Source organism: Cygnus atratus, chromosome 3, assembly GCF_013377495.2.
Source record: "Cygnus atratus isolate AKBS03 ecotype Queensland, Australia chromosome 3, CAtr_DNAZoo_HiC_assembly, whole genome shotgun sequence".
In the NCBI taxonomy this organism is placed as follows: Eukaryota; Metazoa; Chordata; class Aves; order Anseriformes; family Anatidae; genus Cygnus; species Cygnus atratus.
In genome coordinates this window covers 98,070,035-98,175,182 of record NC_066364.1, presented here as the reverse complement: position 1 = coordinate 98,175,182, position 105,148 = coordinate 98,070,035, and the positions used below count along the sequence as shown (strand labels likewise).

The 105,148-nt window shown below is 39.0% G+C and overlaps 1 protein-coding gene and 1 long non-coding RNA gene across 3 annotated transcripts; both read left to right on the top strand.

The window, feature by feature from the left end:
* The first annotated feature begins 8,617 nt into the window (after window positions 1-8,617).
* On the top strand, window positions 8,618-43,995 carry LOC118255229 (uncharacterized). 2 transcript variants are annotated; one of them, XR_004780911.2, is made up of 4 exons: window positions 8,618-8,733; window positions 22,153-22,289; window positions 41,866-41,894; window positions 42,690-43,995. It is a non-coding gene; the product is annotated as an uncharacterized LOC118255229 (long non-coding RNA). The 2 variants fall into 2 exon arrangements; XR_004780915.2 differs by having other exon boundaries at window positions 22,153-22,297.
* Window positions 43,996-54,848: 10,853 nt separating this feature from the next.
* On the top strand, window positions 54,849-97,345 carry DISP1 (dispatched RND transporter family member 1). Its single transcript, XM_035561272.2, is given in 9 exon segments — window positions 54,849-54,947; window positions 62,789-63,325; window positions 82,086-82,115; window positions 85,868-85,991; window positions 87,306-87,433; window positions 87,784-87,881; window positions 89,886-89,983; window positions 93,700-95,016; window positions 95,018-97,345. Coding segments are annotated over 8 exon segments (4,629 nt in total). The 5' UTR covers window positions 54,849-54,947; window positions 62,789-62,819.
* Window positions 97,346-105,148: the final 7,803 nt, after the last annotated feature.

The following is a 105,148-nucleotide window of genomic DNA, read 5'->3' as shown; positions in this document are numbered from 1 at the left end:
TAGTATCTCATGAGGAAAAATCTCAAGAAATAGAGAAGCACCTTAGAAAACTTTGTCTAAGCAGAAAGGTCTCTTGGGAACGTGGGTGATACAAAAACTTTCCCCTAAAAAGTAAATTATAAAATGTTTTTCTTTTGCTGTCACCAACTCACTGAAAGCCTCTGTGAGTGTGATAGCTCTGTTGTAACACTCCAACACTCCTGGTTATGTTAGTGCTGTTGGCTCTTGGGTAATCCGGCTGAATAAAAGTACCACAACTCTAATTATCCCTTCACTAATTCTTGCCAGGAACAAAATAACCTGCCCTGCTTCCTTATGCTGAGAGACTGGTTATTGACTGCTGTGATAATGGTTATATTACTGCACATTTAGTTCATCAAAGGCCTGTCCCGGTGTTTCTTAAGGAAGCACTGTACAGTTAATCATCCAGGTGAAAATTTGTCACTAAGGATGGATGAAAATCGTGTTGGAGCTGAGTTTTTCCAACAGTAACATTCTATACAAGAGACAGGTTTGTTTTAACATGGGGGAACAGAAGCTTATGGCTTTGTCATTTTAAGTTTGTTTTGCATTGTTGAGGCCTGGATTTTAATTTTGGAAATGAATTAGGCATGAGCTCTTGCACTTTAGGTGCAACACAGCTTCCCCTGAGGCCTGAAATGCCAGCTTGTGCCAGTTTGTTCTTTTAAAATGAATGTCTGCTTTGAAAAAGGGAATCTATAAAATAAAAAGGCTATGTGTTTTTCCAGATTTTGGGTGTGATATAACAGAATTTTAAAAGGAGATCTTCAGCTCCACTGATGTTTCCTGTGATCTTCTGCTTGAGTTGGTTCTCATTAATCACTAAGTTCTCTGTGACTGTCCTAAATTTGAATATTTGATACACAAACCTATAAAATTACCTTTTATCAGGCTTGGATAGGGAAGGAAGTAACCTGACAGCAGCAAGGTAACAGAGAAGGCTTTGCAGAAACCTCCAGCCTGAGAGAAACCTGAGCCAGAGGAAAATCCAGGTCTCCATAGGAGACTCCACCCTCCACCTCTGCCACTGATTTCTTGCAATTTTTTGCTGCCAAAGAGAAAAAAAAAAAAAAAGGTCCATTTCTAAAACATAATAGCAGATTAGCAGTTGGTGTTTGCATATTGTTGCTTTTCAAGATTTGTTTTAAATATGTTTTGCAGCTTCTGGCATTGCAAATGTCTCGGTGTTACTTCACCATGTGAGCTACAGGCTTAAATCAGCTGTAGTATGTATGTATGTAGTGGCGCCTCTGTTCTCAAAGTAACTGGAAGCACTGCGACAGCTAGCATCAGTCAGTGGTCCAAATATGAGATACCAAAGCTAGTTACCTTTTATCTAATGAATGCTTTATAATTTTATCTTCAGGAACACAGATATGGTGGAGGGACTTGTGAGAGAAACGACACGGACTCCTTGGGTGAAAAAAGCCACCTTGGGGTGCAGGGTGTTGAATGTGGGTCAGTTAAGGATACAGTGGATTTTGCTCAAAGTGCTTTTGCAAATGTTGATGAGGTTTCAGAACATGACCTGTGAAGTTTCTTGACTAGGAAGCACTGAATGTTGCCATTCCAACATGTCTCTGATTAAAAAAATTTACAGGCTATTAATGACTCGTTAGCAGGCCATGGCAAAACACATCTCCTCCCTTGACCATTTGCTTCCTATTTAACTGATCTTGGACCTGTCATTAGTTGATACTTGTGAATATGGAAAACTTACTGCGTGGGACAGCACAGTGCATTTCAATACTGTGGTACACCTAAATCAGCCTGCAAAGTCCATCCTGCTTGGTTCTGGACCGCTGAAGATTTTTCTCATTCATCAGAGTAACAGAATGCAAAACAAAACAAAACAACAAAGCCTTTAGCTGACTGAAAACATGTAAAATTTACCTTTTAAAATATTCAGTAAAGGAAGTGGTTAAACAGTGACGATCATGATTTCATGAATTCTTGCTTCTGTATTTTCTCTAGAAACTGAAACCTCAGTCAGTATTCATAAGGAATTGGCTTTATAGATCAACCAACCTAATAAAAGAATATACTTATTCTAGTTGATGTGCTGCTTCACTCAGCTCCTTATGAGATACGGAGTATTGTCCTGAGCTACTTTTTGGTTACTCGCATGTGTTAAGAAAGTGAGAAGCACATCTGGAAGAGTGAATTATGTAAAGCGCTATGCAGGATGAGTTTTCTGGACAATACTTGGAGTAGATTTCTAAATTATGTTTTTCCCTAACATATTCATGGCATTTGAGACAAAGCATGTACAAAGTTTGGTTCTGCATGGGCCTGTGTGGTTTCTGGCTGGCCGCACAATAAAAAATTCACTAGTTGCTGCGTTGTCAGTTGAAAATGAAAATCAGTGCTGCTCTGTTGTACCTGCCAACCTTTTAATTATAATTTTTTTGAAAGGGTTAGACTGAGTGCAATGGTTTACAGCATGAAGGTTTTTACAAGTATAACATTCCCCCCCACGGAAGCTGTTTTCTTTCTGAGCTAGTCAAAACTAAGTTTCGGAAACACAATCACTGAAAGCAGAGGTTTAATTCATCTGCATGCAAATTGCCATGATAAACCATGCTTGAGTCGCACAGGGAAGACTGGAAGTGACACAGCCTCCGAGCAAAACTGAAGAGTTCAGCTTATTTCTGCATAACAAGTGCCACAAGTGACTGAAAGCGATGAATTTTCCATTACTTTCTCACAGGCTGATGAGTATCTCGTTTCCTTGGCATTTCTGTTTCTTTCCAGTCTCAGAATTGGAGAGCTGAATTCTTCACCTTTCAATTCCTGCCATATAAACCAGTGGCCAGCCTCAATAAACATCTCGGGTAAAATGGCACACTCCACAGGCTTGTCTGTGCAACTGGAGGAAATATTGAAATTTAAACGATTTCCATTACACATCTCTGTTGTTTTGTGATAACTTTACTGCATATCAGATCCCAGGATTTTATATTGTAATATAAAGGTCAAATCAGTAGAATTTATTCCCACGAGTCGTTCTCTCATCCATTGTTTTGTTTCTTTGTTTTGTTTTGTTTTTGAGGGGTGGAGGTTTTTGCTTCTAATACAGCAAGCCTTGAAAGTGACGGAGGAACCTGTTCATGAAGGATTTTTTTTCCTTTTTACAAAACTTCAGATATAGCCAATTCTGCTAATGAAGTTAATCTGTTCCCATGGCTTTGCTGAGCCCGATGCAAGAGCAAGGGATATCCCTTCAGTCCTATATCCTGTGCCTTAGCCTTGGACTTGTGGGAATGCCTGACCACAGACCAGGATGGCTGGGAGGGTTCCTGCCCCCAGCTGCAAGTCCACCCTCCTCCGGGTGATCTTGTCCTTGCTGCACAGCGGTTCAGCAACTGAGCTGCAAAAGCTACCCATAAAAGACAGCCAGCCTTATTAAAATATACCAGCATACATCACACCATGAGCTCCAGCAGTCACAAAGCAGCTGAAAAAAACTCTGGTATCAAATGTAGAACTTTTAGAGGGAAGAGTGGGATAAAACACTGCCAGACAAAATCCAGGCAGGCATCTGTAAGTGACTTGTCCCCAGTACTCGTCAGAGCATCTCTGGAAAACAGGTGAAACAAATATGGGAATAACTGAACGCAGAAAGAGCTAAAAGGTACCCTCTCTATTTCTGGGGAGAACTGAGGAAGGATTAGGTGGGTTATGAATTTACATTTCCCATTCAGCATCTGCAAAGAGCTTTCTGCCTTAAGTAACTCCTCTATACACCATTTATTTATTTTAATACAAACCATAGAATATCGCTCTGGACCGCAGGCAGGCATTGACAAACTGGTACAGGAGATTCCTCTTAGGTGAATGTCTGCTTCCCTGCACAGCTCTGGGAAGTGTAGTAATGGTCTGGCAACGATTAGAGGCTCTCTCTATAGGATTTTTGCTTTGTTTTCAGTGCAGATATAGCAAAGCATGACTCCCATATAGAAGATAAAAGGGATAATCTTCAAGGATTTGAGTCAATACTCAGTAAATTGAATTTATACTTGTGTCTCAGTTTAAACTGAACGTATTTAACTTCTTTTCAGAATCATATGCTCACTGGAAAGAAAATATATAGCTCTGCTGTTCCTCGTTCAAATTCTGAGTTACCTTTTTAAATTAGGCATTCTGATTTCTTTTTTTCTTTTTTTTTTTTTTTTTCTTTCAGCTGGTGCCAATGCCTATAACACTGTCTAGGGGAGACTAGTCCTCTGCCTGTAGCACAATAACCCTTTGGGAAGGAACAGCCATTTCCACCATCAGTTCTGATGTTTCACTGTAAGGCAGAAGATGCCCACACCATACCTTTGCTTGGAGAGCAAAGGCTTTCTCGTGATTTCATGAGTAAGGGAAGCATAACAAAGGAAGCTGTTGCAGTCAGCCATTTCTGCCTGGATAATACACACAGGAGGCTCCATTTCCACCCTCTCTGGCTTTTGGCAGGTTAACTCTTTTTGCTTCTTCTAGTTTGTACCTGATGGTATTTATGTCGGCAACGTGGGCGTAAGGGTGAGAAAGAGGTAACTGGTGGCTGAGATCTGGAGGGAATCTTTAGGAGAGGGGAACACCAGTGAAGTTGGGACATCAACTAAATTGGTTTCCACTTGTTGAAAAATAGAGTTGTTTGCTTTACTACTTTTATGAAAGCAATTGAAAGGTGCTTCTTCTTTTGTGGCATCATTTTCTTGTATTTTCTTGGCAATCCGGGAGCAATTATGACTATGGGCAAGTCATACTGCTGATAATCGTAGAATAAAATCACGGGCCCCCAACATTACTTGTCTTTGTTGCTCAGGGGTTGAGGTTGAAGTGTAGGCAGCAGATCAATGTTGTTGATGTGTCTGGCGTCTTGTCTGATGTGGTGACAATTCTGTACATGCCTCCAGAAAAGGCAGCAGAGCTATGATGCATCCACCTTGTTCCTGTGTTCTGGAAGCTCTAATTAGGGATCAAGTCTTGTTTTGTGAGGTGCTTCACAAATATCAAATGAAAGATAGTTTGCCAGTAGGAACCTACCTGTAGCTCACAGGAGATAATAAAAGGTCAGGCCCTGTAAGTGGTGTGGCAGCATTCACGCCTCCAGATGAGCTGGTAAGGACACAGCAGCCATGAAACAGAGAGCTGAGTCTTGTGTACCACACAATTTCCAATGATACCCCATGTTCAAAACCCTAGTGACCTAGCTAGCTTTACATTTAAGCAGTGAGAGATCATTTCTGGCATTCCCCCCCCAACATTGCTAAAAGAGTGAGATTTTCTAGTTGCTGACAAAAAATAAAGAAACTCTGGATCCCAGTCTACATCCTTGCTCTTTTGCTAGCCTTTTAAAATACCTGTTCATGAAAACAGCTTGCTGCTCTTTCATCTTTCTACAAAGGTGGGTTCTAATGCGATGTTATAAGGAGCCTATGCTAAGTGCTTTGACAAAAAAAAACATGCAGAGTATGAAATGAAATCTTATTTACTGTGGTGTTATTAAAGTGCTAAATAAACAGACAAGCTCAGAAGGGCTGGTAGGATGTAGGCGGGTGAATAAATGAGCTTTGATGCTGATGTCAGTCAATGCTAATTCCTATCCTTTGAAGAAAATGTGATAAACACAGCTGCCAGGAATGTGATCTGAAATTGCCCTAATTAAATTACATTTTCACTGGAATGAAAGTAGCTAAGCACCTTGCTTTGTTTCCTTTCTAACTAGACTAATTCAGATAATAATTCTAATTCAGATAATAATTAGTTTTGGATTCTTTGATGAGTAGGTAGGAGAGTAGGGTTTTCTCAAACTCTGCAAGAAACTATTGTATGCAATTCTGTATTCATATTCCTTTTATTGTATTTTCCACCTAGAATTTGTATCTTAATTTAGAATCTTTGATTTTCAAGGGGGAATTATCTGTACTGCCTGATAAACACTTACTTCATTGAAACATGGTCAGACTTTTTAATATCCTCACGTTCTTCTCCTAAGTTTATGCATTTAATAGTAAAGAGGGATCAAGGGTGCTTTCAATGGTTATGAACTATTTAACTACTGATCGTGGATGGAGGTTGAAGATAAGAACCAAATGTCAGTATTGAGAAAAATATCAAGGGAGGAATGATAAGAAAATAAAGACAGACGATCTCTGGATAATCCCTCATTTTCTGTCTCCTTGTTTCAAAAAAGCACCTCACTCCCTTTTGCAGATGCATTAAATGATCAGTCAGTCCAAGCTTTGCAATTTTACTTTGTAAGTAAATTTTTTACTGGATTTTGATGGATGGCTACTCCTTTTTGGGTGGGATCTGAAAATGAAGTAGGGTTATCTCAGTTCTCCTTTCTTTTCCTTTCTTCTCTTTTGCAACCGTTGTTTGATGAAGTGATTTAATTAGTTACCAAGAACAGAATAACCAGAAGTAAATAACTGCTATATATATACATATACACATAGGTATGATTCGTGAGTGTTATTGATTTTAAATTATATAAAAGTTGTGTTCGAATGTAATGCTATAAAATAAATATATGAACAGATACATTTATAAAATTGATATATATGTATATGTTATTAATTTATAATGATACTTTCTATCAGAGCCATCTTTCAATTTCCAAAATATGTTAGTTACGGCAAATTGATCTGACGAGGAGGAATCCCATTAGTCACTTCTTTTCCAAAGTTGAACACTAGATGGCACTGGAAGACAGGAGCTGAGAACTGTAAATTTTATTTTATTTTTTTAATTTCTCGAGGTTCCTGTACTTCAATGGAGGATCACTGAGGCATAAATAATATTCTGTAGATATATTTTGTGAGTAAAAAAAAAAAAGGAAGGTGTCACATGAATTACAGAATTATACCAGATGACTGAGTAGTCACTTGAGCCTAGAGAAGAAATCAGCACAATTAGAGATTAAGTACCAGAATGTGGTATTAAGTGACAAGACCTGGCAGCAGGGTCCCTCTGGAGCAGGAGGGGCTGAGCTCTACTCTTCCACTTGTTCTTGCTGCTTCACAGGAAGATCTCTTCTTAAATTCACTTGCTCTTTCCCATTTACTGTTGCATTCCTGGCATGCTGCTTCAAGCCCGAGTCTTGACAGAGTTAAATATGTCAACTTTCACAGCATTTTTTGTCTGATCAAGCAAAAGTTATTGGGCTGATACAGCAGATGTTGCTGGCATTTAGGATGAAATCTGAGCCAGAATGCAGAATTATAATGAGCCGTTAATAAAAACCATGTTGAGTGAAGAGGGAGAGGGAGGGAATCAGTGTCTCTGACTCAGGCTGCCAACCCTGACTCCCAAACCCTGGGTGTTTCACATGCTTCAGAGTGACCTTTAAAGAACCAATTATTCTCACAAAGGGATTAAAACCTAGCAGCCTGTCGTGTGCGAGGGATCACTGCAGGTTTTCTAGTATTTTGTTCTGGTCTTAAAAATCATGAATATGTAGTTTTACATAAACTGCAATAGTAAGCCCTCAAAGGTTAGGCAATACCATGTCTGTGAGTAACAATGGAACTGTATTTTGGCCCATTCTGTGTGCTAAATGAGGCAAAGATGCTTTTGGACAAAACGGGGCATGATCATGCAATTGAAAACTAACACACGTGCAAGGCAGCGCAATTATGACTGTGGCAAGCTTTTCCTGGGATTTCAGCACTTGATTTGTTTATCCAGATGCTCCTTGCTATGTGTAATTTCATACTAGGTGGTGTTTGTGTGTGTTTTTGTTGTTTGTTGGTTTGTTTGTTTGGTTTTTGTTGTTGTTGTTGCTTTTGAAAGAGTACGTACAGTGTGACACTTCAGGCCCCGTTGTGGTGGGCAGAAAAGGGATTTGTGAAGATGAGTTATATCTGGAAGGAAACAGCCCTGGGATTGATGGGGATTTGGCTGCTGGATCCGTGACCAAGGGTTGCCCAAGCTAACCAAGGGGCCTCATCACAGCTTTTTTATTCCTGCTCTTCCCAACATCTCTGACATGTTCCCTGTCTCACCATGGTGTGAAGGTCCCTCTGAGACCAACCCCACTCTGAGAGACTTGGTCTCATTTCTTCACTTGAAATTCCTCAGGAAAATCCCATGTCTTCAGATGGTAAAATTACATTCTTTTCCTCGCGGTAATTTTCTTACTGAAAAAGCATTCTTTTAACCCCTGGTATGACTTTCCATCTGTTTAGATCTCTGCTTAAAACTGTGACTGTTACAGCACACTGAAATACCCTTTCTTGGGAGAACATTAGAAAACAACCATTTACGCGCACCTTGTGGCACACTGTTCCTATTTGGGGCTTTACGCTTGCCGCTCTGACAGAAAAACTCGTGTCAGGCTTTTGCTTCAGAACCATGTTCCTTCATTTTCATAGGTATTGGGTAAGTACTTGAGGGCAGCCCATGAACTGATCGACTCGCGGCCTATTTTTTTTTAATTATTTTTTATTTTTCCTTGCGTCGCCGCGAACCCCAAAGTGTCGAGGGCGGCAGCTCCGTGCCCTCAGCGCGCCCCGCGCCGCACTCAAGATGGCGACCGGCAACCGCCGCGCTCAACATGGCTCCCCGCCCCCTGCCCGCCCCGCTGGCGGTGACTTCCGTCCGTCCCATGGTAACTGCGCCACGGCGGAGACGCCGCGGATCCCCCTCGCTTCCTGCCGCGACACCGGGTTCAGGCGGGGCGGCCGCGGCCGCCTCGGGGACCCCGCCGCGGGTAGCCCACAGGTAGGCGCCGCCGCCCTCTCCCCTCAGCGCAGAGGGAGGGGAGCCCGCCGGGGCGGTGCCGGTAACGGCCGTGTCAGCTCAGCCGGCTCCGGGGGCACCGGCGGCTCCTCCCGCCCTCGGTCTGTCCTCGGGCAGCCGGTAAAGCCGATTCTCTTCAGGAGCGGGAGGAAGAGTTAGCTGTAGTTACTTGAGGCGTGTGTCTGTGGGGCGTGCGTGTTTTAAGTGAACAAAGGCTATCTGATCAGAATTTCCAGTAGCCTGTTGAACAGCTGTAGAACTGCCGGCTTTGACAAATGAACAAAAGAGCTCCTGTTACAAACCTGTAAAACAGTAACGAGGCATTTAGGATCCTAATGCATCCAAATTATCAATGGGCGTGTTATTAAACGTGCTCGGATTTAAATGTGTCGACTGGTAGAACTGCAGGAGAAGAAGGGGGCAAGCAAAAAGTTGGGACAGGTGAGGACATGGGATCTTTTTGAGAGAGAATTCCTAACTGGCCAAAGGGACAAGAGCCAGAAGCAGCCAGCCTGCAGTTGTGGAAGAGATCAAGTGTGAAACAGCCAAGGGGGATAACTTGTCTTTGCAGTGGGGAAACGTTTATTAGAAAAATATAGATACTTTAAATATTAGCATTTATAGGCTTTTGCTGCGACCACTTAAGTTTGTGGTAACTAAATTGTTGTCTGTAACAAATAATGTTTATAAACGTTTACTCAAAGGAAAATATATAATAAATATAACTTGTGTTACTTTAGTTTTCCAGCAGCTCCTAGCAGCTGCAGCTAGTATTTAGAAGCTGCTGTGCTGATTGCTGAAGGTACATATGAACTGAGATACAAATTAATAAGTTTAACCACCACCACCAAAAAAAAAACCAGCTTGATGCTTTAGTTATTAACATTAAACTGGAAGCTTACCCAACACAGCAGCCTTTGCCCCAAGCATTCTATTTAGGGACAAAAATGTATGCCATGGCAGTTGTATTTAATATTTTAGAAATTATTAAATAAAAGACAAACCTGAATTGTACAGGAAGATATCCTGCTTTACAGTGAAGTGAGCAATATCCTGTAGTAATATAATAGCCTAATTTGAGAATACTGTTATTTTGAGGCTAAAAGCTTAAACATGTTGCATCAGTTAAAAGCAGGTGGACGTTGAAATTAGGGCCTGATACTGTAGTGGTGCAAAATATGGAAGACCACATTAGGGTCTGAGACTCTATAGCATGAACCAGGAAGCTTTTTTCCCTTTTGGGGCCATTGTCTGTACGTAGGAAATAAAATGCGGCCGTTGGGTTTTTCTTTTTTTTTAATCTGCTTTTGAAAATCACTAGAGCAGATTTAAGGCTGTTTCTGCATTATAATTTGATAAACCACCAGTGGTTGTTCACCTGCTCTGAGCCTGGAGGAGAGTCGTGCTGGTTTGGGCTTTCCTGCATGTACACCAGTGACTTTGCCTTTTCTGACTAATTAGTTGATGAGACGTGACTTCAGGAGGAAGCTTGCTTGTTCTTAATTTTAAAACATTGCTGAGAAAGTAGTTTTTTTTTTTCCCTTTAACTGACTTTTCTTTTTCTCTTACCTCTTCTTTCTGAATCTGCTACTGTTACCAATTCCTCATTCTGTTGGAGGAAGCCACTTGAAGCTGTTTTTGACTGATCAGAGCATTACTGTAGCAGGAACAAAAGATGTTGATAGGGGGAGAGCAGTCCCAAAGGGCCCTGAGAAGAAAGAGATGGAATTCAGCTTAGTAGCCTCCAAAAAAATCTTCTCATAGAAGAGGTGAAAAATAAGACTATAAAAGAACAAAGGTAAAAAGAACATGTGAAAACACTTAGTTCTCATAATGTTACCCTTTCCCATGAGGAGACTTTTTGAATGGCTTTCATAGTAATGTTTGTCATATGTTAACCATAGATTTGAGCAGTAAGCTTTACTTTTCCTCTAAGCCTTTAACAGAGATGACTGATTTATTAGCTTTGGTAGAAGTATAGAATTACTTTCAAACTTTGAAATACATAATAAGCACCTCAGATAATTAGCAAGCATGCTGGTATCTCTCTTCAAAGTGGTCAATGGAATTAATTTGGTTTTGTAACCATGGCTATTTTCTTGTTCAGTGACCATAAGGTATTTCTGAGTTTAGTGTGGCTTCCTGTGAGCAGCTTTTACAGAGTCAGCTGTGCCTTGGTGTGAAGTGCAACAAAAATTAAACACTCTTGGAAGGTGTGAAAATGCTCTTTCTGATTTAAGGAGGGGAAAAAAGGGATTTTTCTTCTGTCCTAAAAAAGCAGGTTGCTTTTACTGCTTGGTGTGAGAGAGTGGACTGTAGCCTCTAAATCATATGCTTGGTGAGACCATAATGCTAAAATAGCCAAAACTTTCAACTCCTGCTTGCTTGACACAGAGGTTTTTAATAAAAATAGCTATTGACGGATTGATGTCTTGTTATAAACAAAGTATTTTTTAGCTTTACTGTAAAAATGAAAGCTCTGTTACAGTAACTTACCTTTCTACGGGGATCTCTTTTTAATAAGGTTTAATACACTGATGCTGCTGTTGCATGTCTTGATGCTGGTAGAACAGCAAATGAAATTTCCATCCGAATTTTGAGTATTGCAGTAGTCAAAGGTGTGCATTTATCTATCAAGTAACTTTTGAAACACCAAATTTGACAAATCAGGAGTTTTTGAGAAATGTTCTAGGCATCAAAGAATGTGATCCATCTGACTTGGTGAAAACTGGAATGACAGGGAAGATGCCCTGGTTAGGAAAACACGAGCTATGTGTGAAGAAACTTTATAACAGTAAAAGGTGTGTTTGGTTTTTTTAGGGTATCCTCTGCTATCTGTGTGGCTTCTCTTTCTCTGTGAGAGCTTCTCTAGTGTGCAATATTAACACAAATCACAGAATCATTAGGGTTGGAAAAGACCTCCAAGATCATCTGGTCCAATCTGGCTGAGAGATTGTGGGAAGGAGAGCCTGTGTCAGGTGGTGGACTGGGAGGGATAAGATGTAAAAGCAGAAGCAATCAGACTGGATGAGTTGGGCAGAGGAAAGCAAGGAAAGGTGCTGGGAATGGAGGGGGTGGAATCAAAAGAGATTAAAAGCTGCTGCTGGTGATATGGGATAGCATAGACCTCACAGGAATAAAGGTCTGTGGGGAGGGAAGGTGGTGTTGAGGAGAGACACAAGGAGTAACCAATTGGCAGCAAAGTTGAAATTAGGTAGAAATAGATCTGAAAGGATCTATGGGGAAGGTGGTGGAGGTGTGAACAGGGTCATGCAGAGTCTGGTGCTGTGAGGAGAAACTGGACTGCTGAGGTGCGGACCTGGGGGCCTTGTGGCATAGAGACAGCACACAACGTGTGGCCCAGGGTGAGAGGAACTGTGTGGGTACCCTTGGAGCGGGGTGTCCTTGGTGGTGTGGAGCCTGAAGTGGTAGCTGCAGTGTGCTCAGCTTCCAAAAGTTGAGAATTAAATGCTTTCTGGCCCCCTTTTCTTATTCCTCCCTCCACATCTTTCTTTGGTAAAGGTGGAAAAACTTGGGATCTGGTAGACTGGTGGACTCAGCCTACATCTGGAAATTATGTTAGCCTTCTGTTTTCGAGTCTCTGAAGAAAGGTCTTGCTGTGTATCTTAATCTATAGCACCAACTTGTTTTTGTAGAAACAGGCAAACGCAGCATGATAAAACCATTCTTGTGCTGTCTCTAGTACAGCATAATTCTCGTGCTTTGTAGCACAAATTAATAAAAATGACTGAATTAAGCCATAACTATTAGCAGATGGATACTGTGTTTTATTCTTCTGTAGTCTCTCCTTGTTAATGATCTTGACATGCAGATAAATGGTAATGAGCTGGTCCTAGCTTTAATAGGAGGAAATGTATTCCTTGTCATCTGAAAACATTTACGTTCCAAGATCAAGCGTGCATTCTAAGCAATAGTGCCTTCTTGTGCAGAGCCACCGCGTTCAGGAATTGAACTACTGTTATTTCTGCGTTGTTACAGAATTAAAGCTTTAGAGGGCCAGAGATTCTTATCTGTTACCTTTATGTGACTAAGGTTGGTCAAGGGCTGTAAACAGTCGTCTGTTTTAGACTTCCTGATATTTCTCTATGCCGCTGCCATCCTTATGAAAGCATAAAGCGTGCCTGTTGGAGCTGTAGCAAGGAGTAAATCTCAAAGGCAGTAAGTCGTATTGCTACAACTAATACTGTGCTTGTTGCTTGCTTTTCAAAATTGTTGTTTGCTATTTTCCTGAGCATTTGAAGAGAATTGATGAGCATGACTTCAAGTTTGAACGTTCAAGTGCAATATAATCATCTTCTGACTTGTACTTGTTTAATCAATTAGTGTTCTTTAAAAATATTTTGGAAATAATGACTAATGTAAGAAATTGATTCTTTCCATGCATATCTCTTTAAGGCTTCTGAACCAGCGTCGTGTTTAACTGTATGTGTAACATACACATTTTTCTACATTTTTAACTTAGGGAAGATGCGTTTTCCACTGTTATGTGTTCAAGCTGCCTTTCGTGAAGTGCCTGTCTGTGATTAAATATTTATATACAGGATGGAGCATCAGTAGTGAGATTAGAGAAGATGTATTTTGTAAACATAAAATCTATTCTACCTGGAATGTGAGTGGAATGATGCAGCTCAGATTTCAGTTGTGCTGCAGGGAGTGCTGGAACTGAAGCATTTTTTTGTGGGGCCTCATCTGTGCTCTTCTGAGTTACACACATTGCTGTTAACTGTAAGATATTGTGGGTGCTTGTGGCCTACAGATGGGAATGAAGATAATTTCTCTCTGAAGATAGTGAAGACTTAAAGTGAGCCCAAAAGTCTGAAGATTCTTCTCACATTTCTGTTGTCTGAAAGTAGTTACTTTGCTCAGCGATGTGGCTGATGGGAGCCATTTCTGAAGGTAGAAATAGTTAATATTGAAACACCCACATTGGGCAACAGTTCTTAGACTTGAACAAGAACTTGATGAAGTGCAGTTACCTTTGGGTGGAAGGAAGGAGGGGGATTTTGAGAACTAAGGGTAATTAAAGATTCTAGTGGTTATGATGTTTTGAGCTTAGAAAATTTCATAGTGCTGTGTCACATAGTTCAAATACATAAGTTAAAATATTTTAATATGTATGCTGTTTTAAATAATTATATAAAGCTGAAGGGAGTTTTTACCTCTTGGAATAAACTTTACCCTAGTCTGAAACATGTGTTCTCACTTATTGTCGATAGTTTCTTTAATACCATAAAAAAAACCTCCAGCAGGTATTGCAAGAATTCAGTAACTTAATCTTAACTCTTTGAAGTTAAATCATGTGAAATGTATGTCATGCTGATACCCTTATAAAAACATAATAGAATTAAGAGTAATTAAAACTAGAATTATTAACGTAGGTTTGAAATCACTTTGTAAAAGTAAAGTCTGAGGCCCTAAAAATGCAAGTTTTGTAGGCCTGAATTAGTCGTCATGTAAGTTTTTGATAGTGAAAGTTTACAGTGGGGGGGGAGAAAAAAGGAGAACTTGCATTAAGAACAATATAGTATTAGCAAATATATCATTGGGTGATGTTTATACATAAGGGCTGGTGAAGAAGGCAGCGTAGTGGCTGGCCAGGCCCTGTAACTCTCTTTCCAGGACATCTGCTGACCGGCTGCATCAGTGAGCTGTCTTTCTATGCTTAATCTTCTGTGAGGCCAAGCCAGTTTAAGATCCCTGTGAACGCAGGACTTTGGCAACTTGTTCTCTGTCTGAAAGTGGTAGAGATGGCATCAGTGGGAAAACAATTACTCGCTTTGTAAGTAGTGCTGTTGAGTTATGACTAAGTATATTGATTTGCCTAGCCAACACAAACTCCAGGCAGATTTTTTTTTTTCCGTGGCCTTTCCACAAGAGGGTCACGTGGCTGTTTGTTATTGCCTTGAATGCTAAGCTATACAAACCCAAGTGCTTTATGGTGAAACAGAGGGGTTTTAAAACAGTTTTTTGGAAACAGATTTTCATTACCGAAGTGTAAAGAAGGTGGATGGTTGTGGGGACTTGGTCCTCCTTAGCTTTGCAGAAGCTCTACCTTCTGTCTCAGCTTTACTGATAATATATGCATACAGAGATTATTGACTTTCAGAAATAAATTAACTTTTTTCTTTATCTGCGCGGGAGAGGCTAGCTTCTGTTTGCTTGCGCCAAACATGTTTTTGTTTTTTTATTAAATTGGCATCTTTTCCTCTAACACCCAAAGGCTATTTGAATATACTGTTCCAAGTTCCTTGCTGCATTTATAACTTAGGCTGCTAAATCTGTGAAGAACATAACTTGAAGCTGTAATAATGGGCTTATGAGATACTGAGGCTTCTTCCTATTTTTGAGGCCCGCCAAAAATTGAGCTTCAGCTTGTCTACCCTACCTTTCAGTATTGCCCTCTCCCTTTGAGAGAAGCGGTAGGCAGGCAGTCGCTACCTTAGTGTCAGAGGTTCTGAGTTGAAATGTAGCAAACTGGTAACAGTGGGTCTGAATGATAGCCCAAAACGAATATGCTGCTTTGCGCTTCAAGGCTTAATGCAAGCTGTTTCTATGAATGCTGTTAAGAGAATGTTCTGTGGTATCTCCTTTGCCTTCACTGGGAATATGTATTCATATTTTTGTTACAAACTTTCTGCGTTGTATTACAGCTCTAACTAATTAGAATGACCAGGGCAGAGTAGAAAACAATTAATAGTAAGCAAAAAGACTGAACAAAGTAAATATTTATGTTGGTAGTTCTTAATAACTATTCATTTATGTATGAGCTGCTACTGGATAGTCTCTGGCAATTGCCTGTTTAGTGTGATAAAACATGGGCAAAAGGCAGCACCTGTGTCTATTAGAGGGGGCAGGACAGGTTGGGTGGTGGGAACTGATTCAGCCACTTTGTTCCATTGTGTAAGTTCTTCTTTCTCCTTGCTATCTTGTATTTCAGTGAATTTAAGACTTGTATAGACTAGCTTGCTGTGACTCTTATCTATAATTTGAAAGTCAGGTAGTTGTAGATATGGCTGCCATGTGCAACAGCTGTGCTCTTACTGTGGGTGATGCTCTAGGTTGTGATGACAGCGCTTGTTGGCAAGTACAAATCAGAAATTTCTGCCATAGCATGCATCCCAGAAATGTGGTTTTGCTTCCTTCTTTGCAGATTCTTGATGCTGATAGGCTCATGGCCGAAGACCACACAATTTGCTAAGATGGCAAAAAATTACTTGCTTTGGTTATCTTTACGGTTCGCAAGTTGAATGAGCTCTACACGTGGTCCGATGTACACAAGAGCAATCAGTGCAGCTTAACCAGAACAGGAGGCAAAAATATGTCATTTAGTGTTTGCGAACTACTTAGTGACCAGTTAGATCACTTCCATCTAACATACGGCTTTGTTTTCCCAGTTTACCTGACTGGACTATTGATAACTTGAATATAAGATGGTGCTGCATGTTTACTAAATTAGGGTGCAGACAACTAATAGCAGAGCTGAGTGGTGAAAGTATTTGAAGAAATCATTTGTTTGCAACCTTTTTGGAAAAGGTTAGCTTGGGTGAACTTCTTTTCCTGCAGAAAAATATATTTGTGTTCTCATGCTGTAATGGAAGTACAGGTTTTTCAATATAAACTTGGTTAAGAGCACATGTTGGCTGAGGTCATAGCTCTGACACAGAGGTAAAGGCATGTTAATTTTAAAATAAAGATTAAAAGGTCAATGTGGTTAAATTATAGAGAAGCATGATACAAAGGCGTTATTCTGTACAACCTAAAACTAAGCTGTTTACACTAGGGTGTTCCTGTCTTCAGAAAGTGTTCTTCTATGGGCTGTCTGTCTGTTTGCCATATTTGATACTCAGGACATCATCAGTTTACTGCAGTTCAAGGGCACGGGGTAGTGTACTTCTAGAACGGTTTATTTGATGACAAGAGTAATAAGGAAGTGGCCTGCTACAAGCTTACCACGGATAAACTGCAATTATACCTTTCTCCAGAAACAGAAGTATGAACTTTCCTCAGATAAGCAGTTTTGTGTTTTCCATTATTTTTCTTATCTGAACAAGGGGAGAAATTCAGCCAAGGTTATTTTGCTTCATCTGGTTTCTGGCTGCAGAGGCGTATTAGTTTCCATATAAACAGGTGGAATTCCTTCAAGAGGGGTGGGTTAAAAAAAAAAAAGCAAAGAAAAGGAAGTACCTGCATCTAAGGAGATGGCCCAGAACTACCAGGGAACTGCAGGCTATTTGTGAAAACACAGGAATAAATATGAACTATTTTATAAGTTGTTTTTTTTTTTTGGGGGGGGGAGGGAGTACAAAGGTGGTAAATGAACATAAATGTGGATTTCCTCAAAACCAAATTGTCAAGCAGTCAAATCTCCTTCCCTAATATGCTGTCAGTTCTTGTGGCTTTGGGAGACATTAATGTGTTTTTAGTTTGATGAGGCTATTCTAATGATATTACCTATATGAAAAAGCGGGGAGGTGCTTCTCTAAGTACCATAAAGTTGGTGAAAAACTTTAAATAGTTCCATGGATAAATGTCAGACCAGAAGGTTGTCTAGACTGAATGGTCTCTGCAGGATTCTCTCACTAATTTTGACTTAAGTGAAAAGTTAAGGCTGTATAGATTTAGCAGCAGATGATACCAAGTTGGGGGTCACTGCCTGTGTATTGGAAAACATTTAGGATTCAGAACAATTTGAAGAAGCTTGAAAAGTAGTCTGGGGAAGAATATGCCTTTCAGATTAAACAGAGAACCTTGGATCTTGTCCTTATTGATGATCTCTGTACAACTAGACAGTGGAAGAATGAGTTCTATGCAAAGGGTATGGGGAATGTTGCAGTTAAACTGGATGTGCTTCTGTTAACATAAATGTTTCAAGTAAAGCCAGATATACTGAAAAACACAAACAGGATAACTCTATAAATGATGCGACAGTCCTTTACTTAAGGTTTAGGCATTTTACCTCAGGAAAAGCTAGATTACTTCTAGCTTCTAGTATAGAAGCAAGTAAAGAGAAGAGTCTTGAAAAATATTTTTTATTAAAAAAAAATTAGAACACTTTTTCTATAATAGAACGGTATAGGGATAAGGAAGAGTTGTGTTCAACTGAGATATCAAAAAAAAGAAAAGGGAAGTACTCACTGTAGTCATTCTAAAGATTGAACCATCAGTAATGGGTTTAAGCTGCAACAAAGATGTATAAATGGATACTAGGAAAAAAAGTGAATCATTGGAACAGATTGGTACAGGAGGCTATGGTATTTCCATTTGTAGAGTGCCTTTTGAGGCATGGATTAACTATGTCTAGACCATGCTTTTCTAATCCAGTTTTGAGAGCATGGATTAGCTGATTTATTGAACTTTTTTCCAACCTTTATTTTATAGCACTAGAAAATCCTGGCTAGCTTCTAGGAAGCTAGGCCATACAAATTAAAAAGGTATCCAAGCAGTTAATAGCATTGGGTCCATATTAATCACTTTCTTATTTTGTGCTAATGCGTCTTGCTATCAAAATAGCACATCTGTACTCCCTCATTTCTACTCCCTACCCTTCAAGGAAAAGTAATATTGCATAATGGGGAAAATACTTTTATGTATCTTCTGGCTCAGTTCCACTTCATGACTGTAAATATTGAATTGATATGCTAAGTGCATATACCAGTGGCTAAAAACTTCCAGAAAAATGTTTTCAACTTCACACAGAATTTTGGGGATAAGGCAGAAATTACACTCATCAAACCCCATGGTAAGTTTGATCCCAAACTCAGGTTTCAGACTGCATTACTCAGTTAAAATTGAGCTATAAAACAAAACATTCCTTCATTAGCAGATGCCAGCCTCTATCTTGCATGCACTTCTTCTTGGAACTAGCAATTATGATGCACAAATAAGGGGCAGTGCAGCCTGGCACCAGGAATTGGGGCATAGGAGACAGAACTGTCAGCATCAGCATCTTCATCTTAGATATGGCATTGAATTATGATTTGCTGAAGGGCATGTTTAATTCTTGGCCTTGCTTTCCACGCAAAGAATGTAATGCTCTAAGGATTAATTTTTCTCTGTAACTACAGGTATGAAAATTCTTCAGATACGTATCTCTTTGCATTAAAAGCTTGTATGTAAGCTCAAGGTTTTTTTTCATTCTTGGATTCTGAAGTTGTTTGAATTCATCTGTTATGGTGTCTTTGGGTTAAAGAAGAACTGGTTAAAATTCCAGTAGCTTAAAAATATCTATCACAGTAGAGTTACTGTTCGTATTTCCCGTAATCTTTGTATATGGAAAATGCTGCCTGTTTTCTTCTTTTGCTCTGTTCTTCCCCACTACTGCTAAAGATGAGTCCTTCGTCAAAGAGTTCAACTGTATGGCACAGTTGCTTGATTTCATTCAAGATTGATAAGGGTACAGAAAGCTTACAGAATTTAAGTCTTATTGGAATCCCAGTTCTATTATATTGCCTAGCCTTCTTTGGTGAGGAGGTTGTATCTGTATAAACTGATGCAACTTGTAGCAATAAAAACCTTCCTATGGATTTTTTTAAAATTTGAACTGTCTTAAGAGACTTGGGGGCATGCTGGTATGACTTAATGCTACTTAGACAAATCAGTAGTGTTGAAGAATGAGAGGGTGGGTGGGGTCTTTAGGGCAATGAAATAGCTTTTTTAAACTGGTAGCATCAGACTGAAATCCCTGTGGGCTTCTTTCTGCAGGTGTGGATTTTAAGTTAGGTCTCCGCTGACATTTACATTCAAATTTATTATTACAGTGTCACCCTACGGGGTTTATAATTCCTTCAGTGTATTGTGTGTGAAAGAACTGGCATCATTTTTTAAAAGGTTATGTTGAAGTCTGGTTTCCACAGCAGAAGTTGCCATGGATATGTCAGGATCTTAATGTTTGTTTACAGAGGAATGAAGGAGAGAAGGTTCATGCTAGCTGTTCTCAAATTAGTGTTCTGTGTCCAAATGATGCTGTTCTTATTGGGAGTTAACTGGATGGTGAACGTAAGTTCTGTCTACTGGAAAAATGGATTAAGTTCACTCTGGAATGAGTTAATGCAGAGATGTCCACGTGTGTATCTTCATTTTGTACTAGCTTTTTAGTTGTCCAGGTGTGTGTCTAGGTTGCTGCTTTGCTCTGCAGTAAAATAAGTGTAGTTGTGTGCCCTGTGGTACTTTGGAGGCATGTCAATTAGTATTTAAATATATAGACGGTATACGTGCAGAGCCCAGGAACCAAGGAATGCAGCATTGCCACTGTAAAACCTGCTGGGTTTTATGCATCTTCATGAAGCAAGGGAAGGTCTAAGTTTTCCTGTGATCTGGGAAAAGGGGGTGGTGACTTCTGCCTGGGTAACAGCTGGCATAACAAGAAAATTAAACCATAAATCTGCTGCATGCGTAGATTAAATGCCTGGGAGAGCCTTCTTGCATAACACAACACTCAAAGTATGTTTCGGGTCTATTCTTTGCTTTTTAAACCATCTGCTTAGCTTCTTCCTAACTCCCACTTTACTTTTCTCCTCTTCCAAAATAAGTTTGAGAAAGATGAATGTGTTCATGCAAGCACTCAAATCTTGATTCAGAGAATGGTGTGCTGACTTTCAAGCCCATGCAAACTACCTGCACAGCCTGCCAGACCCTGCTATTACGTACCCACTAAGAAAAGTGCATGTTTAACAAAGGAGTCAAATGGTAACTTGCTCATCTCCCAGGTCACGCTGGATGAGACATGAGGAGATATGTTTGAAAGCTGAAGGAATTAAACCTCATCTTTGTTATAGTGAAGATACAAGTAGACTAAATACTGCTGTCTTACTCTAAGCTGTACAGTCCTTAAGGACAAGGCTAACAACTCCTACAGGACACATGGTTAGTTTCCTTGTCAGAAGAAGCTGAAAGAGAAGCCAAAAGTCAAGAGGTAACATAGTGGAAAAGGTGAATGTCCTTATGTGAAAAGTGAAAGAAGAATAAGGAAGAAAAACACATTAAAGAAGCAGCCCCATAAAAGATTGACTATGTTAATGAGGCAAATAATTAACTGCGGTTTTCTTGGTAAAATTGAGCCCTGTGTGCATGTCAAGATAAACATATCGTTCTGCAACTCCACTGTTGTGATGGCTTTGTCCCATCCCTCTTCATAGGCAAAGGGAAGTTTCTTTACAGGGAGAAGCTTGGGCGTGATCTCTCGTCACGAGTGTAGCACAGTGCTGGGTACCAATTGCTTCCCATGACTAGTACAGTTCCTCTCTTAGCCAAACATCCAGTCACTAGTGCATGGGGAAAACTTTATTTCACAGAGCAGTGAGGCAAAATGTAGTCCAGTTTGCTTGGACAAAGTTCTACTTCTTTGGGAAGAAAGTGAATATGAATTGGAAGAGCCATTATTACATGTATAGGATTAAATGAAGGTACTAGAGTAATAATTGGAATTACTGAGAAATGCGGCTTCCCAGTTTTGCATTTTCATTCAAATTCATTCAATTCAGCAAGATGTTTTAAAATAGGAGATTTTTCCTTTGTGCAGTCCATGCTTATTTCATGATGCTAAGTTGTAGCTCAGCAATACCAACTATCTGCTGCTAATCATCAGTGACCAAATGCTCTTGGGTTAGCCTGCTTCTTTGGCAGTTCAATTTCGAGCCTCTTTTCCAAGTAGATTTCTAGATAAGTGTCTTTTTATATTTTTCTTGGATCATCCCATATGTCTGTCTGCGATACTTGGAAATAGTGCTATAGTGAGAAAAGCCACTTGGGCTAGCGACAGGGGAAGAAAACCCAAAGAGCTACATACGTCTGTTGGATTACCTCATTTTGCATCAGTCCTCTTGGCCAGACCCAACAGCTGGCTAGCTTCCAGAGCTAATGCTACCAGCCATCAAGATCTTTTTCAGCCTTGAGAAGAGAAGACTGAGAGGGGATCTTATTAATGTTTACAAATACCTGAAGTGTGGGAGGCAGAGGGATTTGGCCAACCTCTTTTCAGTGGTTTGTGGGGACAGGACAAGGGGCAATGGCCATAAGATGGAGCACAGGAAGTTCCGCACCAACATGTGAAAGAACCTCTTCACGGTGAGGGTGACGGAGCACTGGCACAGGCTTCCCAGGGAGGTTGTGGAGTCTCCTTCTCTGGAGATATTCAAGGCCCCTCTGGACGCCTACCTGGGCAGCCTGCTCTAGGGAACCTGCTTTGGTGGGGGGTTGGACCCGATGATCTCTGGAGGTCCCTTCCAACCCCTATGATTCTGTCATTCTGTGATCCTGAATATTCATGGAGCAATGTCTATTAAATGTTTTCAGATTTCCTTTAATGTGTGGTGAGAAGCCTCAGATGCACAGTCAGGGAAAAAATATGAAATACTAACTCAATGTTCCTTTCTTATTGCAAAGGGATGCCAGCTCCTGTGACGGTGTCGATATGAAGGAAGTTGAGCAGCCACCTTGTTCCTAAGCTGGACTTCTCTCCATATTACCGTTGTGGAGCAGCTCAAGTGGTACGACATACTTTGAACCAACTACTGAAGGAGGTAAAGAGGTAAAATGAGAATGCCAAATCTGTGGAAAGTATTGAGTTCTGCTTCACTGGGGAAGGCTTAATTGTTACCCTTTTTTCCCTTCTCACATAGTGTTTACAAATGATTTTTCATGTGAAAAATAGGCTTTTTCTGTGAGGCATAAAATTCAGTGTTACTATTCTGAATTTGAGACTCAATTCTTCAGTATTGCTGGTGCTCTATAATCTGCCTTCGATGTGATTATTTTACTACAGAAGGGGATGAACGTGGATTGATGTTTAGTAGATTGGTTTTTGAGAAGTTGGTCCCAAAGAATAGGCTAGGATTAAAACTTTAGTTCAAAGTTCCCTGTCTGTGGAGACAGGATGTGGCAGCATTCTGGAAGCTTGGGTAGGGCACCGGGAGGCAGGTATTCTTTCTAGGGATGTATTGTAATGCCTCATATTTAGCAAGAGACTCTGTCTTACCTCAATTCAGCCTTGCTGTTAAACTTTCATTTCTTTTCCCTGATGTTTTGGGCTTTTTAGCAGCTGTCGCTAATTGTGTGGTTGAATGGTTTGAATGCTAGTTGCAAACCAGTGGCACATCTAAATATCTTGAGATGCTGATGATGGATGATAGTGTTGTCATTGAAAACTTTTTTCTGTGTTTTCAGACCTTTTGAAAAATACTTGTGAGCGTATGTTGGTTTTGTTTTAACGGAACTCTGATATTGTTTGCTTTGGAGAGAATTATGTACCAAGTATTCTAAAGTTAATTTGCGGTGAAAACGTTGCCGAAGCATCAGTTTGTTATTGGTTGTGAAGCCTGTATTAAAACAACATAACTTGTTGGCCTGACTATAGAAGGTAGAGATTAAACCAGCAGCAGAATGTCGTGACTCATAAGTGAAAGGCTTGTACAAAGCATTTCGTTTTGTATTCTCCATTTCCCACCCAGAATATTCCTGCTTGTTCAATGTGTCATGTATATCAATATAAAGATACACTTAGCAAAAGACTTCACTGCATTGAGTTTTACAGGCAAAGACTTTGGGAAAGCTTAAATTTCAGGCAGAATCTGTTATCGTGTACCCAATTTGGACAGATAAATCCATGCAGTTTGCAAGAGCTTATGCTGTAGAGTAACATTAACGTTGGGTCTTGAATCTGTTTGCAAATGGAACCTTGTAAACCTACAGCTAAAATGCACAGTTTGAGATGCACTGTAATTGAAGACTTTAGAGAAGAATCAAATTGAGACAATTAATTGGGTCTTCTTAATTAAATCTGTGGCTGAAACACTTATAATTAAATCTTTTAAAAGTATTATCCATATCGCAGTACGATGTTGTGACTAATCTATTCAGTTGGGTAAATGAGGGTTGATTCTCTTGAGCCAAGTCCCTAGACCGTTAAGCTAGCTAAAATAAACTTAGACATTTGGTTTTCATTAGCATTGTAACTGAAACAAAAACATTTTAATGACTGATCCCAGAGTATTTTGAAGTTTATGCAACTTTGCTGGGAAGGTATTTAAACTGTAGTATCAGTTGCAAGTTGGCCATGTGCCAGTTTGTCAAAGCCCTTTCACAGCAAGAGGTTGAATTTCCATAGCGTTATGGAACGGGAAAACTTGGAGAGGGGAGAAAGAGTTACAGTAAAACTTGCCCTGGTGAAATGAAACTATTTACTAAAAGGGGACAGTGACACTATTCATACTGTAATACAGGTTGCTGCTTTGTTAAAAGGGTGTCTCAGTTCTTTGGAATAGATGTATAAATCTAAGCTTTGATACTTTTAATTAATAAAAAACAAAGAGTTTGTGTGCTTTTTGGATGGGTTTTTAGTATCTTAAATGTACAAAATGGGATTCCCTGGTTTTTAAGGGAAATAAGATCTTGTAAGCAGCTTAAGTTCTGTCAAAAATTTTTTTTGGGAAGAATATTTGAGTAGGTCTTGGGACAGGATGGCAATAGTCTGATTTAAAAATTAGCATACAGACTTAGTCTTTGACAAGTGAAATATTAATCTGTGGTTTCCCATTCATGGGAGAAGCTGGAGGTGATTGAAAGCATTGTAAGACTGATTATTCTGTGTTGTGCTGTCGATACAATATCCTGTGAAAATCTGTTGGAGTTGTCGATCACCCCCGGTGTTTCAGGAGTCAGTCACGGGCGTCCAGGGACTGCTTCATCAGTTCAGAATGAGATCCCCGTGGTTGGCACAGGGTGCCAGTCGTGGTGTTTGCTGGAGTAATCTCAGGTTTTGTTGCTTGTGTGTTTTTTCCTTCTGTGTTACTTGGGGTTAAGTGGCAATTAAAATAAGACCAGCTGACTTCATGTAGGCCATGAGACAGTGATAGCTAGGGTAAACTAGTGCTTCTGGTGGCAACAACAAAAATTAATTGGGTGGAATTACTGAGCTGTCTGAACAGATGCACATTCTGATGGGTTCATCTACACAATGTAACCTTAGTGAAATGATTTAGCTGTAACTAAGTTTTTCTGACAAAAATCCACCTATCATAAGCAGTGATTTGAGAGTGGCTGAAACTTGGGATTTTCTTCCTGATTTTGCAAATGATGTGTTACTACTTGATTTTTATACATTCACCTCTTAGTTTTAATGTTTCTACGTAGAATGGGTATAGCCAAGCTGAACTTAAATCAGCTTATTGTAGGGTCTCTTGCAACTATTATTGGGTTTCATGTTCTATTTCAACTCAGAGTATTAGAAATACAATACATATATTCAGTACATTGTGTACATGCAGTATACAGAATCCTTAGAAAGCCAGTGTAACTTCTAGTAAGTTTTGAACAGAAGTATAGCATTTTACAACAAACTTCACACAGTAGTAAAGTGGCCCTCTGTTTTAGAGCAGACTGTTGGAAACGTGTCATGGAAGTCGTGAATGCCTGAAGTAAAGATTTTCACAAATGTGAAATAATGCAGAGTTTCTGCTCTTCTGGCAAGAGTCAGATAGTCAGTATGCTCTTTCTTTTCTCCCATATTCTGTCTCTGGGATGCATGTTTGTCTTGTGGCTTTACTATTGGGATGCTCTAGCTGAATTATCCGCTCTGTTAAAGCTTATAAGGAATAGCCGCAATTCTGAAATTAAATTAAATGAATGGCCTGTTTCTTGTATGTGCAGTACTAAAAATATTGTGTACTTCCACCTTCACATTCTGTGCATGGAAACAATGGAACAGATGCAAACGCACGTATATTTAGTACCGTTAGCTACAGGTTAGAAAACCAATAGCATATGCATATTTATTTCAGTTATTTTAGCTAGGCCACGTAGTAATAAAAATCTTGACCTATGTTATGATCTTGTGCTCAGGTTACCTACTGAGGCTAAATTGCTTTGCCTGGGCAAAAGTAGTAGATATAGTAGTACTGCTACTACCTTTTTGGTAGTACTAGTTGTTCAGCACATGAGGAATTTCAATACTGAAGGATTAGATAGGTTTTCATAATTCAGGGTGAGGAAAAACTTTACCTTGTGATTATGAAATGCAAGAAGGTTGTATGTGATAGGGTACTTTGAAACTGCTTCAGCCAGATTTCATTTTTCATAGCTTCTCCCACTCTAATAGTCATTAGAAGATTTTGAAGAATTATTATTTTTAAGAGATGAAGTTTAGAAGTTAATTTCTTGAGAAGAGTTAGTTGATATTTATCACTGTTTTGGCAGCACCATAATTTTGCTAGTAAAAAATATGGACTAGGTGTTGGTACTAGCATGAAAAGAGACATGAAATCTACTCTAGGATATGAAGAGGTTTATTAATAAAGGGGAGAGGTGTCTCCCTTCGCTATACCACTTTATTCACTTCTTTGTTCTAATGCTGTGGTAGTTTGAGTAAAGTTAGCAGAGGAGTGAGCATTAATAGCAGTAGGTAGGCAGAAAGGAAGTTCTGATTTTAGAAAGGCCTGTTGAAATATCAAGTATGTTTAGGAGGAACAATGCTCTTGAAAGCACAGAGGAGCAGAATGAATTGGAAGAGTGCAAAGTTGAAAAGCTGAAGAGCAAGCAAGTTTAGGAAGAACAAAGGAAGTATATGGATGTCTGAGGAGAAGCAGAGAGAAAATAAGATATATCCTCAATAGAGAGGCACTTAACAGATACAGAAATGGCTGTGTTGAGTTCAACTTGTCCTGTCTAGCTGTTGCCAGAAGCTTCAGCTGCTGCAGGAGGTTCTGTGCTGGGTGCCTGGGGGAATCTGTTTGCTGGGGCAGTTTCCTCCTAATGGCTTGGGAGGACGTTCATCCTGGATAAATCTAGCTGTTTGAAAGGTTAAGTACGTAGTCAGTGCTAGTCATCCAGGCACCCTTTATAATAAATGGAGGACTTAGACCTTTAAAATGTCCTGTTCAAAGGCTGTGTTAAGACAAATGTTTCAGCAGGCAGTTAAACTCTTACTGTTCTGGGGGCGAAGCAGTACATTGCAGCAAAGTCAATGTATGACAGCCTCGTCTCTGCACCAACTCTGGGATGCGTCATATCCACCTTTGATTCAGTTCAATCTTGCCAACCAGGAAGAAATATAACCTAGGACTTACATGTGAAGGGCAAAATCTTTTGTGATCTTTGCCAATAGAAACAGCTCAATTTGGGGGCAGAAGCCGCTAGGGCTGGTGGAGCAGGAATGAGGTTGGAATCTTATCACTAGGAATCTGATCCCTTTAGAGGGGGTGAAGTTATTTGTTATGAGTTGAGCCAGAGACATAAAAAGCTTAACATCTTAAACATCAGATTGCCTCTCCTCCGGTAGTCTCTCTGGCATTAACAGTATGAGCAGCTAAATGTTCTTGTGAACCATAAAAATTTGCAGCGCACTAAATCTTGCTGTAGTCCATGTTTATTATTGTGTAGCAGTGAATTCTAAAAGTTGATTGATTTCAAAGGTATCAAGGTGCCAAATATAGATTTTTGAATGTTCTCTTGTTTTTAGCAGACAACTTGCTTTACTTCTGTTATATTTCTCTCCACTGTTAGGCTGCAACTGGGAGCAATATTTTCTATTGACACTTTAGCATGGAGTTCCACTAAGAGCAATGACGTCTGGCTGTAATAAGGTGTTGAACTCTTTCTCCTGCTTTGTGACTTCCACATGCTGAGTGTAGCTTGGTGGCTTCATCTAACTGCCCATAGGATCGTGAGGTATGGGGAAGAAAACAAAGGCCATGTATGCAAACACAGGAGATGCAGGCAACCGAGGGGGAAGTGATATAAGGTGGGAATATAACATGTGATCTCATGAATGTGTGAGCTTTAATTCTTTGAGACAATGAGTACTGAAATTCCCCACTTTGAGTAGTTTCTTTTTGCACTTGTTCTCATCTAGTTTTTATCGTGGCAAGTTCCATTTCTTTTCACAGTAAATTTTCTGTAGCTTCAGTGTCTTATAATATAGATTTGTTTTTTTCCTCTTATCTTCTGGGGAAGTATCTTAATCAGAAGGCAAAAGTGTGGTTTTACTAGGGAGGGTTGGGATGGAGGTGAGATGGAAATTCTGTGATTTGAAAGAAGCTTGTTGATTGTCAGAGAATAGTAGAAGCAGAGATTTGGAAAGTGAAGCTGCAACACTGATGAGAACTTTGCTTTGAGATGAAGGAGCTGAGAAATCAGTTAAGAAAGATGAAGAGGTCTCAGGTAGTGGTTACTTTTTTACCAGCACAATTATCGCATCTCTAAGAGCTGTTCAAATGAGACATTTGTGTATCTGAAGAACTGAGTGTGGAGAAGTTGGTTGAAGCAGATTTAAAAGGCAATTATGTAAATAGTGTTACTTTTTAGGGCTACTGCTTCTTTTATTTCCATTGCTTTTAATTATTGCCATATCTGGTCAGGTAATGACTTAGTTACAAAACAGAACAAATAAAATTTTTGATTATAGTGCATCCTCCTGCAGAGGTGAAAACTCAGTGAATATCATTTTCCCTTGGTGGATGGGATGGAAGTTTAGTGGGAGCTGTGGCCCATGAGGTTCTATAACAGGGCAGGGTGTGCCTTTAAGGTTGCACCAGTGCTTAACTTAAACATTGATCTTGCCCTTGAAAGCAAATTAATATACATGACTTATGGATTTGTTTTCTTTTTTCCCTGTTTGCTTCATTGCCTGTATGTGTAGCAGTTTCCATTTGTGGCTCTCCTGCTACTTTCATCCCAGCCCAGTGAAAGGACAAGAGGCAACAAGCACAAATTGAAATACAGGAAATTCCATTTAAATGAAAGAGAAAGAATGTTATTACTGTGCATGTGATTGAACACTGGAACAGGTTGCTCAGAGAGGTCATATAGTCTTCACCCTAGGAGATGTCACTGCCCTGTCATGTGTTGGCTCTGAGCAGCATGCTCGAGTTGACCCTGCTGGGGTGATTCTGATAGATACTCAGCCAGGGGTCCCTCAACAACTTCATAATTCTGCAGTTCTGTGAAGTGAGTTCTTCCCCTACAGACAGCGGACGTGCACAGCAATGTGGAGCTTCAAAATGGCATGTTTTGCTTGGAAATGTAGGAGGGAAGTATTTCAGGACTGTTATTGAAGTGTTATCCCCTTAATGATGTCTTCTCTTCACTTACACCAACTATTTCTACAAATGTACTTGCTTTATAATGCAGAAATTACAGTTTTTGGAAGTATGGGGTTATAAGCAGTACGATTTATTTGGACATCAGAAAACTTGGCTGTATGGCTGCAAAGTTGATGCTGCAGAAGTAGGGCCTCTGCTATATTGGAGACTTAAATACAAATCAGTCATGGACTCCAAATGTGAAACTTTTCTCAAACAGTCAAAAAAATAAACCTTGCATCATAGTTAGGTGCTGATGGCTCAAATAACTTAAAAAGGATGGAGAAACAATTTCCCATAGGGAAACTGTCCATCCTGTGGCAGTTGTATGCTTTTCTCTGAAGAACAATCTATTTTGTCATCGCTGAGGATTGCGAGGAAATCCATTATCTTGTGGGCTGATTCAGCACAATCATTCCTGTATTTCAGTCACAAAAAAAGGAAATGCCTATGGCTGTACATACAACTGTATATAATATTGTAGTTTCATTGCTTCATGAGCTGCAATAATTTTTATAATCCATGCGAGCAAGCTATACTTTTTATAATTCATAAATAAGTACGCTTTAGTACAATTGCTGATGGTTTCTCATTATTGATAGATGTTGGAGAGAAGTATGTAATCTGTGTACTGATTTGTAATTTCTCTGAATATACATGCGCATGTATAAAACATGCAAAGCTAATCTGTCTCAAATCCTCAAAAAAAAGACTTCTGGCTCATCTTCTGAAGCAAGGAGATTTTTAGTTTTCCGTTTCTTATTGAACGTTCACTTTAAGAGGTCCACTACTGCCATTGATGACATTGGATTCCAGAAACAATTCCTTAACATGATTAACCTGAGACATTAAACAGAGATTAAGCTTAAAACTTCTTAAGCATTCTTGGTTCATGGAAAGTAGAGCAAATCATCAGACTGTGAAATAGCAATTGGTCTGCCTCCTAGTTTTAAACTGGGAGTGGGAGTGTTGGAATGCCAGACTTCATCCCACCCACCCCCCAACTTTTCTGTTGCTTCTTGACGCTTTGTACTGCACTTTTTTCAAAGAAAGGTCATGAGTAGGAACATAGTCTTCTACTGTTCCTGTGTGCTCAGATTAAAGTCCCTCTACAAGGGAAGGGGGGAGAGAGAGGAGTGATAAACTGCTTTCCCTATTTCCATTACCTCATCCTTCCACCTCCTTGTTCTTTCAATATTAGCCAGTGCTGCAGACGGGACTCTTTTCAACTACTCTTTTAGTGACCTGGTTGGCAAATTGCATTGTTCATTGGTTCCTTGCATGGAACACTTTTTTGTGTGCTGTAAAGCAAAACATGCACTTATAATGTTGCATTATTTCCCAATTATGGGACAAAGTGGTATTTGCATAAATCTTAATTTCTTAAAGTTGGGGGGCGACAAAACATCTCACTACTTGCATTGACTTTCTACCTTGCCTGAGTTTGCTGAAGTCTGTAAGAGAATATCCAGCCTAGAGAACAGAGCAGAGTTTCTCAAATATTTCAGCTCTGTGATATTAGTGGCAGCAGCTGCTTTGCTTCCATCTGTACTTAAGTGCAGGAAGATACTCGATTGAACAGGCAGCATTCTTTTTTTTCTGTGGTGTGCATAACGCTAGCATGCGTTCTAAGTTTGGAAGTCTGCAGAGTATGGCATACTTTGTCTGAAGCTCATTGAACAAAATACAGCTGAAATGTATTAAGAATAAGCAAAAAAGCCAAATAAACACCTCCCTGAATCTTGTTGATGTGTATTGGAGACATGACCTATTTGATCATCCATCAAAGACTTTGTTGTAGAAGATGGGTATATTTTCCTGTGTATTTGATCCTACAAATGAAATATTGCCTTATGTCTAGATCTCTCGAGATGGAGCCAGACCTTTTGGCTTGTACTTCCAGTTCTGACGTTGCACCTAGAATTGTTTTGCAACTGGCTGACATCATCTTAGGCAAAGGCTCAATTCACTGAGCCTTCACACCTCAGTCCCCAAAATATATTTTCATGCGAGTCTATAAGAGTGGATGTTGGGATGTAGTTGCTATAAATTCAGAGCTGCACATTAGTTTAAACAAGCAAAAAAAATTCCTTTTTGGGATTAAGATAAGTGAACTTCTGTTTTTCCTTCTAAAATTCCAGACCCTATGTAAACAACTGGAACCCCTGTTTGCCAAAATAGTGGTCAGTTGCCCTATTTCTTAGGTTAGTTAATAGTTCGCAGCATCAGCTAACTTCAGCTTCTCTAATATTGTCATTTCTCTGATACTGCCATTTAAACACTTCTCATTTGTGCTTGCAGATTGAGGACAAACAATGGTGCAAGCCTACCTTCTGCACCAGACAAGCTGGGTAAAATTATCTTGATGGCTTAGCTTTTGTGGAGAGAAGTTGACTTGCAAATCTTTAGTGGGGAGGCAGTGAGCATGAAGGAGGACTTTGTTAGGAATAATCAATGTTCAGGGTAGTATATGTACTGCACAGAAAAGTGTTTTCTCTTGGTTGTCTGCAGAAGCTTGGGGTTTTAGAGTAGAAAATTAGCAAACAAAGAAAGAAGCCAGGATGTTAGCATGCGTGATACATCAACAAAAGTAGTTTGTATGATGTGAGCTAGAGACACTAGACAAATGCTTGTGAATTTGCATGGGACTAGTTCAGGTGTGGTACTACCTAAGGTAACCTAGAGAGAAGACAATCTGAATTTGCTGTGCCCTGCAGTCTGCACAGAAAAAGATTATGAACCATGGCATAACTAATTTTTAAAACCATTCTAATTATGCTTAGGTATTTGGAGCTAACAGCTAAGTTCTGCTGTCTGTATAAAAATATTTCTACATAGTCATAAATAATGTTAACTGAAAAATGAAAAGCAGGCCTGCTAGAATATTCTGTCAGTGCCTTTTCATGTAGAGTACAGTTTTTTAAAATCATATTTTACTCAAATGCTGTTTGAAGTACTGACTTCCCCTTCTGCAGTACTGCATGTTACAGTGATCGGTGTAGACACATCCCCCTTTGAAGTGGTCTATACTTAATTACCTTGATGAAATTCCAAGCAGAGTTCCACTGAGAAACTCCCTTGGGATTCCTCCCTGCCATTGCGAGGCTAATAAAACGGGCTCTGTTTATTGTCAAGCCAGGTAAAAACTACTGCTCTTCCAAAGTTTTAAGAAAAATTGGATTTTATAAGAAAAAAGTTACAATGTGTTAGGAGGCATGATACTCTGATACTGCTGATGAGAAGCTTTGTTCCGGATGTCTCTTGTTGCCCTAAGTATCCATTACAGAGACGTGGTCTTGACAAATGCTCACAAACAGTTCATACTAGATTTTCCATCTCAAGAACATATAAACAAGAGACATATCCCTGACATAAATTAGTCTTAACCCTATTAGAAATTTGTCATCGGCTTACACACAAATATTTACCTTTTGATTATTTAAATTATAGTTTGGATTACATTTTGGGTGCTGAGTAGGGAACTTTATATTCATGTGATAGGTGAGATGAGTGTGACAGTTGCAGGTTCCTCATACTGCCAATTCGTGTGGCTTTCTATACCCAGTGCAAAATGCATCAAGTGGCTTTGACTGGAGTATGCTTGGGAGCCTTCTAACCTAGGGTTTATCTTCAGAGTATGCTGAAGTAACTTCAGGCTGTCTTGAGAGCAAGTCTACTCCCTTCCCATCACTTCTGAGGTTTTTACGGAGTAAAAGCTTTTTACTGCGCAAAAGCGAGGTTACTAATCTATAGATAGGTTTCTAACCATATATACAAACACACACACACACACACACACGTGTATATATATATATATATATATATATATATGGTTAACTGCAGTAGAAATGGCCTCCTGGGTGCCTAGAAATTCTTGACACTTTAAGGTTTGGTATTTAGTGGTTTGGTATCTTGTATATTCTCAATACTTGTTTTCAGGTTAAAAACACATTTAAAATTCTTGTTATCCACAATACTCAGTATTTAAATAACTGCTTGTTGATAATTGCTCTGTTTTGTCAGTATTGTCAAAACTATATAGAGAGTAGATGTCCTCTTTATGTTTTTTTGAGAGATTTGGTGAAATTTTTTTGCTTGAAGATATTGTAGGTGAAATAAAAAAAATCTGCTAGTTCCCTATTAGAAGGGAGCTGTAATATTATGCCTACTAATCCTGCTATGTAAAAAATTCATCTTAGCCTTAGAGTCTTAACTAAAACATAGTTCTGACAAGAAGCCATCAACCAAGGGAAGTAGAAGTGAGATTTAAAATGTTTTAGGCAAACTGAAAGAAGAGGTTACTGGTAAATCAGCACAAAAGGAACAGGTCAGTGTTACCTGTTTGGTAGAGGTGTTCGCAGGAAGATTTCAAGGACTTCAAGTTCTTGAGCTTGTAGTAGTTGGACTCTGTGCATAACAGCAGGGTGAAATTACTTGTAGCTATATGGTTTGCTAAAAAATAGCACAAAAAATGCGACTTTGCTGTTGAAATGCTATGGATATAACTGGTTCACTGAAAGTATGAGAAGAGAATGACTACAAGCCAAAACTCTCCTCCTTTCAGAGAGAGACTGCTGTTTCTTGGGGCCAAGGTAGTCACCACTCCTAAACAACTGAAGTCTACAAAAACTATGTAGAAATCTAAAAGATTCCTCCAGATGCTACCAGCCATAAGGCTTCCAGGCAGTAAAAACGTCCCTTCTTGCTGTATGTTTCTGTGATGTCAGTCCCAGTAGCTCCAGGACAGATGCCTGATTTTCATAGTCTAAGAACTTCTTACCTGTTTGTCAGGATTGGCAGATGAGAAAAGTGATGTGTCATTGCCAGGTGATGGAAATTATCCTCGCATCTTACCACTTGAGGCAACTCTTCTCCGAGCTGGTGGGCTTTGTTTGTAATCTACGTGATGTATAACCAACTACTTGTCTGTTTCATCCCTATAGTCACAGGTAGCTCTATCCAGTGTATGTTATGTCCCATTACTTAGGGGGTTTGGCCAATACTTTGCTGCTCTAAATCATAAAGCAATACCCGAATACTCTATGTACTGAACAGTTGTTTAAAAAAAAAAAAAGTATCTATATATAGGGCCAGCTGAAGGTAGTGATGTCTGGCAGCCAAATTGTGCTGCTGCCCTCCTGTTTAGATGGCAAGTCAAGTTCACAGTAGGAGGGAGCCAAAAGTTGCTGTTTGGGGTGGACTCAAATAGATGAGCTGATTTCAAGCCAGAAGGAGCAGTTCTACCAGCTGGGTGATGTCAAAGCACGGGAAATAACAGACACCCTTTGTTCTTCCAGTCCTGGGGATGAAACGTGTAGATAACTGGGAGTTATCAAAACTCCATGCAGCCGTGTTTATCTGTTGTCCTGAGAATCAGTTGAATGCTTTGTTCTTCTCGTCCCCCACCCCCCAAGTACAATGGATTGTGTGCATATGTACACATGAGGGGAAGGGGAGGGAGAATCTGCCGACAAAGGAATTTCTAAAACCCATCTTAAGCTTTTCCTGTGCAAAAAGCACGATCAGTCAGGACTGGGTGAAAGTTCACGCTAATACAAACAAGATGCTGAGTTTGGATGCAGAATGTTGCACATGACAACGGTCTTCTCAACACATGCAAGCGAACAGTGAATCAGCAGTGCCTAGATAACAAATGGCAGCAGTATCTTGGAAATTCTTAAATCTGCATGTCGTGCAGTATGATTTATGACTTAAGATGTCTCTGTGCTTTAAGGCTAGTTCCAGTGTGCACACCCCCCACCACAGTCCATGTTCAGGCTAAACTTTTCATTTCAGACACTAAATGTACGTGGGTTTGCATCTCTGTGTTTCCTCTCTTGATGTGCTGGCTTTGTTCTGTTCAACTTTTTTCAAGTAAAACAGGCATAGCTGACTGAAAAGTATTCGTTTTTCTGCTTGCTTGGAATCCATTTTGGATTGTCTGATATGTAGGAAGGAAGAGAAGTCAAATCAAATGTTCCAAAATGTTTTCTCAAGCTGTGACTGTGAATGCCTTATCTTAATGCTCTGCAATGATTATTGCACTGATTGAACAAACAGAAGCCTTCCACAAATACTGTAACTTCTCTTGAGTTAATAACAGCCAACTTCTTACCTGTGATTGACTGCCTTGGTTATGTTTTCTTCTTTTAAGGAGGGAAGAAGGCTTTTTATCACTGTTATTCCCTGGCCCATACCATATCTTGGCCGGATCCTTGCGTTCCAACCTGATGATGATGTTGAGTCTCTCCGCTGTTCTGTAACCTTACTCTGCTTCCTAAGTCAGTTAAGTCTCTTCAAGTCCTTTTGTTCTCTTCTGGGAAGTTCTTGTCCAAATGCATAACACTTTCAAATGTGCAACACCTCTGGTAGTGCTGGGTATTTGAGCCCTTCACATTAAGGGCATGGTGAGGTCCTGCTTTGTCATGGGTTTATTACTCTCTGCTCTGTTCTGGCTCATTCCTCTCACCTTATTGAGAAGCTATCCTGTAGTTGGTGACTTTTGGCATACAGATTCTGGTTGTGAGCCCTGCTGACCTCCCATCATGAATTCGCAGTGGACGTCTGAGCTTCTGGCTGGCAAATCATGTTTTGATACCGAAAGGTGATTCTCAAATCGGTGTCTGTCTTGTTTTAAGTAGGAATGTGGGGAACCAAGAGCTCATATATGAGGTAGGATACTTGTGCTTGAATCATGGTGGTGGTTGGGGTAAAACCCTGTAAGTAACTAAACTCAGTGTAGTGAAGACATACCTGTAGTAAACTCTATGGTTCCTTCTTGAGAAGAACGTTTGAACCTTCATCCAGTTCTCATGCTATTTAGGTTTTCTCAGCCTATGTCAAAACAATGATGCTCAATTAAACTATGTAGTTCTTGTTTGCATTGTTTCTATCTGCCTGAGACTTAATTCTTTTTAAAATATTTTTTAGAAAGAAAACTTTCCATGGCACTCTAAAATGGAGCATTGTCTTATATCATGAACAATTATGACAATTTGCTTGTATTATCAATCATATCAATATGCAAGTTTTTATATTTGTAGGGAATATATTTTTATAAAGATACTTCAGAACTATATACTAAAAGACCAATCTGCTTCATTTTTCTTGCAGACTTTGCTACTGGAAATACAAAATATGTAGATATCCAAGTTGCATTCCAGCACTGTCTACCAGCAGGCAAGAGGATTTCTGCTTCAGTGCTGCAGTTCGTTAAGGAGTTATAAACAGAAATACTGCAAAAGTATACTGTGGGTATATGAAGAGATTTCTGATAACCTCAAGGCTGGCTCACAAATGATCTTATTAATTCTGTGAGAAATCCAGGGAAAATCAGTAGGGTTTCTTTGACTTTTGCCCTCCATGGTTGCAGTTTTTACAGCTTGGGGCAGCTATTAGTAACAATAGCTCTTGAAGTATAATTTAAAAAACCCCAGGAAACGCGTTCCTGTTTTTCTTTCTGATGCAGTTACAACTGACAACTCCTCTTCTTTTAGCCCCTAATTCAGTGTGCCCCTGTTTCTGGAGACCTATTTGAAATGCTATAATGAAGTTTTTCACTTGCCCGAAGTACATCAAATGTAACACGCGAATGTGGTTTCCAGTGGAGACCTCATTATGTGCCCAGCCAGCTGTTTCTCATGAGTCACACTCTTAGCTGGGCAAGGAAGAAGAGGACTGCCTTGTGCAGCCTTTGGGAAGTTCCTGATTCAATTCTTCTGTGTTGGGAAGGCTTCTGTTACAGTTGTCAGCTCACTTGTGCTTAAGGTAACTAATCCAGGACCAGAGTGTCATCTTTTTTAGACATTAGGGACAATTATAATATCCATAGAAGTTAGACTACAGGAAAGCTGAGCATGGTGTTGTGTTGTAGTAATGTGTGGAATAGCAGTGCAGTAAGTATTTGCACCTTTTCTTGTGAACACTTCTTTTATATGTATCTTGAAGCTTGCTTTTTCTACATACCAAATACTGAGAATTTTCAGTATCACCGAAATCTAAACTTAAAGTGTAACACAGCTATTTTAAATAGCTTTTCTGCTGATGCAGCCCCTTTCAGAAGGGCATCAGCCTGCCTAGGACTAGGATACCTCTTTCGAAATGGGACAGGAGAAAAAGCATCTGGAGTCCGTTCTCCGGAGCTGACATCCTTCAGTCCACTTAAGGGAGGGCAGGGTTCCAGAGAATATCAGACATACAAGCCTTTCAAAGCAAATAATGTGGCCTGGTTTTGGGATGTTACTACTTAGAATATATACAGAATTGTTAACTGTATCTAAACATCTACCATTTTAAGGCTGATCGTTACTATGCAAATTAACCTTGGCTCTTCTGTGCTGCTCTTGAAAACTGCTTTTCAGTTTAGACAAGGCATATTTGTTTAGCTTGCCGTTCAGTATTAGAAGCATATTTCTTTGTCACATATCCACATAACTGATGCTATTACAGTTTTCCAGTATTGCTAGCTGCCTTAATCTCTGTCTGCATTTAAGTCAGACATGGTTGAAGTATACCCCTTTGCACCAAGTAAATGGGAAAGCACATCATTTATTACAACAAATGTTTTAAAAATTTGTTCTGTATAACCTTTGGTAACTACTGTTTCCATCTTAGTGATTGCTTAGAAAAATCACAATCATTAATGCTATTAAGAAGCGTGATTTTTTTTCCTCTAGATAGTTGAGATAAGAAAGCCTGCCTTCTTTAGCTTGTGCATGAATTGAGATAAATGGAGAGGGGATATTTGATTTTTCTAATAGCTTCCCTTCGTTTGTCCCTCATGGTCTTTCAGAGACTGAAAGACAAGTGATTTCTTTATTTCTGGTTTCAAACAAAGGCAAATAGGAGTTGACCAGTGTTTTATGTTTACATCCTAGGACCAAGCTATAGTAAACAAAACTTTTTGTTGTTGCTTAGAGGATGGCTGTTGACAACGTTTAAGCTTGTTCTCCTTTCTGCTTCTGACCTCTTCAAGTTAAAAAGAATACAAGGTCAGCCTCGTTTAAAAAAGATTTCTTAAATACTATTGTGAAACATGTTAATGCACGTGAGAGTTATTTCCAAATTGTACAGTTAACGGCATTGCCTAAGCTGAGTAGGAGACCAGGGCATCTGTCATACCAGGAGAGGCTGAGAGGGCCTGTTTAGCTTGGAGAGAAGACTGAGAGGGGATCTTATACATTTGTCTGAATATCTATGGGGAGTGTGTCAAGAGGATGGGGCCAGGCTCTTTTCAGTGGTGCCCAGCAATAGGGCAAGAGGCACCGGGCACAAACTGAAGCCAAGGAGGTTCTGGCTGAATATGAGAGGGCACTTCTTGCTGTGAGGGTGACAGAGCACCGGCACAAGTTGGCCAGAGAGGTTGTGGAGTCTCCTTCTCTCGAGATATTCAAAACCCGCCTGGATGCCATCCTGAGCAGTGTGCTCTAGGTGACCCTGCTTGGCAGGGGGGTGTTGGACCAGATGATCTTCTAAGGTCTCTCAACCTTAGCCATTCTGCGACTCTGTGAACCACGGTGTGTTGTGAACCAGATTTGTGATGGCTGCAGGGTTGAGATAATTCAAAGAAATGCAAAATATGAAATCTTTCATGATTATCAGACAGTTTGAATTCCGGTACTCACAGTTGGCCATAAATCCTATCACAGATGGGTTGGGTAATTAGGCCTTTACCCCCTCATTAAGCTTAAAGTACAGGACTCTAAACTGTCAAGCTCTGTTTTAAACAGCAGAGAGAATTGTTCCTCTCTTTTTTTTATTCACCTTCCAACACAGATTTAAGTATATAAAAAAGATTTGAGAAAGAATTCTACCTACAATTTCACAGTATTCACTGCTATTTTTAAGTTCTTTTTTCACGGGCTTAAAGCTCTAGCACTGGTTTTCCCTGTTTTCTTTCAAAAAGATAGGGGCTTCAGTGATGAATCGCAGTGGTCTTTTGATAGTTTAAAGTAGTTGACTGTTCTGATCTGAAGTTGGTGAAGTGTAATTGTATTGTAACCGATTGAATAAGAATAATTTGGAAACAGTTTTCTGGAATATTTTTATGGTGAAGTCAGTTGGGGGGAAGGATGGGAGATTTAATGACTGCTTAGAATGTTAGTTTCTCCCTAATCTCACTAACAAAATTTGATTTCATCTCCGAGTTGTTTCACTTAGGAGGATATATAGTTTGGAAATAGCTTTAACCTAAATTGGCAAACTCAAGACATGCCTCATAAGTGAGCTTTATGGTGCCTGACGTTTCGTTGTTGTGGAAGGTGCAAATGCAGTGCAGTTCACTGCGATGATTAGAGGGTGAGACTGGTCACTGGAATCCATAGGACCTGGGTGCACGCAGGATGTTCTTGGTTACAGGTTTAAACTGTCCTGCACATCTAAACTTCTTGCAATGACAGGCGGCGTTTGTGCAGAGTAAGACTGCCTCCAGGACAGATGCAGAGACTTCTCCTTCCTTATCTAAAGTCTGCTGCTTAGAAGTTAATCTGAGTTTCTGGTACTGCCAAGTTGAAGACTTTGTTCCTTATTTTTCCTAATTACAAAAGGCTTAAACACAAAAATGGCATGTGGAGTTCAGAAAAAACAAAGGAATGTATAAATGAAAGAAATGGTGCCCTACCTGGAGAGTAAGGAGAGAGACTTGCAGGCTGGCAGAGCTGTGTGAAATAGGCTTGGTGGCGGCAACCATCTTTCTGAATTTTGTCGCTGTTTTTACAGAAACTAACTTTTTCCATAGTTATTTGGCTCCATTAAACTGAAAAGCAGGTTTTGACAGTCTCTGCTTTCTTTTCTCTTTTCTCTTTTCTGAATTGGCCATGCAGACTCCTTCCAGTGCAGAGCACTCAGACACCAGTAATGCTTAGAGTTGGGTAGTAAGGAATGGTACGTCCCCACTCTGCAGAAAACTTCTGTCCATTTTATTATATCCCCCTGTCAATTACTGCTTCCATTTGTACAGGTCCTTAAGGAATTCTGGGATCTATGGTCATGACCTCATTGATTTTCTTATCCCCCTAGTTTTCTGCAACCTTAAAGGAGGGAAGAAAAATCCAACTTTATTCTGTGGAATAGAGATGCAAAGAAATGTTTCATTGGATAATGAAGAGGCTCAGCGATCAAAGACTTTTCTGGAAGAATTTCTTTTCAGTTAAAGCACAATTTGACAATTACCAATATTTTACAGCATTCTTTATTTTAAAATTGTAGTCAATTTCAGTTAAGATGTCATGAGCAATGGCTTTAGCAGGCTTTAATTAGTCTTCTGTATGTTCTGTTACATTGCAGCAGGGGGAATAAATGCCTTAGCAACAGACTTCTGTGAAGTAGAAGGTAATTCAGTGCTTACAAAAGAAGAAAAGGAAGACTGACTTTGTTTTTGTCTTGTACTGCTCCACAGCATCCTTTGTTTGTTTACATCTCCTTTAGATTTTACTGTAGCTTTACTGTTGTTAGGTGCTAGATTTGATTTAATAAATTGGATATGGAGCATTTCTTCTGTAGATAGCTTTGAATGCTTGCGGTGTCAGCAGAGACCTAGCCGTTTTTCCACCTTGGTAGCAGTAGCTAAGCTGCCTCTGCAGATTCCAAAACATTCATTAGCCATGAAACGGGAACTTTTTTCCTCTTTCTTGTTGTTTAATGCTTGCATTTTGTTTCTTATTTTTGTACAGCTTTTACTTCTACTGAATCCTTATTTATAGTAAGTTTAAAGTTTTTGAAGATAAACTGAAATGGCATATATGGTGAAATAACTTTTCACCAGCTTCATGCTAAGTGTTTCCACATACGAATGCAATTGACTCGCATCTACACTTTATGAAAAATGTGACTCTTCAGTTCTCTAAGGAATGTTTATTAATACCTTCAATGTTTGTCATTGTATGTGAGGAAGGAAGGTATACATAATCCCTCTGTGTTAGAAAGAGCCTTCAATTGAAATTTATTAAAGATTAGTTTACCCTGTCATGAACAAAGTGTCCTCTAAATCCAGTTCCCTCCCACAAAAGCGTGAGAATTTCTCCACTACTTGTGGTCTGTGCAAATCATCTGCACTACAAAAGGGCCATGTCTCCTTCCATTTTAGGAATCTGGGAAGGGTAAATATTTAAAGTGCTGGCATAACAATAGCAGAAGTAGAAGGAAATTAAAGTTTGGGATCCAGTGCTGAGACGCATTTGGCTTAAATTGTGGGTGGGGAAAAAAAAGCTTTTCGGTAAATTGGTTAAAGGTTATGATTTTCATTTTTGGATTAAGGAATAAGCAGAACTGTTCTGTGTAGAATAAAGTGCAGTTTCCCAGGCAAGAAGTATGTTTTGAAAGGGAAGCATTTTTAGTTCATCTTTTTTTTTTTTCCTTTTGATTCTGTCAGTGTGGAGCATGTTGTTGTTCAGTTACTCTATGACAAGCCACAGGAGCTGATATTTCATGGAGTTAAGGCCAGTACTGTGAAGTGAACAAGTGTTATGGACAGCTATTGTTGGTATGAGAACTTCTTGGGCATCAGGCTTAGAGGCTGTAGTATGAATGAATAAATGAAGCAGAGTGAAATCAAAACTATGGCATAGAAATTGTAAGAGTTTGTTACAGAAACTTTTTTTTTAAGGTTGCGAAGTCTTTTATACTCTAAAAGATTTCCGAGTCCTAGAGAACTTCCAGCATCTGTTGTTTGCAGCAGCTGTTAGATATTGAGCAGAAAGATTCATCTGTCCTCAGAATATAGAGAAAAATGTTTTCTTTATCTTGATGCATTCAGTTCAGGTTGAGTAACTCTTCAGATATTAAAAACATTTTTCCTGGTATATTTAACTTATCTTTGGGAAACTTCTGGCACTGTGTTCAAATAACTGAACATGCATGTTGTAAAGTCTGAACTCTGTTTCTGCCAAAATTTGCTGTGTGACTTATGAGCCTGTATAAAGACCATTATAGTAACTTAAGTTGATATTTGGCTTGTGTTTATGCAAGACAACTCCAAATAATCCTTTAACTTCATTTTGAACTACGCTCCTTTTTTTTTTCTTTTCAGAAAAAGACCATAGAGTTGGCTGAAGAAAGGTAACTGCTTTTGCAAAGAATTTAAATGTTTTGAAACTTCATTTTTTAAGGTGTTCTGATTTAGAAGTTAAAATGAAAAAAATGCTGGGTTTCTTTATAGAAAAGAATAGTTCATCTTCAAGGTTCTTGATTGACAACTGTCTGCATGTAGGAGACCCTACTCAGTTAGCCTTCTGATGCCTCAGGGCTCATAGCTCTCTCTCTCATATCACTGTGAGCAGTGTGGGGCATCAGAAGAGGTAGGTAGGTTTCTAGTTAATTCTGTTGGAAGGCTGTCAAACTTTACCATTGTGCTCTAATATTTTTTCATTACCCTTAATATAATTTTGATTTTTACAGTTTCCAGATGGTAGGTAATTCAATGCAGCCCCTGACAGAGTTTGTTGAATTTCAGATCACCTAATGTCTTGAAGGCTAGCAGAGATTTAAGTGACAGTTGCTGCAAGGGAAGCTAGACCCACAGAATGCAACTATAGTGAAATGTTTGTAACAGAGTAATTTAGACCACCTCAAGGACTTAAATGCCTGAGCTTTCTTATGAGTTTCTCAGTATTTCAGGTACCCACTTACATGATTATTTTTTATCTGTAAGTTTGTTTTTTTTTGTGGGAGTAACACACTTTGGTATTTAAGTGCCTGTCCCATTTTGTCCGAATATTACTGAATTTACTCTAAATTCTTCATAGTGGAACAACTCATTCTTATTTCAGTAAGGTCGTTTGCTCAACCTAGAGATCTGAAGAGTTAAACGTGGTGCTAGGAGGTAAACTAACAATGTGGTTTTCTTTGCTACAGCAATATGGAAACTGGCACAGCAGAGAAGAGGTTGTTTGCCTGCTTTGTTCAGAAACAAATGTGCCATGCACAAAAGGTGATGGGAGTCTCGCAGTTCATTAATAAAGCACTTTTCCAGTCGTCGTCTCTTACTGGGTATCTTTAGTTATTGCATGAGATGTATTAATTGTTTAAACAATACTCCTTAAAATATTAAGCAGAAGAAGGGAAATTACAAAAGGGACTGTAAACTGAATTTAGACTTCGAGTTCTGCACCCTGTGCTAGTTCAGTCTTGATTGCAGTTTACTTCACAGACAGGATCTATGTGACAACAGTTGAATTTTGGTCGTACTTCCAGAGATCTTGTGACCAAGGTCAGTGGGATTTGCATGTCTTTGCACATTACCTTTTTACTGATAAATAAGAGCACACTAGATTTACATAAGGCATGTGGAACTATCAGAACGTCAGTAGGTTCCTGTTCAATAGTAATGAACATGGCACAGTCAAGACAGCAAAGGGGACATTCATTATAAGGTGGGATTTACCATGACCATTTTGGGAGTATTGCATTTCTTCCCCAGTAATTCAGCTACAACACCATTTTACCAGCCAGTCTTATGAACCAGTGGAATTAAGTGGTTATTTTAAAAAATGGGGACTCCAAAATGCGTTTGTCTAGGATAAAACGTCGTCATCTCTAAAGATTCTTGGTTGCATCCAACAAGGTACATCACAATTTAGGAGGGCTAACGGGCAAAGGTGCTCATCACGTGGGGGATTTGGGGAGGAGTGGAGAGCTTGTGGTAAGCAAATATAAGACTCAATACCCTTGAAGCATCATCAGCCAGGTATCCTGATGTGTTGTAGAGCAGAGGCTGTGCTTGGTGGTTTTCCTACCACTGCTCCAGTGTCCAAGTCCTGTTGCAACAGAACTGTCTCTGAATGCTTTTTAACACTTTGATATGACCTTATAAACAACTGTAGACACCTCCAAAACAAGGAAGATGTGGATTTTATGCCTAATTCAATCTGAAGGACTTCTAGCTCAGGTTTCTCATGAAGTAGCAGAGACTTGACTATTCAGCTGTTCACTGGATTGGGATCAGGGGTGTCCTTTGTACAATTAGGAGTGCAAAATTTATAGGATCAGGGTGAGGGAGAGCACAAGCAAGAGAAACAGGACTTTGTAATCCAATTATGAGGTCACTTACCTGTGAGGGAGGAAAGACAGGCTGTACTTTGAGGACTGTGTATGTATTTTACATGAAACAGTACAGAGTTTATTAGCAGTCTGTTTATGCTTCCAAGAACTAAGTAAAGCCTGTAAAATGATGGACTGAACAATTTGTCCAAGGTGCTTTGTAAATAATTGTGCAAAGATTTAGAAAGGCACTAATAAATGCAGAATGGAAGTAAGATGTTGTAGATGTTTCTGTTTTTTCCCCTCCAAGTTCTTGATATATTTGATTTCGTCATGCAAAATTCTTAGTTATGAAAAAGTAACTTCTGTTTAATCTTACTCTCAATGTACTGATCAAGCTACAGCTGTTCTTGTCAGAAATTATTCTTGATCTGTTTTATGGTTTTGAGAGAAATGAGCATATTGAAAATGAATATGCATTCTATGTCCACATCTGTAGATGTAAAATGTCAAGTTACTAGTGATGTATGCCAACACTCATGTATTTTTCAGTTTGTAACTTTGAAGTGAAGAGAAATGACAAGTATTTTACTTCAGTGCATGACTAAATTTAGGTGTTAAAACAGGGTCTTTATGTTTACTTCTAATTTTGATAGTTTAAAAAACTTATTTGTTATTGGCTAAATTTACAATGGCAGTTTTAGGTTTCTAGGAAGCTCTAGTGACCTCTGTAAAGAGGTAATTCAGTGAACCTGTCACTAATAATTTTGTCCTGCAGCTAATAGCAATGGCTTTAATCCAGAAATTATGAGCTGGGCCCCTTTCCCTGAGGGGAGTATTTCTTTCCATCTTTAAATATAAGGGGGTTGAACATAGTAACTTTAACAGGATGTAGCTTTTCTTTTATTTTTGAAGTGTGGGGGGCTTTTTAGGTACTGTACAGAATTCAGTAATACACAGCACACTTCTCTTGTATGACTTCAGATGGAGGTCCTTGTAGTGCTGTGATTTTTACCCATACCATTTGTTTTCATGTTTGCCTTGCAAACTGGCTCATCATGGCTGGTATCTTTTAGATGTGTTCTGTGAACAAGAATCCTGACCATGTTAATCACGCTCTGACTGGTGATCTGAAGCGTACTGATGCTTCTGGTTGGTGTTTGTGGTAGCTGTGCCAGGGGATGGTAATGCCACACTTGTGAAGAAAGGCATGTAAGAGAATTGTTATTGAGCTGTTGCAATGTTGAGCTTTGAAAGGGAAAGTGCAATCACTCAACAAGGAAGCAATAAAGTGGGAAATCCTTTCAGTGGCCTTACAAATTGTACCCAACTATTTTTAGTATTGACTTCGACTGTGAACAATTTAGTTCTCCATCTTGTCCTAATGAAAGAAATCCCTGCACGTAGGGGACTGGAACTTCAGTTTGTTAGCATTTGAAACACAGCCCTTTGGGTTTGGTTTGTTACTCTGTGAGAATTCAAAGCTAATTCAGCAGTAACTTTATAGAAAATTTTGTGATTCCTGCTTATGTTTATCCTTATCCTTTCTATTTGCAGTCACACTATAGTTGCGTTGTTTACTTAAAAACTTGCTCAAAAATGCATGTAAAGTTTAAGTGAAAAATATCAACCCTAAAGCTATTGCTCTTACTGTATGCATAATGTACGCGTCGTGTGCACATATACTTCTAAGTGGACCTCAGTCATCAAAGCCACTGAGAGAAGCAGGTGCCACTGAAAAAATAACCCCTCTTGCTGCTCATTCTTGCCTGTTATGGTCACTGTCCTTACACCAGTGAACATCTTACACCAGCAAACCTGCTTGTGCAGGTGTGTGGCGAGTTGAATTCGGGAAACTTACTGGGATTAAAACTAATCTGTGAGGAGGGAAGGGTGGGTGAGTGTCTTAGCATGTTAGCATGATATGCAGGCTCTTGCCTTTCAAATTATCTCCTAGCTTTAAAATTTCTCTAACTTAGCACGAGCATTCTGGTTCCTTTCTCTCCCTCCTTCCCTGTTCCCTACCCCCATGAAAAGCGTGGTTTGCTCGCGCTCCTTGCTTATATGCTAGTAACTGAGGAGTTTCCACTTCCCATACGTATTACTGCTGGTCCTGCCCTATGTATCACAGCTGTATCGGAAAACTAGGAAGAACACAGGTGGGTATTGCAGTCTCTTCTATTACCAGGATCCAAATGATGCCTTTTATTCATGGTGTGAAAAAGTGTAGTGGATACGCCATACAAGTATGAAGAAACTGTAAGTATGTATGAAACAAGTATGAAGACCAAATCATCCAAAAGTGATTGAGATGCTTTCCTCGAGGTTGTTTTCTATCTTAGTCTCTAAAGCAGACTCCTTGGGACAGATATTTTCTTGCTTTTTGAATAAGAATTTACTCTGCACTTGGATCAACTAGTCCAAACTTTGGTTCGCTTTTCTCAGTTTATAGAAATCCCTGGTAGATTTATACAGAAGTTGTTTTGGAAAGGGCATAGTATGCAATGGTATCTTCTGACAAAGGGGCTGATCTTCCTCTTGCTGCTCGTCAGCTTTCAGTACCTGATTGGGCCCTGAATTCTTGCAGGGAAGGTGAGTACCTGATGTGTACGTTGCTCAGATTAAAATAGGATCTGACTGGTGACTGTTAAATACTGTAGACTAAACAAGACTATTCTGTTAAATAAGATTTAAAATTGTAAAAAAAAAAATAAAATAAAATAAAATTATTCAGGTTTTAATACTTAAACACTGCTATGTAGGTTCAATGGCTGAGTAATAAACAGATTTGTTAGCTTTATTAAAATGAGCAGTGCCCATGCCCTGGAACTGGTACGCAGTCCAATTAAGCGAGCTGAAAGGGAGAGAGTTGCAGAGGGACCAAACCTCTCCTAGCTGCTGAACTGCTTTGCAGCTGTTGCTGTACCACAAGGCTGCCAGCAGTCCTCAGCAGCTGCTGTATGCCTGTCTGTCTGGATTTGGAGGTGGGTTATTGGTGGTGACTTTGTACAGCTGTGGCGTATACCCAGCTGGCATATACCCAGCCATTCTGGCTTGCCAGAGTATAAAAAGCTGTCCACAGTTTTACTCTGTAATGACCAAAAGTTATTAGTCGTCTCTTAGTTCCCATACCCCCCGTTTCCTGTGCAGAAGACCAGGCTCAGCCCTATTGCTTCAGAGTCCTGGAGTATTTCATGTTCCTCAAACCCTAGCTATGGAAAGAAACAATATTCGTAAATACATTTCAGCAACTAATCCTCTTCTGATTCCTTAATTTTTATGTGAAGAGAGTTAATCTGATACGACAACTTTGTCTAAGCAGTAGAGCCAAATACTGTTTTGACAGATCTCCTAGAAACAGAGCATGTATAATGCATTTTAAATTGGTAGTCTGTAGTAACAGGAAAAAGCAATATATTGTAACTGAATTGGTGACATACATCATAGATGCTGTAGTAGAAGCAATCAAATTGAAGCCTGATCTTGAATTCAATCTCTAAATAGCTATCTAACCATACTCACTTGAATGTAAATCTCAAGAGGTATCATTGGGTTTGAAAAGTCTACAAGCACATCATCGTAGATACCTGGTCAAAACCGGACATCTTCAATATAAAAATGGAGTTTGTCAAATGGCATCATATGGAGAAATAAGATTTCTTGGTTTGTAATACAATTGGAATGCAATTTTTGTACACCTTGTGCTTTTCCAAAGTGTGTTTTTTGAGTAGAGAGTTGATCTGGAGGGTGTACAATTGCAGTTCTGTACTGACAAGAATGTAGCTCAGGACTGTGTCGCTCCAGGGAATCTGTGTATGCTACAGAAAACACCAAATCAGGTTTTTAAGACACATTCCAACATTCTTCGTTGTAATATTAAGAGGAATAGATAGCATTAGAAAAAGCACGTAGAAAAAAGTTACATGGATGTTTCATAGTTTAGACTTGTCTCAAGGTTTCCAACTTAGAAAAGCAGATTAGAAATGTCTCAAACTTTAGTGAGCAGCTTTGGAACTGATGTGACTTGTGTACGATAGGCAGTAATTGGAGTTTAGTCTAAACAGTGTGAAATTAGAGAGTCCCAGAGAAATCTGACATCTTCTAAAGTTATGAAGGCTGATGCTGTGAAAGTTCTGGTTCTCGATTTATCTGAATGTATGAGAAATTCCCAGGCTCACATCTGTTTGCCAAAAGACAGCAAGAAAAGATTGACTTCACATTGCATGAGCTGTGTTTGGGTAACCTTCTGAAAGGCAAGCGGTCTAGTGAGCAAACATTGAGTTTGTGCTCAAATAACATTTTCTCTTGCCTTGTCTGTCAGGCCTTCATTAGTGTGTCAGAAAAGCTCACATCAAATAAAAATTTCTCTATGGGCTCCAGCAATATTCATTTACTCAAAACACTTGGATCTTTTTTTGTGAAGGAAAAAAATTTCAGTGCTTATTTCACTTTCCTAATGAGGAAAGGTGAAGGTGTGATAGAGGTTGTGTACAAAAGGAGAGGGAGCTTTTTTATGTTGTTTGAAGGTTTAGGCAATTTCTTTTGAAAATCCTTTGGAAAAAATACGTTTGTAGATGTTTCCCTCCTCTTACTAAGCAAAGGAATAGCATACTAGGTTGAAATTTCAATAGGTAGGAGAAATATTTCAGAATTGCAATAACCGAATTTGCTCTTAAATTAATAAGTACCTTTCTGTTTTCATTGGCTGAGTAACTTTCTGATATCTTGGTGTTTATGAATTAGCAATACTTTTGCAGTTGCAATAAATACTAATGTTACACTTTCAGTTTCCGTGAGACAAGTGCAAAACTATGGTCCCTATGTTAAAAGCAATTGATACCTTTCTTAAAAAAAAAATCCTTTTATTTTCAATACCTTGCTGTTCCCTGAACTAAGAACATAAATCTGAAAAAAATCTGAAAAAGCAACCTTTCTGTTGTAACTACTGCTGTTTCTATTTTAACTGGAGAAACATTTTATGGCCTACAGCTGTATGGATTCTTTCAAATGACAGGAAAAATGCAGTGCTTCGTTATTTGTTTGATTATAGACAAGTTAATGTAGTAATTACTGTAACAACATTGCCAAAGTGCATTTCTCCTGTCACTTGGGAAAATTTATATTGCAATAGTGACTTTCACTGTAATGCCAGGATGGTGCTTGTAATTTAAATACTGGTGTTGTAAGAGTGATAGAATTAGTACTACTTTTTATGTCGTGTGTATATTTTATGTTCAGATAAAGTATTCTGTTAGTTTTTCCCTCCATGGTCAGTCTGGCCTATTTTACAAGTGACATTCTGCATGTGTGTGCTTACGTAAGGTACACTTCAGTGCAGTTCGTAGTGGAAAAGGTACACCTGTGAGAAAGGAATGTGAATGAGAAAATGTAACTGTAAACATGTTTATGCAGCTGCATTTTAGTGTAACTTATTAGAGCTCTCTTTATGGGATAAAACTGTACAACTGAAGACAACCTATTAAAAATTTCTCGGAAACAGTGTAAGTTTTAGATAAATCTGAAAATATGCCTCTTCAATTCTGCTTCCAGATGTGGTTGTACTTCTTGAACAAGATATCTTCATATTAGTATCTGGAAACTTTCAGATGCTAGTACAATTATCTTATGAACTTTCCACATTAAAGCATTTTGCAGAGTATTAAATCTGTTTTTCATAATTAATACACAACTCTTATTTTAGTGGTGTAAATAAATTGCTTAACGTTCAATGTAGGGACTTACAAACTTACTGGCTTTTCAAGATTTTGTGTGATATGGGACTTCAGTTATTTTGGAGACTCAGATATATATTTCAATTCAGAGCAAGTGTTGTGATTTGGAAACATGCAAAGTAAAACTTACCTCTACTAGATCTTCACTGAAAAATCATTTAATTCATGTTAGTATTTCTAGTATGTAAGTAGATGGAACTAGACAGTTTTACATCTCAAAATTCAACTGTAACATGACATGAATAACTTTTTTTTATTGAAATACTGCTAGTGAGTCATTTTTTAGTGGGGGGGAAGCCTGGAAAATGTCACCGTTCTACTTTAAGAGCATTTTAAAAAATCAATAAAAATAGTTTAGAATCCCACTTTGTTTACAATATCATATTGGACCGACTTTTTAATTACACAAGGGACTGAGATGATATTGTCCTAGGCACTTTATGGACAACGGAAGTCACTCTTTGTCCCCAGAAATTTACTTCTGTCCTTTGACTTTGTGTTATTTGAGATGATGTGACCTGAAGCATCCAGTTTCCAGAATATTGAAAGAATGTGTTGGTATCTCTCATAGATGTAGTCTGTAGAGTTTAAATCTCCCAATTACAAGTCAGAAGTTTTGTTTATCTTGAAAGCTTAAAAACACTCAAGAACCACTCCCCCCACCCCAGCAATAGCGTCTGACATCTCCCCTTGTCCCCTTTGGCTTTAAAGCTTTTCACTGTCTACACTTGCTTCCTCCTCAGCCTTTCTTAAGCATATCAATTATGAAAGAGTGTGATAAACTCAGGATGAGTGGAAACTGGAGAAGGACAGACAATTTACTTCATGTCATCCATTGATCAGACAGTATTTCATCTTTGTGGAATTACCAGTCAGAAAGGAAGGCTCAGTACTTAAAGCTTCAGCTATAGGGATATGATGATACTGAATCCACTTTGCTTATATTGCAACCTATATTTATATCAAAGCTTATCTCCTCTACCCCCTGAGGAAAAATAAAATGTATAGAACGATGCCAGTGTAAGAGGAAGTGAGCTCCTATATTTAGTACTTTGAATTGCATCCCCTTCTATTCTTCATCCTGTATCTCAAAGAAAAACTCACAGATTTAAGTACTTTTTTTTCACTTGTCTGCTTTTTCTATTTAAAATATTGGATGGGTAGCACAGATTGTGAGTTAGCTGCACTGTCTGTTCACAATGCCGGTTTTGAGTTTCCATCACAGGGATACTGTCTGAACACAGCTATTTCGTTTTTAGGCTCAGTTTAGGTCTAGAAGCAATCACACTTGTCTGAGACTGCAAGCCTACATGTCAGTTTCTTTGCCACATTGCTTGACTTAAGAGCATTTGGGAGCACTGTGTAGGCACTCGGATCTCTCTGCAAAATTGTATGGTATGACAGGGCCAGAGCTGATCTATTAATTTCTGACGGGTCAAGCTGGCTCAGTCTGATTAACTTTCTCAGTACTGTGCTCCTTGGCATGTCCTCCATGTAGTCCTGTAATCTGGAAGTCCCAGTATGTGCCTCCGAATAATTAAAGTAGCTGCTGCCATTTCAGTATTAACTCAAATGTTGTACAAAAATAGACCTTCCTATGAAAAGAATAGGGTTTTGCTATGAAAAGTATAGGGTTGGTTCCATAATGTATTTCCCGATGGTGTTGATTATTTTAAATGCTGTTTGGTAAACTGCTGACTGCAGTGTCAGACTGTAGCAGCTGAGGTGCAATAGCGAATACTTTGCCCAAGAAAAATCACTAGTCAGGAAATTCTGTAAATGGATAAGAATTGTAATAAAAAATCATTGTAGCTGTAATAAAATGCTTGTGGAGTACATGTGCCACATACAGAACTAGTGCTGTCATTTTAACCTCTAATTAGCTCTTCTATTCCATTATTCTCTCCAATTTATTAGCAATTCAGCAGAATTTCTGCAGCACCTGTGGTGCCCCGTCTGGCCTTCAAGGATTTCAAAAGCCTCTGAGATTTTTCCCTGAGCACTTGTATAATCCAGCATCAATTTGTCCCCAGAGCACCCAGAAAAAGCCACCGGCTCTCCTGTTAAAGTTTAATATTGTCAAAGTCCTTCAGCCTTTTCTGAATCTCTCTCCAAAAGAGAGTGCTGTGACAATACGCATCTGTGATTAATGTCACGTTAAGCTCAGAGGCATGTGAAGGTATCCTGCCAAGAGAAGGTGCAGAGAGTAGCTGAGGCTTCAGTGTTGGAAAAGTGGTAGCTCAGTAGCAGCTCTTGCTTGTGGGCAGCCCAAGCCAGCAGAAGGGGATGGTGGCTGTTGGCCTTGCCTGATGTCTTCAGGAAAGAATTGTGATCAAGACTGCCAGCTCTTTGTAGCTTGTTTGAATAGAAGAGTGATCAGACTTCATACCCTGCAACACAGTCTCAGCCGTGCTTTGTAAATACAAATCTAAGGTAGAATTCACTTTAGGCTTATCTTTTCATATATTATGCAAACTATAATTCAGTTGAAACTAATATGGTTATCCTCATAACAGTATTTTAATTTTTGAAGGATGTACATAGAATTCTGGGATCTATATTACTATTTTCACTAGTATTTGATTTTATACTGAAGTTAAGCATACAATGAAAAATGTTACTTTAAAATCATATTTTTTTTAAACTGATCCTTATGGCAAATTATAAGAGATGATTATCATTCCAATCTCTTATCAATCTAAGGTTATAAGATTATATAATTATAAGACATACCATCTTGAAGATTAATTCAGTCAAACTTTATTTTGTTCATTTCCTTACTTGTGCGTGATAAGGAATTGAGAATTCATTGTATTTGATAGTTGTTGCTTGTAAAATGTCTTGACAGATACCTAGATAGGTAAGAACTTCCTGGTGGGTTGAGGAGCATTATGTTGACTTAAAGCAAGACCGAATTAGTATTGCAGACATTCTGTAGATTCTATGCATCTATGCATTTCCAGATGGTGAATGGCATAGTGTTACTCATTTATCTTCTCTAGGCCTCCGCAGATCAAATCTGACATCCCTGATCTGTCTTTAATCATTCTAAGTTCTTCCATCCTTTCCACCTCCCCTGTTTTTTTCCTCTGCCTGTGTTCCACATGGTGCAGAGCTTGGTTTTATTTCCTGATCATTCATTGGCAAATGGTGAAGTAAGCACTTGATGCTTCTGGAGATGCAGAGGGATATGCAGTAATATTAAAGCTGGATGTAGCACAGAAGTGGATGATGAAGGGTGTATGATGATGCCAAAAATTGGGAGTGTGCCAGTGGGCGTTAAACAAGGTTCTGGGGGCACAGTGTAGTATATGGGGAAAAGATTTCTTCTTGTAACCACTCACAGTGTTGAGTTTGCCTTTCAGATGCTGTAAAGCCAATAATTGACTAGGTCTGTAACTCAAATATATATGATAAAGTATTAAAATCCAATTTGTACAGGAAACATTTTATTAAGCGTAACCTATGAACATACATTATATTTTCACTTTACTGTCATCCCGGGGAACAAAGTGCTTGCAGTAAGCTGATGAGCCAAGATATACTAATGCTATTTTGTGTAGTACATAAAATATTTAGAACTTTAATAGATCGTGATCCTTTGGATTTTTGTAGTACTCTTCCTCCCAGATATTGAAGCAGTGAGAAAATGTTAATGAGCCTTTTGTAACTTCTTAAAGGTAGTTAGCAATTATGCATGATACAATATCAGCAGTGAACTGATACAGCAATATTTGCATAATTAAGGACTTAATATAGATTTGAAAAAACTGTAGAAGTTTATGACTTTGGATGAGTAGCTTTGTCCAGTAGATTATTCGTGTGATACTTCTAAGCATTTATTATGTATTTCAGATATTCAGAAAGTAAATACCGTACTGCAGTCCTACTTCCAGTTTGTTCTCTGATTTAAAGCTATGTGTCTTTCAGTATTGGTATTTTGTTCAATAAATATGAATTCCTTGTACAAACAGTCCTGGATCGTTAGCATTGAGTGGCTCTACATTGGTGGAAAGTAAGTTTTCTATTGGAGAATCCGTTAATGTCAGAAAAAATGTTCTGTATACAATCCCGATGGGGTGTGGGGGGGTGGAGAAAGGTCAGCTGATGCCAGTAAAATTATTTTTGAAGGTGAGAAAGGCAAGCAACACTGAAGGCAAATTTTTTAAGGGGAAAAAAAAAACAGTGGGGAAGCAGAGCAGTCTTTCACCACCTGTTTAAGACTGGATCCAATGAGTAGGAGGGACCCGTCTTGTGTCAGAATTGGACCGGAGCTCCGAGGTCACTGTGAGGGAAACTGAGCCCCAGTGTTTCTTCCAGTAAGATTTTTTTTTTTGCTTTAGAGTTTGCATGCTTTACAAAGGTTAAAGATGCTTGTGAATGTGAAATTGCTTTTACTACAACTGTATTCTTTGCTCTACCAGCTCAACCTGACCCTGAAATCAGGGCTTCTATGTTTAAGTGGAGGGAAAAGAGGGCGCTTCAACAAAGCCAGCCTTGAGTGGATTGGGACCTGCTTTAGAGGGGTGGGGGACTGGATTATAAGATTTGTATCAGGAGGATGCCAGTTTTAAGGTTTGCTTCAGAGATACTCAGAGCTGAGGAAAAAATGGGAGTTGCCTGGCAAAATCTGAGGCTTGTGAGGTTTTGTAGCTAATAGGAACATACCCTGGTAGAGCAGGTTCAAACCTGCCCCTGGCATTTCCCGTAGTACTGTTTTTAAAAGCTCTTGGTAATACAGCTCTGTGCATTCAATGAGCACTGTATTCCCCGCCGTAACACCCACTGAGCTCTTTCCAAATGCCCCATGCTGCTTTGTACTTGTGGGCCTGGAACTGGGGGGTTGGAGCTCCCCAGGCTTGGTGACCTCTGGTTAGTTGTGGTGGTGTTTACATTGTGATCTGCAAGCCAACAGGCTGCATCCTCTGCTCGTGAACACTTCGCCCTTTCGCATCTGTAATAATTCTGCAGTTTTTATTTATGAAGTCATCAAAAACCGTATCTGAGGAGGAGGTGAAGGGCCGAGGTAAGCTCAGAAAGCGCTTTAATTAAGTTACAGCGGGCGCAACTCGGCGTCCCGCTTCCCTCGGCTCCCTCCTGCCTGCTCGGGGCGCGGCTCCGGACACGGCCGGGAAGGGCGGACGCGCGGAGGCCGCGGCTCTCGGCAGGGCCGGCCGGGCCCAACGCCGCCTCACGGGGCGGGCAGGGGGGCGCCGGCGGCTCCCGCCTCGGCCTGGCGGAGAAGGGGAGGCCTTGCCCCGCGGGGGGCCCGGCCCGGCCCCGGCTTCGGCTCCGCCCCGGCCCCGGCCCGGCCCCCCAGCGCCGCGGCGGCCGCCGGCAGCTCGCTGCCCGCCCCGGGCCGCGCTCCGCTCGCCGCTCGGCCGCCTCAGCCTCCCCTGCGGTAAGCGTGGGCGTGGGGGGGGGGGCGGGCGGGCTCGGCCGCGCCGCGTCTCGGGCTGCGGGCGGAGGAGCTCGCTCTGGGGGAAAGCGTGAGGGCGCGGGTCGAGCTAACCATTGTGCGCGCCCAGGCGCCGCTTTCTCGTGCGAGTAGCCCCCTTTGCTCGTGGAAGGCTGCAGCCGAGCAGGAGCGCCTTGGGATGGAAACAGCCCTCCCGTGCCAGGCGCTGTCGGAGCACACGCTGTTGGCCCCGCGGTGCCCTCAGTGCAGCTCGGCGAACGGGCGCTGAAGTAAAACGAAGGCACGCGTGGAAAGGGAGCGGCGAAGAACCGTGCTAGCACGCGTAGCTTTCGAAGAAAACCGCTGCTGGGCTGGGTGTGTAAGGCTGCCTAGCTGTGTTTTCTGTGGCCCTGCGTTTATCAGCCAGGTGTGCCGCCGGCCCGCGTACCTACTTGGTGGGCCTCGGCTCTCTTTGGCTCTCTCAAAACCTCGGCTGGTTTAATACGCGGCGGTTGTGAGCTCCTTGGTGCTTCCGTCAGAAGGTGAGGGGAAGTACTGTTATTAGCAACAGAGTCCTAACAGATTTTCCAGCATAGCTTTCAAATAGGAGAACAAAAGACCTGTTTCTAAATAGATAGTCAGGAGTTTTCTTAACCTATTACGTAACGTCATAGTGCGGTCAGGATGATGACAGAATACAGCTCCAGCTATGCCTGAAGAGCATTTCTTTCTGTCTCCGCTTACAGCTATAGTATTCTAAGTGGTAATCCCATAGCAAGATGAACTAAAAATAAAGGTTTTCAATACAACTAATACCTTTTACATACAGAAAGACACGCATTTCTCCCCTCTCTGTGTAAACTGGATTAGAGCTGTTTTGGTTCAGAATATTTGCAGCTACAAAAACTTAAGTATCTTTCACATGGTAACGGCAAGTCAGTAAATTGAGTAAATAAGATTTAGTGTGATGAGAGCCTACCAGTTGTAACCAATGTTTGGGTTTTTTAACACGTTTCCATGCTCTTAAACTGTGCTGAGGTATACCTGCTTTCCAGAGCTGTGCGCTCTTTTCTTAAGTAATGCGTTTTGTTCCAAGCATTTCTGTCTGTAGCTGTATCTCTTTCCCTTTCCAAAACTCTGATTATGTATGTGGAGCTTTCTCTTTTTCATTTTCTTAATACATTTTTTTCATTTTCCCTATGCATATATGTTTAAGAATTTTTAAATGAAACTTAGAGGTTGTACAAAACTTGTGGAGGAGAATTTTCAGGGCTTCTTGTTGTTACTTCTACTGACGGCTGAATTATCTTCATGATGAACTCTGACTTTAGAACGACTTTGTAGTTAAAGCACTGCAATTGATTTTTATTTTTTTTACACAAAGGTTGGCAAATGATTTCTGTAAATATTGTTTTACTGTTTGTGCCGGGAAAAGTAACTTCAGCTTATAAGCAAAGTGTATTTCTGAAGTTCTTGCAAAATCTTTCCCACCCTTGGCAGTCTTTTCCAGCTCCCTCCCCCACAGCTGGTGTGGGGGGGTCATTCTGTGTGCCAGCGCGGCAACACTGATTCACCAGTGCCCATCTGTAGCATGAGCTGTGGTGCTGGCATGGGGACATCTGGAAACTCCCTGTCACGGGAATTGCAATTCCTGAACCAGCCTGCGATGCAGGAAATGAAATCTTGGTGTCTCAGGTTCGAGACAGGACGGCTTCTTAGCAGGTCAAGCTGTTGGGAGGAATGGAAGAATTAACTTTTTTTTGAATCAGTGGGTTTCAAAACCTAGTCAAAATGAAAATGGAGGAGAAATTTCCATTCTGCAAATCTCTTCTGCTTCATAACTGTATTCTAACTACTACTGCATGGCAAAAATGCCTAGGTGGCCGAAAATCTGCTTAACAGGGAGACATTGAGAAAATCTATATTTATAGACTGCTCAGCAAATAAACTGACCGTAGTTGCATTTCTCAAAAATAGGAAGTGCATTGTATCGATCCTCAGAGTGAAGTAGTTTTGTTAGTAAGTATATCGCGTAAACCTGCGTGATGAGGTTTAGAGATTGTTCCAGAAGATAAAAATACTTACATATGTGTGTATATATAAAATATACTTTAAATTCCTGAGAACGAAGTGGAAAGGACAGAGTGCATATGTTCTAGTAAGCGTCTGTGTTTTGTGTAGCGACAGCTTTTCAGGAAGACACAGTGGTTAACAGCTGAAATAGAAAAGCAAGAGGCAGGGTATTGAGAGAAACCAAGCACCACATATGAATGCATAGGAGTAAGAGCTAGAGAATTTGAAAAATGTCTAGCTGAGAGCCAAACTGGAGATCAACAACCATAAAACATTAAAAAGCTGTTTGTCTTGCTAAAGAACACTGCAGTGATAGATAACTAGACGTCTCCCATAAAAACCAATATCAAACACCAGGCACCACCTGTTACTTCTGGGAACGTTGAGAAAAAGCAAAGCTGCAAGGAATTCTGGTGATGTGAAGGAGGAGAAAACCCTCCTTAGAGGGGCTGTGCACTGACTGGCACAGCAACCGAGTCTGGAGAGAGTTTACACTGAGACTGCACAACCCATTTGCCACATGAAAAAACATGTAGCCGCTTAAGAGACTGTAAGCCCGTTATAATATTTCATCTGGAAGGAGACTTAATAGGTAGCAATGGGATTGTTAAACGTTGCTTATTTTGAGAACGCACTACTTTTGGAGTTAAATTGCTTCAGATGAACTTTTGGCATGAGAAGACTCCTGCCCCCCAGGCTTCCCTTCAGACATAAGCTCACATCAGAACTGTTGTGCTTTGTAGCTGACGGGTCTGGAAGGGCCGGAAAACCTGGACCAGTTCAGTGGGCTGGGTGGCATGCTGCTGGTTAGAGCTGCAAGGCTTTTGATAAGTTTAAAAAGAGATTTCTGTTGTGTCTTACCTTAAATGAAAAGAAAATAGTCTTATAAAGCACTTTGGTTTTATTTTGGTGCAAGATGCGGAGTTTTAGGGTATGTATCTTAAGTGGTTAAAAATACCAAGAATACAACAGTGAACTTTTTTCATCTTCTTCTAACAATCTATAAATTATCTATACTAATATGCTAGGCTATACTAAATTTCCACTACATCATTCCCTCTTGAACTTGCACTTCTGTCATTCTCAATTGCAGGCGTTATGAGTCCAGATGGGATTTGTTGAACCAATGTTTTTTTTTAAGTGTTTAAAAAAAAAAAAAAGCTTTAAAGTGAAGAAAAATCTTTCAGTTGAAGCCAAAGGAACAGGTGAACTTAATCCAAGTCTCAAATGAACACGCTAGTTAGGGAACACCAAATCCTACATAGTTTCAGTGTGGTACAGCATTACTTTATTTCCTGAAGGGCTTGCAATGCAGATGGCAGATGTCTGCTGGGTAAGCTGTGTTTGTTGTTAGCTCTACAAATAATAGAGGGATTACTCCATAAAACTGTCACTGCGTAACATTGCCTCTGCAGACTGTGGTACTTTCCAGATATGACACTCTTCCAAACTTATGGCTGAAGTGCTTTCTTAGCAGTTACTGTTATCAAGCATCCAGTAATAGTGGGTAATTCTGCTTTTCTTTCCCTAGCAGTCCAGCTGGTATAATTTCTAAATACACGTTTGTGTTTAAAATAACATGTGTCCAGCTGGAGAGGTGAAGAGAAGGGTGGATAACCAAGTATAGTACATTAAACAGCACGGTTAACATTTTTTTCTAATTGAATGTATTCTTCTGATAAGTAGGGCTGTGTATATTAAAACCGGTGTTATATCCACAATATATCCACAACCCTCATTCTCAGAGACTGTTTTAAAATACTCTTACTCTGTTTTTTTTCCTTCCTTGAGGCAGAGGTTATTTGTTTTCCCAAGTCTACATGTTAATAAAATCTTATTATGCTTTTACTTGGTGCATTTAACTTCCCTGTTTGTGCATCCTCTGAAGGAGACATTCTGAGTTAACCTTGGGCCATTACGTTTCACAGCAAGTTCCCAGTCATTGCAGTTGTGGTAGCTGAGACAAAACACAGCAGAGAGATGACAACCGCTGGTGGAATTTTGGTGCCAGTGGAGCTGCAGACTTGTATAAAGCATGACACAGGGAATATCACAGGACATAATTTATAGTACCTTCAAATCACAGAATCATCTAGGTTGGAAGAGACCTCCAAGATCATCTAGTCCAACCTCTGTCCTAACACTAACAAGACCTCCACTAAACCATATCACTAAGGACTACATCTAAACATCTTTTAAAGACCTCCAGGGATGGCGACTCAACCACTTCCCTGGGCAGCCCATTCCAATGCCTAACAACCCTTTCGGTAAAGAAGTTCTTCCTAATATCCAACCTAAACCTCCCCTGGCGCAACTTTAGCCCATTCCCCCTCGTCCTGTCACCAGGCACGTGGGAGAATAGACCAACCCCCACCTCGCTACAGCCTCCTTTAAGGTACCTGTAGACAGTGATGAGGTCTCCCCTGAGCCTCCTCTCTTCCAGGCTAAACAACCCCAGCTCCCTCAGCCGCTCCTCGTAAGACTTGTTCTCCAGACCCCTCACCAGCCTCATCGCCCTTCTCTGGACTCTCTCGAGCACCTCCATGTCCTTCCTGTAGCGAGGGGCCCAAAACTGAACACAGTACTCGAGGTGCGGCCTCACCAGAGCCGAGTACAGGGGGACAATCACCTCCCTAGACCTGCTGGCCACGCTGCTTCTTATACAGGCCAGGATGCTGTTGGCCTTCTTGGCCACCTGAGCACACTGCTGGCTCATATTCAGCCGACTATCAACCAGTACTCCCAGGTCCTTCTCGGCCAGGCAGCTTTCCAACCACTCATCTCCCAGCCTGTAGCACTGCTTGGGGTTGTTGTGCCCCAGGTGCAGGACCCGGCACTTGGCCTTGTTGAACTTCATACAGTTAAATGGGCAAGATGAATTGAGATAACACTGGGCTTGTCAAGTGACATCAACCATCTTACATTTCGTTAAAAAACACAAAGCACACAAAGTTACCAAAGAAAATGAAAACAAGCAGTTCAACCAATTTTTGAGAATTAGTTTGAGCAACAATTCTTCTAAGCTCTGTTGGAATAAAACACCTAATCACGTGGCTGCCTTAAGCGTGCAAAGTAGTTTTGGTGGCTTTAATAGAGCATGGAAAGAGATTCAGGGTGAGCAGATAACTTCCACGTCTTGATCAGACTCGATGAAAATGGGTAGAGCTCAAGTGTTTCTCAATGCTTATGAAGGAAGAATCAGCTTAACCTGTTAATTTTGTTTTTCATAGCTTGAAATAGTTCACGGATGATCTGTTCACCAGGGGAACAAAGGCAGAATTACGTTGCTCGTGTTGTTGTACTGCTGATGGTGATCTCTGGTGTTTCTTGGAATTTACTAGTTTCTGTAGTTCTATTTTCTGAAAATTGAGTTTAAACTGAAAAGCATGCAGGTAGATATTACATCCACTGAAAATACGGCATTTTATCTTTCATCATGTTAAATCCAGGCTGTGGTGCTGTCTGAAACAAAAGTCATAATCCCTGTGTTGGTGTTCAGCACAGACACTGCGAATGTCTCTGCACTGAGAGCACCAGCTCCCAAGGGTGTGAGTTGTAACGCTTGCATTTCTGTGCTGCAGGCACGCCTCGTGCATAAATGCCTGTTTTTCTTCATAAAGCAATTCGAAACAGCCACTAAAAATTATGCAGTGTTATCTCAATTGCTGCGTGCACAGATGTCCTGGGTTTAAAGCAAAAAGGATGCGGTCTTTCATCTCGAAGGACTCGGTATCTGCAGGATCTCCATACCTGATTTTCAATTACAATAATAGTCTGCAGAGCTGTAACTTTCATCAGATTACAGCAGTCTCAAGCAATGATATTTAGTCCAACTAACGTAGAAAAAGAAATGCGACAACACCGCCATGCATTGAATCTGTTACATGAGCGAATGAAAACAATCAGGCAGAAATTCCTAAAATGCTGCCAGCTGACTCAATGGGAGCTTTCTCTGCCTCGCTGTCCCTCTGTCTTGCTCTCGTCCACTCCAGCAGCCTTTGAAGCTGCCTACAGTTTGCGACAAAACTTGACTATTCAAACACAGCAACATTTCACATGACTAATGCATCTCTTCAGGCTGAACCAAACTTTAGCCAACCCCTTGAATTTACTCTCTGTGCTCTGTGAAAAGTCTTCAATGGGCTTGACTTGCGTGGCCCCGGGAGGGGGTATTGGGCAGGAATGTGTGGAATTGGACTCTGGAAAAATCACCTTGTTTAGCAGCATATTCTCCTGCTCTGACTGCTTATCTAAATGAAAGTGGCTTCCCAGGGAATCTGACTCCGCACATGATCTAGAACAAATAGCGCAGGATTATTTTTTGTTTCAGAAGTGAAGGATTTAGTTATGTCTCGGGGAGATCCTGCGCAGGGGGGCTGCTGGGGGCAGCATTCCTCTGTGCAAAGCGCTTTCTGCTCAGAATTAGCATTCAGGCAATTAAATAGCTCAGCTGGCTGGGAAGGCTTAGCTCTGAGCACTCGGCAAAGGTAACAGAGAAGAAAATGAGTTAGAAACTTTCTCGCTTATCTGTCTTAACCTTTGTGTCGTGTCTTTCCGCAAAGTTCAGTGGCCGTAATGCAAGCGTTGCAATTTCAACTTGGAATGTTGTTGTTGTTTGAATTCAGTGCTAGAAAGTTAATGTGACTAGCCAAAGCAGTTATAATGGACTGATTCTAATTTTTAAGCAAATGTTGGGTTGTTAGTGTAAATAGCGTATAATTAGTTTGTCCTTCATTCTTCTTTCTCCTTACTCCTCCTTCCTCCCCCTCCAAAAAAGCCATGTAACTTGGGAAACAAATTCTTACCCTAGATAAGTGTGATGTTTGACCTTTCATGTTATTTATCAAAATCATCTCTAGCTTATTTCCAAATCTTATTAAAATACAACTAGAGTTGGCATGGGGAAATTATCTGTTGTAAGTTTTGAGTTTGAGACAAGCTCCTCGCCTACATCTCCAAAATTAATAGTTTTCACTTACTTATGTTTTCCTCAAAAACAAACAAAAAAACTTTAGAACAAAATTTTTAATATCCTTTATTTTCAGCACAGTGCATTTCTTAATTGCTTATAGAATATGTCACTTGTAAGGATCAGCTTCTCAATCTGCCATAACTAAATGCTAGGATTTTTATTTTTTAAGCTTAGGAAAAACATGTTGTCGTATTATATATTTTTTATTATTCATAACAGTTCATTTTGAACTTTTGCTAAAGACCTAGTCTACCACCCAGCAATTTTGACAGACGTTTGATTTATTTAAATAAGGATTTTTCAAAGAACATCTTCAAAGACATGAATGCGCCCAGTTTTCAGTAGAAAAGGGAGGATAAGAAGGAAAGCTACCAAAGCCACACATTAGTGGTGATTAAACAGTTTATACTGTGTGGTCCTCTCTCCTGCTGGCTTTCAAAGCACACAGGCAAAACTGCCGTGCAAAGTTGTGGATCGTTAGGCAGTTCATACGGAAGTCTGCTTTCATAAATAGTGGCCATTACTTAGTCTTACACAAAATGATCTTGTTCCCCTGCTTCTCAGCCATTACTTGTTGGCTATGACCCAGAGACTGTCATTTGACTTGCGTTTTGCTTTAATTACTTAATGTAACTTTTTGTTGAACAAGAATGTCCTTCAAAACCTTCCTGGCAATATGTGACCATTGCCCTGTGTTATGAGAGATGAGAAGAGCGTTACTGATTTAAATCTAAAGTTATTTCTGAGTGACTGAAAACACTGCAGCTCTGTAAACTTTTCTTTATTTTTGTTTCTTCAGGAACATCTCCTGTCCATCAGGAACTTGGAGCATGGCAATGAGTGATGTCAGTGAGTCTGTGATTCTGAGCAATGGCAGCATCTTGTCAAACGCTTCTGGCCCAGGCATCATTGCAGCTAATGATGGAGACGTTGCTGTCCAACAGCTCTCTTCCAAGGAAACACCAAGAACAAAAGCAAGTCCAAACGGCTGCCTGCAACTCAACGGTACAATCAAACCATCCTTTCTGCCTTTAGACAACCAAAGAACTCAGCAGATGTTGTCGCAATGCTGCCACCCCTGCCCATACCATCACTCTTTAAGTAGCCATAATAACAAGCAAGAATGTCATTCGGTGGTTGGCAGCTCAGCATCATCTCCTATGACTTCGTGCTGCATGCAGCCACATACTGAGTACTCAGCATCTATTTGCCAAAAACACCCACCCATATATCAACCTGCCTGCTGTCTTCAGCCCTCCCCATCCTTCTGCCTTCACCATCAGTGGCCTGACCATTTTCAGCATCAGCCTGTGCAACAACACATAGCCAGGATAAGGTAAGCAGATTGCAGTTTTGTTGTTGTTTTTAGTAGCTCTTTGGGTGGGTAGCTGTTTCCATAAATACTTCATTCTCTTAAAAACAAACAAAACAGAAGATCAGAAAAGGAAGATGAACAAAACTTTTTCTCTAGTGTTTTTACAAGCTAATCTTTAATTTGTTAACAGCATGATTTTTTTCGGAAGTATCCAAGTCAGGAAACTAGTTTTGTTTTGCTACATGAATATTGTTGAAATGAATTAGTTCTTTCTGGAAAAAAAAAAGTCTATTTTTAATTCTTGGGGATTGTTTAGAAGCCCCTTAACTCTTTTCCAAGACACAATAAACACCTACATTATGTGAAATAAACTAATGCAGAGATAGCTAAGACAGCACTGAAAGAACTGGCATATCTACATTGTCTAAACAAAACCCATATTTCGTTCAAAAGGTGCTTTGGAAACTATTTTCAACATTGCCATTCATAAATGTATTGGCCTTTTTTTTTTCTTTGTCAGATTGGCTTTCTCAGTGAGTTGCCTCCATGTGTTTTCAGCTTATCTGCTAAACTTCAAAGTTGCACTAGGACTGAGAAACTTTGGATTGTTCCACGTTTTGAATCATTTCTGTCCTACACTTCAGAGAAACTTGCCCCTTTATCTGTTAGTTTTGGAGATCCAGTGACAGTAATCCTAGCTACGAGGAGCAACAGTCACAAGGAAAATCTGCAACAGCCTGCTGGTTCTGGGGGCGATCACTGTCAGTCCAAGAGGCAGTTTGTAAAAATTAAATTCCCCATTGCAGTAAGACACCTCTAAGTTTTTTATGCAAGGTTATTTTTTTCTGAGTTGCACTTAAGCCAGATTGGATGGTTTTTCACTGGAGCAATAAAAGCTACCCTTCTCCCTGTTGTCCGACATCTGCATCCTTGCTCTAAAACTTGGAGCTACAAGTTATTCTCAGACAGTTAAATGCATTTTGTCTCAACGAAATGTATGAACTAATTTTAAACTTCTGAGAATAGTGGGACAGACTGGGACAGATATCCAATGTGGAAAATGTCAAAGTGAATAAAGCTTTTTTCCTTAAGGTAAAAGCAGATGAAAATAAGGATAATACAAAGTGTAAATCAGCTTTCCCCTGCCAGTCATTCCTCTTACAAAAGGAAAAAATCTTTATTGTTGGAACTGCTTCAATCAGACTTTTTTTTTCCCATTCCATACGTGTTTAACTGTTAAGAAAAGTTGAAAACTTGCATATCATTCTGTATGCAGAGGTATGGAGGGAAGTTGAACTATTATTGAATCAGTCAGTTGTACTTTTCAGTGTCAAAATGGCAGTGCTAATTTTGCTGTTTTTCTCATTCTGGAACAGGTCTGTTAAACTTCATCTGTATTCCATGGTCTTGAGGAAGGGAACAAATTTGATGCGTAATCTGGGTTTCTGTTTTTACTCCAGATAAGAGCACTGAAAAGTTATTTAAGATATGGAAAAATAATGATTTCCATTGTATTCCATATAGTATATAGGTTTTTGTTCCCAATCTACTCTGATTAGGATCTTGAACCAAGATGCTTTTTTAATCTTGCGCTACCTTACCATGACATACATTAGTACATAAATGTACATAAGTTATTTATAATATGATAAATGTTCGTCTTAATGTTAGCACTCAAACAGTCAAAATAAGGATAGAATCTGGCCTTTAAAGCATCTGTAGTTATTAGCTATCTGCACTGGCATACTCTACATATCCCTATCAAAAGTTTGATTCTTTTCTGGAATTCCTCCTAGAACTGAATCTTGTCAGCAAGAAGATGCTTGCAATATGCAAATTAAATATTTTCATCAATCTTCTAAAAGCCACCCAGCCTATAGTTGATGTCACCTGTTTTTAGCTCTAAACATGGTAAATAGGGCTCAAGTCTCTTGCCATACTGGGAAAGCTGGACTTTCATATACATTTTACCTCCTTAAACTGGCAGTATCTACACTGATGGAAAATGCATGCATCAGCATGGAACCAAACACTTTTTCTCTCTGAACAGCCTACAAGGTGTGTCTAAATACTGTAGCCTCCTGTTGCATTGTGAATCCAGTTTATCATACTGTAAGACCAACGTTGATGAAGATATGTTGGTAGATGTTAAAAAAAAAAAAATGGGTGCAACTGGATGCAACCTTGCAGGGGAATGGCTGTATGCTCAAGCAGCAGCAGTCTTGTTCATCAGTAGTTACTTTGCAGTGCTAAAGAGAAGATCAACACTGGACATGAGATATTTTTAAATGATTTGTTCCACACTCTGATTTTATTATATTTTGAGCCAATAATCTGCAAAACAGCTTCTTCTCTTGATATTTTTTCTAATTTTTCTAGGCTAATTGGAAATCATCCAGTTTTATAATATGTGCATGTTTTAACATGGTTATTTAAAATCCAGGTTCTCGTATGATACATTAATTAAATTCAGAATGCAGTCAAACTAGCTTTCATTTTGGTCCTTTATAATTTAAAAATATGCATTCAAGTATTGTTAAAGTTTTAGTTCTGGGGGGTGTGATTTGATAGAGGGGGGTGAATGCTTTCTGCAAACTGTATCACTAATGCTTACAGCTCTGGGCAGGTAACCAATTATTTCATCACGACAGGTTTTGTCAGGTTTTTAAGCCCAAGGCTTAACATTTGCTAGTGACCGAATGTTAAAGGAATGTGGGTCTGGTATATCATTGTGGATTGTAGTATATAAAGAAGACAAATTGAAATAATGCCACGCTTGTCCTGTCCTCTTAAAGGTGACTAGATCTGGAATTTTGTAGTGTTCAGTTTTGAAGTGTAAACTAAATTATGTGGAAATGTCAGCTATACACCATAACTTGAATGTCTAGGCAACTGATAAACTGGTAAAAAAGGCTTGTAACATAAATTAAACAAAACATTTGTAGTGGTTGGTGGTGTACTACGGGATGGTGGCAAACAATTCTGTCTGTTATGAAAGCAGGTTAAGTAGGTAACTGTTGGTCATAATGATTCTGGTTTTTAGATATTTTCCTCAGGTTGAAAGATATTGAACAAAGTTTTGTGTTATTTTGTGTACATTTTTAAGATGTTATTCGTTTAAACATGTTCATATCTCTTTTCTGGTAGGCAGAATATCCTGACAGCACAAACACGCCCTGTGAAATTCCAGCTGTCTGTTCATATCAGAATATAATGGTCCAGGGGACTCGGTTTGCTTTCTAACAAATGGTTTCTCAACTTACCAGTTTGGAACATGGTATGATTAGTTCTTCTGTTCAGGTACTACTGGAAGACTTTTCCACCATGTCCCTTTAAAAGGCTCATGTTGAAGTAATCCTTTATGTCTGAAAGTGCTTACATATCAACAAATGTGTGGCCCTGGAAAGTGGGTGGTTATTGCCCCTCCTTTGCTTCCATCTGCTTCTGTAATTATCAGCAACCGGGTAGGCAGTAGAAATAAGAAAGAGGATCCAAGCAAGGCTGTTAATCTGTTGTTACCCAGAAGAAGTGGAAAAATCATGAAGACTGATGCCTGACAACTGGAAGGACCGAGTTAGGAGTCACTAGGGAAGAGTAAAACCATACAGCCCAGTAGCATGTTTATTGGGATGAAAGCAAGATAAAATAAATAATGAACAATTCCACATTCCAGCAGATCTAAACACTGCAGAAAAGAAATGTATAACCAGAAAACTCTTGAGCATTCCTGGTCTTTTTCAAAATCTGTTATTTATATATGAATGTATACATGTAAATAGGGGCAGAAGAGGAAGAATGTGCAGAAGTGCTTCAGTAAGTTGTCGCAGATTTGTGGAAAGCATGTGGTAACAATGCTGTGTATAGCTGTTGTGTCTGGTACCCAATTAAATTGCTTCTTTTCAGATTTGTATGTGCACTTTTTGATGGGAAAACTCTAATTAAAAAGTACCCGTATCCTTACTAAACTTGATGATAACTCTTTAGGAATCTGTCTTTTGTGATATAATTTAGAAAACTTCAATCTATGAACTCAGAGACAAAAGGTAAGGGAGAAGAGGTCAGGGAGCTGCAAGAAGTGGTGATAAGGAAATGGCTCCAGTCTGCCAGGGCATGTACTACTTGCGGTTCTGCAGTATTGGACCCATAAATTCACACAAGTTCTCTTTTCTTAGAGTAGACCTGCTTTATATCATCTACCATTATTTACATTTCAGGACTATAATGTTAATGCTTTTGAATAAAGCAGATAAGTAACGAAAACTGCTCTGTGAAACATCTGAATAATCTCTTTTAAAAAGACCAGGATGAAAGGACACGTGGAATGATCTCTCCATGACCGTATAGTCATATCAAGCTAGAACATGAAAATAAAATCGGTTTAAAGCCTTACAGAATCATTAGCTTCACTAAAATTGAAAACTGGGATATTTGTGAATTGCTCCTCATCCTCCATCAGCCTAGTCTGGGACTTGTAGCTTCCAAAGCTTTTCCCAGCACTCAGAACTGTTACATGCTTTATTTGAGAGAAGTAGAGCTACTCACGTTATCTCCTGTCTTCATAAACTGAAATTCTTTGAGCACCCAAAATCCTGTGAGGTGAACAGAGCAGCACGAGTAACCAGGCTACAATTCACATTTGAATTGCTGGATTCAAAATTTTCACTTGCGAGACCAAGCAAGGCAAAAACATGTTACTTCAGAGTCAGGAAAATGGTAAAGTGTTAGTATCTTAAGATTTCTTGCGCATCTTCCTTTCAGTTAGATTTAAGCCTTCTTTTGAACTGTTTTGACATTGCGGATTTATGTTACGGTTCTGGGATTCTGAGTTCTGCTGTATCTCATAGGGTTGTGTGCCACACACTGTTTAAACATTACTGCAGCTATACTTCAGTACTTTTATTTTGATAATTTAAAAAGGGACGCTATGAAAATGAAAAGACTGTGAAGTGAAGGTAGAATTACCCATTTTTTTAATTTTGCTTCTAGTTACTTGGCACAAATATTAGAACCAGAAAGAAAAAAAAAATTTTTTTTTTTTTCAAAAAGCAAGGGAATGTTTGCCAAATACCGATTGTAATAACAAGACTTTGTTATGAAACAGCTCCCTGCTTGATTCCAGGAAAAGGATAATTGTTATCTAGTACATTCTGCATGGCTTGCAGAGCTGATCATGCGTATACATGCGTATATAATAGTTTTGGATATAGTTTCTCATTTCAGCAACATTAACTGTTCATAAGAACTGCTACATAGAGATTTTGAAACAAAATGTTTTCCACCTATATAAATATTTTCTGTTTTGAAAATTGTTAGCTTCTACTATATTCAACACATTAAAGGATTCTTTTGTTTTCATTTTTATACAAAATGTGCATTAATGTCTTCTGTATAATACATATGCATGTACTGTGTTATAGATTAATTAAAAGCTTAACTTCCTTCCCATAGGAAGATTAAATATGTGTATTAAAACAAAAAATCCTTTAGGTCAGATTTTTGAAGGTTGTTTCTGAACCATTTTATCAACCTTCTTTAGCTGAAAGGCAGAAGCTGCTCCTGTTGTTTCATTCAGAGTTCACGATGTTACAAATATCGTTGTTAATGCTGTAGATCGGGAATACCTGCATGTTAGTAAGTTGCATGTAAGCAAGCTAATTCTGACTTCATTCTCCTTTATTCCATGGTAAAATAGGAATTCTTTATCCCATGGTTTCCCAGAATGAAGAGGATGGAGGCAAATGTGAACCATAAATAAGGTGCTCCCGTTTGTGTCTCAGTATTAACAGCCCAGTGGCGTATGTGGATTTTAATATAGTTGATGAATGGAAACGGAATGTATAGCAATTTGATGCATCTTTCTGAATCTGAGTCCAACTGCAGGTTCTCTGTTGTGCAAATGTGCAGGAAGAGCTCTCCCTGTGACCAAATAAATGTTCTTTATCTGGATTTTGCTTTCAATTTGAGCTGTGCTTTCTCATTTTGACTTATTTTATTCAATTTTCCTTAGCCTTAAGTTACCGTGTTCACCAATGACTTAAGAGGTTTATAGTGGTTTTATTAATTCATTTACTGTTCCCATGATAATTACTGTTCATTGTCAGCTCTGCAAACATAACATGAAATAACTTTGTTAGTATTGCACAGAGCTGAAAGCAAAGAACAACATGCAGAGAATAAAAAATGTTGTTTATAATCTGCTGGCAGACCAAATTAATAATAACATCTGTAGGAAAAAAAATAAGTGCACTTAAAATCTAATTCATTAGGCAGTTTAAGGGATTCTTGTAGGCTTTTAATAGTGTTAATTAAGCATTAGTAATTGTCTACCAAGCATTGCTTTGAATCGAGCATTAATGCAACAGCAAAAAAGGATGCCTAAAGCTTGTGCTATGCCCCGAGCGCAGCTGAGTACCAGCTGGGTGGTATTGTGACCTTTAGTCCCTGCCACTTACCAACTCCAGGTTCTGTGTGCTTGAAAAATGAATTTCCCGTGCCCTGCATCCCTCACCTTTCTTTGAACAATAGGGTAGCTAGTACTTAACTAGCAAGCTGCTGGGCCTTTGAACTGTAGTCTTCAGAAGGTATAATTAGCTGATAATGTGAGAGAAACATACAAAAAAAATGGGTCCTTTCTTTTGAATTAAATTGACTGGAAAAACAGCATCAGCTGTGTTTCCTCTTGAAAAGGACTAGTCTGTGTGTTGAGACAACTTTTAAAACTGACCATTTATGTACACGTTATATTTAGAAAAAATATAGCCGAAAAGCTAAAACTGTGGCAGTTTATTGAAGTGCTTTACCCATGTGTAGTTGTTCTCATGCACCATTAACTTAATACTAGGTTGCGATAAGGTTCAAATGTGAAACAAGATAATAGTCAATGAAGAGCAGAAGTCTGAACTAAACATAGCCAGTTACCTCATTTTCCACATCATTAAAGAAATGGATTTGAAGTATTTGAGTATTCCTGTTTCTTGAAAGTTTTCAGTTTTCCTGAATGGGAGGAAATGTGCTGCATGAGGAGTGGACTTTTTCAAAGCTTTTTGTAAGCTTCCGTAATTGTCTGTAGCTCATTCCAAAATCACTTGTCCTTCCTCTCTGATGATATTTCAACGTGTTCTTCATCTCCTAGGAAGTAATAATTGATGTACATGCTTTTAAGTAATCAGTTGTGCTTGAGCAGTAAAAACAACAAGCAAAAGACAAAAAAACACACGTGGGGGGCGGGAGGAGGGTGTGGCAAGAGGGGGAATATACCTGGGCAATTTCACAGTAATTTTGTTACTTTGGTATGAATTTTCTGCCCAGTATTATCTGTTGAATAAACAAATCTCCTAAAGCCTTGTACCACTAATAGATCAATGCAGGTAGGGGGAGCTACAGGTAGAAATCCCAAGTTATCAGGACTGACCATATTTCAGAAAGCCTCAACCCTCTACTTTGGAAATTATTTTTTTCTAAAAATCATAAATAGATGAATGTACTGGACCAAAAAAAATTAATTCAGTTAAGTGGATGAACTTAACTGACACTCTGACAGTTTTATATCTTTCTTATATTGTAGAGCCCAAAATTGCACATAGCACTCAAGGTGAGGCTGCACCAGCACAGAGTAGAGCAGGACAATCACTTATTAAATCATTTTCAATCTCTGAATTATGTTGAACTTATACTTGCTTTATATAATTTAAAAATTACAACCTAAGTGACTAAATTCACAAATGTTGGAATGCCATCACAACACTAAAATGTTTGAAGTGAAATACTTTGCTAAAATTAGAACAGAATTACTTAACTGTATTTTCATTTGCTGCAAGGCATTAAATATGTAAAAAGTAGCATTTGCCCCTATAGTCAGTCTAATATTTTTTAAGAAATTGTAAGGGAATGTGTTCTGTCCTGAAAAAAAGCTTTGTTCAAAGGATATCTTCCAAGCTTCTGAGAGCAAAAATGAACCCTATGATGACTTGCAGTCACAAATTCTTCTAGCTGCTCGGGAAGGAAGACTGAAGCATGTACCAGTTGAAGCACAGCATACAACAGTCTGAAGTCTCCCTGTTGCAGAGTCAAACTTATATATGCTTAATGTCAGTCATTAATGCCTATAAAAACACGGGTTTCAGCCTTTGTAGAGAAATATCTTTATAAAAATAGGTGCTCTTGTACATCTCTCTCATTGTCTTTGGTATCATCTGATGGAGCCTTTTGTGTATGTATGTTGTGATTTGTCGGGTCACATTAATTTCCCATCTGTCAGAGAAATATAAGATGTGACCATGACCTTGCATTGCTCTGTTCAACTTGGGAGTGTAATAAAAACAGCTTTGAAATAGAATATTTCTTAGGAAGGAAATTTTTGCCAGTTAAACTGCTGAAAACTACTCTAGTCATCAGTTAAATCCCAGAACATATCTATTAATTTCACTGTGATTTCAAAGAAAAGAAAAAAGACTAATGGTTTTAGACTTGTGGAGGATCTTGAAATAATATTAGTCTGCACCAAATTAGCTGCTGGCTTGTTTTCAGATAATGATTCATGGTGGTATTTTACTATGCTTTTTTATTGTCTTGAGTAGTTCAGAACTTTTGTTTAACTTGCCAAGCAGTACTATATGGGCCTTTAGTACTTCAGAAATTAAAGGAATATGTATTTATGTATATATAGCTTCAAGTAAATGTTTTGAAGAAGAATATACTTTAAATTGTATATAAACAGTGCCATTTAGAATTGGGACAATCCATTTTAAGTATGTTTGGCAATTTTCTTTTTGGTAGTCTGAGAACTCTTTAAAAGTGGCTGCACTCATTGGAGAAGAGTTTGAGGGAAAGAAGAGTATAAGAAAATTTATTTTAGGGTGTATATTATTTGGGTCCCTCATAGACTGTCAGATATTCCTACAGAGAAGATGATTTACTTCCTGTTCAAGACAAGTGAACAAGCTAGACTCTATTAAGGAACAGAGCCAGCTTTCTTAGCAGTTGATAATATTTAGTCAGTTCTTTAAGATGAAAGAGGGAAGGAATCAGAAGTCAGTATTGCAAAAATGAGGTTCTATAGAACTTTACGCGTAGGTTTTCAGGCTCCTCCAATGTATTCAGTCCCTGCAGAGAGGCAAAAAAAAAAGGAAAAAAATAGCCAAGAATCCCAAACCTTGGAGATATTTGTAGAAGCGTTTCAATTTTAAGTCATCTCTATGTTAAAAAAATGTATTTTCATTTTAGCATAGAATAAATCATACTGGGATATTTAACTCATTGAAGTAACTTCCAAATTAAAGCACATACAGATAGGATATTAATATTGCATTGACCTCCCCCATACATTGACTTGATAGAAGCATGTTTTCCCACTAAAGTAATCTGTTGTATGCTGCCATTAGCTGGAAACTTGTGATTGGGAGATGCCAAAACTACCTTTTACTTTTGCAAAGTAGGTTAATAAAGTTTAATAATGTTTTCAAAGCAGAAAGTGAGCAAAATCCATCTCAGTTATGTACGGTTTTGCCACTGATGTTAAAGGAGTCTGGTTTTGCACAGTGTGCATGCTCTAGGCCAGCAGAGCATGCATTTTTGTGGTAAATTTAAATCAGTAACTCTACTGTAGGAGGACAAGTCTGTTGGCCTTCTACACTGGGGTTACAGCATTGGTGGATGGGGGAAGAGCAACTGACATCATCTGCCAGGACTTTGTACAAAGCATTTGAAATTGCCCTGCATGATATCCTTGTCTCTAAATTGGAGAGACGTGGATCTGGTGGATGGACCACTTGGTGGGTAAGGAATTGGCTGGATGGTCGCACTCGAAGAGTTGTGGTCAACAGCTCAATGTCCAAGTGGAGACCAGTGACGAGTGGTGTTCCTCAGGAGTCAGTATTTGGACCAATGCTGTTTAACATCTTTGTCAGTGACATGGACAGTGGGATCAAGTGCACGCTCAGCAAGTTTGTGGGTGACACCAAGCTGTGTGGTGCGGTCAGCATGGTGGAGGGAAGGGATGCCATCCAGGGGGACCTAGACAGGCTGAAGAGGTAGGCCTGTGTGAACCTCCTGTGATTCCAGAAGGTCCTGCACCTGTGTCGGGGCAATCCCAAGTTTCCAATAATTAAAGGGGGCCTACAAGAAAGCTGAAGAGGGACTCTTTGTCAGGGAGTGAAGTGATGGGACAAGGGACAATGGCTTTAAATTAAAAGAGGTTAGACTTAGGTTAGATATTAGGAAGAAATTCTTCACTCAGAGGGTGGTGAGGCACTGGCACAGGTTGCCTGGAGAAGTTGTGGAAGCCCCATCCCTGTAGGTGTTCAAGGCCAGGTTGGACGGGGTTTTGAGCAAATTGATCTAGTGGTAGGTGTCCCTGTCCACGGCAGGCGAGTTGGAACTAGATGATCTTTAAGATCCCTTCCAAGCCAAAAGATTCTATGATTCAGTTTAAGATTCTCCAATTTAAGAATCACTTGGACAATGATTTTATTATTGGTAACACCTTCCTTTATAGTTGTTTTCCTTTCAGAAAGGCAATGTTATTTGCTCATACTTCCTGTAAACATAGAACATATCCTCATTTGGGACTGAAGAGGTAGGCAAGAATACAAGAACAAGACAAATACAAGAACAAGACAAAAACCTTTACAAAGTTTGATACCTCAACTATAAAAATGTGAATTGACAGCTTATTGATTTTTGGTTTCTTCTACAATGTCTTCCATTTTGCTTAGTTTTATGCATAAGAATAGTCTTAGCAGAAATAATTGCTAAGTATAAGGTTAAGCAAAGATGCAACACTGGAATTTCACGCTTTTTGATGGGATGAAATAGCAGTTAGTTTCAGATCATCTCTCTCTGATAATCTAGAGATAAAATTAAATCCTTATGGGTTTTTATTGATATTTTATGTGGGAATGAACAAGAACATTCTTTGCATTTTTCTCGCTTTCAATCAAATTTGAAAAACAGTCCATCAAAAAAAAGAGTTCTATCTTAACAGCATCCCTCTGCTGTGGCTTGTCCTATGTTTCCTTTACAGATGTAAATAAGTAAAGATAAGTACATGCAAAGACAATAAATACTACATGTTTAAAGAATATCTATAGAAAGTTCATGATCAAAGTTGGGGAAAACTGCACATCATAGCAAAAAAATTAATTTGGAAGCTTACAGAAAGTTTTTTGGCAACTTAATCAGTTGCATTTGTTGTTTGAGTGGTTGCACTGACTGTTAAAATGATAAAGCAGGTAGGTGTTGTTACCTGACAAAGTGGCAAAAACTAGCTTGATATTTTAGAGCAATTGAAATCGTTCTCGTGGGTCAAGAACATCCTAAAAACACTAGGATTTTCTTCCTCTGTAGGAATTTACTTTGTATCGTATGTTCTAATGGAATGTGTACACTATGATGCATATCTCATTCTATATTGCAGGGATTTAGCTTATTCTTGAGTGTAATAATGACAAAAGGCTGTTTTATCACTTCTTGTAACCAGAGCTACAAACAAAAGGAATAGTGTCCCAGTAGTAAAGCAAAGCATTGAGGTCAAACACCTCATAATTCTTGGCCCCTACACGAATGATTTGTTTTTGTTGTTGAAAAGTATGTTTTGTTCTTAGATCAAATGCATGAAATCTTCAGTTTCTTCGAGATCAGCCAGGAATGATTTAACTTCAGTAAACTAAAGCTTCTTTAACTTCTCAAGTTACTTGCTAGAAGAAAACTCTAATTTCTCCACTCTATTTTTTTTTCTATTTAACTTAAATTCATTTTTTTTCCCCACAGATAATTTCTTGATATTATTTTTTTTTCAGTAAGCACAGTTAATTTAACATTTTGGACTCATCATTAAATGAAATGTAAGACAAAATTATTTTTTTAATGATTTTTTTTTGTATCACTGTGTTTAGACACCTGTGGTATACAAGGTGCTCCAAAAAGAAGAGTTTGTGTCCTGTAGAGTACACTATTCCACAAATGTGCTATGTGTTTTTATGGACATGATGTTATTTGTACTGAGAAAAACAATACCTGCCTGTTACGAATAGCTGCATGAGGAAAGCAGAATTAAGACTAAGCAAACATTCAGTGTTTGTCCATACTGCCAGAAGATAAGTTCTTACAGATCTACTGCATTTGCTCCGGATCCCATTTTACTAGAGCAGTTGTCATGATTGCCCCTGCGGCTTTGCTCTCTGCAGTACTATTGGGGATCACTTTGCATCCCTGTGACAACTTTTTCAGTTGCTTCTGTGATAAATAGCTGCAAGCTAAGCTTTTATTTTCAAAACTTTGCGGAGCTCAGAGCCAAAATGACAAAGGCTAGCAATCTGACCAGTTAGTTTTCTCATTTAGAAAACTGGGCTTCTCCTAATCTGCCAAGTTTCTGTCAGAGACCATTTGTGTGCTACACTTGGACACATGTTTGAGCCGTGAAATTATGGTCCACTGTTACTGTTCGTAATTTAAAAGCAGCTGAGCGTGGATCTCAGATGGATATGCTGTATTTCTCAGCAGTTGGTACTTTTTCATCTGAGACCAGTTTCTGCAGGGAAGTAGGAAAAGTGGCTGCAAATACCAGTGTTTATCTCTTTGAGATGCTTATTGCCCATCCATCTGAAGGTCTGCAATAAACTGCTTGATGGCAGGTAACGGGATGAAGAAGAGCAGTGCGTTGTCAAGAAATGCTCGTTCCAGCAGCAACCGTCTAAACATCAGGAATCACTTTGCAGTGCAGGTGATGGAGCACTGGCGCAGGTTGCTCTGAGAGACCGTGGAGTCTCCCTCCCTGGAGATAGTCAAATGCCACCTGGACGTGGTCTTGGGCAACCTGCTCTAGGTGTCCCTGCTTGGGCAGGGAGGGTTGGACCTCCAGAGGCTCCTTCCAACCTCAGCTGTTCTGCGGTTCTGTGCAACAGCGCCTTTTAGCCAAGGCTGGAAGTTCTCCTGCTTCTCTAACTCACACAGGAAGCACCTGCACTGACAGTTTCAGGTTTATCTATGGTTCTTTTAGTTGTTGCCTTATACCATAGAACAGGGTGCAACAGTCCCAGTCGGTGCCTTTGTGCTGCTTCATATCTGGGGTGGTAGCCCGACATGTATTCACTTCAGCTTAGTCTGACTCATTCGTGGTTCCTCCAAGGAACAAAGGGGAAAAGTCCCTCTACATCTGAGCTTCAGTCTCTATCTGCACACTGTGTAATAGAAATAATTGTGTGTAAGTGTCATGAAATAACTCAGAAGCCAAATATTTAACCAGGGCTTTATCCAGAATTATAATAGGGATTTAATGTGATTTAGGAGTACGCTGTTTAGCCAAGTTAATACAAAAGCGTGTTTTGAAATGTATCGACCCTCTTTAACTGACTTGATAAAACAAGTTACTGTATAAACAAGTTAATACACTTAAAACAAGTAGGCAGGAATGCTTGTGGTCAAAAATTGTATTAGTATCTTTTTCTAACTTTTAATTATTTGATAGCCGCCAATGCATTTTTAAATGTTGCTTACTCCACAATAGGTAAAAAGCTCTCATCAAAGTATGCTTCTAAACACAGTCGGTTTTCCTAATGGTCTGTCATAGCTACTTCCTGCAGCTTTTCTTGCATCTACTCGTGAAGCAGCTGGCATTGCTTCTTTTTGGTGTGAGGTGAAAGTGGTTACTTTAATTGATACTTTTTTCACAATAGAGATTTGTTGAGGAAAGACTGCAAAAAGAATGTCGTGGAATATTTAGGTAATTGTATTGTCATCTGTTACATCCAGGTTTGTATTCCTCTGAATGGCAATAGACAAGCAAAACAAATGCGCTACATAAACAATAAGCCATCCACAATTTTATTAAGTGTTAAATTCATTTGGAGCAGTTCCATGCTGAAGGAACACGCTCATGAAACATTCGTTTTAGACAATAATGCTTGCCTAATAAGCAGTCTGATATTATAGCAACACTTTTTAAAAGCACCACTCCTCCTTTTCACCATCTCACACAGAAGGATGCTAGTCAACCAAATAAGTTTCATGTTGAAGAACTTAGGAGCTTTTTAGCCAATCTGTTTATCTTTTCATTTTGTATTTCCTAATCGTGTGATGCTTGAGCTAAAATAGCCATTAGGAAACAAAAGCATAAAGCAAAGTGTCTGTTGAGTAGAGATGAGGTTTGCAGTAATGGTAGTAGAATATTGCCCGTCCTTTTATTCCCCCTTGGCATAGCTTATACTGGATTTTAATCAGTGAGTGTAATTTATGTAATACCTTTGTTTTGCTAGTTTTGTCATAAACAAATGCAATTGTCACTTTCTGGTATCAAACTTGTGAGAACTAACTACAAGGGTAATTCAGTACAAACATCAACTTGGCTTTTGTCCCAATACAGTTATGGAATTCACCATTTCTTTCTCAGGAAAACTTTTTTTTGTTGTTGTTGTTCTTGTTTCTTTTTTTTTTTTTTTTTTGTCTAGACTTTTTGTAGAGCTTGGGGGGTGTTATTTAAACTAAGTGGAAGTATAATACTTCAAAAATTAGACACAGCAGCTTTAATTAAGTGGGAAAGATCTGGTTTTACCATGCATTTCTGTATTTTAGAGCATAACTAAAGAATTTTTGTGCATAGTTTTCAGGGATAACTTTTCTTATTGACTGATATAATAGAGTCATCACAACAGCTGCAAGGGATTGGTTACACTGCTGGAATTCACTCTAGTACGCACAGGTTTTTTTAATGCACGCTTTTCAAAACAAAACAGTTTGATAGCAGGTGTGACCTTTAACCCTCCCTAACTTTGAAGAACTTAATCATCATCATTTGTTCAGCACTGAATATATTTTGCAGGTGGAGGAAACAGAGGGAAATGTAGTTTGGTTTTGATGGGAAAGAGGGAACATAAGAAACGGTTATGTTGGTATTTTTACTCTTTTTATGTAAACCAAATCAGCCAAAGTTACTTTTGGAAGTCCTATCTAAAACAAATTTTACGTTCTGTTGAGAAAATAGGTTTTGCCATATAGTTACAGAGACATAATTGAAATGGGGGATAAAGTTCGATGAAGATTTAAGATGTGCACGTTTTCTAAGATTTTGCATGCAGAAGGGACTGGGAGAGCAGTGGAAAAAAGAGAATACACAAAAAGATACATTGAGAAGATGCCTGCATCATCCCCAGAGCAGTATCAATTACATGTTGGTCCTTCCCAACAAAATTTTATCTCGCCAGCTTTTTTAGGAGCTCAGATGATTCTGTGGCTGCTCTGTACCTCACAGTCTGAGCAAACCCTCAGGTCTGGGGGATTGCATCGTGATGTGGACACAGCTCTCTGGATGAACCAGATAACCCTTTACAGGCTCACGCAGATCACTGTAACAATCATACAGCATAACGTGAGGTGATGTGGAGAGTGGTGCTACAGCCTGTGCAGAGGAAAACATTCCCGCTGTGGGAGTTAATAATCAACTAAAGAACCTGCTGTTTTTTTCAGCCTTGTAGATTAACTTTGTTGGAAAAGCGTCACTAAAATTGACAAAATCCAAGCATACAGAAGGCAATTTTATCTGTCCATATAAACTGGAATTGCCATATACACTTCTATACAGGTCAGTATAGACCTGAATTATGGCCACTAGTGCTGTAGTTGTGGTCCTTGCTTGGCTGTTCTTTGTGCTAAATAATTGCATGGTATTGTTGCTTGTGGTAAACTCCATTACTTCACAGATGAGAAAGAGACTTGCTTTCACAAGTAACTGAGCACATGTGGAAATGCAGATCTTAAAAAATAAAAGGTAGAAATTAATCTTTGGGTCACTGTATTAACAGTAAATGTGTGGATATGTTCCTCTCTGATCTGGAAACCAAAAAGCATATCTTGTAATTACAAAAATCTGTTTTCTGACTGTAGTTTTGTCCCTTCCATACAGGTGTGGAAGCACAGATTCAGTTAATGTTCTTCACTGGTGCTGAATTTGTCCGTGAAAGATTTCCCTGTTTAAGCATTTCTCTTCATATAGAGTCCCATTACAACTCCCTTAAGATTCAGGTTTAGTGGTTTCCAACCCCAATACCTGCTTTCTTTTTGTCCAGTCTAGCCTGTGTTGAGGAAAGTTTGTTTTGTGGTTAAGGTTTTAGTTAGGATGATGAGAAGCCTCCTGAGCCTGCCACAGCTTCTCTTTCAGCCTCAGGCAACTTACTGTTGCAAGATCATTTCAGAAATCAGTTTCTTCGGGCTTCTGTGAATTTTGGTTTCTGACAAGTATGCTGTTCTTCTCTTGGCACCAGTAGAACCAGAAAGATTTTTGGTATTAGTTGTTAGAATTAGTGTGTTCAGTATCTCTGAAATACAGATTAGTGCATGATGGACTACAAACTAAAGGTTGGTGACATTTCATAAATTTAGCCTGTGGCTAAATTTAAGAGAAAATTCTTGTCTGTACATTTCCTCAAACTGAGTTACTGTAACTGCAAATTATGTATTCTGCTTTCCTCATCCCTTTCTCCAGCTTCCTCGTGGCTGCGAGGAGCAATTTGTACTACTCTGCTGCCTACATTCATGTTCCGTTTAGCATCTCCACTACTTGGCAGGTTGGAGCAATTCCAGACAGCAGTGGGTTACAACTAATAGAAATCTTTTTTTTTTTTTTTTTAATTCTTATTGAAGTTAAATTTTCTTGAGGAAATACATATACATATATATATATATTTATATATATGTAATCATAGAATCATTAGGGTTGGAAAAGACCTCCAAGATCATCTGGTCCAACCCTCCCCCTACCACCAATGTCACCCACTAAACCATGTCCCTAAGCACCACGTCCAACCTTTCCTTCAACACCCCCAGGGACAGTGACTCCACCACCTCCCTGGGCAACCCATCCCAATGCCTGGCTGCTCTTTCAGAGAAGAAATGTCTCCTCATTTCCAACCTGAACCTCCCCTGGTGCAACTTGAGGCCATTCCCTCTAGTCCTATCACTAGTTACCTGTGAGAAGAGGCCGACCCCCAGCTCCCCACAGCTTCCTTTCAGGTAGTTGCAGAGAGCAATAAGGTCTCCCCTGAGCCTCCTCTTCTCCAGACCAAACAACCCCAGTTCCCTCAGCCACTCCTCACAGGACTTGTGCTCCAGGCCCTTCACCAGCTTCGTAGCCCTTCTCTGGACATGCTCCAGGGCCTCGATGTCCTTCTTGTAGTGAGGGGCCCAAAAATGAACACAGCAATCGAGGTGCGGCCTCACCAGAGCCAAGTACAGGGGGACAGTCACTTCCCTAGACCTGCTGGCTACACTTTCCCTGATACAAGCCAGCATCTTGATGAAATGTTACATCACAGTTGTATTTATGCTATATTGCCTGAGATATACAATGAATGAGGATATACAATAAAAGAGGGCTTAGCATCAGCGTTAGCTTTGCTAATTTAACTTTTTCTTCCATCATCTCTGCTGAAGAAAGGGATAACATGAATTGTAGAATTTATATTACTTTGTCAATTATATTTTCATCATATCTTTTGCTATCATGTTATTTTGCAATACTTTGAATGTATGTCTGAAGTGACCTCTTGCTGCGTTACGAGCTCTTTTGCATGATATTATACTTCTTATTTGCTGTAACAGAGTGTAAAGATGGAGGCTCAGTTTTATATGAATTATTTCCCCTTTCCCCTTATAGTTGCTCTGAATTAGATATAGCCTAAGCAGTACTGTCACCTGGGACAGGCATGGTTGCAGCTACCTTAAAGTGCTTATGTCAGAATGTTTATTCCCCTGGACTACAATTTCAGCCTAGTGTGACAAATCTTATTCCTCAAATGACAGCAAATTTTGAGCACTGAATTCAGCTTTAAACTTCTGTGAAAACCTTTGGAGGGTCCAAAGTTTGAGCTGTTAATCCAGTGGTATGAAAATATGCAAATCTTCACTCTTTTGGAGACCACAGCGCAGATGTACCAAGTGACCTATTTTATGCAAGCAGCTGTTTCTTAAATAGTTCTCTATACTTTTTAAAGAAGTAGTATTAAATATGGCCATGATGGTAAAACAAGTTCATAACTAAATCAGGGCTATAGTATGGTTACATTTTCAGAGTGATTGTGTGTCGTGTTCATAGACAGGAAATTCTTGAAAGGACTTCATGGGAATTTTTTTAAGTGAAATGTATGCTGGACTTGCTGATCAATAGCTAACAAAATGTAGTGTTCACTGAATAGTTGCGAGTATGAATAATTTGCATTTGGGTTTGCGGTCTCCTCATCAAGTTGTTTATATTACATTTTTAATAAAAACCAGAAACTTGAATAGAAAACTTATTTTATATAGGTACTTTTTGTCATGCTATTCTCTGTATTATGGTAAGACAAAAATTCTGGCCAAAATCATTTTCTGTAATGGAATTACGAAGGACAATTAAGAAGGTTCATGAATTGCAGTGTCAGAACATGGTGTTTTGGTTGTCCTTTCCCATCATATGCAAACTTTCTCATGATTTTTAATGGTACTGAATTTTTATCTTGTTTATTTAGTCTTTTGTTGAAAACTGGAACAGCCTCTTAAATAGTAATCCCAAAAATCAGCTGCATAAAATTCCACTTTTGAAAACGCAGCTGTCTTTGTAGCTATAATTATTCTCTGAATTACATGTTTGCAAAGGCTCAATTGAGTATGATTGTATGCCTTCTAAAATAATTCATATTCTGAAACAGCTGATTTTTATCATTTAGTTGCTTATCCATGTATGGGAAAAATTAACCAAATTGGCATGTGCACATATATTTCATATATTTTCAATTACTCTTTTTTCCCTCTTTTCCAGGCCAGCCAGACCATTCAAGTTACCAAAAAGGTAAGGTATAATACCATCACATGAGACGTTTACAGAATCATAAAGATATAAAGTGATCATAAAGTTGTTATTCCCCATGCAAGAATGAGGTACATTTGAGAAAAATAGTAGGCAATCAAACTAAAAACATTTATATTGAAAGTATTTCTTCACACAGTGGGTAGTGGATTTCTGAAGCATTTAGTAGAACTGATCTTCAGTGGGTCCCTAAATTAACACGGAAAGGTGTAGCCAGGGATGCGCCCCTTGACATCCCTAATCAAACAGCTGTGGATCCTGTGGGAGCAGGAAGAGAATAGACCACAGAAAGTGGCCTAAGTAGTCTTTCCGTAAATAACTTCTTTGGGAGAAGCTTTTAGAGACAAAATACTGGGGCAGAATTTTAAAATTATGCAGACTGCTTTTCTGGCAAATATCTTATTGTAATTTTTACTACGGCCAATGCCATTCTCGTTCTATATATGTACACTGTCAGCAGAAGCTTAAAAACTCTGTGGCTTATTACTGTTCTGATTAAGGGTTATTCTGAGAAGCAGCTTGGTTGTGTCAGCGAGAATGATAACCTGACAGAAAAGTTCAGATAATTTCATCATAATGATCTTCGCTGCTTCCTAAAACGAAAGCAGAAAACCCACATGGTCAAGAATGCTAGGTTTGGACAGCATGTGCTCTGAGGAATGGCAGGATCATAGAAAACAGTAGAGCAACTTAACTAAACTGTTCATGTATCAGTAATAGCAACAAGAAATCATTGCAAGTCAACATACATTAAAAACATAATCCACCTGTAGAATTTATCTTCAGTAAAAAACAGGCTCGTTCACTGACTATCTAGTGTGAGTTGCCTAAATCAGTGGTACTACGAGTGCAGTCACACAAATAGCCATTGCTCGTGTTTACTGTATTGAATTTATATGTGATATGTTTCTGTCTCTTTATGTGAGACTGAGCAGTGGTTTAAACTGAGTATGTCTGCATATAAGTGCTGAACTGAAAAGCTTTACACTGTCCAAGTTTTATTCTTTTGCTTAAAATGGAAGGGAAAGCAAAATGCTCTTTTCTTCCTACTTTTTAAGAAAATGCCTGGAGTCTAGATCACCTTGGGGTAAAATGCTTGAAACCAGTCTTTAGTGGTGCCAAAATGGTGAAATTAGCCTAGATTGAATTACTTATTGAATCTCCTAAGCATTTTTATTTGTTTAAAACATGAAGAAAAAACACTCCTTCATGTGTGTGAAATATCAGGAGGAAAGAAATTAGTGGAAACTGCACATATTTTCAAACTATACCATTCTAACAACTAGATGGAAAGCAGTGAATGAGTGGCCTAAAAAGATTTCAGTCAACGTCATAGATACAAAAAATTCATCATGTAGTGCTTGAATACTTAGAAGGAGAAAAAAAAACTAGTGTAGTAACATCACAATATGCCTGGTTCATTGTGCAAGCATAGTTTTAATTAGGCATCAAAAAGCACGAGGCATTATCCCGATACGGAAAAGTGCTGAGGTACGTGCTTAGCACTAAGGATGCGCCTTCTGAATGGGAGTGATGCCTTGACTGAGGAAAGATGTGGAAGAGATTTTTCTCTTGGATTTGAAAATTATCAGATGCAGAATCTAATTCATAGCATTGGCTTTTCACAGAGAAAACGTAATTAGACTAATTTTCTGGCTTTTTAATGGGTGAAAAATAAAGGAACTGCCACATGTTTAGCCACTCAGAGGTAGACAACATCTGGGCTGCCTGTAGGCATCTTGGTTGGAACCAGAGCCCTCAGTGGCACCAAATTATGTTCAGACAAAATTAAAACGTAGCATGGTTAGGACTTTTTTAATGTTCCATCTCAGGTCAGCTTTGTTTATGTGAATTTCAGTGCATGTAGTAAGAAGCAGGACAGTTGTACAAGTGTAAACAAACACTTGCTGTCTTCTGTATATGGCTTATTAACTTTTTAAACAATTCACCTAGGACACATTTTCTTTTGCAGCTAGTGTCTGAAGGGCTGCTCAGGTGACAATGGAAGCATAGAAACAACATGACAAAGGGGTATCTGGCACTAGTGAATAAGAAAATATAACTAATTTAGGTAGAATTTTATGACTTCAGAGCAAATGTCTGTAATAACTAGTCAGTCTAGCACTTGGTGTTTATGAAAACATTTAATCCTATAAATAGGAAAATTCTATTAGGTCATTTACTTCCCTTCTCTTCTACTTTGTACAATTGCTCATTTGGCAAGCTGCCCCCTTGTGATTCACTTTAATAAAAACTAATGCTTCAGATTGCTTTTCAAGCTTTTGCTAATTAACCTCTTGTGTGAGAATGTAAGAATTGTTCCACATTTACCAAATGGGATATTGGGATACACCCAGTGCTTTGGACTCCCTTGCTCCTTAAACCTGTGCTTAGACCCCTGGAGCATACTGACTTGCATGTGCTACAAAAAGTCAGCAATAAGCTTGCTCGCTGCTGTTGATTTTACAGTTAGAAAAATGGGAAGCTTTTGCTGGAGCAAGGAACTGGGCATTACATCCCATCTTAGGAATGGGATGGAAAATTTCTCTAGAGCAGATGATCAAATTGTGATTAGGTAACGGCTTGGCCTAAAACTGAAAAAGAAACAATCTTTTAAGATAGTAATACAATAGTAGTAGATAGTACAATAATCTAGCTCTGCTATAAACTTGCTTTCATGTTACATTGCAGGCAAGTTGAGGAGGAAATGGGGTATAAATCTTCTTGATCAATATTTAGTGTGTACAGAGACAATCAGTGCAGAATGATTCATAGCCTACAATTTTTAAATGCCTTTTAAACTTTGTGGGACTCTCAGTAGTCTTTGATCCCCAGATTAGACAATGTTACCCTTGAAACATAAGCTGTATGAGTTCAACTCTTCACTTGAAGAAAAAATGTTAAGGAATTAAGATTTCTGGGTTTCGTTTTCTTTCCTGATACCTTTTGTCAACTTAACAGAAAAAAAAATATCTTCCAAAAATAATGAAAATTAGATTTGGTTGTAAAACTCTTGTACTCTCAAAGTTGAGAACATACCGGGAGTTAAAGTCCAAGGATGTATGTTATTCTAGAAGACTAAAACATTAATGCTGATTAGCTTGTGTCATGTTGCAACTCCCTTTCATCTTTGAATTTAAAACAGATTTTGTGGATAGTTAGAATATAGGTTTTGAGTATATTTTTTAAATGGCAGTTTTAAATATAGAGGAAATGTTTCCTTTTGGGTTCTGCTTAAAAATCTGTTTTTCCTCTGATATCTTTTCTTAAATAAGCTTAAACTTTCAAAGAAGAAACTGTGATGTTTTCTATCCTGAGTTTTTTAACAAAACATTTATTTTCTAGTGGTCCCAAACAAGGATAATATCCATGCCAGAAATTAAGTGTAATGTTAAGGAAGAAATACTAATCTCAAAAATTTGTATTTAGACTTAGAGTTTTCATTTCACATATGTTTGTTTTTCATTTTTAATATAAAAATGTTACATAAATGATTCCTATGGCAGTTTAAATTCCTAACGGGTACTGAACAACAGAAATATCTATTTCAGTAGCCCGTAATTAATCACCTCTGTAGCAGTATAAATAAAATCTAAGAGAAAGACTGCATTTTTTCCTGTGTCTGATATGAAGAGCTTTTTTATATACGAGTAGAGTGTTTCAGGAGGGAGGAGGTTTGTTTCTGCATGACTTTCTTTTCTGTAACATATTTTTCTCTGCTGCTCTCCATGTAGCTATGCTGCGCTGATAGCTGACTGGCCCGTGGTGGTCCTGGGCATGTGTACTGTGTTAATAGTGGTGTGTGCACTGGTTGGAATATTAGTTCCAGATCTTCCAGATTTCTCAGATCCATTGCTGGTAAGTGAATACTAGTCACTTGTACTGTCCAATAAGTATTTTTGGCTTGATGTTTTTTCAATATTAGCAGTAAACAGTGGATGCAAGTACAGCAACTGGTATATTCCCCTGATGCTTGATGTGCCTGAAAAGATCCTCTGTACTGTGAATCTCTTTGGGAATCAACTTCCACTGAGTTTCCATCAGCAGTAAGCTTGCAAAATCAAGCTTTGTCTAATAGATCCATGAAAGAAATGAAATGTTAAAGAGCCTGGTGATTCCTTTAGCAAAAATAATTTTAAAAGTATCAGATTTTGACATTGGTAACAAAGAGTGATAACAAAGGTGCAGTTGCCATCAGAGTGTGTTATCCATGAGTTTCAACTAGTTCTGCATGTTGTCATTCGAATCTCATGTGCCCCACAACAGAACTGCTGTACATTGAATAATGTAAATTCATCCTAGTTTTAGATGTACAGCACAGTACAACACAGACCATACGTTCTAAATCAAGTTTCAAAGAGTGCGGGCCAGGACCTATTAAAGGAAAGGGTATTCTAAGTGCCTTCTGGGGATGAAATGGTATCCATATTGAAAGACTGAAAGTAATCTATATCAGATTCTGTTAAATACTGTGCTCATTTCTTATTTTTCTTGAGCTATTTTACCCATGAGTAGCTTTATGGAAAAAATACATTTTTTTCCATCCTCAAATATGGATATACTACTCCTGTAATTTATTATTATTTGTATTATAGTAGCATGTATCTGTACATATCCGTATGTAGTGGCTGTTTTCTGAAAACAGTCAAGTTATTCTAATTATATTTCAAAGTCACTTTTGAAATGGAAGACCTGCCTAGTTCTTGGAGAAATATATATATATATATTCATTTTTTTATTCATAAAGATCAAAAGTTTTTATTCATAAAAAACTTTATAAACTTTATAAAGTTTTTATTCATAAAGATCATTTAAAAAAAAGATCATAAAGATCATAAAAATCAGTAAAGAGTTGTAATTAAGATACAGAAGAGGACATTACAGAATACCCTTACTCTGAAAAGTAAGTTGAACATTTAGTAGACTAAATAATCACCATTTCTCGGGGAGATAAGTAATATGTGCAAGAATTTGTAATGCCTTGTCAGTTTATATAGTTGGTCATTATTTTGTCAAACTGGCCCGTCATAAAGCATTTTACATTTAGAGCAGATGCCTGGAGTAACTATGCTTCATAATGAAAACTATACATCACTTCGGTCATGTTTCCACTTTCCTGTTTGAGCTAAAGAATTAAAAGTATTAATGGAATTTTATAATAATCTTTCTTAGGGTTTTGAACCAAGAGGGACAGCAATAGGACAGAGACTGGTTACATGGAACAATATGGTGAAAAACACAGGGTACAAAGCAACACTTGCAAATTATCCTTTTAAATATGCAGATGAGCAAGCTAAAAGGTAAGAATTTGTATTAAAGATTCATTTTATTCTGTTGTGCTTTTTTGTGTGTACATAGCACTTGCTCTAGTACCCACTGAATTTACTGTATATAGTGTCAGTGGTTTCAATACATATTGGATCTAGTCATCTACAATTTTCAAGGACCTAGATAATTCCCATCATAAGATTTTTGAAATATTGTGTCAGCCTTTGAAGTCTCTAATAACAAAAAATGCAATGAATGTTTCAGTTCTTGAATAAAGAAGTCACACTGTAATAGAAGAGCTACTGAGATGTGTAACTTGTTTGGATACGTCTTTTAACAATTTCTTTGGTAAAGTAAGTGAAAGCCATTTATTCCGTTTCAGTCATCAAGATGACAGATGGTCAGATGATCACTACGAAAGAGAAAAGAGGCAAGCAGAATGGAACTTTCACAAGGATACCTTTTTCTGTGATATTCCAAGTAAGTGGAGAAATGATGTAAGGAGAATAAGCTTCTGACAGTTGAATCATTTCTGAGGTCTTCTGTCTATTGTATGCCTGATTAGGAAAATATTTTTGCTTAGTATATTCGTGATAAACACCTTCTTTGTATGTGCAGAAGCCTTTGAAATTATTGGGCTAAAATGTTATATTCTATTGGTTCTTCCTAGGAAGCAATTATGTCCTTAAAGTGGTTCCATTTCCTGTAAAGATATCCTGTTGTTGATAATGCTGTAATCAGTGTAAGGGCAGTGTTTTATGTATGCTTATAGACATAGCACTTAACTCACACTGGGGAAGAAGTTGTGTTTTGTCTGTGCCATCAACTCTAAAAAAAAGAAAACCACCTAAAACAAATTACTTTTGCTCTGGATGTTTATATGAGACTCTTTCCTAAAAGACATCCACAGGTCATATCCTGCCCAGAATTTAGGCTGTTTTTAAAAACAAATCAAAACAAAACCAAAAGATCTCAAAACCAACCAAAAATCCCACAAATTCTTAAAGTAGTAAAAGCTTTTGAAAATGTTTAAACTGGAGGACAAAGAAGTCTTTATTAAACTTTTTGCAAAGCATAAGACAAAACATTGATAAGTTACATTATGGCAGATTACACACATTAGCAGATGTAGATTTCATCTTTATTCAAAGAATGCCGACTTGGGCTCTGTTGCTGCTACTTGTATGTGTGAGGACTGATAACAGAGCACAAAAACATAATTATGAAATTATTTGTTTATACTATTGACCTGAGAGAGAAAGCAATGAGCAGTAAAAACAGGTGAAAAACAGATTTATTTGTTTTTCAATTACACTGAGGTTTTACATGTAAAGTGAGACAATATGAACAATGTCATCATTGTGAGCAGAACCAAATTAGACTGAAAAGTTATTTCATAAGGAAGAGGAAATGTATTAGAAACACTACTGAGCATTAACTATAGCTTGAAGCAGAATTAACTCCTGCCAGCTATGTCTGTATAGACTCATTCTTTCCATTACTGTTCCTGCATAGTCTCAGTTGTGTCAGTCTTGAAGGAATTGTGCTTCTATGGGAGTTTCCAGTTTGTTATGTAAAGAAATCAGTTGTTTTCCTCTTGACCCGTATTGGTCATTGGTATCCTTCTGTGTCTGCTCTAGGATCAACAGATTTCAGTTTCCTTGATCCTAAAGCACAGCCAGAGATCATAAGGCACTACCGCTGAGTCTTTTCATTGCGGTTCTGTGAAGGGCAACAGCTCTGCATATTCTCAGCAGTGGGAAAAAATCAGCCTTTTGTTTTTGGAAATATTATAATTAAAGTGATAATGTTTCTTAACCCAAAGTACCATATATTGTTACTCAGTACCATACATATGTCCATGTATATATGTTTCCCTTGTCAGCTATGCCACTAAGTAATGATTTCTTTTCCTAAAAGCTGTCTTATAATAAATATGATTTAATTTTTAATTTAAGCTGTATGTATCTAAACTGTAGAATTATTTAAAATGGCCTTACAGATATCACAATTTCCACTGCAGTCATTTGCTTCTAAAGCAAAAAGTCTTGTAGAAACATCTTTATAATTATTATTTACACTCCTGAATGTCTTACTAAATCAGCCTTTGATTTCTATTATCTATGCACTGACATTATGCTGTGCCAAGAATGTCATAGTTTGCTGATTAGATCTTCTGTTGTTGGATTTTTTTTTATTTGTTTGTCATAGTTCAGAAGATAGTTTGCTTGAGTAGAAGTCTGTAGAGCTTCTAAATAGTATGTAATATTTAAGATGCCATATTTACTATAAGCACTTTAAGGAAACTGAAACTTTCATGTGGACTAAGTCTTACAGATAAATATATTATCATCTTGAAAAGGAGGTGGATTCCCATGACCTGAAAAAAAATACATTGGCATCATTGGAATGGTGGGATTTTACATCAGTATTTGATGTCAGACACAACCAAATAGTCCATAAACCGTCCTCCTGTAATTTCAGGTGATCGCTATTCACGAGTGGTATTTACATCAACAGAAGGAGAGAATTTATGGAATTTGAATGCAATTAAGTCAATGTGCAATGTAGATAACTTGAGGGTAAGTAAAGATGTTGTATTATTATTTAATATGCAGATAGAAAGCATTTATTTGAGCTTCATTTTGCTGCTCATTGTCATCCAACAGTATATGAGAGCATTTGACATTGTTCACATCCTTGTAAAATGGTCAGTCTGTGTAGAGAAAGCTAACAAACAACAATCTCTACAATTAGATTATACAGAGGAATTTGTTTTTGCTACTAATGCCATCCAGAATGGGGTGGAGGAGGATTATATACCGTCCTATATATAGGACGATACCAATCATTGCAAAACAATGCTGTCTGAATAAAAAATAATATATCTGTGTAAGAAAATAAAGACAGGTAATTACCTCTGAAAAATACTGTTTTTAATGCTCACATTACTTCTGATGACTTTTTCCCTCCCTATACACATACTTTTATAGTAAAATGTTATTTCAAATATGGCTTTACTTTCTGAGGGAAGCATGAAAGTAAAAAACCAAGCACCACACATCTTGACTCCATGAAAATAGCTCATCCTTCAGAATAAGAACACCTGAGAAAATAAAATGTTGTCTCCTTCAGCCACATCCAGAATGATGTAAATATTCATAAAGAGTATTTGTTGCATATAATGTTTCTATGGATCTTTGTTGTAATTTACGTATTTACTTAAGAATAATCAGGCACATCAGCTGAGCACAACAGTAGTGCAGCATGATAGTGGCATGGTCTTTTAGCTAGGTAGTTGACAAAATAAACTGATATGGTTAGGTGTTTTAGTTATTGCTGGTCTATATATGTAAATGTGTAATAAAAGTAAGACACGGGGTTGAGAAAAGGCTGAAGCTTTTTTCCTTTTTTTTTTTAAATGCTTGCTATTTACAAGTAACATTTCTAAACAATCCTAACAATTTCTGAGCATTTCTAACACTTTTTAGAACTCAAATGAAGTGCTGACATAAGTCCCACTTCTAAATGTGAAGTTCAGCTAACAACCAGTCTCTAGAGAGGAGGCTGACTTGCACTGTAGCTATCAGAAGAAATTGACACTTCTGTGGCCTTCCAGTCTTACCGAATCTCCTCTGGCTGTAGTCAGTTTTGTTGTTGAATTCATCACTGTTGAGGGTCAAAATTCTGTTTCTGTTCAAATGAGTGGCAAAACTTTCTGTATTCCAAGAATGGACAGTGTTTTCTGAAAATGTGAACCTTAGTGTTTATGTAATTTTTGAATGACAAGTGGGATTTCAGCACCACGTAGTATTTGCTTTTAATATGAGCTAACAATATATCCCATGTGATAATTGTATTCCCATCTGCTTGTATCCACTTTAACTGTATATTTTACTGACAGTCAGGGGCTTCATTGTACAGCTGCTCAGCATATGGTAGTCCTATAATCTTCATGGAAATATTATATACAAAATAGCTGTAAGAAATGTTGTAACTACTTGAATGAGAAGAGCCCTTTCTTTCAGCTGGTAATTGCAGGATGTTTTCCCTATAAACCATAAACACTTATTTTATAAACTTCAAAGACTGTAAATTATCTTCTCAGACTGCTTCCCCAAAAACATGTATTTGTGATTTCTGTCACTTCATATATCCATTTGGGCAGGTCTGCCTACAGACGCAGCATGTGCGCAGGTTGCATTGCTTGGTTTCTTTAGTTGTTCCAAAACAAATGGAAATCTTGCCAGTGGCTGACCGAGTTAGGCAACAGCAAAATGACCTTTGCCATACCTTTGGATCACTAACAAAGCCCAATGCTACAATGTATTAACATTTTACGTAGTGTTTTAATAAGCTATCCCAAGCTAAATTTTGCATTTTAATTTCTCATTTCCAGCTGCCAGCTCATGTTACTTTATCTTTGGCAGCAGTTACTTTACCGGTGAATGTTTATGGCCTGCAGCAAGTGTTGAAGAACAGCATATAACCCTCATTGTCCTGTTTTGAACTTGAATATGCAGAGAAGACAATACAATCCTTTCCTACCAATTTGCCTGCCTGACCCAAGGGTTTGCCTATTATATCCTCATAAGATAAACCTGGAGGTGTGCCATGAAAAACACAGATAGGCTATTCCAGTGCTTCCTTTTATTTAATAGGTTGTTCGGTTTTTCCTGTGTTTGCATGTGTGAGTGTTTTTATCTGGAAACAATCAAATGTGAATTATCCTGGTTTTTTGGAATGCCAATTTGTTATTGTTCAGAAATTGGTTGACAAAATTAAGTCCATATTAAAGCTTTTATAACTGTCATGAGAATCCCTAACTGCAAGGTTTTGTCTGCATTATAAATGATTGCTAATAATAAACCCATGCAATTTTGCTAGAAAAGCAAAGTAGTATGTTTTGAATTGAGGTGATCTGAAATATACATGGATAATGATTTCTGGTCCCAGTCCTGTAAACTCTTAAGCACATAGCTTTAATGACTTTATTAAAATGTGTTCATTATAGGCAACTTGATTAAGACTGAAGTTTTACATGTATCTAAGTATTTGAAGGATTAGTTCTAGTTCAGCACATACAACAAGCCAGAAAGTTTTGTGTAGCAGCAGACATGAAAATTTTAAGACTTAAATTCCCTCTGCTGCATAAAGAATGAGTTTTACCAACTTGAAAACATTTCCATGATCTAACATTGTTACTTAGCAGTTTCAATTTTACTTAAAGATGCTTTAATTTTGCCAAAAGTGTCTTATGGCAGTTTAGTTAAGTCCTGCACTTAGTAGTTTCAACTAAATCTGGAATATTCTTAAAGTCAAAGAAGACTTTCCACATACCAGATTAACAGTCATTTAGGTAAGGAGATTCCTTAACCAAAATGTTAAAATTGCTATCATTTTCATAAAGCTCTGATAGAAGTTCCACGGCTTGGGGCATTGACTTGAGCTGACAACAGAGGTTCCCCTCACTGTGACCTAGCTCTGTGCCTTGTCTGCATTTGCCACTGGTGCCTGGTTGTCCCTGTAACTTCTCTGGCCTTCCTGCTGCATCTTTCTCTGTTCCTTCACTCTTGTGCTGACCCATGGGACTTCTTCCCATGGTGGGTGCAATGTTCAGAGGCACGACTGCCATCTCTGTGTAACAGCGCTTATTTTATGGGGCCTTATGCCACAGATGAATTATGTTGTGACTTGGAAATCCCTGCATGACTTGGACAAGCAATGCCTAGGCAGCAGCATGCTGACCTGTTCGGGAGAAATATTTGTCAGCTATATGAGAGCAAGAAAAAACTCAAAGTGGGGGTTGTAGAAGATAGGTCAGATGATGGTAGTCATTGTAAAAGCTGTCATGTCCTTTCTTCTGGATGGTAAATCCCTGCTTCTCCTAGGAACATCAGTATGTGATTGAAAGCAGAATGAAACTTTGTTAAGGTATAGCTGATGGTCTCTTTTCAGGACTATAGTATGAGATAATAGAAGAGAATTAACCATCCTCAGTCTGGAAAAAAACTCAGTGCGTCTTCAAACAATAGAAATACAGTATTCTTAACTCTTCTGCCAAATCTACACTGCGTTGACAAGTCAGAACACTGAGTTACTGCTGGTTCAGTCTGGTGTATATAAGAGGACGCTGATCAAAACCAATGCATGCAGAAATAGAAATTTAAAATGTTAACACAAAAGGACTGTAAACTGAATTTTTATCACTTAAGGATTTTTTTGTGTGTCTGAATGTTTCTAAAAATTCAGGTGGTTGCTTTAAAATGAATTTTTGGCTCTGCCTGTTTTTACACAGATCAGATCCCATTCCCAGTTTGGCGATCTCTGCCAGAGAGCCACTGCTGCTTCGTGCTGTCCCAGCTGGACTCTGGGCAATTATATTGCCATTCTAAACAACAGGTCATCGTGTCAAAAAATTGTAGAACGAGATGTCTCTCACACCCTAAAGCTGCTTCGCACATGTGCCAAATACTACTACAATGGGACCCTGGGGCCGGACTGCTGGGATATGAATGCCAAAAGGAAGGACCAACTCAAGTGTACAAACGTGCCTCGCAAATGTACCAAGTACAATGCTGTTTACCAGATCCTTCACTATCTAGTGGACAAGGATTTCCTAAGCCCAAAGACAGCTGACTATGTCTTACCAGCTTTAAAATATAGCATGCTCTTCTCTCCAACTGAGAAAGGAGAAAGCATGATGAGTATTTACCTAGACAACTTTGAGAACTGGAACTCTTCTGATGGTGTAACAACTGTCACGGGGATTGAGTTTGGAATAAAACATAGTTTGTTTCAAGATTACCTACTGATGGATACTGTGTATCCTGCCATAGCCATTGTAATTGTTTTATTAGTTATGTGTGTATACACGAAGTCCATGTTTATCACGCTGATGACTATGTTTGCAATAATTAGTTCCTTGATTGTTTCTTATTTTCTCTATCGGGTAGTATTTAATTTTGAGTTCTTTCCATTCATGAATCTCACAGCATTAATTATTCTTGTTGGGATTGGAGCAGATGATGCTTTTGTATTATGTGATGTTTGGAACTACACAAAATTTGATAAACCTCATGCTGGAACTTCTGAGACAGTGAGCATCACATTGCAGCACGCTGCTCTTTCCATGTTTGTCACCAGTTTTACTACCGCTGCTGCCTTCTATGCTAATTATGTCAGCAATATCACAGCAATCAGATGTTTTGGTGTTTATGCCGGCACTGCCATATTGGTAAATTATGTTTTGATGGTTACCTGGCTACCTGCTGTAGTTGTATTACATGAACGGTATCTTCTCAATATTTTCAGTTGCTTTAAAAAACCTCAGCAGAGGGTATACAACAACAAAAACTGCTGGACAGTGTTGTGCCAAACCTTCCACAAGATTATTTTTGCAGTCTCAGAAGCATCCAGGATATTTTTTGAAAAAGTTTTGCCATGCATTGTTATCAAATTCCGTTATATTTGGCTTTTCTGGTTCCTTGCCTTAACAATCGGTGGAGCATATATTGTGTGTGTTAATCCAAAGATGAAATTGCCGTCATTGGAGCTCTCTGAGTTTCAGGTATTTAGGTCTTCTCACCCATTTGAACGATATGATGCAGAATACAAAAAAACTTTTTATGTTTGAACGTGTCCACCACGGAGAGGAGCTCCACATGCCTATTACAGTAATCTGGGGTGTCACTCCTGAAGATAACGGTGACCCTTTAAATCCTAAAAGTAAAGGAAAGCTGCAACTAGATAGCAGTTTTAATATTGCTAGCCCCGCTTCACAGGTTTGGATTTTGCGCTTCTGTCAGAAGTTAAGAAATCAAACATTCTTTTATCAGACTGAAGAACAAGACTTCACAAGCTGTTTTATTGAAACATTTAAGCAGTGGATGGAAAATCAGGACTGTGATGAGCCATCTCTTTACCCCTGCTGCAGCCACTGGAGCTTTCCGTACAAACAAGAAGTTTTTGAGTTATGCATCAAGAGAGCTATAATGGAGCTAGAAAGAAGCACAGGGTACCATTTAGATAGCAAAACCCCAGGGCCTCGCTTCGACCTTAATGACACCATCAGGGCAGTGGTGCTGGAGTTTCAAAGCACCTACCTCTTCACACTGGCTTATGAGAAAATGCATCAGTTCTACAAAGAGGTTGACTCATGGATTTCAAATGAGCTTAGTTCTGCTCCTGAAGGCCTTAGCAATGGTTGGTTTGTAAGCAATTTAGAATTTTATGATCTTCAGGACAGTCTTTCTGATGGTACTCTTATTGCCATGGGTCTTTCGGTTGCTGTTGCATTTAGTGTAATGCTTCTTACAACTTGGAATATAATTATAAGCCTTTACGCAATAGTTTCAATAGCTGGAACTATTTTTGTCACTGTAGGTTCTCTGGTTCTTCTTGGATGGGAGCTGAATGTACTAGAATCTGTCACTATTTCTGTGGCTGTTGGCTTATCAGTAGACTTTGCTGTTCATTATGGAGTGGCTTATCGCCTTGCTCCTGACTCTGACCGAGAGGGAAAGGTGATTTTTTCTTTAAGCCGTATGGGTTCTGCTATTGCAATGGCTGCATTGACAACATTTGTAGCTGGAGCAATGATGATGCCCTCTACAGTGTTGGCATACACACAGCTTGGCACTTTCATGATGCTTATAATGTGCATTAGTTGGGCTTTTGCAACGTTCTTCTTTCAGTGCATGTGCCGATGCCTTGGACCTCAGGGCACTTGTGGCCAAATCCCGCTACCAAAAAAATTGCGGTGTAATGCCTTCTCTCAGACCCTTTCAGGAGCCCAAGGAGGCAGAAGTCAAAATAAATCACATCCCATTAGCAAGTATCAGCTGGACTCCAGAAGTCAAAAACCAGAAATGGAGCATGAGCACTATGAGCTTGAGCCGCTGGCATCACAAGCTGGTGTCTGTAACCCTGCAGAGAAAGTGACGTATGAGGAAACTCATATTTGCTCAGAACTCTTCAGTAGCAGGTCCCAAAACACCTGTATGCCTATGCATTCGGTATATAATAGTGAAGTGAGCAAAAGCATAAAAAACGTTGCTGGTTCAGCTGTGTTACAGTCTATCGACCAACATGCTCTATGCCCAATCTTCTCTCAAAACAGGCAGTGCAGCTGTCCAGATCCATATAAACAAGTAGCAGTCAAGTGGAGTCCGCACTCCTGTCAACAGCTAAGCAATCCCTTCTGTTACCAGTGCTCTCCTTCACCTGGAACTGTACAGATCCCAAACCCTGTGGGTCCCATAAATGCTTTACAGCAAGCTGCTGAAGGTTATGTGCACCCAGTCCAGCATGTCCTCCACTGCAGTTGCCTCCAAGGAAGGCTCAAAAGAACGATGACGCAGAACTCGCTGCCTAAAAATTTTTTCCTCCAGTCAGTGCAACAGTTTCAGACCCATCAGAGAATAAACAGGACAGATTCACACGCTCACCAAAACCCAGAGGAAAACATGAGAACAGTTCCAAAGGTAATGAGTTCCTCGCAATTTCTCTGCCGCAGTGTAGGTCCTCTCATTGTTCATTGCTCTGAATGTGAGAGCAGTGTATCCAACAACCACAAGGGATTCTGCCAGAAGACGGACAAGTGTGATGAAAAGGGTGGCACAGAAGCAAACGGGGTTGAAAGCAAGAAAGCCTCTATGTCAAAGCAGAAAAAGAAAGCTGAGAGCAAGATGATAGATCAGCGTTCTTTGCAGAACGACCAGGTTTTGAATGCTGACCAAAATGATGAAAACCACCTGCTGAATAGGTCAGTGGGAGAGGCTCACTGTGAAGGTTGCCATGAAAATTCACACTGTTGTAGCAAGGCTGTGACAGTGAAGTGCAATTCTGTTGATTGTCAAATGCCAAACATCGAAGCCAATGTGCCTCCTATGTTAATGCGCCCAGAACTTTCCAATGAAAGTTTGTTAATAAAAACACTATAATAGATCTTTAATTTGGCCACTGTGTGTCTTTCTTATAGAAGTAAGTTTTAAACATTAAACAAGAAAGTCTTGAGTAAATATGAATTAAAATTTGCATTTTGGAATGAAAAAATATATATTTTATAGAAGAGTAGCCTTTATATATTTCATAAAGCCATTACATGTAGTAAAGCATGATGTTGTCTAGATTTTTTTCTGTAACTGTAAATTGGATTATGCTTAATTTACTTTTTGCCCCAGGGCATTAGACTTTGAATTCTCCATATAAACCATCTCAAAAATATAAAGCATTGCAAAGAAACTCTCCCTTTGCTGAAGCCAGGACTTGAGAGATCAATAATATTTGGGATGAAGCATGGTTGTGGCTTTTTCTGAGTGCATTTCCCTTATTCCACTGCTGTCTTACAGGCTTCTGTTCAGACCATTGTGCACCCCTTGAACAACGGCAGGGCTGTAACTGTTCATTCAGGATTGGAAGACCAGGCAGTGGAGCGTGTTTGGGGAATATTTTTAGCTATTAATCCTAACCAAATCCTAACAAAAATAAACTCTTGTGGAGGTCAGCTGTGCTCTCACTGCCATTATTATGAATCTATGTATATAGTGCAGTAAAACATTTTAAACTGCCCTTTCTGCCAGTTACTCTCTAGACCTACTACTAAATACTAGAGAATACGGGTGGAAACAATAGTAAGTGAATATTATTTACTTCTCAATGATGACAAGAGATGTATAATTCATGTATATGGCGTAGCATCAGGAGTTATTGAAATGGGCATAAAGTGCCTTGTAATACTGTGCTTATTCCCACAAAGCATATAAATGAGAAGTAATACTGCAGAGAAAGGCACAGTTAAAGCATGTGTTTTCTAGGCTTACTGTCAGTAGTATCAAGTCAATTTAGAAGGCTCAAATGCATAAAGTAAAATATCATGCTCTGAGTTTTTCTTACCCAGAGAAATTCCAAGATGTAGTTAGAAATATTGATCTAAACCCTGTGACTGAGAAAATAGATTTCAGACACTCTGTTTGTGTAACTACAGTGTTTACTCAAATGACAAATACCATTTGGTCATGGAGATGCTAGCTGGTCTACATCATCATTCAGAGAAACTGAATTTGAGAGGTGGAACTGCATAGTATGTCATAATTGGTATGTACCCTCGTGCCGAATCTGTGTAATGGTTTGGTTATGCTCATTGTGTTAATTTATTTGACATAGATATCAGAAGATAGATTTCATAGACTGTTGTGGTATCATATACTTGGTGTGTTATGAATCACTGGAGGAAAAGCCTGTTTTTTTCTGTTCTAATGTTCATAGTGAAGGGACATAGAAGGTGACAAGCAAACCACTTTGGTTTGTCTGAGGGTAGTGATGTTAGTGCTTATATATCTCAGTGACTGGAAGAGGGTAAAAGCTTCAACTCTACAGAAAAAGCTAAAGTGATTTTACATGGTTTAAGTAGAGTAGCGTTCTTTCCTAGGTATATAATAAAATATTTTTTAGGTCTTTTAAAACTCCTAACTAAATTTAGAGCCAGATTCCTTCTAAATGCTTGTAACAACAGCAATTCGAGGATTTTCTGTGCACTATAGAGGCCTTTAATTATAAAGAGCTAAGACTTGCAGTGCTAGTAATCTAAAGAAAATAAAAAGGTTAAGAAATAAACTGTGCTGTTGCCATGCATTATTATCCAGCTTCCTCCTTAATCATTGCACCTGACTGAGTGCAATTGCTGTGAGGGGTGTATGTAACATGCTAGGCAATAAATCCGGTAGACAACAGAAAGCCTCAAAGAAACCAATGTTTTGATAGTTTAATTGACCTTCAGTCAGACCTTTCCAAAGCAGTGTGTAACATTCATGTGGTGCCTGTCAAATCAGCTGTTACTCACAGCTGTGCCTTTGAGACATGGGCCTTAGGGAGGTCCTAGTTAATACCTCTACAGAACATGGGACGTTTTGAGCTAGGGAGCTCAAAATTGAGATTTATTCTGAGTGAGCTTTCCATAACTGCGTTCTGCATAAGGAGACCCCTTCCGATGGCTTATGTTAATAAATGCTTTTACAATGGTGAGGTAAGCAGTGAAGATTAATGTTGTATTTTCATTATAATTTATAGGTTCTTAAAAGTTGATACAGTTAGGGACAGATAAAGAGTTGTGATGTAATGTACTCTTAGAAGAGATTAAAATGAGCTAGTGTACTTGGCTAACGAACAGTATCACTGTTGTATTTGTCTTTTGTGACTTTGCCGTTGCCTCCCTACTAACCTCTTTATTCTTTCTAAATCACATAGCTGGACAAGAAGCAATCATTGACATAGAACAAGTTTAACAGTTGTTTGTGTGTGTGTGTGTGTGCACATCGTCTGTCAATTCATGCGCAGACTCAAAATTCAAGCCAGCACAAGACTCGGAGAATGGAAGAGAAGAGCTGTTTCCAGTGAAGGCTAGTGATGTTATGCATTACCCTATACCCGGAAACTCATGAGAGAAAAAAAATAATTGAGTTTTTATAGGTTTTACGAGCAAGCAAGGATAGGTGGGATCCTGTTCCACTGCACACAATCTTAGCAAAGAGCACTATATCCTGCTAAGACATACCTTTTGAAGAGTTGCCGAAGATTACCATGTCCCAAGTGAAGCTGCTGAGCTTTGGGTACTCTGATTTCCAGGATTTGATTTGCTGTTGCTGTGATTTCACAGTGCATCTGGATGTGCATGCGGTGGGCTGCCCAAGTGTGGTAGTGCTTCTTTTGCAGCCTGCTCACTTGGGGAAAGGGTGCTGCCAGGTCACTACCTAGCATTTCCTCCATGAAGTGACCAAGTTACTGGCTTTAGATGTGTAGATTTATTTCTGTGGCTAATCCGTGCTGGGGAGTTTATGGAATTGGGCAGGGTATTTGGTAGTTGTTCTGGCTGGGATGATCCCTATAGCCTGGGACATGAAGACAACTGAAAAAACTGAACACGGGAAGACTTTACTGTAACTTGTACATGCAAGGCTCTAAAGTAACATCTCTGATTATCCAAAGGAGTAAAGAAAGACCCTATGTAGGAAGACAGGGTTCTGTTTGTGTCTCTGAAGTTGCTAGTGCATTTTCTTCAGCAACAATCTGCCCAAACCAGAATCTTCCTTAGATTGGGGCTTCCATCTGGGAAAATAAAAAAAAGCTATTTAACATGTTAGACAGCTTAGTTGTCTGTGTTGGCCTTAGTCTCTGTGTTTCAGGTTACAATAACATTTATAGTATGGGTAATAGACTGATTAGTTTAACAACAACAACAAAAAAGACATGGTAATTTAAAGTAAGCCCTTTAAAATATTACACCATACTCAAAATCACTCTGAACGCAGCAACTTCATACAAAGTGTTTGTAGATGGGTCAGTAGGTAGCATACTAACATGAAGGATTTTTAGAATTATTATATTATTATTCCATCATGTTTTTTAAGAAAAATAAAATCCATCAATTTACAATCATCTGCAATCGCTTTAATTTGTTCTTTATTAACTAATGTGTTAGTATTCCTTTAAAATGCTTTGGATTAGGAACACTTCTAATTTTGCCATATGGCGCCCTGGCAGTCAGTCCAAGAGAGGTCTAAAAATACAAGTTGACAAATGACAAAATTTTAGCACTGTAAGAAATGTCAAATGTGATCAGAATTGAGTTTATGCAGACAATGTTATAGTACTTAATATAGGTAGCAGATGGCTGATTCAAGCCAAATTCACACTGACTTCATTGAGTCAGACCTTAATTTTTTTCCACATGCTGGCAAACTATATTAAATTTTACTTCTGCCAGTAATATCTGAAGTGCCTGTACATCAAGCAGTTGATTTACAGTGGTCATCTGAGACGCTGTACCTCTTTAAGTTTTGAGTATTCCCGGAGTGTTAAATCATGCTTGCATTTACAAAAAAAAGATCAGTCTAAATAAGTAAGAGAGACTGCAAGAAAGACAATAGCTTTTCTGAGTGCATAATGTATCTCCTCAGACTCCTGAATTTGGATCCAGTGTCACTATCACAAAACCACCCTCGTGTTCATGTCATTATCCTTTGGCTGCTTACTCCATAGGTAGTATCAGCCTGGCATCAGTCATTCCACTCTCCTCCTATATCTCACCTTCTCACTTACGTTATCAGAATAAGGTCTCGGAAGTCTGGAGAGCCCATAAAATAAATAATGCAGAGCTCAGACAGGCCCTGCTGTTGACTGCAGTTTTTAGGTACCAGTGTGTGACACCTACTGAGTACCAAGTAGTCTCACACGCTGAGGACTCTGCTGTCTCCCTTTATTTGGCAGCTTGTGTTCTGAAGGTTTTTTTTCTAAGGTGTCCACTTTAGAAAGTTTCATAGACTCAAGTACTTCCTGAAGACACGTCATTTTCATCTGATTCCTGAAGTATATTACAGATAATATGCCCAACTTGTATTTGGATTGATTTTTTTAGGTTTTGATAGATGTCAATTTACCTGCAAATAGGTAAACACATTTCAGAGCAGCAGCTGGTGGTTGCTTTTACTGAAATTGTGCTGTTTAATAATGTGTGTTGATTCTAGTTCCCAAACCTTTACTGTTAATTAAAACTTGTGCTGATTTGTATTAAAAGCAACAGGGATAGCACTTGTTCTCTTGCTGTGGGCTGGCCACAATGATTGTAGTGTTACAAGTTGAACTCTTCCAGCAATGGGTCTTTAGAGCAGATAGATGGTTTTTCTTTGGGGGTTAAACAAACTTTCTTAAACCCTTGTAAACACTTAACTAGGAATTGTTCCTAGATTCATCTTAGTATCATTTCTAGCATATTTCTCTATGGCTTAGGAAAGGAGCAAATCATTCATTCCTGACTCTTAACTATAATAATACTATTTTACAGTGCCCTGATCCTCAAAACACATTATGTTTTAAGCAAAATCGTAAGCAATGTTTTCTGCATATGATTATGCTGAGGTTCTGACTCTCATAAAACTTCCTAGTACACTTCAATGTTTGGGCCTAAACCCACTTTCTAAGGGAGATGTTTTTGTGCTATGCAAAAATGAACAGAAGTTGTCAAACAGAGTCGTCACGTTAATTCAGAGCTGAAAAGATTCACGATATGGGAAGAATGGGTTTAGCAGTGCTTTCAGTGGAGAGTTCTGTCAGTGCCATCCTGCAATACGTTAGATACTCTCCTTCACTTTTTCTTACAGGAATAATCTGTGCTCATATACATATTTTATTTATGTTTCAAATGCTTGTTTCAAATATCTATTTTATAATACATTCTAGCTTTGCCCCAAATCTTTTCCAAGTGATCTGATATGGCACGGCTGAATATCAAACCATTTCCTACTATATGTTCCTTTCAATCTGACAGAAATTAAATTCATGGCTGTCATAGAAGCAAGGCTGTCCGATGTCCTTATTCACCCTTTCTTCTATTCTGTGTTTTTACTCATAGATCTGTCTCATCTGACTAAAATTTTTGCCTTTTCTTACACGCACTAGTAGCTTGGTTTCTTTCTTGAATCTGTTAAGTGACAAATGTCGTTCATTTTGACATTAATATACACTGATCACAACTAATTTTTCTCTGTATTTCTTGTATTGATAAAACTGCATGTAGCAGGCCTTCCTCTCCTTTTGTTGATTCTCATTTTTTCTGAAGTTCTTGAAGTTTGTGTATCATAATCTCCTTTTCCACTAGAGAAACTTATTTGCATTTGGGGAGTACAAAATTTCAGCTTTTTTAACAGTTCATAGCAGTATTTCACCACTAAATTGGGCAGAAATAAAGAGTGCAGTGTTACATTGACACTAGTTTGAATACTTACAGCAGTCATAGTTACATGATTAGGAGGTGTTTGGCATAGCACTGAAATAGTATAATCTTCAAAAAGACAGAGATGAGTCCCTGTTCTAAAGCATTATGAATTGTAACATAAATGACAGATAATGACTTACTCTCATCTACTTTTCTGTAACCTTATTTTCACACACAGAACCTTAAAAAAAAAAAAAAAGTAATTCAAGAAGTATTAAACAAAACATGATAAAATTGAAAACTGCTAGGATTACAGCGGCTTGCCGGGAGATAAGCTCTGCTACTTTCTCAATTCTGTAAGGACCTTGCTTAATATGTCCCAGGTGAGCAGCATACTGCTGTAGCAGGAGAATTCAGGAAATTCTCCTCTGACATCTCTTGATGCTATCGCTTTCCAGAGAAGTTTGACAATGTGAAATAATTTTAACATCACTGGAGAAAGATACCTTACCAAAAGGTGTCTTAATGAAGACTATCATTCAACTGTAGCTGTCTGGCATTTCCCTCTTTTGCAGCTCAAAAACAATATGGGACTTGAACTAATATATTTTAACTGCAAGGTGCTCAAGCCCGTACACAAGAATCTGAGACAGCTCCGTAAGTGCAGTGAATAACTTAGATTTATAGCCTTCGATTAGTCTAGCTAAGATGGAGTGGGAGATGGAGAGAGAGGTACCCCAAATCTTTCTTTGCATTGAAATGTTCTTGTACATAATACAGAAGGACTAAATAACTTGAAAATGTGCATAAGCCATAATATTTAAGACTACAAGAACTCTCATGATCTCAGAGTAATAAGCATTAAACACAGTAGCTAATAATAGCATGTAAAAAGTGATTGATGTAAATTGTAAATTTCTATGCATTTAACATAGTGGTGTTTGAAAAGGATGCGTTTCATGAACCTGCAATAAATGTCGGTGCTCATTCAAGATGACCAGTAACTCAATACCTCCAAACAGTTTTTAGTGCTATAACTTTGATGTACTTCACTTGGCATCTATCATAAAGGTTCACGGGCCAGTCAGTGTAGTGAATTCAGACATTGCCAGTCAAGACTTTGCATGGAGACTGAACTGCCTTCTAAATGAGCTGCTCATTAACTGTATGAAGTTCAACAAGGCCAAGTGCCGGGTCCTGCACCTGGGGCGCAACAACCCCAAGCAGAGCTACAGGCTGGGAGATGAGTGGTTGGAAAGCTGCCTGGCCGAGAAGGACCTGGGAGTATTGGCTGATAGTCGGCTGAATATGAGCCAGCAGTGTGCTCAGGTGGCCAAGAAGGCCAACAGCATCCTGGCCTGTATAAGAAGCAGTGTGGCCAGCAGGTCTAGGGAGGTGATTGTCCCCCTGTACTCGGCTCTGGTGAGGCCGCACCTCGAGTACTGTGTTCAGTTTTGGGCCCCTCGCTACAGGAAGGACATGGACGTGCTCGAGCGAGTCCAGAGAAGGGCGACCAAGCTGGTGAGGGGTCTGGAGAACAAGTCTTACGAGGAGCGGCTGAGGGAGCTGGGCTTGTTCAGCCTGGAGAAGAGGAGGCTCAGGGGCGACCTTATCGCTCTCTACAGTTACCTTAAAGGAAGCTGTAGTGAGGTGGGGGTTGGTCTGTTCTCCCACGTGCCTGGTGACAGGACGAGGGGGAATGGGCGAAAGTTGCGACAGGGGAGTTTTAGGTTGGATGTTAGGAAGTACTTCTTTACCAAAAGGGTTATTAAGCATTGGAACGGGCTGCCCAGGGAGGTGGTGGAGTCGCCATCCCTGGAGGTCTTTAAAAGACGTTTAGATGTAGAGCTTAGCGATATGGTTTAGTGGAGTACTTAGTGTTAGGTCGGAGGTTGGACTCGAGTCCAACCTCCTGATCTTGAGGTCTCTTCCAACCTAGAAATCTGTGTCTGTGTCTGTGTCTGTGTCTCAAAACTGAGACCATCTGTAAAAGCAGAATGTGTGTGCGTCTGTCTGTCTTTTGCCAAATGATAACTTA